Consider the following 144,179-nt stretch of genomic DNA (forward strand, 5'->3'; position numbering starts at 1 on the left):
TTAAAAACACATTGAGATATCACCCCATACGTGTTAGGATGGTTATTATAAAAAGACAAAATATAACCACTGTTGGAGAAGATTTGAAGGAAAGGCATCTTGGGAAACAGCATGGAGGTTCCTTCAAAAATTAAAAATGAACTACCATATGAACCAGCAATCCTACTACTGGGTATATATCCAAAGGAAATGAGATCCATATGTCGAAGAGATATCTGCAACACCATACACATTAAATCTTATTTATATATTAGCCCAAGATGTGGAAACAATGTAAGTGTCCATCAATGGATGAATGGATAAAAAAAAGTAGTATATATACACAATGAAATACTATTCAGCCATAAAAAATAATGAAATCTTGTTATTTGTGACAACATGGATGAACCTGGAGGACATTATGTTAAATGAAACAAGCCAGCACAGAAAGACCATATGATTTCACTTTTATGTCGAATCTGAAAAAGCTAAACTCATAGAAGTAGAGAGTAGACTGGTGGTTACCAGGGGCTGGACTTGGGGTGGGGAGTGGGGATGTTTATCAAAGGATTCAAAATTTCATTTAGAAGAGGGGAAATATTCAAGAAGAGATCTACCGCACAATATGGTCACTATAGTTAATAACAACATATTGTATTTTTGAAAAAAAATGCAAACAAAGTTAAGTATTAAATAAAAACTGGTTCTTTGAAGCTTTGGCACTATAATATATGAAGGCCAGAAGCCACATTTATACAGTTCCGTTTCTTGAGCATCCAAGCCAATGGATGAGATGACAGTGTTGAGGAGGACAGGTCACTCACTGCGAACACTAGATTCAGCTTCTCCCCCTGCTGTTTGACTAATTCTGCAGAAGGTGAGAATTTATCTGAAGGAGTTTATATATTTTTATGTGACAATGTATTCCTGAGAAGATACTAAATTCTTTCTTCTACATCAAAAATACAGCATGAAACTGATATGAGAGCAAATAAGTGATGATTTTTTTTTTAGTTTCCAGGAACATCACATGTATCATATTACTGAAAAGAAAAAGAGCATTTTATGCCATGAAAAACTTTGGATATCCTTGAATAATGTTGACTAAAAACAGTGAGTTTATTTAGTATTCATTGTGTCTATATTTGGAGTGTATATTTTTAGTGTTTGTCATCTTGCTTATCAAACTTCTGAATCTCACTTAAAAAGTATTTTCCAAAGTTTTTGAAATTTCTCCACAAAAGAAGAAAAAAAAACAAAAAAGCAAGTATTGGAAGTCAAATAGGTTTGAGAAATATTATGACACACGTCCTTCTTGCACATCGTAAAGCCTCTAACACTTTTCATAGTAAAAAATAAATGAAACTCAGACTTCTTGCTTTGCTTAATCAAAAAATTAAAGTTTTCCAAACTTCTTTGACTACAGAATCTTTTGACAACACAATATTGGTCATTGCACACTTTGAGAGATATTGCTCTACAAAAGTCACTGCACAGCACCACTAAAATATGGTGACCGATAAAACGGACAAAGGTCATACAGTGAAAGGTTCAAAGCAAAGGGAATGAATATATATATATATATATACATACACATATACATATACATATACATGAGGATGTTCACTTTTTGGATTACAGTTTTCAGATTATGTTTGTTTTAAATAAGCCAGTCTGCTTTGATAATAATTATAGTTTTAAGCCATTTTCTGATGAGACATTTGTAATCATGAGAACAATGTAGTAAAAGTTTGTTACGCTGGGGATTAACATATTAGAGTTTCCATTCAAGATTCCCTAATACTGGAAGAGGTTCACTTAAATTCCATGATTCTATGAGAGGAGTCAAATCTGAGGTGCAGGCTCTGCACCTTCCCAGGCCTGCAGGGGCTTTGCACCTTCTTGTGGAAGAGTTGCCAGCTGTTATCACTTCATTCTTAGGTCACTGCCTTCAGTCAAGTCTTTTTTTTTTTTTAGACAGAGTTTCGCTCCTGTTGTCCAGGCTTGAGTGCAGTGATGCAGTCTTGGCTCACTGCAACCTTCGCCTCCCGGGTTCAAGCAATTCTCCCGTCTCAGCCACCTGAGTAGCTGGGATTACAGGCTCCTGCCACCAAGCCCAGCTCATTCTTTTTGTATTTTTAGTAGAGACAGGGTTTCATCATGTTGGCCAGGCTGGTCTTGAACTCCTGACCTTGGGTTATGCACCCACCTTGGCCTCCTAAAGTGTAGGGATTACAGGCGTGAGCCACCGTGCCCGGCCCCAAGTCAAGTCTTTTTCACAGCCTCGGTTCACCATAAAACTAAGGTGGACAATTGTCATGGACAGAACTGTGTTGCCTCAAATTCATGTTGAAGTCCTCACCTCTAGTACCTTAGAATGGGGCTGTATTTGGAAAGAGGACCTATAAAGAGGTGATTGAGGTAAAATTAGGTTGTATGGGTGGGCCCTAATCAGTAAGACTGATTTCCTTGTAAGACAAGGAGAGGTGGACAGACACCACACACAGACCACGCGACAATCACGTGAGGACACAGTAAGAAGGTGGCCATTGGCAAGGGAAGGAAAGAGGCCTCAGAAGAGACCAAATGTGCTGATTTCTTGATCTTGGACTTCCAGCCTCCAAAACTGTGAGAAAATAAATTTATGTTACTTAAGCCACTCAGTCTGTGGTATTTTGTTATGGCAGCCCTAGTAAACGAATACAAATATTTTAGGGACAACAAACCATGGAGTTTGTTATTCTAGTGAGATGACTTTAGCACTATTACCTACTTCTATCTTGAAGTGGTAAAAAAAAGGCAGTGAGAAGCATTTCCATGGAGTGTATAAATTGTGTCCTGTGAAACAGAGTTAGCTAATGAGGTTAACACCTGTCAGCTGTATGTGATGCTGCGTCTCCAATCTCCATCTGGACAGCAAAAGGGAAGGCATGGACAGGAGACCTGCCTTCAGAAGAGCAGCTGACAAAGGGGCCCACAGCCTGGGGACTGTGACGGCAGTAGCCCCCGAGGCCTGGGATCCCACAGCACAATTGTGAAGGGAAAGTCTTACTTGCTGGGCCCAGATGTGTAATTTTCTCCCATCACTGTTTTTTTGTGAAAAATTCTTCTGAATACATCATTTTGCCCCTAAATAAATGTGGTGTTGGACATTTTTCTGACTAGGATGTTAGTAGGATATTTGCTTCTCTAGCATCTTTATTAGATGACTTTTAATGGTTGCAAAGTCACTCAGAAAAAGCTTCATCCTCCCAACACCTCCCTGGACCACTGTCCCCACAAATGACATTGAACTCACAACATAAAGGAACTCACCACTAGGTAAATAGGTGCTTGACTGTGATTTAACACCTGAATCACTAAAATTGATTGCAATAATTATCCAAAGAAAAACAGCCAAGTGCAGCAGTAACGACAGCCTCTGAACTCTCTCCACATCTTCTCTGGGACAGCCTCTGAGCTCTCTCTTGTTTGGGACATCCTCTGAGCTTTCCATGACTTCTCCGGGACAGCCTCTGAGCTCTCTCCACATCTTCTCTGGGACAGCCTCTGAACTCTCTGCACGTCTTCTTGTAGACAGCCTCTGAGCTGTTTCCATGTCTTCTCCGAGACAGTCTCTGAGCTCTTTCCACATCTTCTCTGGGACAGCCTCTGAACTCACTTCATGTCTTCTCTGGGACAGCCTCTGAGCTCTCTCTTGTTTGGGACATCCTCTGAGCTCTCCACGTCTTCTCCGGGACAACCTCTGAGCTCTTTCCACGTCTTCTCTGGGACAGCCTCTGAGCTCTCTCCACATCTTCTCTGGGTCTCCCGTGGAGTCTGATCACCTTTGAGTTAAGGCATCTCCTGTGAGCAGCCCAGTTGGCTACTGTGAGTTCTGGGGGTAACTGTCCTTGATTTCTCTGAAGTGCCCGGAAACCAACCTTTCTGTTGCCCATGGTAGTGCCTACGTGGCTTAGCTGGAGCCCTACCCTGCTTTTGTTGCCCAACCGATGCCTATGTGACAGAGCCAAATTCCCATTCAGCTTTAACTCTGCTTAGTTTTAGAAAGCAGGATGTCTGGGGTCAGAAGTTCCTTCTTAGGACTAAACTGGCTGAAGCTGGCAAAATCCGCAATGGCAGCTTGACCTCTGAAAAACCTCTAGCTTCATTATAATTCAATTTCCATGCTAAACAACACTCCCACTGACACCTTGACAGTTGACAATCACCATGACAATGGCCAGAAGAGACCAAAGACGGCAGAAAATAGGTGGCTCTTTGATTCCAAAAAAACCTACCTCCCTTCCCAAGAAAAGCTATGAATATTCCTCCCTTTCCTCGAATACCCAGCCCCTTCATTAAGAATCCTCAGTTCTCAGGCTCTGAGAAGTTGATTTGCAGGCTATGCCCCCACTTCTGCAATTCCATGGCTATTGAAAAAAGCCTGCACTGTTTGATACTCACTCTCGGTTTCGTGTATTGGCTTCACACCAAGCAAGAAAGAGCCCCTTTTGGGGTAATCAGGACCCTGATTATATTCCCACATAGAAACTATTCCCACTCACTACTGGCATAGCAGAACACGTAAACTGTCAGATGGCTCCGTTTCAGTGATTTGACTTGTAATTCTCAATTGTTTCTGTTCCTAAGATTTTAGGACTTTCTACCAACTCATAAAAAAAATCTTTAAAAAGGTAAGGCAACCTTCAAATCTAAGATGCTCAGCTTTAAACTAGTAAGTTCTTAAGGATGTTTTTTTTCCTTCAAGGAAACAATTCTCCTCTTTGCTGAGCAATAATAGAAGTTTTAATATTAAATAAGTACACAAAGTAAAAGAAACAGACAAAAATGTCTTCATAGCAAGGCTGTTAACAGATTTCTTTCTTTCTTTTTTTTTTTTTTTGAGATGCGGTCTCACTCTGTTGCCCAGGCGGGAGTGCAGTGGCACAATCTCAGCTCACTGCAACCTCTGCCTCCTGAGTTCAAGTGATTCTCCTGCCTCAGCCTCCCAAGTTGCTGGGATCACAGGTGCCTGCCATCATGCCCGGCTAATTTTTTTGTATTTTTAGTAGAGACGGGGTTTTGCCATGTTGGCCAGGCTGGTCTCAAACTCCTGACCTCAGGTGATCCGCCCACCTTGGCCTCCCAAAGTGCTGGGATTACAGGCGTGAGCCACTGTGCCCGGCCAGATTTCTAATACATGTAAAGAAAAAAGAAAAATTTTCAAATACTTGTTTAGATAAGTACTGATATTTAAAAAGACAACCAAGCCTAAATCCCTAGATTTACAATTTTTAAAAAATAAGAAAAGCTATGTAATTCACAGAATAAAATCTTTTGGAGTAAAGTAATATAACTCTAACAAATTGGTAAATCTAGGCAAGAAATGACTTGCCCAAGTAACAGACCTAGTAGGTGGAGAGTTTATCTGACTCCAGAAACCACACTCTACAAAATAAACTTATTGACGTGAAGTATGTATATAATCTGTAACTGGTGTGAAACTGCGGCAGAAATACAAAGAGCCGTGGTCTTGCTCATGATGTTCAAAGGCAATATTTGAACTGAGGGATGGCTGTGTGAATTGAAGTGGTCACTGGAGAAACACGGTTGAGATTGTGAACCATGGGGAACGGGGGTGGTAATTCTGGATGTTCGGCATAGAGGAGAAAGAAAGAACTGCAAACATCATTGCAGTGAAGGAGGGTGAGGCCCTCCTAAAACTGATTGCATTTCACTAGAAGCACTGATCCAGTAGGGGCAGCTGAAGCACAAAAATGATTAGAACCAGAGTGATGTCACCCACGTTTCTTTCTTTCTTTCTTGAGACAGAGTCTTGCTCTGTCTCCTAGGCTGTGGCACCATCTTGGCTTACCGCAAGCTCCGCCTCCTGAGATCACGTCATTCTCCTGCCTCAGCCTCCCGAGTAACTGGGACTACAGGCGCCCCCACCATGTCCAGCTAATTTTTTTTGTATTTTTAGTAGAGACAGGGTTTCACCGTGCTAGCCAGGATGGTCTTGATCCCCTGATCTCGTGATCCGCCCGCCTCGGCCTCCCAAGGTGCTGAGATTACAGGCGTGAGCCACCGTGCCTGGCCGATGTCACCCACGTTTCTTAGGAAAGACGTTAGCAGTCTCTAAATCCTCACCAACTGTGCCTGGCAGAGCATTATTTTGCAGCTTTCTGGGATTTACAGTTGGCATCATTTGCACAGCGGCAGCGTGACGTGGCTGTGGAGAGCACGGAAGCCCTGTCCCCAGGGAAGTGGGCTCTTCTGGTTGCAACATGGTGGAGGCCAGCCCGGCCGCAGGTGAGGGCAGGTGCCACAGCAAACCTCTGAGCAACCAAGAAGACAAGCACCTGCTTGGAAAAGGAGAAAAGCCACAAGGCCATGGGCCCAGTTATAAGGATGAATTGTGTTACAGGAATGGTTATAAACCTGACCGACCTCAGAAGGTATATGGAGGAGGCAATTTTCAAGCCCTCTGATGGTCTGTGGTTGGATGCGCCATACTTTGCCAACGGTGTGAGCATGGCAGAAAACGTAGGTGTGTATATAGGGAAAAGCCTCCAGAAAGTTTTTTCTGTGGGAGTTCTTTGTAAAATAATAATAATGCAACTGGCAATTATATTGCAGTCTATAAAGGGAAATCACTCTTAGGGATCAACATTGTAGAAAGACAACTTGTTTTTTGCTTCTTTGCTCAGTGTTAAGAAGTCATCACATCATTGTCACCCTCCCCACATTCTGTTCTGTAGTGCCTGATTTATTGAAAGCAGTATAAGGCCTGTTTCAAACATAAATCTATTCTAAATCTAAATTTGTAATACATTCTGAATGTCATTTAGACAGTCTTTTGCCTGGAGATTAAAAATCACTTTATTTCTAGCAAAATGCTCTGACGTAAAACATTTTAACAACAAAGAAGATCTGTGTTTGTTGTTTTCTCTATTATCTAATTATTGATATCCATTTCATCTGGGCACATATAAATGGTAAAAATATTTACAAGCTTTGAACTAGGTGAATCTAATTAAACATAAAATATAGATGTTAATAGAGCTTGGAAATATTGTCAATATCTTTTTAATAGATTGAGCCCCGTTGATTATTTCTTCTGGGGTAAAGGCTTAAATTTATTCTGTGAAATTAGACACACAAATCATCTGAGGCAATGTATGGCAGATGAATATACAGTGATTGATGGCAATGTTGCTTTAATGCACACTGTTCATTGCAATTTTGCATAGATTACTGAACTATGAATTACTATTGAGGAACAGCACATTCAACATGTCATAGCAATCAACTATTAGTATGGACATTTTCTATGTTTCTAGACTTTCTGGCCACTCTGAGCAAATTTAAATCAAATGACTGAAATATAATCACTTATTTTAACTCTGTTAAAATAGTCAATTTGAAAAGTATATTTTTCTGTATGAATTTTTTTTTCTAATTGACTTTATTTTGTTCTGATAACTAAACTTACTTACTTAAGTTGTGCTATTGAAAAAAACTATAGGCCAAGCTATTCAGGAGGCTGAGGCAGGAGAACGGCGTGAACCCAGGAGGCTGAGCTTGCAGTGAGCCAAGATCACGCCACTGCACTCCAGCCTGGGTGACAGAGCAAGACTCTGCCTCAAAAAAAAAAAAAAAAACAAAAAAAAAAAACCTGTATATATATGTATGTGTATAATCTGATGATCCATGTCGATTCTATTATTTTACGATGCAGTGACATTATAAGGAAGTAGAAAAATTAAGTTAAAATTTTTTAACTATGATGAATACAGAAAGAGGATTTCTTGTTGAAACAAGTAGGCTAAAAGAGCCTTGGTGTCGGCTATGCCTCTCTTAGAGAAAAGACTGTAACCCCGTCATCCCGTTGGATAATCTAGTGATATGCTTTAATGGCTATTTTTAAAATAGATTTTACCAAGGCAAGGACAACAGTTTGCTTATGAGCAATGAGAAGTAAGTAGTCTTACCAGAGTGCACCCTTTGGAAAGTGCTGCGTATATAATTAGTCAGGCCATTCATAATTCATTTTTATTATACAAATGCTGATTAAATGTATACCTTCTTCCACTCAAATGTTAACGTGTCCCTTCCTCAATATATTTTATTAGGCTATGTGTATATCTCAAGCATAGCTTAATTTGTTTTGTAAGATTTCAAAACATTCCTTTTTTAGCCCTCTAATGAATACAAAATGGATCCCTACTGCCTATCTTAGAGAATGCACGTTTCATAGAACTATTAAAAAAAAAATCCTTTTAAATTGCCCATCTGCTTAAGCTATGTTTGTGGAACATTAGGACTATGTCATGTCTTAGAAACATGTGTCATACTACTATTTGAGGGCATTACTGCATTTTAAGGAATAAAATAATATTAAGAAGTATAATTTTTCCAAGTGATACAATAAGAATATTGCTAGAGATTTGACCTATTTGTGAAAAATCTTTGCATGATTATTAGCTTGCTAAAAATAAAATGAACTCTGCAAACGTGATCCAAGCTGTTCTGTGTGAAATTATATGCTAGTTGCACAGTCCCCTGGGAGACCAGTGTGAGTCCAGATGCCTCTTTGCTGGTTTGTTTCATTTCTGGCATTCATTTTCTAGAGGTTTTTATCATATTTTCAAAGTACAGAAGTCAGGCATCTCAAATTCAAGTCTTGTCTCCCCTATACTTTAAAAAATATATGACATTGATATAATTTGGCTGGATAATAACAAACCGAACAAATAAGATATTTTCTTTCATTGAAAGTTGGTAATATTTTCCTCATTTAAAAATTTTTGGTTGGGCACAGTGGCTCATGCCTATAATGTCAGCATTTTGGGAGGCCGAGGCGGGTGGATCACCTGAGGTCAGGAGTTCGAGTCCAGCTGGCCAACATGGTGAAACCCTGTCTCTACTAAAAATACAAAAATTAGCCGGGCATGGTAGTGCACGCCTATAATCCCAGCTACTCAGGAGGCTGAGGCAGGAGAATCTCTTGAATTCGGGAGGCGGAGATTGCAGTGAGCCAAGATTATCCCACTGGACTCCAGCCTGGGCAACAGAGCAAGACTCCATCTCAAAAAATAATTTAAAAAAAATGAATTTTCTAAATTGCGGGTCAGAATTCAAGCTAATGGAAACCTGTGGAAGAAATAATTTTGCAGGTCTGCCTGTGGAATCCATAATTCTTTTCAGAGGCAGCGATATTACCAAAAAAAAAAAAAAAAAAAAGTGTGAAGATGTCCCCAAGCAGGAAACCACCTTCACTGCAATGCTGACAGTATCTGGGTGTCCCAGGGTTCCTGGGGAGTGCAACTGATATCCCGGCTGTGCTGCTACTGTGCTAAGTGGTTTTATATCCACTGAGAAGGACGTGTCAACAGGTGGCTGCTCAGGTCTCTAAAGAATGGATGGATGTGAGGTCTCTGTGAAGCCTCTGGGCCAGATCTCTGAGGAGTATCTGTGAGGGGCATCTCACCTACGGCGAGGATGCTGTGTGAGCGCTACATGGGAGGCCTCAGTGCCAGGCTCCCAGTGAGAACTCTAAGTGAGGTCTCTGTGGAGCCTCAGTGTGAGGTTTCTGCGTGAGTTCTGTGTGGAAAGTCTCTGAGAAATCCGAGTCAGTTTCTGTCCGAGGCCTGTGAGGCCACATGAGGTTTCTGTGGGAGGACTCCATGGGGCAGCAAGAGGGCTCTATTGCCTCTTGTGAGGCCTCTGTATGAGGACTTTGCAGAAGGTCTGTGTGGAAGGTATCTTCCAGAGGTCTCTGTGGGGTCTGTGTGGGAAGTCCCTGTGTGAAATCTCCGTGCTAGGTCTCTGTGTGAGGGACCATGGGACTATATGAAGTCCCTGTGTGAGGACCCTGTGTGAGGACCCTGTGAGAGCCCTACAAAATCTCTGTGTGGAATGTTTGAGGGAATTCTATGTGAGAGGTTTCCGGGCAATGAGTGTGGAGCAACCTGAGGCCTGTGTGTGAGGAATCTATACAAGGTCTCTGTGGAGAGTGGGAGATCTCCAGGCAAGGTCTCTGTGTGAGGAGGACTCTGAGAGAGGTCTCTGTGAGGCAGTGGGGGGTGCCGTGTGCCATTTCTGGGGCTGGAGGCCGGAGGTTGCAGTGAGCTGCATGAGTCTCTGCATGAGGTCCCTGTTTTATGACTCTGTGTGAAGTCTCTGAGGTCTTTGTGGGGTCTCTGTGTGAGATCTCTCTGTGAGAACCATGGAAGTTCTCTGACATTTGCGGGAGGTCTCTGTGGGACTGAGTGAAGTCTCTCAGCGTGGCCTCTGTGGGGTTCTCTGTGTGAGGACTCTGGGAATCTCTGTGCTAGGTCTCTGTGGGGCACCATGAGGTCTCTGAGAGCTCCGTGGGGTCTCTGTGGAGGCTGCAGTGTGTCTCTCTCTGTGGCAGTGAGAGGTTCCAGTGTGCTCACTCTGTATGAGATGTCCCTGTGAGGTTCCTGTGGGAGGTCTCTGTGGGTCTCTCCATTGCTGGCCTCGCTGCATGTCATGGGAGACTGAGCTGCAGAAGGGCTAAGGGCTTGTGGCTTCCTGTGTTCTTGCTGGTCTCTCAGCGTTGCCTGTGGCGCTTCTCCTGGCCCGAGCCGTGGGCTCCACGTCCAGCTCCTCCACATCCCAGAACTCGCCTCTTGGTTTCCTGAGGGAACCCAGCAGCAGCCAGGCATGGCCCATCCTCAGTGGTCAGGGTCTCAGGGGACCGGGGCTGCTCTCTGCTCCAGGTCCCAGCTCCTCCTGCTGATCCTGGCTCCGCTGTCACCGCTGGGCCCACCTTGGAGGCTGCTTCAGTTATCCGGGCCCCAGACATGACCTGGCCCCAGGAGAAGCCACAGGCTGGGGACTGTGTCCACTGCCCCCTACACCCCTGGTGCCGGCCAGTCCCACATATTGGGGGCAGGGCCATTTCCATTGTCATCTAGATCAGTGGCACTGCCTGGCACTAGCCTCTCCACCATTGAAATGAGGGCCCCGGAACTGGGCATCTTGCACGCCTGTATGTGGCACAAGGCAGAGAAAACTCCCTCTGGAGACCTGGCTCCTCCTGTCCCTGATTTGTGGAGACCTCCTTCTTTCCCATATGGACAGGGCCCAGAGAGGAGGAAAGCTGTGCTGAAAGCAGAGGGAGACAGCAGGGACAGCAGGGACAGCAGGTATGCCCTACCCATACCCTGCCCTTTCTGGACAGGTCACTTCCAGCTCCCTTGTTTGTTCAAATCCTGCCTGCCTGCCTCTTCCCCTGCTGGTCTCTGGGGCAAGCAAGGATGTCAGGAGCCAGGGGAGATTTGCTCTGTGACCCCAGCTCAGCTGCTGGGCCCTTGTAAGTCACCACCTCTCCCCAGGGAGCAGTCCTGAGGCTACGTGTATATTAAAGGTCACCAGACTCAGACTCATGCCTGGGGTTCTCTAGTCCTTGCTTTTCCACCTATTGTCAACACATCCTTTAAAAAATTCAATAGGTAGGCCAGGCGCCATGGCTCATGGCTGTAATCCTAGCTCTTTGGGAGGCTGAGGCCGGTAGATCACCTGAGGCCAGGAGTTCGAGACCAGCCTGGCCAACATAGCAAAACCCCGTCTCTACTAAAAATATAAAAATTAGTCGGGCATGGTGGTGGGTGCCTATTCCCACTCGGGAGGCTGAGGCAGAAGAATGGCTTGAACCCGGGAGCCGGAGTTTGCAGTGAGCCGAGATCACACCACTTCACTCCAGCCCGGGCAAAAGAGTGAAACTCTGTCTCAAAAAAAAAAAAAAAAAAAAAAGTTCAATAGATTATGATGTGCAAGCTTATCAAAGATGTTAAGAAATTCATCTTCCTTATTCACTTTGCCTTCTCACCAATATGGCCCTCTGTGTTGGGGGTAAATGTGGTTTTTCTAGGGGTCTGTGATCTGGGAGCTGGAGCAGAGACAGACCCTGGGGTGGGGCCAGGATGAGACACTAGGCCCCTCTAGGCCTGTCTAAGGGGTTGGAATGTCAGAGTCTCCTGGGTCATGGCACCACTTATGGCTCCCTCACACACACCACTTTGCCTCCTTTTCAGTTCTCTGTCTGCATCCCCTATAGCTCTACAAAGTCCCACCATCAGAAGCCTCTGCACACACAGGCATACCCTACTCCATTCACCCAGAACTACTTCTCTGAAGCTGAGAGACATGTAGGTGAGATAGACAAAGGCTGGTGACCCAGGAGCAGGGTCATTCACTCATCTGGGGCAGGGGAGTTCACGGCCCTCAGCAGCCTCCATGAAGGCCGCCCCCCTGACCCCCCAGCCCCCACCTACACATGCACAGAGCTGGAAGTTCTGTCCCCACCGCCACTCCAGAGTGCGAGAAAGGGAGAGGCAGTGGGATGGGGACTCTGTGCTTTGCATGTTGGCTGAGCTAAGAGGGCCCATCTCCATCCCAGCCTTTGTCAGGGAGAGAAGGGGCTTCCCAGGGGCAGACATTATCTATTCTCCACCAGAATACCCAGGGTCAAGACTTCTCCCACTTCTGAACTCAGGGCCCAGCACTTTCGCACCCAAACTTCCACTATTTTGAGACACATGAAGCTACTGGGCTGTGGCACTTCCTGGAGCCTGCATGGAGATGTGCAGTCCTGTGACATCTCTGCAAACCTTCTCCCTACAGCTGCACGAAGTTTGAGGTAGAGTAAGTAGTGGAAAGATGGATTGAACCTTATTTCAGAGTGGGACCTTCATAGGTTTTTCTCATCTTGTTTATAGAATTTCTTTTTGTTTGTGTAAAGACGATATTATGGAAACGTAAGGTTCAGTGAAGGAACCCAGGAAGAAGGTGAGCTTACAGCACCACTGTCAACATCCCTCCATGTCCTGTCGCTTCTGGAAACCAAGCCCACACGAAGCACGGCACAAATAAAAGCCATCACCCTCTTATGAATAAAAAACCATATATATTGTGGAATATTAAATGTTCTGCATGTACTAACATGAGAGAAAATATTTTTTCTCTACATAGAGTGAATTTTTTCTTGGGGACTTGTTTTACTCCAGGGAAGGCTAAAAAAGAATTTGTGACTGACCAAATCAGATACCTTCCCAAAGAAGACAGTGCCTTGGACAGTGGTGATGGTGGCTAGAGGCACCGGATGTCTTCGGCCAGTGCTTAGGGGGACTGACTGGGGATACAGCTTTCTTGGGGTGCAAGAGTTGGGGATGTCGCAGGCCCCATTGCTCATTGTTGCACCGGACACTTTTCAGGAGCTGTTGATCTCTGATTTGCCTGCCTCTGTTTGGACAACCCTGGCTCTTGAGAGTGGCTTGTTGACTGCTGGCTGCATAGCTCAGTATTCTGCCGTGTTCTGAGTAGAAGAGGCGCCTGTGGTTGCAGGGAAACCCACAGACTGGGGCTTGAAACTCCTGTTTGTGCTGATTTACCTTCGAGGCATGGCGTGCATGGCAAAGTGACATTTTCTCCTCCAGCATTTGTCCAACTGCTGTCATGAGACCCTGAGCTTCAGCACTGCTGCTGTACACACATGATCTGTTTTTTATTGTTTTTTGGCTCTCAGCAGTGACTGGTGCTGGCTTGCTTGTTTTCTTTGAAAAAATCCACTGAAAAAATTGCTTGATGTTTTCTCCAAAGTGGCTTTTTGATGGCAGCAGCTGGACGCCTTCATCCTGATGGGTGTCTTCTGTTTTCCTGACTGGGGTAAGTTGAGGAGTCCTCAATCCTTCAAGCCTTTCTTCATGTTTTTCTAAGTTGGGCTTCCTAGAGTTCTCACTCTTGTGAGTAGGGGGAAACATTGGCCTTTGGATCTTGCATGAGCCTTGACAGTTTTGCTTCCTGGGCTCCTTGTGCCCCAGGTTGCTCCTTCTGGCTGCCATGAGGTCACGTAGCTCCTGGGAAGCCTGCATGTTCCCGGTGGGCATGCTCTGGAGATGGGCCTGGGGCACTTGAGAAGCCAAATTCTCTGAAGCATGGGGCACAACAGATGCTTGCCCATCTGGAAGAAGCGCAACAGCGGCACAAACTTGAGGCTGGGTCTTTGACTTTGTGGCCTTTCCAGGCTCAAATTCACTAACAACCTCCTCCATAAGACACAGCTTTCTTGGATCTTGGGAGACAGACACTCCAGGGAGTAGAGAGCTTTTGCTGGTCCCTGGAGCCTCGAAACCATGCACATCCTCACTTGTGCCTTGGAGGTTTGCCAGCATACAGGTTTCCAAGGGGACTCTGCATTGTGGCACTGCCTCCCTTGTCTCTCCAGCCTTTGAAGATTGGGCTCCTAAGCTCCTGCTCTGCTGTGTGCTGCCTGTGAAGCTGTATGTGAGGGGCTTAGATGGCCTCCTGCCCTCCTGTCCAGCTGGAGGAGCCTTCAAGGGCCCCTGATCATTCCAAGATGGGATTCCTCGCGGGGCCCTCTGGAACTGCTTACACGCAGGTGAGAAGGCCAGAAGACTCTCTGGCATGTGAACAGATGCTTCAGTCAGCACCTGCTTTCTCAGACTTGCCATTGGTGGCTTTCTAAGGAATGTGGCCACCTCAACTTCTGAGCCAGCCCCAGATTCACAGGTGGCTGAGGAGGGACCGGCAAGCTGTGTAAGGGACAATGATGAAACCTTTTCCAGTTTAAAGCAGTGAATGGGCTTGAGGACCCTGAGGGGTAGACCCCACCTGTGTTTGGCCCAAAACTTCACAATATGGGCTCCCAGCACCTGCTGAGTACACGGCTCGAGGAAGGAAAGCACCTTGGCCGTGTTCACACAGGCTTTCCCACTTTTCAGGGCCGCTAGATTGCTGGTTTTCACGTGGGTGTCGGAAATGGGAAAAGCCTGGTCGACAGCAAGCCAGGATCGACGCACACTTACGGGGATCAAGCCCTCGTTGGTCTGGCCCAACTTCCTGCCCATGTGGGCTTTCAGGATGTTTTCTATATGAGTCTTCTCTGTGCATCTTAATAAGTCACTTCCCAAGTCACTCCTCAAGGGCTTCCTCAAGTTCCTTTCTGACTCCTCAGAAGTCACCCCCAGAACCTTCCCTGGGAAGCTTTCCATGCCCCTGGATAGATTTTGTGGGGTCTCACCCAGAACTTGCCCCAGATGTGGGCACAGGTCCCTCTCTAGCTGGAACTTCACCTTCTGTGCCTCCTTGCTGCTTTCACCTGTGGACCTGGAGGACTGCCAGGGCCTGGGTTTGCCCTTGGCCTGACTTGTCCCTGGTGATTCGTCTCGAAGGTGCATCAGATGCAGAGACTCTTGGATCCCTCCCAGGTTGCCCTCATGTTGGATGATCCACTTTTTTATGTGTTGCTCCAGTTGTCTTCGGAGTTCAGGACTGATTGGAAAGTTCTCAGGCAGAATGGATTTCAAGCTTTCCTGGGGAAGGTTAGGAGTGGAGACACTAAAGACGTCCTGAGATTTTTGGACCCTAGAGGGTAAAGCCAACCTATCTTCTAGTTGTTTCCTCAACAAAGGCCATTCAGGGTGCTGAGTTTCAGGTAGGGAGAGAGCTTGCACTTTATTCTGCAATGCAGGGCAAGCTATTCCAATGTTCCTAATCGGGGATGGAAAAGCAGGAGATAGGACTGGGAAAGAGGATGGAAGATGGGCCTGACCATCGGCCTGAGCCACAGGTGTGGGCTGGAATTGGGGTGTGGATGAAATAAAGGGTTGGGACTTGGGCCCCAGATGGGACAGGGGCTGGGCCTGGAAAAGCAGTGGGGACATTGTAGTCTGCCTTTGAATTGGGCAGACATTGGACATTTCATTGAACAAGAAAGGAGGAGACTGTAAAGTATAAGACATGTCAGTTACCCAGGCATTAGCCACCAGGGACTCGCTGTGCAGAGAGGGGAGGCCCCAGAAAAGCTGGCTATAATTCTTCTGAAAACTTTCCTGCAAGAGCCTAGGATCTGAGAGCTTCTGAGGTCCGGGCAGCTGTTTCGAGTTCTCTCCCATGTTCCAGAAGGGTTTTGGGGTTGTGGTGTCCTGCTCAGCATCCAATGATTTAACCAAATTCCCCAAAGAATTTAAGTGCTTTTCTGGGGTCATTTGGTTTGTAAATGATCCATCATTTTCTTTTTCTTCCCAAATGTTGACCTTGGCTGTTTCTGTGACTTGTATCCCCACGACATTCTGGCCATCAGAGCTGAGCAAAAATGGGTTACCAGCTTCCATCTGACAGGTCTCTGGTGGGTGGCGGGAAAGATGATCTTGCTGGACTGACGAGTTGAGGGCGCACCAGGTTCTGGTAGTCTCCTGCCACCAGGAGGAGGCAGAAACATGACTGTTTGAGCTGCCAAGGCCTGAGATGGCTGGGACAGAAGCCGCCAAATCCTCATGTGTAGACAAGCTTTGAGGGACGGTGCCCGGTGGAAGTGCCACTGAGTCACAGTGAGATGGAGTTATGAGTGTGGAGTCCCGCAGGGGAGGAGCAGTGAAGCCTTTTGGAGGAGGCGGAGAGCAGGCCAAAGGATCAGGGGTGTGTGGTGGGTGAGGGAAAAGTGCAGGTGGCTCGGGTGAGGGGCGTTCTAGGGGAAGCGAAGGTTCTGGTGGCTGGGAGGCACTTAGGGAGGAGACTGAGGTGGTCATTGGGCCTGGTGATGGGGTGGAGGCCAGATCCTGAGGATGCTTGGCTCGAGGATCCGGGGAAGCTAACGGGGAGAGAATGGGAGCAGCATCTTCCATAGGCTCATGAGAGGACCGGGAGGCTCCATCAGGTGCTCTTTTGCCCACCTCACCTGGGGGGTCTGGACCGGAGAGCTGACCAAAGTCACCTTTGTGAAGGTGTGGCCCCAGGAGGCTGCAGGAGACAGGAAGCACGAGCTGCAGCCAGGAGCAGGTGGGGCCGGAGGGCAGAGTGGGCGCTCGGGCCACAGCCCCTCCACCACCCCACACCCTGACTGCCCAATTCTCCTGTTACCCCTTCCATCCTCTGTCCCCCTGGTCTCCCCATCCCAGGTCAGCTCCAGGCTGCCTATGGCCCTGGGGTGGCATCCCAGCCCTGGTAGGAAGGATGCAGGGAAGGGGAAGTGCCTCACCTCTGCAGTTGTGAAAGCAGGTCACAAGTCTCTTCCAGGCCTCTCGGGCACTCTCTACAAGCTGGAAATCAAGAGACTGGGTTAGGGCAGTGAGGGAGGGGCCTGGGATCTCACAGGAGGCTGAGTGGCTGTTTCTTTAGGGAAGACCATGGGGAACTAGACCCTGGAACCCACCCATCTGTGTCCAAAGCCACATGGCCCCGACAGTAATAGCAAGGCATGGAGGACAGGGCTTTTTCATTCACAAAGGGCTTCCACACACGGAGCCCCCCCTCCCACCCCCACAGTCCTCACAACTGCCCTGTGGGGAGAAAGGACTGGGGTGGTCTCAAAGAGGAATCAGCCTTAGCAGAGTTGAACAGCTACTCCCAGGGAGCGGGAGGCCCCCTCACCCCCCTCCGCATCCAGGCAGGCATTGGTCTCCCCAGGACACACACACTGCCCCCTGCTGGGTAACGCCCAGTCCCTGGCCCACCATGGCTTCATTCCGGCATGGAATCTGAGAAGGACCCGGGGTTCTGATTTCCTTCCTAGGAACCCCCACCTCAGGCTTCTTCAACTGACTTCTTCAGAGTCAGTTCCCTCTGGGACAGATGAGATCAAATTCACTCTAGTGTGCTCTGGCAGAGCCTTACCTCTCAGACTGTGGTTTTTCATCCTGCCTCTGGGCCTCCCCCTCCGCCCTACTGGACAATAGGAGACACGATGACGTGGGGAGACAAGATGACGCGGAGAGACAAGATGACGTGGAAAGACAAGATGACACTGGGAGACAAGAAAGGGCGAGAAGCTAGGACCGGCTCTCCCTCTCCGCCCCAGCCCAGCCGCAGCACGCTGCACTCAGGAACCGCATAGCTCTCTCTGTCTTGCTCAGGGAGCTCTGTGTGCTTCCTCCCACTCATGTTTAAATGGATGATAAACTGCTTTTCTTCTTAGAAAAACAGCAAGAGGGGGCCGGGCGCGGTGGCTCACACCTATAATCCAAGCACTTTGGGAGGTCAAGGTGGTTGATACCTGAGGTCAGGAGTTTGAGACCAGCCTGGCCATGGTGAAACCCCGTCTCTACTAAAAATACAAAAATTAGGCGGGCATGGTGGTGGGCGCCTGTAATCCCCAGCTATTCAGGACGCTAAGACAGGAGAATCGCTTGAATTCAGGAAGCAGAGGTTGCAATGAGCCGATATCGCTCCATTTCACTCCAACCTGCGCCACAGAGCGAGACTCCATCTCAAAAAATAAAATAAAATAAAATAAATGAAGTAAAAATAACACACACACACACACACACACACACACAGAGAGAGAGAGAGAGAGAGAGAGAGGGATTTTCAATATGAGGTCCACCACGGACGCCTTCAGTCCCTGTTCCTCCGCTCCAGGAACACCCAGGCTCAGGCCCGCAGGCACTGCTGAGCTGTCAGGTAGGATTCTGCTTCCCAGGAGACCAGAGGAGACACCAGGCCCTGGTGGGAGGCCCTTGGGGGCCCAGCACAGGCCCCAGATCACCCCACACAGAGGAGGATGGGCCCTGAGCCACCTGCCCCAGAAAGGGGCTGATGAGCCATGGCTCAGGGCCTGGTCTCGGACAGAGACCTCCCTACTCAGCTCATGACTGGTACTGGTGCTGAGTCCACTGGTTTGATTTTGCCTTGATGCCTCCTGTGCTCCCCGACAGATGGACTGAGAGCTTGGGATGGAAATCCCAGTACACTATCTACCCCTACCAACCCCTGGCTGCCCTGCCTCTCCCTGGAAGGATGATGTTCTGGTCTCTTCTGAGACTTCCCATCATAGAAGGCTCTCCACTGGATTTGGAAAAGTGGAACCAATAATAAAAAGAAAGGAGAGAGTCAAGCTCTGTGGGTCCGGCCTGAGGGCTCCTTACCTTTCTCTTCCCAGGCGATGGTGAGGGTGGGTCGTCACAACGGACGTAAGAGAAGTAGGGGAGTAACAGGAAGAAGAACCCCAGGGCAAACACCAAGGTGAGGAAGATATCCAGCACCCATGGTGTGGAGCTGGGGGCGTTTAGCGATGAGGCGCTAAGTAATCTTAAAGGAAAGGGAAGATTCTCCATGTGAATAGGCGCGTTGCTTTCAAGCAACTGAGCTCTGGGCATCTGGGTGGAGACTAGGGACTGGGGCCCAGGCCTGCGTCACAGAGCTGGGGCCTTGACATCACAAAGGGCTCCCTTGTTGGGGAGAGGCAGTGGGAGGGGAGGGGCAGAGGGAGGGGGAGGCACAGAGGGAGCCGGAGGCCCAGCAGGAGGGGGAGGGGAGGAGGAGGGAGGGGGCAGGGGGAGGGGTAGACTGAAGCACAGCCCCTCCCCACCCCCCAAGCTGGGGATCCCTCCACCATCCCACCTTCCAGATCCCTCCTTCCCACTAAGTTTTGTCAGTGGTAGCCAATTTTCTATTCTTTCTTCCTGGAACATAGATATTACCTGGTTCCTTTTATCTTTTGGAGACGGTGGCTTGAGGTTACCTATTTTATAGCCCTTGAAAATCTGAAGTTCTGAAATTTTGGCTATGTACCAGGGATTTTTATTCTCAGAATCTCATTCATCCTCAACTCCAGCTTTCCCACACAATGTTTTTGTCTTGTATCAATCCAGGGACAAAATGTAAATTTCTTTTACTCTTATTTAGTTTTGCAAATTTTGAATAGTAAGTTTTAAAAAATTATTTCTATCTCACTTTCAATCAAAGGGACCTACCCATATACAATTAAGACTTTTTTTATCTTTTAAAATTTTATTTATGTACATATGTATTTATTTTAAGTTTCGGGATACATGTGCAGGACATGCAGTTTTCTTACATAGGCAAATGTGTACCATGGTGGTTTGCTGCACCTATCAACCCATCACTTAGGTACTAAACCCAGCACGCATTAGCTATTTTTCCTGATGCTCTCCCTACCACCGGCCCTCCCCTGACAGGTGCCAGGGTGTGTTGTTCCCCTCCCTGTGTCCATATGTTCTCATTGTTCAGCTCCCACTTGTTAGTGAGAACATGTGGTATTTGGTTTTCTGTTCCTGTGTTAGTTTGCTGAGGATAATGCCTTCCAGCTTCATCCATGTCCCTGCAAAGGACTTGATCTCATTCCTTTTTATGGCTGCATAGTATTCCATGGTGTATATGTACCACATTTTCTTTATCCAGTCTATCATTGGTGGACATTTGGGTTGATTCCATGTCTTTGCTATTGGGAACAGTGCTGCAATAAACAAACATGTGCATGTATCTTTGTAATAGAATGATTTATATTCCTTTGGATATACAATAATGGTATATCTGCCACAGCCTCTGTACTGCACTGTGGGGAATTCTGCCCAGTGCAAACCACCCAGTCTGCGGGTCTAGTCACTGCCCAGGGAAAACCAGCGACTAGACCCGCGGTAATGGCGGTCACCCTTCCCCCCAGGAACTTGGTCTTCTTAGGCAGACTCCAGGTGCTGTGCTGGCCAGTGGGGATTCCATGCCAGTGGGTCTTAGCTTGTGGGGTTCTGTGGGAGTGGGTCTGCTTGGCTCCCTGGCTTCAGCCCCCTTCTCATGGGAGTTGATGGATCTCCTGCTTCACTGGATTTCTGCGAGCCGCCAGAGTATGCAGAAACTTCTACAGCTCAGTACCTGCCCAAGTGGGTGCCAGCTGGAGCCCCTGCTATGGGTCTGCACAGCTTTGTGCTTGGGACCCAAGGCCCTGGTGGTGTGGACTCACAAGGGGATTACCTGATCTGGGATTTGCAAAAATCTGTGGGAAAAGCATAGTTCCCCGGGCGGGTAGCACAATCCCTCACTGCCTCCCTTGGCTGGAGGAGGGAGGTCCCTTTGCCCTGTGCAGCTCTTGGGTGAACTGTCACCCAGCTCTGCTTTTCCTTGCTCTCCATGGGTCACACCAACTGCCTAGTCAGTCCCAATGAGGGAATCTGGATGCCTCAGTTAGAAATGCAGAATTCACTTGCTGTTTATGTTTGTCTCAGTGGGGGCTGCAGAGTAGAGCTGTTTCTACTCAACCATCTTGGCCCCTCCCCCCCATTAAAACAATTAATATTCAAAATGTGTAATTCTAACCAGCATGGTACATGTATACTTATGTAACTTACCTGCACATTGCGCACATGTACCATAGAACCTAAAGTATAATAATAATAATAATAATAACAAATACTAAAAAAAAAAAAAAAAGAACCTGCGTTTTAAACAAGCATGTCAGGTGATTCGGATGCAAATGGGCTGGTGAGCATGCCAAGTGGAGTACTGGTCTGGACCTTCATTCATTCATTCAAGAAGTGTTTGAGGCTGGGCACGGTGGCTCATGCCTGTAATCTCAGCACTTTGGGAGGCCAAGGCGGGCAGATCACGAGGTCAGGAGATCGAGACCATCCTGGCTAACACGGTGAAACCCCATCTCTACTAAAAATACAAAAAATTAGCCGGGCATGGTGGCGGGCACCTATAGTCCCAGCTGCTTGGGAGGCTGAGGCAGGAGAATGGTGTCAACCCAGGAGGCGGAGCTTGCAGTGAGCCGAGATCGTGCCACTGCACTCCAGCCTGGGGGACAGAGCAAGACTCCATCTCAAAAAATAAATAAAGAAGTGTCTGAGCACAAAAAAAAAAAAAAAAAAAAAAATTATAAATAGTTAAACCTTCAAGTGGTATTTCTGTAAATGTATAGCATTTACAGTTCTCGACGTGGTAATGCTTAAAGTGCATGATAACTTATGGGACTGCTATATAGGCATACCTCAGAGATACTGTGGGTTTGGTTTCAGGCCGCTGTGGAGATGAGCTCTTTAGGGCAGTGCCCAACGGAAGTGCCATTGAGTCACGTTGAGACGGAGTCAGAATGCAGTCCAGCAGTGGGGGAGCAATGAAGGCTTTTGGAGGAGGTGGAGGGCAGGCCAGACAATGGGGGCGGGGTATGATGGGTGAGGGGAAAATGCAGGTGGCTTGGGTGAAGGGCGTTGTAGGGGAAGGGAAGATTCTGGTGGCCGGTTCTGCAATAAAACAAATATGGCAATAAAGCAAATCACACAGAATTGTTGGTTTCTCAGTGCATATAAAACTTAGGTCTATACTATACTGTAGTCTATTAAGTGGGCAATACCATTATGTCTAAAAAAGTCAATGTACATACCTTAGTCAAAAATTATTTTACCGTTTAAAAATGCTATGGATCACCTGAGCCTTTAACGTCATGATCTTTTTGCTGGTCGGTGGCCTTGCCTCAGTGTTGTGGCTGCTGACTCATCATGGTGGAAGCTGCTGGAGGTGAGGTGGCTGTGGCAATTTCTTAAAATAAGACAAAGAAGTTTGCTACATCAATTGACTATTTCTTTCAAGATTCCTCTGTAGCATGCAATGCTGTTTGATAGCACTTTACCCACAGTAGAGCTTCCTTCAAATCGGAGACAATCCTCTCAAACCCTGCCACTGCTTTATCCACTAAGTTTATGCAATTTTCTAAATACTCTGTTGTCATTTCAACAAGGTTCACAGCATCTACACCTGGAGTAGTTTCCATCTCAAGAAACCACTTTCTTTGCTCATCCAAGTTCTCATTTGTTAAAATTTTGTCATGAGATTTCAGCAATTCAGCCACATCTTAAGTTCTCTTCACATTTTTTAATCTTAGTTCTCTTGCTATTTCCACCACATCTGCAGTTACTTCTTGCACTGAAGTCTTGAACCCTCAAAGTCATCCACGAGGATTGGAATCAACTTCTTCCAAATTACTTTTAATGTTGATATTTTGACCTCCTCCCATGAATCACAAATGTTCTTAATTTTAATCTCCTCCCATGAATTGCAAATGCTTCTAGAATGGTGAAAACTTTCTAGAAGGTTTTCAACTTACTTTGCCCAGATCTATCGAAGGAACTACTATACATGGTGGCTACAGCCTTATGAAATGTATTTCTCAGATAATCAGCCTTGAAAGTCTAAATTCCTCATTGATCCATGGGCTGCAGAATGGGTGTTGTATTAGCAGGCATGCAAACAGCTTTAATTTTCTTGTAGTTCTCCATCAGAGCTCTTGAGTGACCAGGTAAATTGTCAATGAACAATAATACTTTGAAAGAGATCTTTTTTTAAAGCAGTAGTTCTCAGATGTGAGCTTAAAATATTCATGTAGTAAACAGATGTGCTGTCATTCAGGCTTTGTCCCATTTATAGAGCACAGGCAGAGTAGATGTAGCATAGTTCTTAAGGGCCCTAGAATTTTCAGAATGGTAGATGAGCTTTGGCTTCAGCTTAAGCCCCTAACAAAAGAGTCATCCTGTTCTTTGAAGCTTTGAAGCCAGGCATTTATTTTGCTACCTGGCTGTGAAAGTCCTGGATGACATCCTCTTCCAATATAAGGCTGTTTTATCTGCAGTAAAAACTTGTTTAGTGTAGCCACCTTTGTTGCTTATCTTAGCTGATCTTATGGATGACTTGCTGCAGCTTCTACATCAGCACTTGCTGCAGCTTCTACATCAGCACTTGCTGCTTTTCCTTGCTTGCACTTTTATCTTATGGAGAATACTTCTTTCCTTAAACCTCATGAACCAATCTCTGCTAGCTTCAAACTTTTTTTCTGTAGCTTCCCAACCTCTCTCAGCCTTCAGAGAATTTAGGAGAGTTAGGGCCTTGCTCTCGATTAGGGTTTGGCTTAAGGAAATGTTGTGGTTGGTTTGATCTTCTATCCAAACCACTCAAACCTTCTCCATATCAGCGGTAAGTCTGTTTCATTTTCATACCACTCATGTGTTCATTGGAGTAATACTTTTAATTTCCTTCAAGAACTTTTTCTTTTCATGCACAGTTTGGCTAACTGTTAGGTGCAGGAAGCCTAGCTTTTGGCCTGTCTCAGCTTTTAACATGCCTTCCTCACTCACCTTAATCATTTCTCACTTTTGATTTAAAAGAAGAGATGTGTGACTCTTACTTTCACTTGAACACATAGAGGCCTGTGTAGAGTTATTAATTGGCCTAATTTCAATATTACTGTGTCTCAGAAAACAGGGAGACCTGAGGAGTTGGGGAGATGGAGGAAGGGCAGATCGATGGAACCATTCGAACACACATATGTATCAATTAGGCTCATTGTCTTTTGGAGCATGGTTTGTGATGCCCCAAAACAATGACAATAGTAATATCAATGATCACTGATCACAGATCACCATAACAGATATAATAATAACAAAACATTTGAAATATTGCAAGAATTACAAAAATGTAACACAGAGATACAAAATAAGCACATGCTACCAGAAAAGTGGCGCTGGTAGACTTGCTTGATGCAGGGTTGCCAGAAACCTTCAACCTGTAAAAAATGCAATATCCGAGAAGCATAATAAAGTGAAGTGCAATAAAACAAGGTAAGCTTGTATATGTATGCATGCACACACCAATACACATCCACCTATCCACACACAAATCTTTGTACAAACAAATCCTGTATTTTCAAATCCAAGAATACATCATTTGCACCTTAAAAATATCTGTCATCCTTGTGGTGTCCTTTTCTGTCTTTATCAGTGTAATGCTGGCCTCATAAAAAATGTTTGTGTTGCCTCCTCTTCAACTTTTGGAAGAGTTTATGAAGAAATGGTATTAATTCTTCTTTAAACATTTGCTAGAATTCTCCACTAAGCTATCTGGTCTTGGATTTTTCTTTTTCAGGAGCTTTTTGACCACTGACTCAATATTTTTACTTATTATTTGTGTTGATTTTCTATTTCTTCATGTTTCAGTCTTAGTGGATGTATGTTTCTAGAAATTTCTCTATTTCTTCTAAGTTAAACAATTTGTTGACACATAGTTGTTTAGAGTAGACTATTATTATCCTTTGTATTTCTATGGTACCAATTTCAATATCTGCTTTTTTGTTCTAATTTTATTTATTTGAGGCTTCTCTCTTTTTTCTTAGCCTAGTAAAAGGTTGGTCAATTTTTATTATTTTTATTTTATTTTATTTTATTTTTTTGAGACGGAGTCTCGCTCTGTCTCCCAGGCTGGAGTGCAGTGGCGCAATCTCCGCTCACTGCAAGCTCTGCCTTCCGGGCTCATGCCATTCCCCTGCCTCAGCCTCCTGAGTAGCTGGGACTACAGGAGCATGCCACTCCGCTCCGCTAATTTTTTGTATATTTAGTAGAGACGGGGTTTCACCATGTTAGCCAGGATGGTCTTGATCTCTGACCTCATGATCTGCCCGCCTTGGCCTCCCAAAGTGCTGGCATTACAGGCATGAGCCACCGCGCCCAGCCATTATCTTTTCAAAAAATCAGCTTTTCGTTTCATTGATCTTTTCTATTGTTTTTCCAGTCTATTTCACTTATTTCTGCTATGATCTTTGTTATTTCCTTCCTTCTTGTAATTTTGGGCTTCTTTTTTTTTCTTTTCTATTTATTTGAGGTTTATTGTTTATTTGAGATATTTTTTCTTCATTTAGCACTTACCTGTATAAACTTCTCTGTTAGAATTGCTTTTGCTTCATCTTATAAGTTTTAGTATGTTGTGCTTTCATTTTAGTTTGTCTCAAGATATTTTATTTCTTTTTTGATGTTTTCTTTGATCTATTGGTTGTTCAGGAGTGTGTTGGTTGATTTCCACATATTTGTCACTTTTCTAAGTTTTCTCCTGTTTTTAATTTTCAGTTTTATGTCACTGTAGTCAAAAAGAATACTTGGTAAGATTTCAATCTTCTTAAATTTGCCAAGACTTGTTTTCTGGCCCAATATATGACCTGTGTAGGAGAATGTACTGTGTATGCTCAAGAAGAATGTGTATTTTGCTGTTTTGGAAAGTAATGTCCTGTATATGTCTGGTCCATTTGATCTATAGTGTAGTTCAAGTCATCTGTTTCTTTATTGATTATCTGTCTGAGTGATCAATCCATTGTTGAAAGTGGGATATGGAAGTCCCCTACTGTTACTGTATTATTGTTGTCACTTCTCTCTTCAGATTTGTTAATATTTGCTTTATATAATTAGGTGCTCCAAAGTTGGGAGAATATTATATATTTGTAGTAATTATATCCTCTTGATGAATTGACCCTTGTATCATTCTATAATGACTTTCTTTCTCTCTTGTTACAGTTTTTGACTTAAAGTCTATTTTGTTTGTTGTAAGAATAGCTACTCTTTCTTTTTTTTTGTTCCCTGTCTTTCCTTTCAGTCTATGTGTGTCTCTAAAGGTGAAGTGAGTCTCTTATAGGCGGCATATATTTGGTTCTTGTTTTACTGTCCATTCAGCTACTCTGTGTCTTTTCTAATTTGGTCCACTGATATTTAAAGTAACTATTGATAGGCATTTTGTAGTTTTTTTGTTCTTGTATTTCTCTCTTGCTGTGCATGATTTTATTACTTTGATTATTTTCTGTAGTGGTATACTTTGATTCTTTGCTGTGTCTTTGTATTAATTCTTTTTTAAACATGTGGTAAAATTCTCATTTGTGTATCTATTACATGTTTTGTCTTTGTGATTATCATGAGGCTTACATAAAACATTGTATGCTATCATGTGCCACATAAGGATGTTTTGGTCAATGATGGGCCACATATACAACGGTGGCCCCAAAAGGTTGTAACATTTTTATTGTATCTTTTATATGTTTAGATACATTTGGATACACAAATGCTTATCATTGTATTACAGTTGCCTACAGCATTCAGTATAGTACAATGCTGTACAGGTTTGTAGCCTGGAAGCAATAGGTTATACCATATAGCCTGGGTGTGTAATAGGTGGTATTATCTAATTTTATGTAAATATACTCTATGATATTCACACCATGACAAAATTGCATAATGAGGCATTATTCAGAAAATATCCACATTAAGAAATGTATGATTGTAGTTATAATAGTCTAAGTTGATAACAACTTAACTTCAATCATATACAAAACCCTACACTTTACTCCCCTCCACTTTTTATGTTTTTTTGATGTCAGCGTTTATTTCTTTGTTTATTTTGTAGTTATATTTATTTGTAATATTTTTTGTCTTTTAACCTTTGAAAAGTTAAAGTGATTATACTCCATCATTACAGTATTAGGAATATTTTGAATTTGACTGTATAGTTACTTTTACCAGTGACTTTTTATAACTACATATGGTTTCATGATGCGAATTAGTCTTATTGCATTTCAGTTTGAAGAACTCCCTTTAGGATTTCTTATAAAGCAGGTCTAGTGACAATGGACTCCCTTAGATTATTCTGGGGGGTTTCTGAAAAAGTCTGTAAGTCCTAGCCAGAGCAATTAGGTGAGAAAAAGAAATAAAAGGCATCCAAATTGGAAAAGAAGTGAAAGTGTCTCTATTTGAAGATGACATGATCTTATATAGAGAAAATTCTAAAGTCTCGAATTAAAAACTGTTAAAATTAAGAAACAAGCAAATTTGCAGAACACATAATTAACATTAAAAATACCTGTTACATTTTTATATACTAACAGTGAAGTATCCCAGAAAGAAATTAACAAAACAATCTCGGGCCGGGTGCAGTGGCTCACGCCTGTAATCCCAGCACTTTCGGAGGCTGAGGTGGGCAGATCACAAGGTCAAGAGATTGAGACCATCCTGGCTAACACGGTGAAACCCCATCTCTACTAAAAATACAAAAAAATTAGCCGGGCATGGTGGTGGGCACCTGTAGTCGGGAGGCTGAGGCAGGAGATTGGCGTAAACCGGGGAGGCAGAGCTTGCAGTGAGCCAAGATCACGCCAGTGCACTCCAGCCTGAGCGACAGAGTGAGAGTCTGTCTGAAAGAATACAGTGTCATTTACAATAGCATCAAAAAATTAACTACTTAGGAATAAATTTAAATAAGATAGTAAAATTTGTATACACCAAAAACTATAAAACACTGATGAAAGAATTTGAAGAAGATACATATCCCTATTACTCAGTGTGATCTATAGATATAATGCAACCCCTATCAAAATTTCAATGGGGTTGAAATTTTTCAAAGAAATGGAAAAAAGCAATTATAAAATTTGTATGCAACCACAAAAGACCCCAAACAGTCAAAACATCCTTCAGCAGAAAAAACAAAAGTGGAAGCATCACATTACCTTATTCCAAACTAAATTATAAGGCTATAGTAATCAAAATAGTATGGTACCGGCATAAAAACAGACTGTAGGCCAAGGGAACAGAATAGAGAGCACAGAAAGAAATAAATCCATGCCTTTACAATCAATTGATCTTCAGCATTGGTGCCAAGACTACACAATGATAAAAGTTTAGTCTCTTTATTAAATGGTGTTGGGAGAACCGGATATCCACATGCAGAGGAATGAAACTGAACCCTTATCTCACCCTACATACAAAAATTGTCTCAAAATGGATGAAAGACCTCAACATAGGACCAATATTGTAAGACTCTTAGACATAAATATCGGAGAAAAGCTCCTTGATACTGGTATTGGTAATAAATTTTCAGATTTGATACCAAAAGTATAGACAACAAAAGCAAAAATAGACAAATGGGAGTAAATCAAACTAAAAGCTTCAGCACAGCAAAGGAGACAATCAATACAATTAAAAGACAACCTAAAGAATGGGAGAAAATATTTACACACTATACATCTGATAAGAAGTTAATATCCAAACAAATTAGGAACTCAGACAATTCCAAAGGATCTTGTATTAGTCTGTTTTCATGATGCTCATAAAAACATACCTGAGACTGGGTAATTTATAAAGAAAAAGGTTTGGCCAGGTGCGGTGGCTCACGCCTGTAATCCCAGCACTTTGGGAGGCCGAGGCAGGCAGATCATGAGGTCAGGAGATTGAGATCATCCTGGCTAACACGGTGAAATCCTGTCTCTATTAAAAATACAAAAAATTAGACAGGTGTGGCAGTGGGCGCCTGTAGTCCCAGCTATTCGGGAGGCTGAGGCAGGAGAATGGCATGAACCTTGGAGGCGGAGCTTGCAGTGAGCCTAGATCGTGCCACTGCACTCCAGCCTGGGTGACAGAGTGAGACTCCAAATCCCCTGACCCCCAAATCTCATGTCCTTCTCACACTGCAAGATACAATGATGCCTTCTCTACAGTCCCCCAAAGTCTTAACTCATTCCAGCATTTACTCAAATATCCAAAGCCTAAAGTCTCATCTGAGACAAGGCTACAGTCCCTTCTATCCCTGAGCCTCTGAAATACAAAGCAAGTTAACTACTTCCAAGGTACAATTCTTGTCCAGGCATTGGGTAAGCATTCCCAGACAAAAAGAAGAAATTTGCCAGAAAGAAGCGCAAAACACAGATGGGACTTACAGACTCCATGCAAGTCAAAAACCTAGCAGGCCATTCATTCTATCCTACAGCTCTAAACAATCTTTTCTGAAACTACATCTCACATCCAGAGCACAGGGTGGTGAGATGGCTGGGCTCCCAAGGCTTTGGGCAGCTCAGCACCTGTGGCATGACAGGGTCTTTCCCCAAAGTTGCCCCCAATTGCTGGGCTGCTGTTGAGTGCCAATAGCTTTTCAACACTAAGGGTGCAAGCTGTTGGTGGGTCTATGAATCTGGGGTCTGGAAAATAGCACCTCCTTCTATGGGGGCTCCAACCCTATATGCTGGTTCTGCAATGTCTGAGTAGAGGTTTACCATGAGGCTCTGCCTGTTGGAAAAGCTTCTGCCTGGACACCCAGGCTTTCCCATACATGCTCTGGAGTCTAGACAAAGGCTCTGAAGCCTCCAGTTTTGTGCTGTGTGCACCTGCTGGATTAACACTATGTGGAAGCCCCCAAGGCTTGGAGCTTGCACTGCTGAAGCAGTGACAGAAGCTGTACCTGTGCATCTTTCAGCCATGGCTGGAGCTGGAGATGAAGATGTAGGGGTACACGCAGCAGTGTCCTGAGGCTGCACATAGCAGTGGGGCCATAGGGCTGGCCCAGAAAAAGCATTCTTTTTTCCTAAGCCCCAGGGCCAGTGACAAGGGTTGCTACAAAGGTCTTTGAAATGCCTTCAAGGCCTTTTTTCCCATTGTCTCGAATTATTAGCACTGGGCTCCTTTTTTATGCAAATATCCAAAGTCTTCTGGAATGTTCTCCCTGAAATTCAGCTTTTCTTTTTGACCACTTTACCAGGTTGCAAATTTTCCAAAGGATTAAGCTCTGCTTCTCATTTAAATATAAGTTTCAACTTAAGGTCATTTCTTTGGTCACACATAATACCACAGGCTGTTTGATGTAGGTAGGACAACTCTTGAGCTTTGCTGCTTAGAAGTTCATTCCACCAGATAGACCCTAAATCTTCACCCTGAAGTTCAAAGTTTCCCAGATCTCCAGAGCAGGGACACTGTGCAGCCAAATTCTTTGCTAAGGCAAAACAACAAAACCTTGGCCCCTGTTCCCAGTAAGTTTCTCATTTTCATTTGAGACCTTCTAAGCCTGGCCTTCACTGTCCATCCTTCTGTCAGCCTTTTAATCACAACTAACAAGTCATTACAATGGTCCAAACTTTCCCTCATCTTCCTGTCTTCTGCCAAGCTCTCCAAACGCTCTAACCTCTGGCCATTGCCGAATTCTGAACCTGCTTCTACATTTTCAGCTATCTTTGTTGCAGCCTGGCAATGTGATAAAAGAAGAAAAGTCCATTACCAGGGGAAAACTTCAAGAAGGCTTCAGATATTAGCATCAAAGAAGCCCAGTGCTAACAGCCAAAAGATTGGGGAAAAGGCCTTGAAGGAATTTCGTAGCTTCACTTCACAGCATTGATTTTCTGAATGTACATAAAGAAAAGAGGTTGAATTGACTCACAGTTCTGGAGGCTGTAAGGAAAGCAAAGTGGTTTCTGCTTTTAGGAGGACTCAGGAAGCCTCCTATTTATACCAGAAGGCCAAGCAGCAATGAAATGTTTCATATTCCAGGAGTAAAAGCAAGTCAGAGAAAAGATGCCACATCCTGTTATACAACCAGATCTCACGAGAACTCAGTATCAGGAGATCAGCATCAAGAAGATGGTGCTTAACTATTGGTGAAGGATCCACCCAATACCCCACATCCACCCCTCAGTGTTTCCAAGCAGAAGCCTGAGGCAGAGGCAGAGCCTCTTGGAAAACCTCTACTAGGGCAGTGCAGAAGGAAAATATGGGCTTGGAGCCCCCATGCGGGATACCACCATCCTCCAGACCCTAGAGTCATAGACCCACCAAAAGCTCCCACCCTCAGTATGGAAAAGCTACAGGCACTCAACACCAGCCCAGTCCATGAGAGCAGCCATGGGGGCTAAAGCCTACAAAGCCACAGGTGCACTGCCCTAGTAGAGGTTTTCCATGAGCTCTGCCTCTGTAGCAGGCTACTCCCCCTTCCTACTACCCACCACCCTCACACCACCCTACAGCCAACCTACTCCTCCGACCTTACCCACTTCTTTTTACTTCCAACTCCAGCCCTCTCAAGTACAGGAATAAATCACCTCCCACCAGGCCACACCTGCAACATTTGGAATTACAATTTCCCATGTGTTTTGGCAGAGACACACAGCCAAACCATATTATTCTGACCCTGATCCCCCGAATATCATATCCTTCTCAATGAGTAAAATACAATCTTGCCTATTCAAAAGTCGCCAAAAGCCTTAACTCATTCCAGCATTAACACAAATGTAAAAGGTTCAACATCTCATCTGAGAAAAGTCTACAGTCCCTTTTGCCTATGAGTCCCTGAATTTAAAAGGGAGTTCTTTTTTTCAAGATATGATGATGATACAGGCATTGGGTAAATTTTCTCAATCCAAAGGGAAGAGATTTTTCAGGAAAGTAACACAAATGGGATCACAGGCCCAGTGCAAGTCCAAAACCAAGCGGGACAGTATCCATTTAATCTTACAGCTCCAGAATCATCGTGAGAACTCACCATCATGAGGAAAGCATTAAGGAGATAGTGTTTAACCATTTGTGAGGGATCCTCCCCAACACCCACCTTTCACCCCTCACCCCCACCATAATCCCCCCATCCTCCCCAATCCCCACCTTCCAACCCCCACTGCCATCCATGATTAAATCACCTTCCACCTGGCCCCACTTTTAACATTTCCGATTATAATTCCACATGAGTTTCTGTAGGGACACACAGCCAAATCTTATTGTGTCCCTGCCTCCCCCAATCTCATGTACTTCTCACTTTGCAAAATACAATGATGCCTTATCTACAGTCCCACAAGGTCTTAACTCATTCCAGCATTTACTCAAATGTCCAAAGCCCAAAGTCTCATCTGAGACAAGGCAGTCTCTTCTGTCCCTGAGCCTCTGAAATACAAACAAGTTAACTACTTCCAAGGTACAGTGATTGTCCAGGCATTTAGAGTTCCAAGCCAAAAGGAAGATTTTTGCCTGAGAGAACAAAACACAAATGGGACTTACAGGCTCCATGAAAAGTCCAAAACCCAGCAGGCCAGTTATTCAAACCCACAGCTCAAAAGTCATCCTTTTTAAATCCTTGTCCCACATCCAGGGCACAAGGGCGTGAGGGCTGGGCTCCCAAGGCCATGGGCAGCTCTGCACCTGTGGCTTTGCAGTGTTCAGCCCATGCAGCTGCCCTCGTGGGCTGTGCTGGTGTTGAGTGCCTGGGGTTTTTAACCCATGGAGGGTGCAAACTCTTGGTGGGTCTATGAATCTGGGGTCTGCATAATGGTGGCCTCCAGTGTGGGGGCTCCAACCCCATATTTTCCTTCTGCACTGCCCTAGTAGAGGTTTCCCATGAGGCTCTGCCTTTTTGGCAGCCTTCTGTCTGGACACCCAGGCACTTTCATACATCTTCCAAAATATATATGGAGGATCTCAAGCCTCTGAACTAGTGCTCTGTGCACCCACTGGCTTAACACTATGTGGAAGCCACCAAGGCTTATAGCTTGCACCTTCTGAAGCGGTGTCCCAAGCTGTACATGTGCATCTTTGAGACAAGGCTGGAGCAGGAGCTGGGGCTGCAGGGATGCAGGCAGCAGTATCCTGAGGGTGCACACAACAGCAGGGCCATGGGGATGGCCCAGAAAACCATTCTTCTCTCCTAGGTCCCAGGGCCTGTGACAGCAAGGACTACTGCAAACATCTCTGAAATGCCTCCAAGGCTTTCTCCCCCATTGCCTTGGCTATTAGCACTGGCCTTCATTTGATTCAAATTTTTGAAGCCATCATGAATTTTCCCCCTGAAAATCAGCTTTTGTTTTGACCACTTGGCCAGGCTGCAAATGTTCCAAACTTTTGAGCTCTGCTTGTCATTTAAATACAAGTTACAACTTGAGGTCATTTCCTCAGTCACACACAAGGGCACAGGCTGTTTGACACAGAGAGGACACGTCTTGAGATTTGCTGCCTAGATGTTCATTCCACCAGATACACCCTGAATCATCAACCTCAAGTTTAAAGTTTCACAGATCTCCAGAGCAAGGTCACCCTGCAGCCACGTTCTTCGTTACAGCAAAACAAAAGTAACCTTGGCTCCTCTTCCCAGTAAGTTCCTCATTTTCATATGAGACCTCAGAAGCCTGGCCTTCACTGTCCCTCCTTCTGTCAGCATTTTAATCACAAGTATTTAACAAGTCTCTACAATGGTCCAAACTTTCCTTCATCTTCCTGTCTTCTTGCAACTCTTCCAAACTCTCCGATCTCTGGCTGTTAGCCACTTCTGAACCTGCTTTTACATTTTCAGCTATCTTTGTCACAGCCTGGCAATGTAGAAGGAAAAAAAGTCCATTTTCAGGGGCAAACTTCAAGAAGGCTTCAGATATTTGCATTAAAAAGACCAGTATTAATAGCCAATGTGATGGGGAAAAGTCATTGAAGACATTTCATAGCTTCAATTCGCAGTACTAATTTTCTGTATGATCATAACAAAAAGGGGTTTAATTGGCTCATAGTTCTGCAGTAGGCTGTAAAGAAAGCATAGTAACTTCTGCTTATGGGAGGACTCAGGAAGCCTCTCAATTATACCAGAAGGACAAGCAGCCATAAAATGTTGCATATGGCCAGAGTAGGAGCAAGACAGAGAGAGGAAAGAGGTGTCACACCCTGTTATGCAACCAGATCTCATGAGAACTCAGTATCACAAGGTCAGCACCAAGAAGATGGTGCTTAAGCATTGGTGAAGGATCCACCCCCCAACACACTTCCACCCCCCACTGTTTCCAGGCAGAAGCCTGCTGCAGAGGCAGAGCCTCTTGGAAAACCTCTACTCGGGCAGTGCAGAAGGAAAATATGGGCTTGGAGCCCCTATGCAGGAGGCCACCATCCTCCAGACCCCAGATTCACAGACCCAACAACAGCTCACACCCTCAGTATGGAAAAGGTACAGGCACTAAACAACAGCCCAGCCCATGAGAGCAGCCACGGGGCTAAAGTCTGCAAAGCCACAGGTGCACTGTCCTAGTAGAGGTTTTCCATGAGCCTCTGCCTCTGCCTCTGCAGCAGGCTACTCCCCCTTCCTACTACGCACCATCCTATGGCCAGCCTACTCCTCCCCACTCTCCCTACCCCTTTTTCCTTACACTCCCACCCTCCTCCCATCCAGGATTAAATCACCTCCCACTAGGCTTCACCTCCACAATTCAGAATTACACTTCTACATGTGCTTTTCTAGGGAAAAAAAGCCAAACCATAGCATTCCGAACTTGACCCTTCCAAATCTCATGTCCTTCTCACAGGGTAAAATAAAATCATGCCTTTTCAACAGTTTCCAAAATCCTTAACTCATTCCAGCATTAACTCAAGTATAAAAAGTTCAAAGTCTCATCCGAGACAAGGCTACAGTCTCTTATGCCTATGAGTCCCTGAAGTTAAAATGGAGCTCATTTCTTTAAAGGTACAATGATGACACAGGTATTGGGTAAGCTGTCTTAATCCAAAGGGAAGAAATTTCCCAGAAAAAACACAAATGGGACCACAGGCCCAAGCACATCCAAAACCCAGCAGAACAGTATTCATTCAATCTCACAGCCACAAAATCATGAAGAGAACTATCACAAGGACAGTATTAAGGAGACAGTGTTTAACCATTTGTGAAGGATCTGCCCCCCACCCCTGCCTTTCACCCCCAACCCCGCCATAATTTCCCCCAATTCGCCCCACCATCCCCACCTTCCAAACTCCACTCTCCACCATGATTAAATCACCTTCCACCTGCCCCCACCTTTAACATTTCCCATTACAATTCCACATCAGTGGGACACAGAGCCAAATCATATTATTCTGTCCCTGCCCCTGCAAATCTGTCTTTCTCACATTGGAAAATACAATGATGCCTCTCCTACAGTCCCCCAAATCTTAACTCATTCCAGCATTTACTCAAATGTGTACAGCCCAAAGTTTCATCTGAGACAACGGTACAGTCCCTTCTGCCCATGAGTCTCTGAATTATAAAGCAAGTTAACTACTTCCAAGGTACAATGATTGTACAGGCAATGGGTAAGCATTCCCAGCCAACAGAAGAAAAATTGCCAGAAACAAAAACAAAACATCGATGGGACTCACAGGATACATGAATGTCCAAAACCCAGTAGGCCAGTCATTCAATCCTACAGCTCCAAAATCATCCTCTTGGAATCCTTGTCCCACATCCATGGCACAGGAGTGTGAGGGCTGGGCTCCAAAGGCTTTGGGCAGATCTCCACCTGTGGGTTTGCAGTGATCAGTCCCCGCAGCTGCCCTCATGGATGGGGCTGGTGTTGAGTGTCTGTAGCTTTCCCACATTGAGGGGGCAAGCTGTTGGAGGGTCTATGAATCTGGGGTTTGAAGGATGGTGCCTCCCTGTGTGAGGGCTTCAACCTGATACGTCCCTTCTTTCCTGCCCTAGTAAAGGTTTCCCATGAGGCTCTGCCTCTTGGAAAGGCTTCTGCCTGGACACCCAGGCTTTTCTGTACATCCTCTGGAGTCTAGACAGAGGCTCCCAAGCCTCTAGTCTCTTGCTCTGTGCATCTCCTGGCTTAACACTATGTGGAAGCCATCAAGGCTTGGAGACACCTCTGAAGCAGTGACCCAAGCTGTACCTGTGCATCTTTCAGCCATGGCTGGAGCTGGAGCGGCAGGGATGCAGGCAGCAGTGTCCTGAGAATGCACACAGCAGCCAGGCCATGGAGCTGGCCCAGGAAACAATCCTTTCCTCATCCCCAGGGCCTGTGACAGCAAGGGCTGCTGCAAAGGTCTCTGAAATGCCTTCAAGGCCTTTTCCCCATAGTCTTGGCTATTTGCACTGGGCTCTTTTTTTATGCAAATACTTTAAGTGCTCTTGAATTTTCCCCCTGAAAATCAGCTTTCCTTTTTGACCACTTGGCTAGGCTGCAAATTTTTCAAATTTTTGAGCTCCACTTCTCATTTAAATAGAAGTTGCAACTTGAGGTCATTTCTTAGGTCACACATAAGAACACAGGCTGTTGGACGTAGAGAGGACACCTCTTGAGCTATGCTGCCTAGATGCTCATTCCACCAAATACATCCTAAATCGTCACCCCCATGTTCATAGTTTCAGAGATCTCCAGGGCTAAGGCCAATCAAATGCAACCTTGGCTCCTGTTCACAAGATGTTCCTCATTTTCATCTGAGACCTTTTAATTCTGGCCTACACTGTCCATCTTTCTGTCAGCTTTCTGATCACAAGTATTTAACAATTATTTTCAGTGGTCCAAAGTCTTCCTCATCATGCTGTCTTCTGAGTGTTCCCAACTCTCCCGACCTCTCTCTTTTACCCACTTCTGAACCTGCTTCTACATTCTCAGATATCTTTTTCACAGCCTGGTAATGTGGTAAATGAAGAAAAGTCCATTTTCAGTGGAAAATTCCCAAAGGCTTCAGATATCTTCATGAAAAGAAGCTGAGTACTGGTTGCCGACACAATGGGGAAAAGGCCTTGAAGGCATTTCATAGCTCCACTTCACAGCACTAATTTTGCGTACAATCATAAAGAAAAGAGGTGTAATTGGCTCACGGTTCTGCAGGCTGTAAGGGAAGCATAGTGGCTTCTGCTTCTGGGAGGACTCAGGAAGCCTCCCAATCATACCAGAAGGCCAAGGGGCAAGGAAATGCTTCGTATGGCAGCTGTAGAAGCAAGACTGAGAGAGGAAAGACATGCCCACCCAATTACACAACCAGATCTCATGAGAACTCAGTATCACAAGGTCAGCATCAAGAAGATGGTGCTTAACCACTGGTGAAGGATCTGCCCCCCGCAACCCCCACCTCCACCTCCCGCTGTTTCCAGGCAGAAGCCTGCTGCAGAGGCAGAGCCAGATTCATAGACCCACCAACAGCTTGCACCCCCACTGTGGAAAAGCTACAGGCACTCAACAGTAGCCCAGTTCATGAGAGCAGCCGTGGGGGCTAAAACTTGCAAAGCCACAGGTGCACTGCCCTAGTAGCAGTTGTCCATGAGGCTATGCCTCTGCAGCAGGCAACTCCTCACTCCCACTACACCCCACCCTTCCACCACCCTACAGCCAGCCTACTCCTCCCCACCCTGCCCACCTTTTTCCTTCCACCCCACCTGCCTCCCATCCGTGATTAAATCACTCCCACCAGGCCCTCATCTTTTTGTCATTTTCCAATCCCTCCAAACCCTCCCAATCTTTGTTACCCACTTCTGAACCTGCTTCTACTTTTTCAGGTCTCTCTATAGCAGGTTGGCTATGTAGTAATAACACAAAACCCGATTTAAGGGGGAACATTCAAGAAGACTTCAGAAATTTGCATACAAAGAAGCCCTGTGCTAATGGCCAAGACAAATGGAAAAAGGCCTTGAAGACATTTCGCAGCTCCTCTCTGCAGTTCTAATTTTCTGTATTATCCTAAGTAAAAGAGGTTTCATTGACTCAGGGTTCTGCAGGCTGTGAAGGAAGCATAGTGTCTTTTGTTTCTGGGAGGAGTCAGGGAGCCTCCTAATTATACCAGAAGGCCAAGGGACAATGAGCTGTCTCCTATGGCAGGAGTAGGAGGAAGACAGAGTGAGGAAAGAGGTTCCACAGCCTGTTAACCAACCAGATCACATGAAAACTCACTCACTGTCAGGAGGACAGCATCAAGGGGATGGTGCCTTATCATTCGTGAAAGATCTACCTGCACCATTTTATGACTAAATCTTTTTCCACCTAGGCCCACCTCTAACGTTAGGGAGTATAATTCCACATGGGTTTTGATAGGGATATAGAGACAAACCATATTATTCTGTCCCTGACCCCACGAATCTCTTGTCCTTCTCACATTGCAAAATACAATCATGCCTTGCCAGCATGAGTCTTAACTCATTTCAGCATTAACTCAAAGTTACAAAGTCCAAAGTCTCATCTGAGTCAAGGCTACAGCCTCTTTTGCCTATACGCCTCTGAAATAAAATGCAAGATCACCACTTCTAAGGTACAATGGTGGTACAGGCATTGTGTAAGCTTTCCAAATCCAAAAGGAAGACATTTTCCAGAAAGCTTCTTATTTCTATCTGAGACCTCCTCAGCCTAGCCTTCACAGTCCATGTTTCTCTCAGGATTTTGGTCAACCATTTAACCAGTCTCTAAGATGGTCCAAACTTTCTCATCCATCTGTCTTCTTTTGAGCCCTCCAAACTCTTCCAACCTCTGTCCATTACCCAGTTCCAAAGCTGCTTCCACATTTTCAGGTATCTTTATAGCAATGCTCCAGTCCTCATTTGCCATTTTCTGTATGATTCATTTTGAAAAAGAGGTTTAATTGGCTCATGGTTCTGCAGGGTGGACAGGAAGCACAGGGCTTCTGCTTCTGGGAGGCCTCAGAAATCATTCAATCTTTGTGCAAGGCAAAGAAAGAGTGAGTTGTCTCACACAGCAAGAGGAAAACGTGCAGAGTAGGGAGGTGACATAGAGTTTTCAATGACCAAGTCTCATGAGAAGTCACTCATGATTGTGAGGACAGTAGCAAAGGGATGGTGCTAAACCATTCATGAGAGATTTGCCTTCAGGATTCAATCACCTTAGACCAGGATCCACCTTCAACATTAGGAAATATAATCTAACGTGAGATTGGGTGGGGACACATACTCAAATTGCATCATCAATCTTTGAATATAAAGACATCCAGAGCAGGCTTTATCCAGCCAGCTTATTTGAGATTCTTCACAGGGTTTGAGGTCTACAGCATATACACTAAAATATTCGTACTTCAAAAAGCAATAAAGTTAAGTGGTATCATTCTTTCAAAAGTTACAATGGTAGTGTAGGAATTCATAGCATGGTTTAGGTCACATTTGCTACTGTTTCTATTCTATCGCCATATTAACTGTTTCCTACACAATTCTATATTCAGCCGAGTTTCAATTGAGAACAAAGCCATCCTTGTACTACTGTCAATACCTGGCATCAGCTCTTTGCTAGTGTTATTATTCTGCTGTAGAAAGCATCCTTGAACTGGAAACAGTGCACAGTCGAGGATCTAGTCATTCAACACTATCAATTCCTGGGTGACCTTTTGAAAAAATAGTATCTCTTGTTGCAAGAAATGCTGCAACTGTGAGTCCATGTTTCTCACTGGAATTGGATGGAAGTGGTGAATTTCAGCCACAGTGTCCAAAGAAATGCTGTTCCTGTGATTCTGACATCATCAGCCTCTGCACCTCGGTCTTCCCTTCTGCCACATGTTGCCTGCTCTCCATGACTTTGGTAAGAGCTTCCTTGTGTATGTGGATGATGTCTGGGATGTTGACCTGGTGTCCCTGAGACAGCACTAACAGGTCCATGACTGGGTCCAGTTCCTGGATGGGCTGATTGGCAAAGAGCTCACCGACGGTGTTGAAGGCATCTCTAGTGAAGTGATGGCCTGGTCCAGCTCCAAGACCTGGCTGAGGCTGAAGAACTGGCCACCTTCTGATGCTCTTTCTTAAAGCCTGTCACCATAATCTGCTTGCATGTCAACTCATTGGCTGAGAAGTTGAGCTGAGTGCCCTGTGGTCCATCTTCTTGGTGAAGCACTCGAAGCCGTCAATTTTGCTCTCCCACTCTTAAAGGTTGAGGGCCACCTTGGGGGTGGGCTCAGGGTCAGGAAGAAGCTGGAATTCACCATCTCATCCTTCTCAGCCTTCCTCTTGCCCTGTCTCCAGGCTGTCTCTTCAGTGCTGGTGTGACACATCAGGAAGTGATGGAAGATGTGGCACTGTGCCTGCACCCAGAAGCTGGCCGTGTGGTTCATCCACCAGATTGGGCCCTTTCTGCACTTGAACATGGAGTCCTTCTCAACATGGCCTGTGGTCTGCCTCGTGGCACCCAAGAAGCCCACAGTGCTGTAGGAGCCCTCATGCATGGACTGGAGCCCCAAAGGCAGCGCACACCCTGCTCCTGAGCCTGCTGCTCATTTCCTCTATGTGTCTCTATCTGCAGCACAGTGGTTGCACTGAGGCCTGTGCATGCCAGGCAAGGCCAAGCTGGCTCAAAGAGCAACCAGCCACCTCTGCAAGGGTGTGCCAGGAGCAGGCGGGCCAGCCACCAGCCTCACTCGCTGCCAGTCAGGGTAAATCAGTTATTCTGCCCTGGAGGTAGGACCCCAGTGCCATCTGCTTTTCCTCAGGCCTCTGCTCCATCAGCCGTCAAGTGGCAGCCCCTCAGGCTGTGGGAACCTGGCCACCCCTGCTTCCTTGAGTGGGTGAGGCTGGTGGCTGGTCCACCTGCTCCAGGCACACCCTTGCAGAGGTGGCTGGTTGCTCTTTGAGCCAGCTTGGCCTTGCCTGGCATGCACAGGTCCCGGGTACCGACACCCTGCTCTGAGTGAGCTTGTCCTGTCTTGGGCCAAATTCTAACTCTGGCCAGGGCCACAGAAGGCTGAGTCCCCTGGGTGGTAATGCTGACTGCTGCTGGGGGGCCCATAGTGCCCCTCCCCTCCCAGGGCCACAGAAGGCTGAGTCCCCTGGGTGGTAATGCTGACTGCTGCTGGGGGGCCCATAGTGCCCCTCCCCTCCCAGGGCCCAGGATGAGGCCTGACTGGGCCAGGACCCTTTAGGTATGGATCTCGTTCCCTAGCAGGGGGCCTCTGTCCAACAGGTTGGATGAGAAGATGCTGCTGGTTGCCAGGGTTGTTCGGATGCCACGTTCACCCTTCCCTCCAGGGACATCAAAGTTTCCAGCTTCCCCTTTGAGAATGACTTCCCAAGGCCCAGGTGCTATCTGGGGCTGCAGGGCAGCTGGCTGCATGCTGCTCTGGCTTCTTCCATGTTGTGCTGGTCACTACCCACCAAGGGGGGTCAGATGCAGGCACCAAGTAGGGCGGTTGTCTCTGGACCTGCGTCTTGGTTATCATGGAGCCAGACTGGGCCTGGTGACAGGGCCATGATGGGGTTGTCCTGGTGGTCCTGGGGGTGTCCAGAAGAGATGCAGAATGGAATTGCTGCAAGGATGAATGAGATGACTGTCAGCACAGAACAGGCACCTGGTGAGTGCTCAGGGATTACCCTCAGTAGCTGCCCAGAGGCCAAAATCACCCACTTGATAGTGACTGTCCCCAAGACAGGAGGAAGAGAAGAGAGCAGGTCCCACTCACCTGAGTCTGATCAGTCAGCTATGTTGAGATGTGCCTCTCACCTAGAAAACAATCCTTCATGCAGAGCCACTCACAGAGACTGCTGTGTGTCTCTAACTGCTCCAAAACACAGAGGCGATGGGAACTCAGCAAGAGTGACATCGTGGGGTGACACAACCCACCACAACGGGAGCCTGCTTGGGTCAAGAGGGCCCAGTGTCAGTGTCCTCTATCCCCTGAACTGACATGTGTGCATGCATTGTGTTTATGGATGCGTGTGTGTGTGTGTGTACATATGGGTGTGTTTGTCTTGCTTCTCCGGCCGGGCCTAGCTGCTCCACTCACAGGTGCACCCAGGTCCTCATCACTGTCACCACCAGGGCCCAGGGCCAGGATTAGAGCCTCCCACAGGTGCTCCCCAATTTCTGCCCTCCCCACCGAGGGTGGTCTTGGGGATGCAGACAGAGGAGGGGCGCCAAGCAGAGCAGAGAGGGCTGGCACCCTCTCTAGGTGGAACTCAGGTCATGTGTAAAGTTGGAGGTCTGCCAAGCAGCGCTGAATTCAACACATCTTCTCACATTCTCTTTCCAGCCACCCTCCAGGGTGCCTGACTCACCTTCCCTACAGATGGAGGCAAGGAGACTCCACAGACAAACCCCCTGCCTGAGGTCACACATCAGCTAACTGGCCAGGTTCCTGCTGACCAGGTGCCCCCAACGAGGCCCCTAATGAGCACTCCTCCATTGACGAGGTCCCACTGACCAAGTCCCCACTGACCATGTCTCCCTAACCAGGCCCCCATTAGTAGGCCTCATGGACCAGACCCCACTGACCAATTTCCCACTGACCTGGTCCCCACTGACTGGGTTCCCACTGACAAGATCACAATTTATCAGGTTGCTGCTCACCTCACCCCCACTGAATAATTCTCCATGGATCAGTCCCCAGCTGACTGAGCCCCCTTTGACCAGGCTCTCACTGACCAGGCTCCAAGCCACTAAGGCCCCACACTGACCAGACCCCTAATATACTGAATACACCCCACCGACCAGTTTTTTATTGTTTATATTCCAATCAATCAGGCCCTACTAATAAGACCACCACTGACCAGCTCCCCACTGACTAGGCTTCCAATGACTAGGTCACAAGGTACCCACTGGGTGAGGCCTTCACTGAGGAGGCCACCGCTAACCAGGTCCCTGTGATCAGGTCTCAACTGACCAGGTCCTGATGGCTAGGTCATCTCTGACCATGGTCCACTGATGAGGCCCTCGAGCAGCTGTGTTCAAAGTCTCATTACAATGCCGCCATCAGCTCACAGACCCTCCCTCCCTGCATGTGTGCCCAGGGGTCAGGCCCTGGGGGTTTTCTTGGGCCGCAAGGCCTCTCCTCCAAGACACAGGGAGAGAGTCAGCCTCAGGCTCCAGGTACCCAGCTTCACACTCACCCCGCAAGGCCCTCTGGGCCCATCTCAGAGGAGACAATGAGGTAGCCTGGCTCTGCCTGGACATGCCATCTTCCCTATTCCTGAGTGTCAGAGTGGGAAGAAGGGAGGGACATTTGGCAGACAAGACACCCTGTGCTGCTGGGTCTCCCAGGGCCCTTCCTGCAGAGCCCTGATCTAGAGACACAGCACAGAGGCTGCAGGGAGACAAATCAAGAACCCTTGAGGCTGAGCCAGGGACCACATGAGGACTGTCCCCAGACAGCTAGAAGGCCCTTTGCTAGTTTCTTGGTACTTCAGTGGATGTGGCAGTGGTTCTTCTGTTGGGGACTAGTGAGCGCGTGATGGGAAGGGCTCGCCTGTGCTTCCTCAGTGGCTCCAACTCTGCTTCTAAGAAAAATTACTCATTCTCGGGCTGCTGCAGAGAAAATACAACATTAGTTTAGAACACCTTGTGCCAGAAAGTCAAAAAGTGCTGACAGAGTAATGGGGACAAATCAAAAAGACATAAAGTCAGCTTGAAATGTCTACCACTGGCCTAATCTTGGGGAACTGGAGCACCAGAATCATGAGCTTTCCCTTCTCCTTTATTTATTGGTTTTATTTCTCCATGTAGAACAAAGAAGAGAATAAGAAAAATAATCATCTGGCAACCATCACAGTAATACTTGTTCAAACACGTCGTCCATGAAATGCTTAATCTAGTGGGTTTTGAGGAGTAACCAGATATTTACAGAGCTTCAAAGTATCTCCACACAAAATACTATTGAACTACAAAAAGAAAATCGTAACATTAGTATGGACAAACCTGGCGATACTCTTTAAGTCTCCTACTATATATGGTAATAAAAACTGTAAAATGCAAAGAAGCCTTCAATGACCTTTACTAAAGGATCAATGATGACTTGGTTGTTTGGCTGTTTAAACAGCTGACATTCAGGCAATTTGAGTAGGCCAAACTCAATAATACTGGTGTTCATTTGCAAGATCCACTTAAAACTTAAGGAGGCTAAAAAACATCATTTAAAATAACATAAATATACATCATATATGATATGAAAATATTCTACTTTAGTAAAGATTGTGATGTTTTATATTTTATGAGAAACCATTAAAATTTCATGTAAATAGCCCAGTAATAAAGTTTCATGATCTTTTAAATCATACAACTTTTCCTTAAGATTTTATGGTTAAATATTCTCTTCATTAGATGTGGCTTACCAGCGGATTCTAGAGAAGAAAGTAGACGGGAGCAAGTGCCCATCACAGCAAAAGCTGGAAAGAAAAAGAAAGGATTATGTTCTTTACCTAAAACATTTCAGTTAACGAAGTGTAAGTTTAAAATGTAGAGTTGAGAACGTTATCAGAGTTAATAAGAATGAGAAATATGTACGTGAAATTACAATACAAAATTACTATTAAATCATTTACACATGGCATTAATTCCAATTGTGGTTAAATATCACAGCTTTTTCATTCTTCATTCATGTATTCAACAGCCACGTGCTAAGGTACTAGAGCCAGCACTGGAATTACAAGATGAAGATGGCATGGTCCACCTCCCAACAGTCATATGCTATAACCTAAAAGACAGGCAGGTAATGTCCATATAGAGTCATAGATACCATGACAGGTATACAGCAGGGCACTACTGGAACATACAGAAGGGACATCTATCCCACTTTTGTGTCAATATCATGGGCTTTCTGGTGGAGGGGATACATAGGTTGATGACTGAAGGATGAGGAAAATCTTGCCAGATAGAGGGAAGAGGCGAAGGCAAAGATCCTGAGGTAACAAAGAGCCCTGCGGAGTTCTACTCTGTCCACTTTGGTGCTAGAGCAAAGGGCAGAATGCAGTAAGTGGCGAGAGACAAGGCTGAGTAACCTGACAAGAATTACACTGACGTGGGTGTTTTTATTTCATGGTGAAATTTTTGGAACTTTTCCTGAGAACAGATGTAAGCCAATTGATGCCTTTGTTTTTGGAGAATCGTTTCAGTGTGCTGGCTGACAGTTCCATGAGGATGGCAAAAGTAAACAAATTGTAGAGCCAATAAAAAAGAGATAGATCCACTTCTTGGAAATTTTTTAAGCTATGGAACATGATGATTAATGGTGCATAAGTATACTCTTCACTGTGAAAGTTTTTATTTTCACATCTTTCATTAGATGTGTGTAAGAAAGATACTGAACGTAGTGTCTACTAACCCAACAATGAAAAGGAATGCCATTTGCTATTTACACTTTATTACTAAAATAAACCTAAATTTAATTAATACATTTTGGCAACATACTTTTCTTTGTGTCTGTAATTATTTGTTCTACACAGTCCAGCTCCATCTAAAACAAGTAAAAAAAAATAATAATAATGTTTAAGTTAAACAAGAGACATTATCATAAGATTAATATATCACTTACAAAATGTGACCTTTAGTATTTTTAGTGACTAGACATAACACGAAGTTTGCTTAAATAGAAAAATAATCACATAAGTAAAATTTCTACTTATTCTAAGTTTAGATAATAGAGGATGTATCTGTGTAATGCTGTTTAGAGTAATCTGACAAAAATAGATAATATTGGTCTATTGGATATACATAATTTTAGAAAGGTGGTGTTTTATTAGTACAAAGGTTAAACAATGGCCGGGCATGGCAGCTCACGCCTGTAATCCCAGCACTTTGGGAGGCAAATGTGGGCAGATCACGAGGTCAAGAGATCGAGACCATGCTGGCCAACATGATGAAACCCTATCTCTACTAAAAATACAAAAATTAGCTGGGTGTGGTGGTGCATGCCTCTAGTCCCAGCTACTCAGGAGGCTGAGGCAGGAAAATGGCTTGAACCCAGGAGGTGGAGGTTGCAGTGAGCCGAGATCATGCCATGGCACTCCAGCCTAGTGACAGAGTGAAATGCCATCTCAAAAAAAAAAGAAAAAAAGGTTAAACAATTAAAGTCATATTTTGCAATGAATGCATTGCTTTGAAATTCTTAGCAAAACTGTCCTTTATAAAAGTTTAATCCATGTTTTACTTCAATAAATTTTTTCTTAAAAAGAAATTTATATCCTTTACTTACTGAAAAAAATATGTAAAGTTTTCTTTTTTTTTTTTTTCTAGTTTGTGTTCTAAATTAAAGTGGTACCTGTGTAAGTTTCTTCCAAAAATCTATTGAGGAATGCTGAGGTTTGGAGTACAATTGAACCCATCACACAGGCAGTGAGCATAGGACCCAAGAAGCAGTTTTTCAACCCTGGCCCACTCTGTCCCTCCCCATTCTTATTTCCCAGAGTCTATTGTTCCCATGTTTATGTCAATGGGCACCTAATGTGTAGCTCCCACATATGAGTGCAAATGAGATATTTGGTTTCTGTTTCCGTGTTAGTTTGCTTAAGATAGTGGATTCCAGCTGTATCCATGTTGCTGCAAAGGACATGATTTTGTTCTTTTCATGGCTGCATAGTATTTGGTATATATGGAATTTTCCAATCTACCTTGGATTTTCAATCTACCTTGGGTGCACCTGGCTTGACTCCATGTCTTTGCTATTGTGAATAGTGCTGCAATGAATATACATGTGCATGCATCTTTTTGTTACAATGATTTATTTTCCTTTAGGTATACCCCTAGTATAGTAATGGGGTTGCTGCATGTGGGATTACAGGTGCCTGCCACCACGCTTGGCTAATTTTTGTAGTTTTAGTAGAGACAGAGTTTCATCATGTTGGCCAGGCTGGTATCAAACTCCTGTCCTCAGGTGATCCGCCTGCCTCAGCCTCCCAAAATGCTGGGATTACAGGTGTGAGCCACCACATCTGGCCAAGCACAAAGCTTTTAACAGAAAAATGGAAATGAACCTTTCAGTGTTTTGTTTATTTAATTCATAAAATGCACTTATTTTGGGTTCTATTAAATAATAAATATCTATATGTTGTTAAGTGTTTGGTTGCCTGTCATTCACTTGTGATTATGGGTGGAAAGAGTTAAGTTGGTGCAAAGAAACTTTAAAAGTGGTATGGGCTGGGCACAGAGGCTCATCCCTGTAATCCCAGCACTTTGGGAGGCTGAGGTGGGTGGATAACAAGGTCAGGAGTTCGAGACCTGCCTGGCCAATATGGTGAAATCCCATCTCTACTAAAAATACAAAAATTACCCAGCTGTAGTCCCAGCTACTTGGGAGGCTGAGGCAGGAGAATCACTTGAACCCAGGAGGTGGAGGTTGCAATGAGCTATCATGCCACTGCACTCTAGCCTAGGCAACAGAGCGAGACTCCATCTCAAAAAAAAAAAAAAAAAAAAAGAAAGTGATATGAACCACAGACAAACTACAATCAAGTAGAGTAAGACAAAGCGTTTCAAAGTATATCATCAGTTATTAGGCAATAACATGCATTTTCTAAAACCTAACTTAAATGCAGCTTTTAAAGAAATTTTAAATGTGTCAGTTTAACCACATTTATTGAATAAAGTTAGCAAATGTGTGTCTCTTGAAAATGAGAGCTCCAGGGAATTAAAAAATGTAAAGTTTCCATTTCCTTTCTGTGTTAACACAGCTAATTATAATCTTTACTTAACATGCATAAGTCAACAGAACAACTCAGTATTTCACCAAATTATAAACAAGAATTATATTAAAGAAATGAAACCCAAAAGAGAAATGGTCATATAACTAACCTCATTCAAGGAGTTCTTGCAGTTATTTGAAGTCTGTGGGTTTGAAGTAGGAATTCTTATGGCCGTTTTGGGAATATATTTTCTGTCAAGACCTATACTATTAAGATTTTCAACACAAGGTAACTCTGGGTCTGGCTTTGTACGAAGAGTGCTGAGAAAATATTTCATCCGCTGTTTCTCCATAAAGAGCTTGGTGCTGATCACTGCTATTTTCTTATCCGATCTGTAAAGAGAGCAAAGACAAATGCTTAGTATTTGATTTTTCCTTGAATGATTCTTAACGACTTGCATTTTTAAAAAAGTTGCCCTGAGAGTAAACCAAATTACCCGTTAAACAGTGTTTTCACACGAAGATGTGTGAGAGCATACCTCTTGTAAGTAACGGTAATTTTAAAATCATTCTAAATAAGTATATGTGTTTCTAAGGTGATTTCTTGAACAAGCAGTTCAAAGTAGACAGGCAAGAGAAATGGCTATCAGTGATGTACGGCTCAACAGGTAACCTAGCTGCCTTCTAAAATAGCTCTACTTATGAGATTCTAAAGATTCCTTTAGAAATACCTGTATTTAAAGGGTAACTATGTGGGAAAATGATTATGTTAATTTGCTTGACTATAAGAACTACTTCACTATAAATAATTATATGAAAACATCATGTTGTACTCCTTAAATAATGTAGATTAAGAAAATTAAAATGAACAAAAATAATCTAGAAATACTTGTGTTTAGTAAACCAGTTTCAGGTTTCACCCTTGTACATTTCCCCTATTACCTAAGAACACTTAAGTATTTGGCACTGAGGAATAACTCAGAGCAGCAACTCCTGGGGGAGAACTAGACTGGTTGGTTGATGATCAAAAAGAACTAAAGCATCTCTGAAGGCAATTAGCCCCCAGCACTGTGACCAAGGCACTGGAGGTGGGGCTTGTTCTTTCTGCTTCCACACACCCCTTCAGGCTGAACAAGGTGTTGTTTTTGAACCACCTTGTGGATTACACTTCTTTTCATTCCTGTGATAATATTCCCTCTTTCACAAGGATGCCTTTATGTAACACCTTGAAAATGTTACACCAAGAGTCTTTCTTGAGGCACCCTCTAGTGATAACACCTAAAGATCACACTCAAACAGTCCCTGCCTGAGTGCCAGGATGTGCCCAGAGTAGCAGTATCACTTGACACTTTGGGTTTAGGTTGTGATCTACCAAACAATAAATTAAACTCATTAATATTCCCATTTAGGGAAATTCTGACAAGTAATTTTATAAGAAGATCACTTTATTAATCATAAAGCTTCAAAAATACTTAGTGAAAAAAACTAACAGGTCAGGTTAACTACATGAGACTTTTCAGGGGAAAAAAAGCCACACAAAAACAAAAAAAGAGAAGAGAGACAGAAACTATCCTTGATGAACATTTTAAAGGTAGGATTATTTACTAACATTATTTTCCAAATTACATTATCAAATTAGCATTCACTTCCTACTGATCTCCTGAAGCCATCTCACTAAAAATTATGATTTCAAAACAAATTAATGGGCTTAATTCATTTTCTATGAGTATATGTTTTGACTTACTTCGTTAATTTTTTTGACATGGAATTGTTAGCTTTCAATGTTACTGCAAAGGCTTCCTTATATTCTTCTAATTCAGTTGTAACCTCTTCATAAGCAGTTTTCATTTTGGAGAATTTACATTCCACATCTTTAAGTGTGAGTTCCTTCTTTTTTAGTGAAGCTGTATTATCCTTGTTTAACTGCTCTAATTGTTTTTCATATTCTGCTTTTTCCTAAAACAAATGAAAAGAATACACTTTTAAAACAATTATAAGTTAATTACCATATGTTTGTTGCCTTTCATTTTGAATCAGTGATTCGAAGAGCAATTTTAAATATGTTAAAAAGAGGCTAAAGCTTAAAATATTTATCAGCAATATCAACAAAACTAATAATTGAATTCAGAATTGTCTGATTTATAAAAATTTGATATCATAATTGTGTTACTGTTAATGTAATCTGGTCCTATAAAAAGTAATAGAATCCATTTATAATTTTAAAAAGTGAACAATGAACAATGTTGCTTAAGACCAATTCAAAAGTATCATATAATTTCTAAATCACAGTTTTCTCTTATGCCAACTGGTCTTAATCATCAAATTCCCCCTTTTACTCTATAGTGAGAATCATTACTTTGAAAGATTGATTTTGTTATAATAATAATAATGGAAATTTAAATATTTAAAAGGAAAAAAGTCACTTTTTTCTAGAACTCTACAAAGGAGATTGCCCTAAGAGAGGCAGAGGAAACACAATATATACATATCCAAAATACAGTTTGCAGTGAAATAAATGAAAGCCCATTACAGATAAACTTACCTGATTTTAAAAACTAACCTGTAAATGGATTTCTTCTAATTTTTCTATTGCCTTCGTTGCCCTTTCATCCAGCTCCGATTTATATTCTTGTACTTTACCAAGTTCTACCATATCTTTTTCCATATGTGTCTTAAGATTTAATACTTCTTCTTCCAACATCTTTTTATCCTTCTCAAGTTCTTCACATTTCTCTTGTACTTTTCTCATAGATAATAACTCCTGATGAAGAACTTCATTGTCTTTGGCCAAAATGACACATTTTGAAGACACAGCTTCCTTCTCGGCCATAAGATCATCAAACTGCATGAATAAAATAATAGAGCTTGATAATGAAGTAGGCTGAGAATAATCTAACACAAAACCAATAGCAAGTTTTGAAATGCATTGACTTGCAATAAAATGTTATCTATAATGTAGTAGATTCTTCAAATGTGAACGCTTAAATTACTCAGAATTTTAAGAACAAAGTTAAAGCTACCATGAGTCACAAAAATATGCTTTACTGTCATCATCTTTCCACAGAACTTTTGCACTTGCTTTTACTTTTTTTTTTCTGATAATTCGTTTTTGTTCCTCCTTAAATTGCACTAAGTTATCTCTTAGTAAAAAGTGTCTAACCACCTTCCCTCATCATCCTTCCCCAAAATTTGTCAAAAAAACTTTCAGAGATATCATATTGAGTTATTTAGGCCAAAGTCAATAAATGGCTCTCAGAATAAGACTTTGAAAATAATGTAATACTCTATGCTAGGCATGGTGGCTCACACTTGTAATCCCAGCACTTTAGGAGGCTGTGGCAGAAAGATCACTGGAGGCCAGGAATTTGAGATCAGCCAGATCAACATAGTGAGACCCCCATCTCTACAAAAAAACAAATTTAAAAAATTAGCCAGGCATGGTGGCTCAGGCATGGAGACCCAGCTAGTTGGGAGACTGAGGCAAAAGGATGGCATGTACCCAGAGTTCAGGACTGCAGTGAATTATGACCACATCACTGCATGTCTGCCTGGATGATATACAAAGACCATATCGCAAAAAAACACAAAATAATGAATCCTGTAAATAAGGATTCTGATGCCATAAGCCTTTCCCTAAACCGCAAACGTTTCATGCTAATTTGAATTGCATTTTAAGAAGTAATGATTCTTGGGGTAAAGGCCATAGCATACAGCACCCAGAAACTAATCCACGTATTTACAGCCAACTGATTTTGGAATAAGGTGCCAAGAACATACATTGGGGAAAGGACACCCTCTTCAAATGAATGGCACTGGGAAACTATCCATATGAAGAATGATACTACCTTTCTATCTAACACCATATAGCAAAATAAACTCAGAATCCATTGAAGACTGAAATGTAAGGCCCAAAATTATCAAACTATTATAAGTAAACAGAGGGAAAATGCTTCAGGACATTAGTCTGCACAAAGATTTGTATAGGTAAGACATCAGAAGCATAGGCAACAAACAAATGATAGACAAATAGTACTACAACTGAGTGAAGAGAAAACCTGTAGAATGGAAGAAAACATTTTGAAGCTATTCATCTAATAAAAGACAAATATCCAAAATACACAAGGAACTCAAACACCCTGACAGTAAACAAAAATAATCTGAGTTCAAAACTAGGCAAAAGATCTGATTAGATATTTCTCTTTTTTTTTAAGAGAAAAAAAAGAAATACAAATGGCCAATAAATACATTTAAAAATGTTCAGTATCACTAATCATCAGGGAAATACAAATCAAAGCTACAATGTGATATAATCTTGCTCCATTTCAATAAATGGCTATCATAGAAAACACACAAAAAAGTGCTGGTGAGGTTTCAGAGAACAGTAAACTCTTACATGCTTTGGTGGGAAGGTAAACCAGTGCAGCTACTATAGAAAACAACATGAGGTTTTCTCAAAAAATGAACAATGGAATTGCCGAGGGATCCAGCAACCCCACTACTGGGTATTCAGGCAATAGAAAAGAAAACAATAGATCACAAGGATACTTGTCCTCATATGTTTATTGTAGCACTATTCACAACAGCTAATGTATAAAATCAACCTACATGTCCATCAACAAATGAATGGACAAAAAAATTGTGGTACACATACACAGTGGAATACTCACCATATAAAAAAAATGAAATCCTCTTACTTGTAGCCACATGGATCAGTCTGGAGGATATTATGTTGAGTGCAGACACAGAAAGATAAATACTGCACATTCTCACTCATGTGTGGGAGCTAAAGAAAAATTGAGGGCTGGGCAACATGGCTGATGCCTGTAATTTCCTACCACTTTGAAAGACCGAGGCAGGAGAATCACTTGAAGCCAAAAGTTCCAGAGCAGCCTGAGCAACATAGAGAGACATCTCTACAAAGTGAAAAATCAGACAGGTGCAATGGTGCACGCCCATAATCCTAGCTGCTCAAGAGGGTGAGGTCGGAGGATCACATGGGCCCAACAGTTTGAGGCTGCAGTGAGCTATGATCAAATCACTGTCTCAAGTCTGGATGACTACAGTTGCCTAGAGCCCAGACTACACTAGCAAGACCCTGTCTCTTAACAACATAAAAGCTCATAGAAGTAGGAGAGGGGAGTCTGGTTAATGGATACAGAATTACAGTTAGATAAGAGGAATGAGTTCTGATGTTCTGCGGCATTGTAGGGTGAATATAGTTAACTATGATTTATTGAATATTTTTAAAAAGCTAGAAGATTTTGAATGTTCGCAATTCAAAGAAATGAAAAATCGTTGACGTAGTAACAAGTAGTAAATATGCTAGTTAGCTTGATCATTATGCACTATATAAATGTATCCAAATGTCACTCTATAGCCCATAATTATGTATATACATGTCAATTAAAACAAAAGAGAATCTATATTCATCCCATTAAAAGAATAGAATATGGGTCATCCTTACTGATGGCCTTCTCCTAATGAATAGAATGCAGTAAAAGGGAGACCATGTGGCTTCCCTATCTCAGACTGCTTTCCCTTTGAACCCAGTCCCCAGATTGTGAGAGAGATCAGTCCACAAAGACAGCCTGGGAGTGCCAGTGTCAGTGTTCATGCTGCCTGCCCCAGCCGAGGTTCCCGCCAATGGCCAGCATCAAACATCAAACACATGGGTGAGCAAAGCTTCAGATGATTCACTTTCTCCAACTTCCTGGGGAAGCTGAGGGGAGCAGAGACAAGCTGTCCTGGCCAATCTTTTTCCAAACCACAGGTTCATGAACAAAATAAATGTTTTTCTTTTAAGCCACAAAACTCTGGGTAACTGTTAGAAAAATAAGTTTTAAAAAGAGACAACAGGAAACATAACTTATGTAGCAGAAAAGAGTCCCTTTAAAGTAGGATCTAATAAATATTGAGATTAATTTATTGATGACAAACATTATTGAGAAGCAGCAGACAACCAGGAGAGAGATGTAAGCTGCTGAGGAGGAAATTTTCCTAAAAACCCCTCAATGATGAACTCTGATAATAAGACAAGGGTGTCGCCTTACAATTTCCCCTCAAGTTAGGAAATAAGACTGCAAAGCAAGAAGACATATGATTTGAAAAACAACTGGAAATACTTGGTTACATAACCAAATTCAGACATTTACCTGATTTCAATTAATGAAAATTCTAGAAGAAGAAGCTTTGAGTATTTATTAATCAATCTAGTATTTGATTTTCATTTTCCTTTTTCTCAATGAGGAAATAAGAAGGAAATTATGGAATGACTTTTACTCTTCACAGAAGTAAAATAAACACAGCATACTTTGAGTATTAAGACATTAAATGCAATTTCTCCTTTACCTTACTTCACGTTTGTTTGTATGGAGAAGTTAAGACCATCCCATCTCTATATTAGACCACAATGCTTCTCTAGAGCACACAACTTGGCTCTGAAATTTTGAAATTCAAAATACGAATCTACTACTTGTCTCTGATAAATTGCCTGAATATTACCTGATTTTTAAGTGCTGCACTCCTAAAACTTTTTCTTGGAATGAGTTAAACTTTTTATTCCAAGAATCCTCTACTGAGCTAGAAAGCAGAGCTGGGCATCTCTGTTTCAGTAAAAGGAGGTCAATACAGAAACTGTGGTTTCTGCGAATGCAAGATCTGCACCAAGAAAAGGATTAGCCACAGTGTTACACAAGAGAACAAGATGCCAGGTGGAAAGAGGATCTGCGAACTGAAAGACGATGACTTCACTTGATTTCCACTGAGGAAAGCTGGCAGCTCAGACTTAAACTCCTCCTTCCTGGATGGTAAACATCTATGGATGATTCTATGAATTATAATGAGATCGTAAAACATAAGGCACTAAATAGTAGACTATTTCAGCAGATCCTGTGACCAAAATTTACTGAAAATGAAACCATAGAGGGAGGCAGTGGATAAGAGACTAAAGGTTTAAATGGAGAAAGAAAGAAATAGTGTGTCTCGTAAGCCTGACTTGCCATGATGTCTCAGAGTAAGTACGGTATAAGCTGGCCACAGACTCCTCTGAGACACAAAAGGTGAACTTAAAGATATTCTACTACATTTAATTTTTATTATGACATAAGACAACTGGTAATATGCAACATGATTGAAAAAAGTTTCTCAGTAAATTCAACTTGGTCCTGGTGTAAGAATAGACATAAACTAAGAATACACATAAACTAAGAATTGATCATCTAAAAATAAACCTGCACATTTACAGTCAATTGATTTTATACAAGGTTAACAAAAAATCAGAATGGGAAAAGAACAGTCTTTTCAATAAATGATATTGGAACAACTGGGTATCCATGTGCAAAAAAAATTATAAAGTTGGACTCTCACCTAATACCATATTTAAAAATTAACTCAAAATAAAACAGTTAACTGTAACAGCTAAAACTATAAAACTCTCAGAAGAAAACATTGGTATAAATCTTTGTGACTGCATTTGGCAGTGTTTTCTTAGCTATGACTCTAAAGGAAAAATGGATTCAATGAACTTCAAAATTGAAAACTGCTGTGCCTGAGAAGACAGTATGGAGAAGTGAAAAGGTAAGACATTGAGTGGAAGAAAGTATTTGAAAAGCGTGTATCTGATAAGGGACTTACATATATAGGATATATAGAGAACCCTTGCCATTCATAAATAACAAGATAACCCAATTTAAAAAATGGGCAAAGAATTTGAATAGATATTTCTGCAAAGAAGATGTAAAGATGGATAATAAGCACATTAATAGATGCTTAATGTAATTAGTCATTAGGAAAATGTAAATCAAAACCACCTTGTATCACTTCACACCACAGGATCAAATCTTTTTTCAATAAAAAAGAGAAAATAAGTGTTAGGAAAAATGTAAAGAAATTAAAGCCCTGATCCAATGCTGCTGGGGATGTAAAGTGGTGCAGCCACTTTGGAAAACAAACTGGCAGCTCCTCAAAATGTTAAGCATGAAGTTACCATATGACCCAGGAATTCCAGTCATAAGTATATACTCCAGAAAAATAAAAACATATGCAAGCACAAAAACTCATACATAAGTGTTTACAGCAGCATTATTATTATATATTTTTTGAGACGGAGTCTTGTTCTGTAGCCCGGGCTGGAGTACAGTGGTGTGATCTCAGCTTACTGCAACCTCTGCCTCCTGGGTCCGGGTTCAAGCAATTCTCCTGCCTCAGTCTCCTGAGTAGCTGGGATTACAGGCACCCACCACCACGCCCAGCTAATTTTTGTATTTTTAGTAGAGACAGGGTTTCACCATGTTGGCCAGGATGCTCTTGAACTCCTGACCTCGTGATCCACCCGCCTCGGCCTCCCAAAGTGCTGGGATTACAGGTGTGAGCCAACACCCCTGGCCTATAGCAGCATTATTAATAAGAGTCAAAAAGTGGAAAGAACCCAAAGGTCCATCACCTCATGAATGGTTACATAAAATGTTTGATGTATCCATACAATGGAATATTACTCAGCAATAAGAAGAAATTAAGTACTGATACTGATAGAAGCAGGAGACAGCAAAATGCCTAGGCAGATATGGAAGGGTTCCCAGAGAATCTCCAGGCCCACAAGTGTCTACACCAGATAAAACATCTGGTGCAGATCAGGGAACCTGCACAGGGGCCTGCCTGGACATGCCAGCAGCAGACTGGAGGCCCACATGCACTGGGGGGTTGGGGTGGAGCCACCAAGAATTCACGCCTTATGCAGAGGAGGAGCCTGGCCTCTTCAGCTCATGTGTGCTGGTCCTGGTATTCAATTGTGAGGTGGAAATCTGTTTGCAGGACCCCTCTCTTTGCTGAGAGCTTCCCTTTCACTTCATAAATTCTGTCCTTCTCACCCTTCAATGTGTCCACATGGCTAATTTTTCCTGGTCATGAGAGAAGAACCCAGATTTAGCTGAACTAAGGAGAGAAAGCCCTGCATCAACACCTGCTACAGCACAGATGCAGCATGAAAAATTATGCTAAGTGAAATAAGCCAGTCCCAGTAGACCACTTGCTTTTTATTTCAGAGGCTTATAGGCAAATCTGTACAAAGATGGTGGGTGGTCCCCTAGGGCTGAGGGAGGAAGGGAAAACCAGTGAAGATGGCTAAATGATGTGGGGTTTGTTTTTAGGGTGATGAAAGTGTTCTAAAATTGATTGTAATGATGATTACATAACTCTCTGAAAATACTAAAATTCAATGACTTGTGTATTTTAAATGAGTGAATTGCATAGTGTGTTAATTACTTCTCAATAAACCTGTTACACCCCAAAATTTATTTGGTACTGGTGATCTGGAGACATGGGCTGCTTGGTTTCAGATCACTGGCCAGGGTTCAAGACATCAGAGAATCAACAGCATGTCTTTTGTATAGAAAAATATATACATATATATTTTAAAGTATCCTTTCTATTAGTATCAAGTCTGTAAAATTAAATGAAAAATCTTTCACTGCTTAAAGCACTGAGAGATTTATATTAAGGAGCAAGACCTTGTATTCTTTTGCCCCAATTTCTATCTAAAGGGTCTGGGAATCACACCCTTCAAACAATCAAATCTCATCAGATGGGTTTTATTAACTCTTATAATGTGGCTTCCTTTCTAACCTGATTCTGGTACAGCATCACAGAGAGAAGAAGCTGAAAAAAATCAAAGTATTTTACCCCCAAATATATATATTTTTGACATATTTTGAAATGGCTGTTGCAGGGCCAAGAGATTCAAATGGCCGTACAAAGCTGTCTTCTGTGGGGGAATTTGCATCTGCAAGAAGTCTTCATTAATGTAGCCCAATCTCTCCCCTTCTAGGTCCCTAGAAGGTCTCCCCTTCCCAGTAGGGAAGATTAACTCAGATCCTGATGCATTTAAAGTCTGAAAAGATATATTTACCCTCTATTTTCTCTGAGGGCTGCCAGCTAGGAGGCTTCATCTACATAACAAGAATCTTAACCTCCATAATCACCTTATCTTAATTAAGGCCTTCCTTTATACTTATTTCCAGTTTTAGACAACAGATTTTCTTTATCAATTGTCACCTAAAGAATCCTTAAAACCCACCTATGACTTGTTAGCCCCTCCTTTTTGATGTCCCACTTTTAGGCTCAGCCAATGTATGCCTTCCTCATATTGATTTACAATTTTCCCTACAACTCTGTCTGCTGGAAATGTACAAAACCAAACTGTAATGTGACTGTCTCATCAAACATTCTCAAGAGCTCTTGAGATTGGGTAATCCAGGGCCACAGTCACCATACTGGCTCAGAATCAACCTCCTTAAACGTATTTTGGCTGAATTTGGGTTTATCCATCATTAATATTTCTCCAAATTGCATAATTTTAATCCCCAAACTGATTTAAAATTACCTTATATTTAAATATAAATTATTGTATTATAAAGATACATGTATTTGTATGTCCACTGCAGCACTATTCACAATAGCAAAGACATGGAATCAACCCAGATGTCCATCAATGATAGACAGGATAAAAAACGTGGTGTATATACATCATGGAATACTATGGAGCCATACAAATGAATGAGATCATGCTTTTTGCAGGGACATGGATGAACTCAAAGCTGTTATCTTCAGCAAACTAACGCAGGAACAAAAAACCAAACACTGCATCTTCTCACTTGTAAGTGGGAGCTGAATGATGAGAACACATGGACTCTGGGAGGGGAACAACAAACACTGGGGCTTGCTGGGGTCAGGAGGGAGAGCATCAAGATTAATAGCTAATGCCTACAGGGCTTAATACCTAGGTGATGGATTGATACATGCGGCAAACCATCATGGCACACATTTACCTGTGTAACAAACCTGCAGCTCTTGCACATGTAATCTAGACCTTAAGATAAAATAATAATTTTTTAAAATTACCTTCTGTTTTAGCTTCTTAATCAGAATATCCATTTTCAGTTGATCTGTATTTAAGTCTCCATGGCAACTGAAGTCTTCATTTCCAAATGCATTTAACATATTTATTGTCATTTCTAGGCATTTCTTGTACCTGTAGAAATGTAAGAACTAGTAAGTCAAGTATTTTTAAGAGTAAATATTTAATAATTGTTTAAACAGATATTATGTTATGGCATATCAAAGAAACAAATCTATAAACTATGATCCTCAGTTTCAACTGAACATAGTTTGAAAGCATTCTATATGAAATTATAATCTTAGATAAATAATATGAAGAACAATTTTATGGTATATATAGCAGGTAAAGTAATAATAGCCATACAGGGTTTTTTTGTTTTTTTTTGAGATGGAACTTCACTCTTGTTGCTCAGGCTGAAGTGTGATGGCATGATCACGGCTCACTGCAACTTCCGCTTCCTGGGTTCAAGTGATTCTCCTGTCTCAGCCTCCCAAGTAGCTGGGATTACAGGCATGTGCCACCATGCCTGGCTAATTTTGTATTTTTAGTAGAGATGGGGTTCACCATGTTGGTCAGGCTGGTTTTGAACTCCTGACCTCAAATGATCTACCTGCCTTGGCCTCCCAAATTGCTGGGATTACAGGCATGAGCCACCACACCAGGCCTAACCATACAGTTTTTTATAAATAAACTATTCATATCCATTTTGGTATGCTAAGATGAAATAACATATTAGTAAATATAAGGCATAACAGAGAGATGAGTAACCAAGATTTAAAAAAAGTAAAACACATATATGTTTGAAAAAGACAAAAAATACATTTTGATATCCGTTGACCACAGTCTATAAGAAGAAAAAAAAGTACACACAAAAAGCACAAGGACATTATTCAATGTAGAAAAAGAGAAGAAAACATCTTTAATGTCCGAATTGAGGAGAAAAAGAAAACAGGCAGTTTTAGGAAAAAGGAAAGGTGGATATGTGATGATTTAAAGACTTTGAAGAAGAGATCTAGAGATCTTTACTGACATAATGTCAACAAAATGAAAGATACAAAACCATGTAGAGAAAGACAATGACAGAAAAATGTTGATTAGAATCAGAAAACCAAATTAAGTGCTCAGTAAATATATAGAAAAGCAGCTGTGTTCAGGGCTTCAAAGACACATTCCATTTTTTTTTTTTTAAATCTGTGATCAAAACATGAATGCTCATTTTACTCTTTTTCTTTAGGTTATACTTTTTTATATATAAAATTTACTTCTGTAAAACAGAAGTTTAATAAGATGTACACTTCATGTATACAATGGAGGTACCCATGTAAAATGAGTAAATTTCCATGATACGTTTTCTATCTAAAAGAAAAACAAAGAAACAGAAATAAAATACAAGCTATATATCAAGATAAATTTTAATGTTAAAGAAGGACACAAATAGGTCTTTAAAACATTTGAATGCAGCAGAGAAGAATATTACAAAAGGAAGAAAAGATGACCAAATACAGCAAAAATATCTTCAGAAATCAAAATTCAAACTAGATAATGAAGAGTGCACTTGACATTACATGTCCAAAGCATTGTCATTATTGTTTTCAAAACCATTAAAGAATACGTTGCTAAGCGCAGTGGCTTATGCCAACTTTGGGAGGCCGAGGCAGGTGGATCATGAGGTCAGGAATTCGAGACCAGCCTGACCAACATAGTGAAATCCCATCTCTACCAAAAATACAAAAATTAGCCTGGCGGGGTGGTGCACACCTGTAATCACAGCTACTCAGGAGGCTGAGGCAAGAGAATCACTTGAACCCAGGAGGCAGAGGTGGCAGTGAGCCGAGATCGCATCATTGCACTCCAGCCTGGGTGACAGAGCCAGACTCTGTCTCAAAAGATAAATAAATAAATAAATAAATAAATAAATAAATAAATAAAAATACGTGTAATGTTTTGGCATTCAAAAAATTTCAGATTGTGTTGTAAGTTTCTTTTTATCACATATTTTTAATATAAATTTTTTCATCCCAACCTCCCCCCAGCAGCTCAGCTGACTCCCACCCCGTTTCTCCCCTTCCATTGGACTCTATGACACACGGTCTCATCCAGAGATCTATTTTTCATCACTTATTGTGTTTTTACACTGAAATTTGATTTTTTTAATAATTCCAACAAAAAAGTCCAAGGGTCATAGACTCCCGCTCATATGCCTATAAAGTTGTGTTGTGAGTTTCTGAAATACATTTTAAAATAGAATTCATTTAATTATGAAAATAAAGACATAAAATGAATTTGTATCAAGGTTTTAGTCAAGTAAAGTTAGAGTTAAATCAATTACTAAATGGTTACAATGTTCTACAATACGAAAACCATACCCAGTTGCCTCTTGTTCTAATTCATGATTTTCCTTTTTTATTTGATCCACATTATAGTCCAGTGATGATATTAACTCAAAAAGTTTTCTGAATTCTTCATGTTTTTCTTCAGACTTGAAAAAAAAATGTTTAAAATTATTTTTGTAAAATCTAGAGACCCTCTTCTATCTTAAAAATATTATTTCTCATAAGTTGATGAATAATATGTATTTAGGCAGTTGTATAAAGTGCATTTTACAAACCTGATGCCAATAATGACAGATTTCAAAACCAGTCATTTTCTTAAAACAGCTAAAAAAGAGTCACACTTTCATCATTATCTTTTCTGAAATTTAAACTGTCAAAAATGTTTGTTAAAAATGAGAGTTTTTACACATAAAGTACTAAAGTTAGTAAGATAAATTAAGAGTAGTTATATTTACATTTTAGTTTTTTAAAGATGCTCTAGAAACATTGTCATTAATAGTTTAAGATATTCCAAGTTAAATTACATCTTACTAAGATGATTTTTAGAAAACTCTTATCTAGTTCCCATTACATTTTTGATCCTCATCTATCTTCAGGCTGAGCTAAATACTGTCATTCTCTGTAAGTATTCACCTGTAGGTTTCAGTTTTTCTCTGTCTCTTAACCATTTCTCTTTAAACAAAGTTTATTTTTTCTATAATAAACAAATAATAACTTTTGTCTACTTTTTGTGGCTTTTCTATTATCCTGTTTCTCCCCTTCCATTGGACTCTATGACACAGGGTCTCATCCAGAGATCTATTTTTCATCACTTATTGTGTTTTTATATTGAAACTTGAGATAAACCAGTGCAAGGCTCTTTAGAGCAAAACCTAGATAACAGACATCTGGGTTGCTTGGCAAAGGTCATGTGTAATCCTAAGTTATGAATCTGTCACAATTTAATTAATTGTTCTGCCTCTGTATCCGTGCTTTCACACCACTGTAACTGTAAGCCTGCTTCAAGCTAGCCCACCCCATTTTTGAAGTGTGTGTCTTTGTTCTGGGCCCAGTTTGTCAGATGTTGAGTCAGCTGGGTCTGAGTACACTCGATAAGGATATCCTCCTGTATACACTCCAAGGTCTCTCTCTGGTCCTCCTGATTCTGCAACAGTGTGATCTCCACTCACTGCAACCTCCGCCTTCTGGGTTCAAGCAATTATCCTGTCTCAGCCTCCCAAATAGCTGGGATTACAGGTGCCCACCACCTCGCCCAGCTAATTGTTTGTATTTTTGGTAGAGATGGTGTTTCACGATGTTGGCCACGCTGGTATTGAACTCCTTACCACATGATCTGCCCTCTTCGGCCTCCCAAACTGCTGGAATTACAGGTGTGAGCCACCATGCCCAGCTGCTACTCCTCTTTTTAAATTCTCTCAGAACTCCTAAAATCTCAAAACGTTAACCCGGATTCCCTAATATAAATTTCCAGCTCTGACCTTTTTACTGAGGCCTCTTCCCTCTAGTACACATATTATAGACAATATTCTCAACCACACACTTATACATTGCTACCTGGTGCAGATTACTTTTGTAGATAGTGAGTCTTGTCTATTTTATGTTGATTCTTATGGATGTTACTTTGAGTACAGTGTTATTTTCTAATCTTGAAGGGGGGCTGTCTCACCCTTAGGATATTCACCAGTATAATTTGTCCTTTCTTTTTCTTTCTTTCTTTCTCTTTTTCTTTTTATCCTTTCTTTTTTTCTTTCTTTCTTTCTCTTTCTCTCTCTCTCCTCTCTCTCTCTCTCTCTCTCTTTCTTCTTTTTTGGACCAGTATATTTTGTCCATTTTTTCTTTTTCTTTCTTTTTTTTTTTTTTTTTTAGATGGAGTCACACTCTGTCATCCAGGCTAGAGTGCAGTGGTGCCACGTCAGCTCACTGCAACTTCCACCTCCTGGGTTCAAGTGATTCTCCTGCCTCAGTCTCCCAAGTAGCTGGGGCTACAGTTGCACACCACCAGCTAATTTTTGTATTTTTGGTAGAGACAGTGTTTTGCCATGTTGGCCAGGCTCTTGCACTTCTGACCTCAGGTAATCCACCCACCTCAGCCTCCCGAAGTGTTGGGATTACAGATGTGAGCCATGGCGCCCAGCCCTTTTTTCTTTTATAATGAAAACTTTCCCATGAGAAACAGATTATCAATTGTTTGCCTTTGTTTTCTTTTAAAGAATTTCCTTTTCCATAGAGATATGGCATGATGAACATCTTATTCTAAAGTTTCTTTTGAGGGACACTCAACTATGTCATTGGGAAGCTCCAGTCAAGTAGAGATCTCCCTTCTTCCTAATTGAGATTCTTCATCTCAGAATGGTGTCCACCAAATGTCTTAATCCAGGTAGTCTCCTGCTTAGGAATTCATGAAACAAGAACCTTCTGGAGAAGTTAGAGGCTATTGATTGAGATGGTTTAAAGCTGCCCCTTATTATATGTTTTACTCCCAAGGCAGACATCAAAGTGGCTAATAATTCTATGCCTGATGTCTAACTCAATTCTATGGGAATCTATACAAAACGTTTTATTTATGAGACAGAGTCTCGCTCTGTTACCCAGGCTGGAGTGCAGTGGCTTGACCACCGTTCACTGCAGCCTTGATATTCCGAGCTAAAGCGACTCTCCTACCACAGCCTCCAATGTAGCTGGGATTACACGCATGCACCACCATGCCTCAGCTGTTTCATTTTTTTTTTTTTCGTAGAGTCAGGATCTCACTTATATTGTTCTGGCTGCTCTCAAATTCCTGGGCTCAAGCACTGTTCTTGCCTCAGCTTCCCCAAGTGCTAGAATTACTGGCATGAGCCACCTCACCAACCAGGTGTTCCATGGAATGGTTTGAGAGGCAGTTCTACACAGAAGCCAGAAGGGCTGGGTCTGCATCCCAGATCTACCAGATACTAGCTGTGTGACCTTGAGCAAATTAATTTTCTGTGTCTCTGGTTCTTTATCTATGAAATGGAGAGAATAATACCATCTATTTCACTGGGATGTTGGGAAGATTAAACCAGGGACTGACATGAAGCACTTAGAAGAGTACGTGGTGCATGGTGAGCTACAGATAAGATTTGCTTAGAAGCACTTAGAAGAGTACATGTACATAGTGAGCTACAGACAATATTTGTAACTAGCATGATAATTTTTACTGTTTTTTATCTCTTGACCACTGTATGTGTTAGGTGGGTGGCATTTCAATGGAAGTGGTCTCCTATAGATGCACTGAATCAATCTTCACACCACTGAAAGTGGCAGCAAATGGGGAGTGTATAATTTATAGCTTACTCTTCTCTCTGTCTGACTCAGTGGGCAACAGTCACGTATGTACTACAATGTAAACAGCACCTCCTGGACTGAGTAGTACATAACCGACATGACCAGCAGAGACAGGCTGAGCCACGGAGCTGAAAACCCTGGAATCTACTGCTAAATCATGTCTTGTGAATCAATTCCCACCAGCAGCTGTTGCTGTGGCACTGGCTTCACGAGTACTCTGCTGAGCGCTAGGATTAAGGAGTTGTGCTTTCCTTCATCAGACAAGCTGCAGCCAGAACTGTTCAGCTGACAAACTGGCAACCATCCAGAAATACAGTTTTGGCTGCAGAGTGAAGGAAGGCAAATTTAGATTCTTTTTTCATACTGAGAAAAACATGAGCATTTGATTGAACAATTCTCCTCTATTAGACTAATTGGTTTTAATTTCATATTTAATTGCTAAAAATACACTTAGAATAAAAGATTTACTGCGTTAATGTCTCAAAGAAGAAATAATTGGTATGGTATATTTTGTTCTATGCTGAAAGCTGCCAAGCTAAAATATTTTCAATTTATACAAGGACAGGTGACATTCATGTCACATATTATTTTTCCTTTAAGCAAATATATGTTAAGACAAAATTATCTTCCATCAAAAATTAAAAGCCATGTCAAATTAAGGGCTAAGTTGTTCTGCAGACTGGGCAACAAGTGCTGAGACGTAAGGTCAGTGAGAGTCAGAACAGTCAGAGAAAGCTTCATGAAGAGGAAATTGCCTGCCAGGTCTGAATGAATGAGGCTAGATGAGCAGGAACTGAGAAGGCAGGAAGGACAGCATGGGTAAAACTGGTGCTGACATCTGCCCAGTTAACTCTGAGGATAGAGTCCAATGGCAGGGAAATAAAAACATATGTCCATAGGATAACCCGTAAATGAATGTTTGCAACAGCTGTTTTCATAATAGCCAAAAAGTGGAAACAACCTAAAGGTCCATCATCTGATGAATGAATGGAAAACTGGTGTAGCCATGAAATAGACTATTATTTGACAATAAGAAGGAATAAACTACTGATATGTGCTACAACATGGATAAAATTCTGAAAACATTCTGCTAAGTGAAAGAGTCAGTCAGAAAGGACTTCATATTGTATGATTCGATGTATATAAAATATGCAGACCATGCAAATCTATGGAGACAAAAGTGGATGGTGGTTGCCTACAACTGGGGTAGGTGGAGAGACATCGAGTGGGGTTGCAGTCATGGCTAAGAGATGTAGGGTTGCTTTTCAGAGTGGTGAAAATGTTCTAGCATTGAATGTGCTGATGACAACACAACGCTGTGAATGTACTAACAGACACTAAGTCGTACATTTTAAATGGTTGAACTGTCTGACATGTGAATTCTCTCTCAGTGAAACTGTTTTTAAAATCCCATGGTAGGATGAAGACAATTTTCTAAGCTCTCTATGTTGGATGTACATACACTATCAGATCTGAATATTTCTATGCCATTACAGTATATTTTAAATGAAAGGAAGATGAAGGCAATGCCTAACTTTTCAAGTAGTTTGTAAATTAACCTAAAATGTGTGCAGTTCAAAGAACAGTATGACGGCCTTTCGGTACAAGTTAACCTAGAATCCATGAAATGTATAGGCACAGCTTCTGTGTCCATTCACAAAAGTGAAGAAATAAGACAACTTTCTGGAATATTCCATTAAACATTCTCTTTTGACTTAATCTGGTTTGCCTCGCCAAGGCAATAAGGAAATTATCTAAAAATACTGTTTAACAGGAAAAAAGTCAACTTTGTGTGAGGAATGATGTATCATTCTCAAGTTTCCAAAGAGTAGATATTATAAGAGAAAACATATGCAACTATTTTTCAAAATGGCAGAACAAGAGCCAGAGTTGAAGAAGTACGTACATTGTAAAGATAATAAAATGGTAATGATCAATTATAATGAAAATACAAAATCAAGCTGTCCACTGAAATTAGTATCCTAAAACACTTTATATTATTCAACCAGCTACAGATTAACTGTCTACATGTTAAATTCCATACATACTTGACATTCTACTTGAAATAATTTCTTCTTTGAAGCCCATGTCTCATCCAAATTAATATGACAATGTGATGTACCTTCCAGTGGAGACTCTGCCATAGAAAATTTTTTAAGGTGATTGGCCAGTTCTTCTTGAAGTTGTCTCACAATCACCTGACAAAAAATTTTTGTTACCAATTTTATAAAGTGACTTATTAAATTGTTAATAATATTTAACTCTAGCATACATCCTTTGAAAATTATTAGCACACACACAGATTCACTTTCTTTTCCTCATATGTACCCTTTCTTCTTTATTACTGAATTCAGTGAGGGACACAGAAGGTGCTATCTTCCTGCCAAATCGGTATTCTCCTACGTGACAGATGGATTCAGCCTGCTATTCATTCATCTTAGACCCTCAACTCAACCTGAGTTCCTCACATATTCAGTTGCCTGTTGAAATCCTTCCAACAGATTCCTATCTCAGAATAAAAGTAAAATTCCAACGGCCTTCAAGGCCCTAGGTAACAAGGCCTCTACCTCCCTCCCTGACCTCAGCACCTACAACTCTGTCCCGTACTCACTTCAATCCCACTCTCTGTGAACTCTGCCACCCCTCATTAGGGTGAAAATGGGGAGTCAATGTCAAACTCATAAATCACAGACAGCTACAAGTATCTTTGTACTGGAAAGAATTCTATCCAAATAGTAGTCATTAAGACTTAAAATGTAAATTATGAGCTAATTATTCATAAAAATATTCACAGTAAATTATAAATACCTACCAGTGGGAACACTACATCAAATATTTTTTGCTAAAATTTACCACATTTATTCCAAATTGTGATTTTATAACAAGTAGAAGTCTTTAAAATACTAAGTGGTCAGAAAAATACATAATGTGAGACTGACATATTTTCAGACTTAAGTCACATTGGTATGAATCAAAACAAAGTTATACCAACTAAAATACATAAAAGAGAAAGCCACTGAAGGAAAAGCATCACAAGACACAGCAACACACTTCAGTTCATCTGGAAAATCTAGAATGAAGTGTCAAAGTGGCTCACTTAATTCAATCTTAATTTCAAAATACACATTTCAGGTACAAGCATTTCCACTTACCCACTTCATTATGGTCTTAAAATGCGGCAACATAAAGACGTTACATTTATTATTTCAGTAGTATAAGACTACATACCTTATCAACACTGCTCTGCATCTACTAAAATTTCATAGGTGACATAACGTCTTTACTCAAAGGAAAGCATCTGTCAGCTCTACCTTTTACCTCCTGGAAACAAAGTATGTTTCCAAGCTGATACAGTAAACACTTCTTTGGTTTACTAAAACAGCTTTGTTGAAATATGATTTTTATTAAAACAGCTTTGTTGAAATATGATTTATAGAATTTATGTTTCAACAAACAGTTCAAAGATTTTTAGTAAATTTCCTGTGTTGTGCAACCATCTCTACAATCCAACTTTAGAACATTTTCATCACTCCAGGACAATCCCTAATGCCCATTAGCAGTCACGACCCACTTCTAGCGCCAGGCCTACACAAACATGCATCTTCTTTCCGTCCCTATACATGTATTTCCTGGATGATTCACGTAAATGGAATTATACAGAATGGTAAACACATTTTCATCTATTTATTTTTATATTGAACTAGGTTCAACATATAGCCAGAATGAAATGTCTAAATTTTCTTTCCAGAAGGTTATAGGTTTCTTCATACTTACTTTTCCTTCAGCTTCTTCTTTTTCATACTGAAACAGTTTTTCTTTTAAGTAATTATATTCATTCATTAATTCCTTATTTTTTTCTTCTGGAAGAAGAGCTTCCTTTCCATTCTCAAGACAGTCTCCTTGGATATTAGTGACTATCTCTTTGTTATTGCCTTCCTTATGAGCAGCCTCTAGTTGTCGTTCAAGCAAGGGATTTTCAAGTTCTTGTTGACTTATTCTCTCCTCTAAAGAGTTCTGCTTTCCAATGGATTGACTCTCTTTAGCTTCCTCATTTGGTTGCATCTGCTTCATTTCCTTTATTTGATGCTGCGCTTGCTTTAGGTCCACCTGTACACTTTCTAAAGCCAATGTCTTTTCCCTGAGACCATCTCTTGTCTCACGGAGCTTACCTTTTAAGGTATTGAACTTCACCCGAGCTTTATGGAGCTGTTCAGTAAGAAACTCATTCTTATCTGTTAGTTGAGAAATATTAGAACCCATTTTTTCATGTCTAGAAACATCATCTGCTTTCCATAAAACTAGTTCTAGGTTTTTTCTTTCCAAAATTTCATTGTAATTATTAATAGCAGTGGCCAGGCTAGACTGGAGGGATTCAACTTCAGCTTCTAGTCTTTCTTTCTTGTGTTTTTCCTTCTCCAATTTTGAATTCAGCCTTGCATTCTCAGCTTTCAGATCATTAAGCTGTTGCGAATACTGGGCCATTTTTTTTGTTATCATTTCTTCATTGAGTCTTGTACTCTTTTCAAAGTTAGCATTTATTTCTGTAATACTTTTAATTTCCTGAATATATTTCTCTTCCTTTCTGAGACTGTCATTTTTTATTGCGTATAATTCCTGTTTGAGCATGGCAATGTCTCTCTTCAACATATAATTTCCATACATTGCATCCTTTTTTCCATAACTTTGAGAATCCTAAATAAAACAAAACAAATTGATAGTTAGCACTCAATAAAATAACATATGATGGTTATTTCTGAAGTGAAAGAACAACCTGAACATTCATGCAATTAAAAGTTGCTGTAAGTGGATATCCAACTGGAGAAAAAATTGAAGCAAAACCTTGAACCTTAGAGAACATACATTTCAAAAAGTTCAAAAATTTATTTGAAGTCAATGAATCCATAAAATACACACACACACACACACACACACACACACACTCTAGAGAATTTTTAAGATATCAGAATTGGAAAAGCCTTTCTCTGAATTACAGCAAACTCAAAGCATAAAGTTCTTAAAAAATTTGACTAAATTAAAATCTTGGAAAAAGGAAATTGCATTCATACTCTGATATCTAACCCAGACACCACCCTATAGTAAGAGCTTTACCTCCACATCTATTCGGACAGATAAAATCTCTCAAAGTTTTAAAAGTTCTGTTTCCCTGATCATATTCTATTGTGATTTGATTCAACATTTTTTAGTCAGTTGTAAGAATTACATTTACTAAATCATAAATCTAGACATTGTACTAAGCACTTCTACATACATACATTGATGAACTTATTTAGTTATCACAATCCTTAATAAAGACAGGTTAAAAATATAAGCAAGCTGCAGGATTTTCCTCAGGGCTTCTGACTCTACTTCTAGTTCTCCATCAGATCACAGTTACTTATGTGGTGTAAATCTATCAACACAAAAACAGAGAAACAAAAAGACACAGGCATAAAATGTGTCTTCTGCCTTTGTCACCTGGATTCTCCAGGAAATAGCCAGATTGATAGGATGTGACCTTGTGGGGCTTCAGAAACAGAAAAGAAGCTTTCCCTTTTCTGTGCTAAGATATTCTATTCCCCACTGCCTTTTCTCCTTATTTTTTCATTTGGTTCCTGGGATATCAAAAAAGGGAAGGTGCTCACTGAAATAGAGGAACCAAAGTTTGCCACAACACAAGGAGCTGAGTGAAACTGCTGAGTTGCTAGTGTGGAATCCTGGAAAATGAGATGTTCCTCAAATTTACATTCAATTACCACAAAAGTTTATATCTGGAAGATATACAGTACAGTTGTCCACTCTAGCCCCATTATCTACTTGATAATGGAAGTAAAACCAAGAAATATTAAGTAACTCACCCAAAGCTCCTAAGGTGGCATTCCCTAGCATTTCATGGCACCGAAAGGGAAGAACAATTCCATATCGCTGAATTACATACATTACCAGATAAATACATCAAATTCATCAAATAAATTAAAAGTGTGACTTTGGCAAAACAATTTAATGGCTCAGAGGGTGGTCGGAGGCCTCATCTGCTTTTACTTTGAAAGAAGAAAATCTCTAGATATTTGTCTATCTTTGGAACACAATGTACAGAACTCAGCCTTCTACCAGAGAGTCAAATGCTAAATTTTTGGCTGAGGAGTTACGCTACTTATATGATAAAATCCTACATGTCAAAACCTACCGTATTTTATTAAACAACATCATGTAAAAGTCTGATTCAACAGAAACATTGGAGAGTGGTGATTTTCTTAAATATGTGAAAGTATGTGTATTTGTTTCCAAAAATATGTAAAGTGGCCACGATGGAATTAGAAGTGTGCACAGTTTGAGTGAAACAGATAAACTTGCGTGCATGAAAGCACACTAAACAGACTTGTTTGGCCGGGAATATTTGTTGCAACTCTCAAGGTCAGATACATTTTCATGTCTCTTCTCAGTCATTGCTTTCCTCCCATTGTATTACCATTTTGTCATTTAAATAAATGTAATTCATCTTTAAATGAATATAGAAAAGAGAATGTAGACAGTATCTCCTTAGCAATTTCCCTTATGCTTACCTGGTTCAGAAGGTCACATGGTATACGGCTAAATAACTTTCCAAGCCCATATGCCACTTGGAAAACTCACAGTGAGGCTTAGGTTGATGAATGAACAAAGATTATGAGAATGTTTTCCAGAACTGTCATTTAGATAGCAGCACTAATCTACTTTGACACATAATTACACATTTAGATAACCCCACTGTAACTAGACACATGAGATTTTCTTGAGTAGAAAACCAGAACGAATCAGATAACTCATAATAAGAGAAACAGCAAGGGAACCTCTTTTATAGTTGAACTTTTTTTCTTCAAAGCCAGGAACTCTACTTGTAACAAGCCTATCTCATTCTTAAGCCTTTGCATATCTTGCTGTAAGTCTTCTTCTAGATATGCTTTTGATGTTCTGTCACTATGTGGTGGAGAATAACTCACATTTTCTAATTCAGGTTTCATGCTTTTATAGATATTAGCAGTGGGACTGTCACATGTGGGTCCCTGAAACACACTTGCTAAACACCTAAGCTTTAGAAGAGCTTCTAAGTTCCATGTGGCTTGTGGAACAAGTGCTGTATTGGTTTTCGGTTTTTGTAAGTGTCTGTAACAGCAGAAATACTGTAGCTTTCTATTCGTATCACATGCTTCCATTCTTTGGAGTGAGCAAACCACAAATCAAAAAGACTTTTTAGATCTCCAGACTGAGGCCAATGTCTAATGACTAATTTCCAATCTGTGGTATTTTGGGTTATATTTTCTTGTATCTGCATATCAAACTCTTGGTCTTTTTTCATTTCAGCCATAACTACTGGGTTCCTTAATTTTTCAATTTCTGTATCATTACAACAATTCTCTTTCTTCTTCATCTCTGTGAGAAACAGGCTACATGTCTGCTTTGTTATAATTTTTACAGTCTGATCTATTTTCATTTGAATAAAGCTTAGAAGATGACTGGCAAGTGTGTTGGAGGGACCCAGAGTATGAATACAATGACAAGACCTGAATGAGATGGGCTCCTTCTGTTCAGACAATGCCTGGAATACTACAGAGTTAGATACTCCTCCAGGTGCATCTGCTTCCTCACCATCAGGGATATGATTCATCAGATTACGGGGCACTCCCTTTAAGTTTGTCCCTCTTTAGAGTTACAATGTAAGAGCTCTTCCTCAGGACAAACAGTAATTCTGGATTTTTCAAAACTTTCACCAATCTTCAGTTGAACTTTTTTGTAATGAATTTTTTTTTTTTTTTTGAGATAGACTTTCACTCTTGTTGCCCAGGCTGGAGTGCAATGGTATGATCTTGGCTCAACACAACCTCTGCCTCCCAGGTTCAAGCAATTCTCCTGCCTCAGCCTCCCGAGGAGCTGGGATTACAGGCATGCACCACCACACCCAGCTAATTTTGTATTTCTAGTAGAGACGGGGTTTCTCCATGTTGGTCAGGCTGGTCTCGAACTCCTGACCTCAGGTGATCCACCTGCCCCGGCCTCCCAAAGTGCTGGGATTACAGGTGTGAGCCACTACGCCCAGAATTGTAATGAATTTTAAAGGAAGTCCTGAATATACAGATATATCCTCTTTATTACAATTCTTACTCAGTTCTGGTTCTTGAGACATTTTTTTGCAGGTGCAAAAGTGAAAATTAATTTGCTTCTTTTGTTTCTCCGATGCCTTTTCTGACAGGGTGCATGTTTTAAAATTAACTTTATTCTAAATTGTTTCTCAGATGTCTTTTCTGACAGGGTGCATGTTTTAAAATTAACTTTATTCTAAATTAAGTATGAACAAAGAAAAAACAGAAAATAATTAAAATTGAACTGTGAAACATAATCTATGTTTTACTACTCCTAAGTTACTGGATTATAACTAAGAAGTAAAAATAATTTCCCTTGGCTTAATATAGGAGAAAAACATGAACCACGAAGCTTAACTCTCACTGTTTGTTTGGAGTAAACTTAATTCATTATCAATTAAATATGACAGAAATAGGTTCACAGATGATATGTAGTATCTAAAGGCTTTCTCTCTTGAAAAGATTTTTACCTCAGCATACCCTAAATAGTGAACCCCTACAGTGAATTCATATTTCTAAGATTAATTAAAGAGTAGGCAAATGCTAAATTATTACAAGCCAAAAGGAATACCAATCAGAAACAGAAGAAAATTTTTAGATTCTACTTCAAGTGTTATACTGTAATATGATAGTGTTATCTAGATAGGTTATCTGCTTATATCCAGGTCTAATATACTCTAAGCTCCACTAGTGACAGCAGTTTAAAAATTTTAATAGCATCTTCTACTTATGTTAAAACACGAAACTTATTGTTTGCACCCTGACACCAAAGTCCCATTCTGGAAAGCATAATTCTCTCAATAGGCAGTTGGATTGCTTTTATGACCCCATCTTCTCCCTGAACATAGACACTGAAGGCAACCAAAAACCAAAAAACAGAAGAAGTCTTTAACCTCAGCACTGATGACTGGCAACATAAAATTGCAGTTTGAACCACCGGGAATGATGACTCCTTTAACGTGAGGTGAACTCAGTGGCCATCACTGTTCAATTGTTCATAACTTCTCTTGCTTAGTAATACAGCTCAATTTTTGATGTTACCTTCTTTATCATGAAGAAGATTATAAAAATAAAAGAGCAAAGAGAGTTCTGGAAATTTCTGGCCTCAATTCCAAGGGTACAGATAGCTGTGAGTTACTACAGACTATAAGAATATTTTAAATTTTATAACAGGCTAAAATATTTTAAAATTCAATATGAAATTATGCTCTGTTGGATTCTAAAAGGATAGTCTAAAAGGTCACTTCATTTGGACTATGCTATGTTATTAAAGAAAAACAAAGAAACAAACCAATATCAAACCAGAAATTTAAATTGTTATATACCTGTGGCTGTTTATTTTCACTTCTTTCAAGCATTTCTTGCTTTTCCTCTGAAGCCACTTTTAAGTCATGTTCTGCTGACAAATCCATATGTTTAGTTAAAATGAATGACTTAAAGACTATAATCTTTATAAAAATTGATACAAAACAACATACGCTTTTCTTTTATAAATTGAGAGTTTAAATGAAGCTTAATGTTTACTGGAATATTTACATTTTTAAGAAACACTTCTAATTGTCTAAAACTTTAACAAACCACTTGGGGAGACACTAGATATCAGCAGGTTCAAGCCATGCAAAAGTCTCAGGGTCACCCAAAAATTATTCCACCCAATATAAAAAAACAAAACTGCTGGAAACAAAACAAAATTTAAAAATACAGTAAAAACATATAAAGTAACACTTTACTATTCTCTACTTCGTAATAGTATCTTTTTAACAACATGCTAAGCACATTATTTACTAATAATTTGCAAAATTTTTGTTACTATTATACCTTTATAGTGTATACACTGTTTTTTACATCTGAAATATTTTCCTCTACAATTCTGACGAATTGATTTTTGTGTTTTAAGGCTCAGAATGTAGGCTGGGCACAGTAGCTCACACCTGTAATCCCAGCACTTTGGAAGGCCCAGGTGGGATAACTGCTTGAAGCCAGGAGTTGAAGACCAGCCCAGGGACCACAGTGAAACCCTGACTCTATAGAAAATTTGCCAGGCATAGTGGTCTGTGCCTATAGTCCCAGCTACTCAAGAGGTTGAGGAAAGAGGATCTCTTAAGCCCAGGAGTTTCAGTTTGCAGTGAGTCTCGATCATGCCATTGCACTCCACCCTGGGTGACAGAGTAAGAACTTGTTTCCAAAAACAGAAAAAAAAAAAAAAGGAAAAAAGGCTGAAAATGCTATGTGAAGTCCTCCCTGAATCTGGCTTTCTCCACATACACAGGTGTCTCCTTTCTTGGGGCTCCCTTAGTACTTTTTGAATTTTTCTAGTGTCACTTCACCATCTGGCTCCCTACCCAAGAGCAGTTCCTTGTTGTTTCTTGCTGGAGAATCACAAATCTATGTGGATATTTATTATCCCAATACCCCTCCTCAGCTTCAAAACATAAGTGATTATTCTAAGCTAATCACATAACTACATTTGCTTTCCCAGTGCCTGGTTTAGGAATGAGCACGTGGTGTGACCCAGCTAATAAAATATTACAGAAAGGGCTGAGCACAGTGGCTCATCTCTGTAATCCCAGCACTTTGGGAGGCCGAGGCAGGCAGATCACGAGGTCAAGAGACTGAGACCATCCTGGCCAACATGGTGAAACCCTGTCTCTACTAAAAATACAAAAATTAACTGGGCGTGGTCACATGTGCCTGTTGTCCCAGCTCCTCGGGAGGCTGAGGCAGGAGAATTGCTTGAATCTGGGAGGTGGAGGCTGCAGTGATCTGAGATCGTGCCACTGCAATCCAGACTGGTGATAGAGCGAGACTACATCCCTGAAGGAAAAAAAAAATTACAAAAAGTCCCCTGCATGCTTCTGAATTTTCTCCCAATTTAAAAGACACATGTGAAGAAAAGCAGCCCTTCCAGCCTTTAGATACTGTCTTATGAGAACATGACGTTTGGAGCTGTTGCTAAATAGCCAACCATGAAGGGAGACATAAACAAGACACTGCCAACAGCATAGCTGAAAGAAGAACAAGTGGGATCCAATAATATCACCGGACAACCAAAACAAGTCTGGTTCTTATGGTTGTGGCCACTTTTAGGTCGTCTAGTATTTGCAGCCAAAAGCATTCTACCTCAGAAGTTTCCCCTGGCCTACAGGATAAGATCTACTCATTTCTATACTATTAGAAGTCTTTTATTGAACTTGTTTCTAGACACGAGTAAAACAACAACAAAGTCTTTCCTAAGCATGCCTTCACTGACACATACTAAACATAATAAATAATAACTATAAGCTATTTTCACCTCATTACCAAGCACTCCGTATATATTTTTTTGCACTAGTAAATTTGAACTGCTCATAGACTCTACAAAGTTCACTCAGGTGTCCTACCTTTTGAACTTGCTCCTTGTGTTTTAAAACTTTCATTCTTCGTGGCTGCTGCTTCTGTCAAACATGCAAGCTTGTTAGATACTCTTTCTGCCAGGCATCATCCCTCTGCCTCCTTACCTGGCAAAGTTCCACTCACTCTGCATGCTTACCCTAAATCCCACCCACATTTTAGAAGACTGCATTCATCACCACAAACGTAAACGTGCCTGGCACATATTGAGCATTATACATACGTAATAAATAATAACTATAAGCTCCCAGATGACATTGGACACACAGTAAGCACTATTTCAGGTAGTAAATAAAATAAATAACAGTGGTAATAACAATCTCCTAACTGTATTTTTTAAATGTATTTTGTAACATTGGAAAAATGCTTAGTCTATAACAGATACATGATAGTTATTATTTAAGTGGACAAGTATTTGAATGAATTAAAATATTTTTCTTAAAAACTCTGTTGAAAAACACAAAAATTAGTTATCTATATTCTATTATGAGCACCTTAAAGACAAAAACTATGTCAATTCCATCTTTGTCTCTTGCAATTTGCCAAACCTAACTTATAGAAGTGGTTTGATAATTATGTACTAAATTAACGGTGTCTTTATACAGTTCAGATTGTACAATGCATTAGGTGTTACATTTTTGTTATTGTTAATCATTTTTATAATTTTATTATAATTTTTTGAGCCTAGAGTTTGGCTATTGGAATATTTATTATGATTATCTCTTGCCTAATGGTAACAGAGCATGTTTTTTTTTTGAGATGGAATCTTGCTCTGTCACCCAGGCTGGAATGCAGTAGTGCATTCCGGCTCACTGCAATCTCCACCTCCTGGGTTCAAGCAATTCTCTTGCCTCAGCCTCCAGAGTAGTTGGGAATACAGGTGCCCACCCCCATGCCTGGCTAATTTTTGTACTTTTAGTAGAGATAGGGTTTCACCATGTTGGTCAGGCTGGTCTCAAACTCCTGACCTCAAGTGGTCTGCCTTCCTTGGTCTCCCATGTGCTGGGATTACACATGAGCCACCACGCCCAGCCTGGTAACAGATTATCTTGTTCCAATAAAATTACTATTATTATGATAATTATCCAGCATATAAAAAAACACAGCCTGTTCTAAGAAGTGAATATATCTCATGAGGTTCCAACTTATGGTGAATAAATTAAAAATAGACCTGGTTTGTAGAAGAATATGTAACATAACTTCTGCTTCTTGGAAAGGAATTACTTTTCTGTTTTCTGCATTCAGTAGGTATCTTCAAAAATAATCTCCTTTTTGTATGGGTGCACATTGGCTCAGTTTTATGGTTCTTATTGCCATTTGTTTATGGTATCAGAAAGGGATTGTTGAATTCCTAGTTCTAAAGACAGTTACTTTCTTAGTGACACAAATTCCCGTGTAATGCAGTTGACCCTTCAACAACAAGAGTTTGAACTGCAGGGGTCCACTTATATGCAGATTTTTCTTCTGCTTCTGCAACCCAGAGACAGCAAAACCAACCATTTTCTTTCTCCTCAGCCTAATCAACCTGAAGATGATAAAGATGAAGACTTTTGGGAGGATTCGCTTATGTTTATGAATAGTAAGTATATTTTTTCTTTTCTATGATTTTCTTTATAACAGCTTCATCTCTCTAGCTTACATTATTCTAAAAGCATAGTATATAATAATGCAATACATACAAATACGTGTTCACTGACTGTTCATGTTATCAGTAAAGTTTCCAGTCAATGGTAGGTTATTAGTAGTTACGTTTGGAAGGAGTCAAAGTTATACTCAGATTTTCAACTCCACAGGGATCAGAGTCCCTAACCCCCACAATATTCAAGAATCAACTGGAATTAATATTTATTTACTAAATGTAAACCATTTACTATAAAAATTAAATAGAAGACCATTTGCATAACAAGTCCAATTCGTAACAATGTAATTATAGAGGAAATTGCAACATATTAACTTAATCTAATTTCTTATTTATATTAATACAAAAATATGTAGAATTTCAGGGATCCTAAGTAGGTAAATGAATTTTTTCAGACAATACTGTTTGAGACTGAGAATTAGCTACAACTTCTTAAATAACTCTGAATTCTAAACTAAAGAAATTAAATTTAAAAAATTAATTTATATATAAACATATATATTTTAAACTGCTCTTTTATGATTAAAAATATGCAATCTTACTTTTTTTGTTTTCTTTGGAGATAGAGTCTTGCTCTTCCATCCAGGCTGGAGCGCAGTGGTGCAATCTCAGCTCACTGCAACCTCCAATTCCCGGGTTCAAGTGATTCTCCTGCCTCAGCCTCCCGAGTAGCTGGGACTACAGGTGCCCACCAGGATGCCCAGCTAATTTTTGTATTTTTAGTAGACATGGGGTTTCACCATGTTAGCCAGGCTGGTCTCAAAATCCTGACCTCAGGTGATCCACCCACCTCGGCCTCCCAAAGTGCTGGGATTACAGGTGTGAGCCACCATGCCTGGCCTGTAATTTTGCTTTTTAAAATCAGTAAGATCACCAAGGGAAACGAGAAATTTACTATCAGAAGTCTTACCTTGATTGTCGTTTCGAAGATGATCTTTAAGTATCTTATTTTTATGTTCCAAAATTTGTTGTTGGATGCTATGCATAATAAATGTAATAAAATTAGTATTTTAATAGTGATATGAAAAATATTTACCAAACAGATTAAATTCTTAAAGCATTTCAGACAATATCAGAGCTAATATCAGAAATCTAATGTTTAATACACTTTAAAATTTTAAGCTTCTAATTAAACAAGAAAAACAGGAAGTACTCATAAACTGAGAAAAGCATAGCTCAGTAAATTAATTCTAGTTAGCTTAACAGCCTGGAAACTGTCCTGCATTCACAGTAAGTCCTCGCTCTGTAACCAATAGGTATTTTGTTTTCAGACCAGTTGCTTCTCTTAGCCTCCATGGCTTCTTCTAAAAAATAAAGGTTTTACTACTTGACTTCACTAGGTCATTAGGAGGATGCAATGAGAAAACATGTTTAAATGTTCAGAGAAAGAGTAAAGCAATGGAAAAACTTATTCTTGAACTGCATTGCTGAAACCATTTTGGAATCTCAAATAAAACCTGAGGAGTGTTTTTCCATAGTTTGTAATATTTGAATGTCACAGTTTTCAGAGAATGTTATTAAGTGCTAATTTTGGTTATTAGTTCTATTCATTGTGGCTTGTAGTTCAGAGCATTTTAGCTAGTTCATAACCTGTAACTAAATTTATATACAAATATATTATTATCTCATTAAAACATATACCCTAATTGTCCCCTATTACTGAGCTCATCAATCACACCAAGGGCAGAAAACTAATAGGTGTCAAAACCTGGCTGGGACAACTACCATTCCTTCTCTACCTCCTCAAACTCAGAGGCAGCAGGTCTGTGTTAGAGGCTGCATCTTTTTGGTCCTCTCCAACTGACATACAAGACAAAGCCCTGCTTGTATTGTTTTTCAGTTCCATGAAAGAGATGCAAGTTGATGTTTCCTCATTTCCAAGTCATGTACTCACAACATATTTGCATGTAACATCTTGTGTGCTACTCAGCTCTGTTCTCATTTCACAGATCACCTTACATGAATATTTTTATAATGATTTTCATTATAATGTAAGAGATTATATAATCTATACAATTATATTATATAATAATTATATAATCTATAATTACGTAATAATTATATAATCTATAATTACATAATTATATAATCTATAATTACATAATAATTATATAATCTATAATTACATAATAATTATATATTATTTATAATATTAATATAAAATACAAAATATAAATAAAAATATAAATAATATAAATATAAAAATAATATAATTATATATAATATTATATAATAATTATATAATATATAGATTATATAATCTACATATAATATAATCTCATATAAATATAAGAGATTTTCATTATTATGGAAACACATTACTTGAGGGGCCAACTCCAAGTTGGTCCCCATTACTCTATTGAAGGATAATGTACACAGGTCAGAAAAAAGCCTCAAGGTACAGATGTGATAACAAAAGGCAAAGGGACCTCTGTTCTCTTCCTGCAACATTATTTGAACATCCCTAACTGTTGAGTACAATCCCAACTAATATTTGCTAGAGAAAAAATGGACACTGGTCTCAAAGGATAACATACCATGAAAGTATAGGCTAAGCCTAGCCAAAAGGTGGGCTACAAATAAGATTTTTAGTGTTGGGGGAAGGTCAATTTACTCACTATGTGTGTAGGTAGAGCCAGGAGGCCTCGCTGCCAGAGCAGGTGCTGGGAACAATGGCTGAGACTATGTACATGAACTAAAAAACACTGTAGCTGTGGGCTGGGTGTGGTGGCTCACGCCTGTAATCACAGCACTTTAGGAGGCTGAGGCAGGAGGATCACAAGGTCAGGAGATCAAGACCATCCTGGCTAACATGGTGAAACCCCGTCTCTACTAAAAATACATAAAAAATTAGCCAGGGATGGTGGCGGGTGCCTGTAGTCCCAGTTACTCAAGAGGCTGAGGCAGGAGAATAGCATGAACCCAGGAGTGGGAGCTTGCAGTGAGCCGAGATTGCACCACTGCACTCCAGCCTGGGCGACTGAGCAAGACTCCATCTCGAAAAAACAAAACAAAACAAAACACTGTAGCTGTGGACTCTGTGTATGAGTCACCATGAAGAGTGAGGGATCTGAATCAGTAAGGGCATCCTGGTGGCAAAAGTCAATCATTACCAGACTGCAGGACCAGTTACAATGGCAGCAACACAGCAAGTCAATCAATGGAAACAACAGAATGACTAGAATGGCCTTTTCCCCTCTTCTTCTGACTTGTAAAGCAAGATTGTCTTCCTTGGGCTTAGGGAACCCCTTAGCTTTTTGAAAAATTCAAAGGAGGAAGGCATAGGAGGTAGCCCCAGGGGATAATACAAGATTTTCTGCTAAAGTGGACATTTCAAGACCCAATAACTAATTAGAAAAGTCAGGCCAGGCATGGTGGCTAGCAGTTTGCGAAGCCGAGGCAGGAGAATCACTTGAGCTCAGGAACATGAGCAACATAGTCAGAACTTGTCTCAAAAAAAAAAAAAAAAAGGAAGAAAGAAAGAAAAAGCAAAAGATGTGACATTATTTCTATCTCACATATAAGAGTTATACTTGGAATAAAATGAACAACACTGAGATTCCTAGGGATAAAGGTCTTTAAAAGTTTGGAAAGAATCTTGCACTCATTGCTACTTCTAACTAATCTAGCTTTCTGTGTGATTTCTCACTAAAAAAGTGGACTAACTTGTTGCCATTCCAAACTACCTCAACCAAACTATGAACTGTCACCTAATGTACAAGATGCAATAGTTATAATTATTTTAAACCTTAATTTAGTATTAACTGGTCTTTCAATATAAGCACATACCTTCTCAAATCACAACAAACAGCATAATCCTCGGCAGTTTGGCCAGACATGTCTTGAGAAGAGATAGGTATATTTTGTTGAAGGAGGAGGCTGACGATACTTGACAAGTTATGCCATACTGCAAGTATGAGGGCTGTTCTAAAATAATAGAGAAATAACAGCACTCAGGAACTCTGATAAAGATATTTAATTAGCAAATTGGATACACTTTACCAATTTCATATCTTGCCTGTCAGGATAGCCATAATAACCATTTACATGTACTAGCTTATGTGTATAAGCATCTTGGGTGCTCAAGTGTTCATCTTGGTAAATTACCACAAAGGCTAAAAGGCAGGGACAACAAGCAAGCTTCGTGTCCCATTGGGATATGACGTAATACAGTTGCTAATTTATAGTCCTTTGATGGCCAAGAAACTGTGCTGAGGTCACTTATCTAAAGTAGGCAAAGATTTAGGTGAAGATTTTCCCATTGCTTTCCTAGTCTGATATATTGTAATTCAAAGTCAGCTAGGGATCAAATAAGTAAGAGCTATCTGCAGGCTGAAAACAACAGCAACAACAACAGCAACAACTATAATAATAATAATAATGATAATGGTAATAGTAGTAGTTGTAAACTGAAAGTTAAAGTCTACACTTCATAAAATTCATGAAATACAAAACCCCTTTAGCTAATATAAGATTATAGGACCAAAAACATCAAATTACAAATAACAGTCTATAAGAGAAGATGAATCCTACTATATACTGTTTTTTATGTTGCTCAGTCCAAATAACTGCTTTTCTACCTAACTGATTATCCGTGTTATTTTTTACTATATGCCAATAATTATAAGTTTAATCTTATTAACATATCTGACTTGAGTGACTGTTACCGCTCTAGAACACTCAGATTTTTAGGAAAAAAGAAAACAAAAAACAAAAACTATTGCACCTTTTGAAATTGTCAACGGCATGTATATTTGCCTGGTTCTTCAATAAAAATTCCACCATATGCTGTCTCCTGGAATTTATAGCAAACAAAAGTGGAGTGTTTCCCTCCTGTAAGAAAGCAAAAACAATTTATAATTCACAAAATTACGTATTTCTCCACTGAACTAAAAATCTTCTATAAGATGCTATGAACTTAAACATGCAATATAGAGAGAAAGTAAATGCAAAGCAATCCCGTCCTTTTCACTCCTCTGTGCTTTCCCACACACTGCCTTGAAACACCCCTCCTCTGCCTCCCCACGTTAACTTCGATCATCTCCAAAACTCACTTTATTTACCAGTCCCCCAAATCCTTGCTTCTATCTCAGCATTTAGCACAGTACATTGTAATTATTTCGTTGTTTCCCACTGAAACCAACAGATTCTCGAGGGCAAGGGCTGTATCTTTTTTCTCTATAACACTAAAACCTAAGACATAGTAACGAATGCTTTAAGTTTTTAAAATAAATTGATCTAAATTATTATCTCTAGAGCAGTGTTTCTTAAACTATATTTCAAAGAATAGTTGTTTTACCAGAAGAACTTTACCCCAACAAAAAGATTCCATGATCATCTGCATTTGAGAAGTATCACAAAACTCTATTACACGGCCAACAATCTAGGAATCCCTTGAACTTTGCCTAATCTCAATTTGACAATACTTTTTGTGGCAAACATTAACATTTTAGGAACTAGAGTTTCAGGGATACAGTTGCCAGAGCTTCCCAATACAAGTGGAGCTTTCCTCTGGGTGGCACAAACTTGCTTGATTTACGTCTATCAATGGTCTCAGGATGCCAATGTCAGGCACTTCTGATCCAAAGGGGCCACTAAGGAAATGAGCTCTGAATTAAGAGAGATTGGCTTCAAATGCACTTATTTTGCTTATTATTAAATACTCCATGGGATATCTCCTAATGCAAGAGGATAGATTTTTATCCTAACTATTAGAGAGCTCAGTATGTTCTGTGTAAGAGAGACCAGTTAAAATTTTTTGAAAATAAATATTAAAAAGCAAAGCTCAGTAAGAAATTCTATTCTCAATTATAATGATAATCCTGGGATGCTAATGCAACTTTACTTTTTAAATCCATTTGTATTGATTTCCATTTAAATTGCTATTTAACATTTTTTTTTACTTTAGGCAAAATATAAATCAGAAATAAAAATACAATGGCTTATCAAAAAAAGTTCTAATACTGATGCATAGGGCTTATTTCTAGCATAATAAGAGCCAATAAGTCACTTGCATTTTTTTCTTTCTTTTTTTTTTTTTTGAAATGGGGTCTCACTCTGTCGCCCAGGCTGGAGTGCAGTGGCATGATCTCCGCTCATTGCAAGCTCCACCTCCCAAGTTCATGCCATTCTCCTGCCTCAGCCTCCCAAGTAGCTGGAACTACAGGCACCTGCCACCACACCTGGCTAATTTTTTGTATTTTTAGTAGAGTTAGGATTTCACCGTGTTAGCCAGGATGGTCTCCATCTCCTGACCTCGTGATCTGCCCGCCTCAGCCTCCCAAAGTGCTGGGATTACAGGCGTGAGCCATCACACCCGGCCGTCACTTGCATTTTTAAGGGACATTGCTGAGAAGAAAGATATAATGTCTGCAATATTCATAATCTATCCACTTCTCAGCAGGAATAACCTAAAAGGGCTTCTAGGTATTCTTATGAGCAGATGACTATTTGTGGTATAGATATAAAAAAAAGAGTTAAAAAACTTCTGAATTCTAAAATTCAACTCTATAATTGAGGGATTTATATAAACTCTAGACTATATATTATGAACCAATATATGCCGTCTTGAAAACCTTGAAATCTTTATGAAAATATACTATAAAAAAGGAGTTGTAAACTCAAATACTTATAAGGATGAAGGAGGTTACCTAAGTAAGTGAAGTACTCAGGTGGGCACAGTAGCAAACTGGAGAATGTGCCTCCTACACAGGGCAACCTCTGTGTAGCAGACCAAGCAGTGATGTGGTTCAGGGGACACCAGATTTGTTTCTTAAGCCTGAGGTCCAGATTTCTGCATGAGTCCACTAAAGTTTACATGTTGACTGAATTCAAAGAGGCAAAGAACAAATCTATACGCCACATTTAGACTATAGCCCTTGTATTTTTATATTTGCTATGAATGTGTTGCTAAATGATTGTGTATAAACCAAGTATTTGCATGTGGAACTTCTTCTTTGTCTAGTATCATACGTTTAATTAAAAAACTCAGGCCCTGATATATACATAATAAAAATTGCTGTTAACACTCATAATACCCACCTCAAGAATTTTCCCAACATTTATTCATTTGCAATCTATGTGCATATAATTTTCCCAGATTGTTAACCAAATAGACAATTAGTTCTTAGGAATGCTGAAACTAAATTATTAAAAGAATTTCTATTGTATTCTCACTAACTTCAAGGATTTCAGTGTTTAAAACTGACATCCTGATAATGCCAAAGCTCTGTAAACTTAATAGACATACTGAGACAGCCCCTAATACAACTGCAACTGAAAAAAAAAGGTTCAAGATTTGCTACTGATCTGAGAAAATCTCACTTGTAATGAACATTTGTTGACACATAATCACTTGAATGGTGACAAAGGAACATGAAATTGTGAAAGGGTCAGCCTCTACTTATTGAAATTTACCCACAAGTAAATTGCTAAAGACTTTCTGAATGGCAGTGAATGATTCATGGTGGGAAGCAAAAGGTGTTATTCTGTAAGCTGAGAGCTATTGCCAATGATATTTCCTTTCACTTCCCAGTCACAAACGTAGAGAAAGACAGATAAGTCCGTTTAATGTTATTGGAAAAGGGAACTTTGAAGAAAGTAGCACCTATCAAATGCCAACTTTTTTAGACATTTCTTATGTCTTTGAGATACAGGAATTTATATCCTGCACTGATCTATTCTGTGCTTCTTAATCAGGAGTGTATTCGAACACTGAGGTTTTTTTGTTTTGTTTTGTTTTTGCTCTTGTTGTGGTAAGAGACAAGAGTCTTACTATGTATTTTTAGTAGAGACGGGGTTTCACCGTGTTAGCCAGGATGGTCTCCATCTCCTGACCTCGTGATCTGCCCACCTCAGGCTGGACTCAAACTCCTAGGCTCAAGCAATCCTCCCACCTCAGCCTCCTGAGTAGCTGGGACTACAGGAACATGCCACTGTGCATGGCTTCAAGAAAATAGTTTTATCCATACATGTTCAGAACTTATGAGATCTATTACATCAAAATCCTCAGGGGAAAGCCTACACTTGTAGACTTTTAACAAAATTTCCCCAGGTCATTGTAATGCACAATTCTAGCTGAGAATTACTGCAGCAGACATCAATTCAGTTTCATCTCTCACCCACATGGCCAATATCCTTTATCAGCTTGGGATGCGGCCAGAGAGAAGAGTATGAGATAGAGTTATGTATTAAAACTCCAGTTAATTTTCCTGGGTGTGGGTATAACAGGGACAAGTAAACTCAAAATCCCAGTTGATTTTGCTATTTATAAGCTGCTTATATCCCACCTTCCCACCAAGATATTCTAGATTTGAAAGGAGAGTTTAGACTCTTATCTAAGTGGCTGTTTCTGCCAGGATGGGTAATAAGTCAGTTACTAATTTGTTCCACCCTTTGCTGAAGTGTTTCTCACTTCATCACCGTATATTCACTGCCAATCTGGTTTCCTCAGAGTCCTCTAAAAATTAATCTTTAGGCAAGTTTCAGTCACTCTTTTTACCAAACCAAAAATGATTACCCCAAAGCTGAAGAGCGCTTTGTCTCAATACATAAACTGGAAAAACAACAAACTAAAAAACAAAACCTCTTCTTGGCATTTTCCCTCATTACCTAATTTCCAAGTGACCTGCATGCTTTTGATTGCTCTCCTTTTCCCTTCCTATTTTTCCCTCTTAAACCTTGCCCATGAAAGATACATCCATTTTGTTAGAAAACCGTCAGCAGCAGCAAGACTTCCATTTATTGTAAGTTGCTTTAGTTTTGAGTTTTAAGATAAAGCCTATTACCAGGGCAATTTTTTTCCTGTGATGTTTTTACACTAATTCGAAAAAAAATACACCTGGGGTAGGAAACAAATACTTGAAAAGAAGAAGTTTTACCTTAACAAATTCACAAATACTTCCCATAAGTGCACTAAAATAGCTGTGCCCTCTAATGCTTCTTTAAAAGTATCAACATTTAAAGTAAAATTTTAGACAATTAAGTTATTTCAAAACATTTTCATTCAGGAATACTTGAGTTCCAAATATGAAAAATTGACTCTTACCTAGTCAATATTAAAACAAACATTTTGAAAAGAAAGTTGATTGATCTGTACCTCGTTCAGTGCTTCAATATTTGCATGGTGGGAAAGCAGTTTTTCTGCCAGTGAAGTCCCCTTATTATACACGGCATAATGGAGAGCGGTGTTGCCGTAGATATCTTTAATGTTTGGATTGGCGCCATGTTCCAGGAGAATAATGGCACAAGCCTCTTCCTGGCAGTGTACAGCCTATTAGTGTTAGATAAAAAACTAGACTGTAAATTCTAAGGATTCAAAATACATATTCCACAGGTTTCACCAACTACTTATATTTAAATGAGACAAATTCATTTGAGTTCTATGTATTTAAATCAAATCCATTTCATGCTGAAAGAGTTGGCTACTATATACCTTCATTAAAGGTGTCCTGCTGAGTCTGTCACAGATGTCGATCTGGCATTTTCTTTCCAGCAAGAGGGTGACCACTTCCACACGGCCATAGGCACAGGCCAAATGTAGAACAGTCCTAGGAGAGCGAGAAGAGTTTTCAGGAAATTGTAATGCAGTATGTCAAAACCTACAATGGGTTCATGTAATTGTAAACACTGAATGGCATGTTATTCCTCTGCCTTCAAAACAAATAATTTTCTTTTGAAGAAAGTACAATATTTATTAGCTCTTACTGCTCCCTACCTTAATGAAACAGCAGCCTATTTGGATAGAATGAGCTTGGTGTTTGGATTCAGTTCAACTAGGGCTTGAGTTCTACTTTGAACTTGGTCACGTACCAGCTATTGCTTAGCCTTTCTGTGCCTGAATTTCCTCATTAATAAAGATGACCACAGCAGCTAGCTCACAGGACACCACTGTGATGCTTAAATGAAAATCTATGTAAAGCATTTAGAACTGTTTCCAGAACAAGCAACAACTCAATAACTGTTAGACTTTTGTTTGTTGAGACAGGGTCTTGCTCTGTTGCCCAGGCTGGAGTGCAATGGTGTATTTATACCTCACTGCAGCCTGGCACTCGTAGGCTCAAGCAATCCTCCTGTCCCAGCCTCCTGAGTAGCTAGGACCACAGGAGTGCACCAGCATGATCAGCTAATTTTTAAAAATTTTTTGTAGAGTAGGAATGTCACCTTGTTGCCCAGACTGGTCTCAAACTCCTAGCATCATGGGAACTTCCCACCTCAGCCTTCCAAAGTTCTGGAATGACAGATGTGAGCCATGCATCCAGCCAGATGTTATAATTATATTACTACTATTTAACAAAAATATTTTAATTAAGTAAAATGATACATTATTGCTATTTTGCAGGATGATTTAAAGATTAGGTCACATTTTAGCATATCTGATATTGGAGCGGTATTTATAATTCATAATTTTTTATAACTATAATTGGTAGCATTTAAAAATCATCTTCTTAATATAGAAAATAGTAGGGTATCACACAATCCATGAGGCCTTACATTAAGTAGAATACTGTATACACAGCAGGTCTAGGGCAATTCTAGGCATCTAATTGACACTTAAATACATTTGAATTCCTAAAAGTACCATGGGGAAAGAGCACTGAAATAACAACATATTTTTTAAACAAATTACTTCTTACTTTGATTTTTAAAAATGTGAAGCTGGCCAGGCACGGTGGCTCATGCCTGTGATCCTAGCACTTTGGGAGGCCGAGGCGGGTGGATCTCTAGGTCAGGAGTTCAAGACCAGCCTGGCCAACATGGTGAAACCCCGTCTCTACTAAAACTACAAAAATTAGCTGAGCATGGTGGCAGGCACCTGTAATCCCAGCTACTTGGGAGGCTGAGGCAGGATAATTGCTTGAACCTTGGCAGCAGAGGTTGCAGTGAGCTGAGATCACGCCACTGCACTCCAGCCTAGGCGACAGAGTGAGACTCTGTCTCAAAAACAAAAACAAAAACGTGAAGCTAAAGGAAACTCATGAATGAGATGAACAGGTATGGCTCATTTTAGTCAACACTTAGATTTACAGAATATATGCAAATCAGACTTTCCAATGATTAATATTAGTATTTAAGACTGATAAATTTTCAAAAGGGCAATTAAAGGTTATCTCTTACTGTTTTCTACCTTCAGAAATGCTTTTGCTTGAAAGGTGGGAGGAAAAGCTTCAATGAGATTAAGTCCTACTATTCCCATTTTAAATCTCTCATCTTGCTCAGGCAGAACAGGTAAACATAAAGTTTTTAAGTATGGAAGGGTCCTGAGAGATAGTGCAAAATGTCTTCTACATAACATATTCAAGTTATGTTTGATGAATAAATGGATTGATAGAATACAGGTGGGGAGCTCAATATTTTTAAATACAACTTCTATAAACCAATATTTTCATGATAGTAATAATATTTGCTATGTTATTTTGATGACTACAACTATAATGAAATGATTAATCTATCGTTTGCCTATATGTAATGAATCTATACATAAGAAAAACATATATACATAATAAAGTATATACATAAAACCTGAAAGCACAAATAAAAAGATTCCCTTTTTACTTCTGAAGAAGCTAGAAGTTCAAACCCTCACAATAATAATGATAAAAATAGTGAGAAATTATTTTTATCTGTACAAGATTCATATTTCTCTTCCCCAAATTTATTCCATTAATAATAAATTTTTACTAGAAATTTTATAAATGCTCACTTCAGAAATCAAAGGTAAGAAAAAGGAACAAAAACTTTAAAATACAAATGCTCAGAAGTTTCAAATTTTATCCTATTTTGTACATAGTTTTGCCTAACACAAGACCATAGTATGTTTGTGTGTATGTGCAAGTAAACTGATTTTTTTTCCTCACTGGGTATAACAAAGTGCATCTTCACACATCAACATACTTCTCCACCTATTGCCACCTTCAATGGCCACATATCCATTCTATGGGTTCTTGTTAACATAAATGCTGGGGAGAAAAGTGCATGCATCTCTATTTTCTAAAGGTATTTTAATACAATGGAGTTGATGGGTGAAGGGCATACACATTTTTAAAATGTGGTAATTATCTCCAAATTATCCACTTGAAAAGTCATCAGCAACTTAAACTTCAAGCAGCAGTGTAAGCACCACTGCTCTTCATTCTCACAAACACTGTGGATAGAACACAGTCTCACTCTTTTAACTTAAATTCTCTTATGAGAAACACTAAGGATTTTTTCCTATGTACATAAGTAACTTGTGAATCTACAAAAAGTGCTTTGCTCACTTCTAGAGTTCTTTTCTTGTGGATTTGATTGGAAAGAATTCCCTGTAAAATAAAGATGTGCTTTTTATCTGTATATATATAACTGATATATATATAACATATTATACTAGTAATATATACAATTTGTTATACATATAATCAGCAATATATATTATATATAATAAAGAATAAATTCCCTGTAGGATGAAGATACACTTTTCATCTGAATATATATTTTTATATATTAGTAAAAATATATATAGTAAATATTTTTCAAGTGTGTTATCTTTTGTTAATTTTTTTCTGATACACAGGGGATTTTAATTTTAGTTTGCTAAATCAACCTTCAGAATGCCTGCTTGCGAGGTCATTCTTATGAAGGCCTTTGTTAACGTAAAATGTACCTGTATAAATAAGTCTTTGTGTTTTCTTCTGGTACTTTTCTCATTTTGCATGTGTAAAAATTTCAGTCTGAATTCCATCAGGAACTCATTTTTGTGACATAAAGTTTCATGAGTTTTCTTCACACAGCAGGCATTTTATTCATAACTCATCCTTTCCCACTCATCTGAAATGTTACCATTATCCATCCCTATGTAAATATCTTACATATATTTCAGTGTTTTTGGATTTCCTGTTCTGTTCCATTTGTTTATCTGTTTTCAGCTGTTAGTAAATAATTAATTATGGGAATTAATAGCACATTTTGATATCTAGAGAAGCAAGTCTTTTCACTCCATTATAAACATTTTTAAATGTCATCACAATGGTAAGATAGACAGCAAGTGTCATGCAAAAATGATAAAACCTTGATATTTTCATTCAGTTTATGTAAAACTGATAAACATGGAAACAGTTCACATTTTGAGAAAACTGAGTCTTCCCATTCAAGGAACCCACCTCCCGCTTCCCAGTGTCCCTCGAAGAAGCCTCAGTAAAGAACCTATCTATCTAGGTGGATTCGGATGTAAAACCGACACAGGGTTTTATCTGAGAACTCTTCGCCTACTGAAAAAGGCTCATGGTATTTTTGACAGGGGAATGAGTTCTCATTAGGCACCTCCCTATCATGTATATGGCCCCATGTTTTAAACGTGGATATGCCTAACTTTGGGAGTTAAATCGCTCAAATTCTCCACCAAGCGCGACGGACGGGGAATTGCCAGCGATGGAAAGCAGCTGAGGCTCCATCTGGCACCGCTGCTCCGAGGGTGCCCGGCGCCCTCCAAGGCCCCCGCCCCAGGGGCTGCAGGGCTGCAGGGAAGCCGGGCTTGGGGCCCCCTCCCACCGCGGGCTGAGTCCCCGAGCTACCTGTCCCTTCTGTCACGGGCGTCCAAGTCCTGGAACCTGCGCATCAGGCAGCGCTCCACCTCCGCGGCGTCGCCCTTGATGGCAGCCCTGTGGATCTTCCGCAGTTCCCAGTCCCGAATGTGGTACTTCCCACCGGAGTACTCTTGGTCCGTGGGGCTCAGGAGCGCCTGGCCCAGGCGTCTCCCGAAGCTGAAGAGCTTCATCATGGTGGCGACTTCTCAGACGCCCACCACCCGCTCCTGAGCCGCGGCGGCTCCTCGTGGCCTTTCCACCCCCACCCAGCTCCAAATCCGCGATCCCCCCCGCAACCCGCGATCCACCCCCAAATCCCAGATCCACCCCCAAACCCGCAATGTAGCTCAGAATCCGCGATCCAGCCCGGTCCACCACAGCCTTCAGCAGCGACACTCGCAGCCTCCGACCTCTCAGACCGAGTGAGCCCAGTCAAGCCGTTAGGCGCGCGCCTGAACCTCAGCGCTCCGACCTCAGACCGCGTGAGTCCCCGCGATGCCAGTGAGGCGCGCGCCTGAACCTCAGCGCTCCGACCTCAGACCGCGTGAGTCCCCGCGATGCCAGTGAGGCGCGCGCCTGAACCTCAGCGCTCCGACCTCAGACCGCGTGAGTCCCCGCGATGCCAGTGAGGCGCGCGCCTACAACTCAGCGCCAGCCGGGACTCCGGAAGCCGCTCCCAAGCCCTCGTGGCCGGCAGGGGGCGGCTGCAGCTCGGGCGCAGGCGTCGCTGGCTTGCGGGTTCTCCTGGGCTCGCGCGGGACGTTCCGGAATCCCAGGAATGCATCCCTTCCGGCCTGAGAGCCTGCCTGGCCCTGACTCCCGACCCGCTCCTCCTCCGAAGAGAGATCGGGGCCGCTGACAGGGGCCCACCGCAGCCACCGGGGATGGGACTGGGGATCGGTTCCTGTCCCGGTGCAGCCGCCGCCGGGCAGACCGCCTGGCTTGGCCGCAGCCAGGGCGACATGTAGCCCCGGTTCTGCCAGGCTGGGAGCGCCAGCCATCTTGGAAGTTGCCAGGCAGCTGTCGCCAGCAGGTAGAGGGCGCCTGCAGCTTGGTCGCCCAGGTGGTGGAGCACGGCCTGGGCGGCCTCTGGATCGCGAGTGCACCTGGCCTGAGAGCCCGCCAGGCCCTGCCCCCGCTCGGCTCCTCCTCTGCTGAAGCTCGGGACCTGTAGCCAGTGGCCCTCTGCAGCCACGGGGAATGGGGCTGAGAGCCGGTTCCCGCCGCAGGGAAGACCACCTAGCTTAGCCGCAGCCACAGGGACATCTGGCCCCGGTTCTGAGATGTGGGGAGTGCTGACGGGCTCGGGGGTTGCCTGGAGGCTGCTGCCTGCACACAGAAGACGGCTGCAGCTTGGGTGCCCAGGCGGGCTGGAGGTGCATGGCCTGGTAGGCCTCGGGATCGCCAGCGCGCCCAGCCTGAGGGCCCCCAGGCCGTGCCTCCCGCCCACTCTTCCACCGGAGGGGGATCGGGGTCGCTGGCATGGGCACTTGGCAGTCACCCCAGATGGGGTTGAGCAGGGGTTCTCAGTTTTCGCCCCTGTGCAGCCGCCGCCGGGCAGGATGCCTGGCTTGGCCTCAGCCATTGCGACACCTAGCGGGTCGGGCGGGCCAGGGGGTGAAAGCGCTGGGAGGCGGGTGCCTTCTCGCCCTATGGCGCCTCTGGGCCCCACGGCTTGTCGGCCTCCGGCGCGCAGGGCTCCCCAGCATCCTGGGCGCCGGCCCGCTGCCCGCACAAAGTCAACTCAGACAGGATGAACTCCGGTTGCCTTGTCTGGCTGGGCTGCAAGGCGGGGCAGCTGACCTGCTGATGGGGTGACTTTCTTCATCTTCTTGCCCACAAGACAGCGGGCTGGGAAGCCAGGGGCCGCCGGGACCTGGGGCTGGAAACCACATCTGCCCACAGCCGCAGCCTCCTGCACCTGTCATCCTGGCGGCGCCCTGACGTCGGAGAAGCAGCAGGCGCGGAGCTCCTGCAGCTGGCACCGCTGCAGCAACCCGACCCGGCGTAGGCGGCAGTGGAAGGCGGCCTGCTAGCACGGCTCCCGCGGCCCCAGGACCAGGGGTGCGGCCAGCACCGCCCTCACTCCCCGCGTCTCGTGGATGTTGCCCTCCCTGGAGGCGGCTGGACCTAAGCGAGGCTCGCAGCGATCGGCCCCGCGAAGACTCACATGCAGGGCTCAGGATCCTGCATTCTGGCGCCGCCGCACCGCACCTTTCAGCAGCCCTGCTCCTCTTCTTGTTGTTAAACTTTTGTCACTCTGCCATGAAAAGCATCCAGGCGTCCTTGATTTCGACACTGCGTGCACGCTCAGCCGAGCTCATCGGACGGGCGGTTGTCCCCAGAGCCCGCGGGCAGCTTGTTCCCGGGCGGCGGCTCCTCCTGGATGCAGCTCCTTGTAGGCCTAGCAGGCTTGGGGGAGCCAAGGCCCGCCGCGGCCAGCAGACCTGTGGAGAGGAAGAGTAAGGCGGGCTCTGCAGGGCAGTGGGCCAGGACCATAAGAGAGGCGGGTCACTCTGGGCTCCAAGCTCAGCCTCTCGGATTCCCCGGGACCCACGGCTTATAATGCGCTTAAATCCCACGCCTCGCCCGAGAGACAGCACGTCACCGTCACCGCCTAGCGCCCCCGACCCGCTCCCACTCTCGCTGCAGCGGAGGGTGTGTGAGGGAGAGAGGGACGCAGGGAGGGAAAAGCGTTGAGAGGGCGAACATCTTTTCATAAGTTTTTCCCCTTCTATATGCCATCTCTGATGGGAGCCTCTTTAGATCTTTCGTCCATTTACTAATTGGGTTGTTTGATTTCTTATTGTTGAGTTGTAAGTGGTTTTTAATGGTCTGGATGCCAGACAGGTGTTTTGCAAATTTTTTCTCCGTCTGTGGCTTGTTTCTCCATTCTCTTAATATTTCCTTTCCCAGAGCAAAAGTTTTTAATTGTAACGACTTCATACCAATATCTTCTTTCATGGTAGAAATTTGTCTTTTATGTACTTTAGTGTTGTATCTACAAAGTAATTGCCAAACCCAAAGTTACCTAAATATCCCTTTTGTTATTTTACAGAAGTTTTACAGCTTTTGGATTTAAATTTAGGTCTAAAAATTGAACTCATAAAAGTAGAGAGTATAATGATGCTTACCAGAGGCTGTGTTGCTGGGGAGAAAAATGGGAAGTTGTTCACAGGTGCAAAGATTCAGTTCAACATGAGAAATGCGTTTTGAAATCTATTGCACAGCAGGATGACTATAGTCAATAATAATGTACTGTATATTTAAATAACAAAAAGTAAATTTCAAATATCTAACCACAAAAAATAAAATTGAGGTGATGGGTATTTTTTATTTTATTTATTTATTTATTTATTTATTTTATTTATTTTTTTTTTTTGGGAGAAGAGTCTCGCTCTTTCGCCCAGGCTGGACTGCAGTGGCAGGGTCTCGCCTCACTGCAAGCTCCACCTCCTGGGTTCACGCCATGAGGTGATGGATATTTTATCCTCGATGTAGTCATTCCTGATTTTATACACATATCCAAGCATCACATTGTACCCCATAAATGTATGCAATTGTGGTTTGACAATTTAAAATATTATTAACTTAAAAATGTATCCTTAGAGTTAATTTTTGAGGAGCAAGATCTGTGTCTCAACTCTTTTTTTTGCATATATGTATATATACATACATGCAATGGATTCATCACTGTTTTTGAAAAAGCTACCCTTTCTCCATTGAACTGCCTTTACCTTTTTGTAAAAGATCAATTGACTGTGTTTGTGCACTCTTATTTCTGAGTTCTCTATTCTGTTCCATTGATCACTTTGCAAGTCCTTGAACTTTGTTCCTTCCCTACAATATTGTTGGCTATTCTTGTTAGTCTGTCTTTCTATATAAACTTGAGAATTAGTTTGTCAATTTCCACACAATAATTTGTTCATGTTTTCACGAGAGTTGTAACGAATTTGTAAATCACATTGAAGAGAACTGACATCTTAACAACACTGGGTCTTATTTTGTGAATACAGATGTCCCTTCATTTATTTAGATCTTTAATCCCTTTCAACAGATTTTATAGTTTTTCTCACATAGACCCTGCCCATATTTTGCTAGATTGTGTCTATTTCATTTTCTTGATGCTAATGAAAATGGTATTGGGCTTTTAATTTCAAATTCTCATTGTTCATTGCTGGATGTGGGAAAGCAATTGATTTTGCATATTAACCTTATACTGTGCAACCTTGCTATAATCCAGAAGGGTTTTTGGCTGATGCTTTGAGATTCTCTATATAGAAAATAGAAAATCAGGTTATCAGCAAGCAAAGGGCATTTTAATGCTCCCTTTCCAATCTGTATACCTTTTATTTTATTATCTTTTCTTATTGCATTAGCTAGGATTTTAGTATGATGTTGAATAGGAGCAGTGAGAGAGGATAACATTTCCTTGCTTCTTTTGTGTAAAACATCCCATTTTTCACATTATGTATGATATTGTCTGTAGGGTGTTCTTTTGGTATATGTTCTTTATCAGTTGAGGAATTTCCCTTCTATTTCTAATTTGCTGAGAGTTTTAACCATGAATGGGCTTTGGATTCTATAAAATGCTTTCTTGATCTATTAATATAATCAAATAACTTTTCTTCTTTAGCTAGTTATCTGAGGGATTGCCTTAACTATTTTGTGTTAAGCCAGGCTTGCATACCTGAAATAAATCTCACTTGGCCTTGGTGCGTAATTCAACAATGTATTGCTAGATTCAGCATGCTAATATTTTGTTGAGAATTTTTGATGAGAGAGATTTGTCTGAACATTTTTCTTTAAATGTCTTTTTTTGCTTTTGGTATTAGAACTTCATAAAATGAGTTGGGATATGTTCCTTTTGCTTCTGTTTTCTGGTAGCAATTGTAAATAATTGGTATCTTTTCTTCCTTAAGTGTTTCATATAATTCGCTAGTGAAACAATCTAGGCCTGTTGCTTTCTTTCTTGGAAGGTTGTTAATTATTCATATATTTCTATACTAGATAAAGAGTTATTCGAATTATCTATTTCTCCTTTTGTAAGTTCTATGGACTAAATTTTTGTGTCTCCCCAAAATTCACGTGCCAAAACCAGTCCTCAATGTGATGGTATTTGAGGTCCTTTGAGAAGTGATTAGGTCATGAGGATGGAGCCCTCATAGGTGGGATTAGTGGTTTTTTCTAGAAAGGTTCCTCACCCCTTCTGTTATGTGAGAACATATTGAAAAGATGGCTTCCATGAGCCAGAAATTGAGTCCTCAGCAGACGTGAAATCTGCTGGTGCCTAGAATTGATGTTGGATTCCCCAGCTTCCGGAATTATGAGAAATAAGTTTCTGTGTTTATAAGCCACCCAGTTTATGGCATTTTGGTATAGCATCCTGAACAAACTAAAGGAGTTTTGGTAGTCTGTGTCTTTCAAGATATGGATGCATTTTGTCCAACTAATCAAATTTGAGAGCACACAGTGTTTATACTATTCATTTATTATCCTTTTAACACCCATGGCATCAATACTGATAACCTTTCATTTCTGATACTAGTAATTTTTGTCTTCTGTCTCTGTTTCTCATTTGTCTCCTCTCCTTCATTTCCCATCCTCTTTCTGCCTCTTCTTCATCCCCTTCTCCTCCTCCTCCTTTTCCTCTTTCTCCTCCTCCTCCTTCTTCATTGTCTTCTTCTTATCCATTAGATTATATAAAAGTAAGCAAAATAGAGATTTTATTTTACCTTCATGTATTCCTTCTCTAAGCTCTCCCTTCTTTATGTAGATCCAAATTTCTTATAAGTTTTCTTCTTCCTGAAACTCTTCTTTGAAATTTTTTACAAAGTAGGTCTGCTTGTGACACATTTCTTCGTTTCTGTTTGTATGAGAAAGTATTTTTTCTCCTTCACTTTTGAAGGATAATTTTACTAGATACAAAAATATCAGTTGATTATATTGTTCTTTCAACATTCTAAATATTTCACCTTACTCTCTTTTGATTGGATGGTTTCTGAGAAGAAGTCCTATGTAAATCCTATTCTTGCTTCTTTATAAATCAAGTATTTTATTCCATTCACTTTCAACAATTTGTCTGTCTTTGATTTTCTAAAGTTGAAATATAATTTGCATATGTGTATATATTTTTGGTATTTTTCTGGACTTCCTGTATTTGTGGTTTCAACACTTAATGTTGGAAAATTCTCAGTCAGTATTACTTCAGATACTTATCTGCATTTTTTCCTCTTTCTTCTCTTTCTAGCAATCCCATTGTGCATGTGCTACATGCTACAATTACTGAATATTCTGTTCTTTTTTCCCATTGTTTTCTCTTTGCATGTCAGTTTGGGAAGTCTCTATTGACATATCTTCAAGATGACTGATGTTGTTCTTGACCGTGTTCAGTTCACTGGTAAACCTATTGAGGACATTCTTCATTTCTGTTGCAGTATTTTGTTTTCTAGCATTTTCTTTTTTCTTTTACTTTTTTCTTTTTTTTAAGAAAAAGGGTTTAATTTATGTCACTGAGGCTGGAGTGCAGTGGTATGAACATAGCTCACTGTAGCTTCAACATCCTAGGATTTAGGAATTCTCCCACGTCAACCTCTGGGACCACAGGCATGTGCCACTATGCCTGGCTGGTTATTTGGTTTTGGGCTTTTTTGTTTTGTTTTTTTTTTTAGAGAAGGGTCTTACTTTGTTGCCTATGCTGGTCTTAAACTCCTGGACTCAAGCAATCTTCTTGCCTCAGCCTGAGATTATAGATGCGAGCTGGGATTATAGATGTGAGCCACTGCATCCAGCCAAAATTGATACATTTAAAATATACTGTTTTTAATATAAATGGAAGATGGAGAATCACTATGAGTATTTCATTAATATTTTGTGGGAAGCCTAATAAAAATGAAATTTCCTGTGAGTATACATACCTCACCCTTCCAAATGTTGAGCGACTTCTCCAAGGAACAGTTCTTTGGCTGATTTTTGGTGTTTTATCTTCCGCCAGTAGTAAAATGAATGACATGACTTAATAGCCCAAGGCTTTACTCAGAAGCTTGGTGCCTGTTACCAGCGCTGCTGGGAGCTCCTGAGGTAGACACAAAGGCCAGGTGTCAGGGAGACTACCCAAAAGCAAAGAGCCGGAGAGGGGAGGCATGTGCTGTTGGACAAAGTTGCCATCACTAGGCGGGTACTGTGAATCCAACATAGATCTGAGTCAGGTTCCATATGCAGGGTCCGGGGTGAGTGCCTGGGATCACTGTGTGGCTGGAATTCTCCAGAAACCTGGTTTATACAGTGTAATTGAAACTTGAAGCAGCATGTGATGCACCTGGGGCAAGGCTGATTAGAACTGGGTGATTGGAACACGGTCTGGCTAGGAAGGAAGGGACCATGCGCATCAGGGCGGAGAGTGCAGGTGGGCAGATGGCCATCACAGCCCAGCAGGCTGCCCTTTACTCTCCTCCAGGCCCAGGAGACTAAACACACTTGAGTCGGAACTGCCTCTGGGCGTGGGAACTGTGGTCTTGTTTCCAGTCACCCGTCCCAGCAAGAAGGAGCTTCCGTTGTGCTTGCAGACTTGACCCTACTAGTCTGGGCTGGGGAGTTCTGTGTCTGCCCATGGCTGGTCATTATTGTCTACAAAACCTGCTGTGTGATCTGTAAGAATTTTTGTGACTAGCTAGCTCAAGGGCATGATGACATACCTATGCTATTGCTGAGGGAATATCTCTATTTTCAGGTGAAGATTGTTTCTAATTTTATGTTCAGAATTACATACAGGAGGCACAGTGGAGGTATATAAATGAAGATCCACCAGCATTCTTTCAAAATACTGAACCACACTTTCTGATAGACATTGGGGTGGGGTGGCTGCAAGCAGAATGTCTGGGTTGGAATTCTCATTCCACAGCTTCGTGTGGTGTGATAGTGAGTAACTTACTTTCCCTCTCTGTGTCACAGTTTCTTATTCTCTAAAAACAGATAATAATAATGACCTACCTTATAGACTGTTATGAAGATTAAATTAATTTATATATGTAAATAAGACTTGGAACATAAATTTTCTGTAAATTTGTTTTTGTTTTTTTGAGACAGAGTCTTACTCTGTCGCCCAGGCTGGAGTGCAGTGGCCAATCTCGGCTCACTGCAATCTCTGCCTCCTGGGTTCACGCCATTCTCCTGCCTCAGCCTCCCGAGTAGCTGGGACTACAGGCACCCGCCACCACACCCGGCTAATTTTTTGTATTTTTTTAGTAGAGGTGGGGTTTCGCCGTGTTATCCAGGATGGTCTCAATCTCCTGACCTCGTGATCCGCCCACCCTGGCCTCCCAAAGTGCTGGGATTACAGGCGTGAGCCCCCGGCCCGGCCCATTTTCTGTAAATGTTAGCCATTGTTGTTGCTCCTATTGACCCGAAGTATAAAAACAGAAATGTGACCCTGGTCCTTGACCTTGGGTGGAATCACAAGATAAGCAATAGTTTAGGGAAAATGTTTGTACCGGGTATTTTCATTATTCAAAATATTATTAATAATAATGTGCTATTAAGATAATGTTACAAAATTAAAATATTGAAAAGAAGCCTATGGTACAGAATCAGAAAGTCTTACTGTGCATGTGTGTATTTTGGCTTTCTATAATTCCTCTGTCAATCATAAGCTTTGCAGATTTCAGTTATTTGGGTCAACTTGCCAGTAATAACTGCTTTGGTCTCCCCGTCTCTAACGCACCTCATGATCTATTTGCTGTCCTGCTGCTACGGTAACCCTGCTGCAGTTCTCTTACCTGAAGATCTTCCTTTCCCAGCAAAACATTTCATACTTTCCCTCACAACACATCACACACACACACACACACACACACACCATAAACACCCCCCATACACTCACACACCACACACCAAAAACTCACACATTCTACACACATCACACACATGAACACCCCAGTACACACATATTCATACCACAAATACCACACACATCACACACACATCACACCCACCAGCTACACTAACATACATACCACACACACACACCAAACACACATTCCACACACATACTATGAACACCCCAATACACGCACACTCATACCACATGCACACCACACACATCAAACTCATACACACCGCACTCATTTCCTACATCCACACACACCACATACACACACCACAAACACTCCCGCATACACTCACACTCACGGTACTACACAATACCACGCACTGATGCATTCCACACACACACCATAGACAACCCAATACACACATACTCATACCACACATACCACACATACCACCCCCACACACACCACATCCACATCACGCACACTCTCACAAACACAACACTCACTACCTCCACTCACACACATGCCACACACACACACCATACACACCACACGCATAAAACACACACCAAAAACACTCCCTATACACTCACACTCACATACCACACATAGAAAACACACACATTCCACACACACACACACCCTGAACATACACACACTCATCACACACACCACACACATCACACAAACTCTCACACACCACTCATACACACACACCACATACACAGACACCACACACACCACCGCCATCCCTGATACACTCACACTCACATACCACAAACACACCACACACACCTTCCACACACACACACCTTCCACACACACACCTTCCACACACACACACACCTTCCACACACAACCTTCTACACACACACACCACACGTCCTCATACCACAGTCATCACATATACCACTCACACACACCACACACACATCGCACACTTACACACACCACACATCACACTCACCATCTACTCACACACATTTCACACACACACCACAAACATCCCCCATATACCCACATACCACACACACACCACACACTCCACACACACACCATGGACACCCCATACATACACTCATACCACACCCACACACCAAGCCCACCACACTCCATATATACTCACATACGCCAGATAAACACAAACCACCCACACCCACACTCACACACATCACACACACCCTCACACACACACAAACTCACACTCTCACAAACACACACACCCACACTCACACACACTCACACTCACTCCTTGAAACCCTTCTCTTCACTTACTGATCCCTTCCTGACTGTAATCCACACCCACCGGGCTCCCCGGGCTTTCTTCCACCAGGACCTCCATAGCCCCTCCCTCCAGGGGCTTCTCTCCGCTCTGGGCTCCCTATGGAGCCTCTGTTCCTTCTGCAGCTCTCGCTCCCCACCTCCCCATGCATTTGCCTCACTGATTGCGCTGGACCATCTTGGTGGTTTTTCCAGTGTGTCCCCCGTGGTAGGTCTCCTCACATACACTGCAGGCACCTTTTGACAAGCACAGATCCTGGCACCGGCAGTTCCTTGGGCATTGTACATCCCTGCATGTAGGACCGCATCTGGCACACAGTGTGCACTCAGCTATAATTTCAGAGCATGAATGCTCATAGGTATTAGGATCAACGTTCAGAAGGTGCTTTCCTTTTTACTGAACCTGTGGCCTACTTGATTTACCTGATAACTTGTAATTCAGTTCATTAAATTTCTGTTAAAATATTAATACACCAGGTGAATGTCAATATTATTGCTGCAAATTATGTTTTCATTAAGATGGACAAAGACTATTAATAAGCCACATGTGCAGGGCACTGAGTTAGAGAATTAGCCTAGAAGACTGAAGTCTTCAGTGATTTCTGTTTATATCAACATACAGAAGAAAAAGGATAGAAAAGACAAGTATATAGAAATGAGATTAGAAACTGAAAAAAATTAATAGTTTTGTAAAATTAGCTAGGTGCTGTACAAATTCCATATAAAATCTCTATTTTTCATTTGGGGTGCAGTGTCTCAGGATTTTTGCTTCCTAACTGACTAATTGGAGGGTTGTACCATGATTACATTGCCAAAACTAATAGCATCTGCACTAAATATTTTTTTGAGATTTTGTGGAGGTTTACTTGACATATACAGAAAAGCACACATTTAAAATGTGCAGGCTGGGGGCGGCAGCTCAGAGCTGTAATCCCAGCACTTTGAGAGGTCAACACAGTTTGATTGATTGAGTCCAGCAGTTTGAGACCACCCCAGGTAACACAGAAAAAAACCCTCCCTCTACAAAAAATACAAAAGTGAGCAGGACATGGTGGCCCCCGCCTGTGGTCCCAGTTACTTGTGAGGTGGAGGTGGGAGGATGGCTTGAGCCCAAGAGGTCAAGGCTGCTGTGAGCCATGATTGCACCCCTGCACTCCACGCATCCTGCCTGGGAGACAGAGTGAGATCCTGTATTTTACTAAATAAATAATAAAAGGTTCAATTTGGTAAGTTTTAACGTAGGTATAGAACTCTGAAACCATTACAACCATCAAGATTACCAACATATTTCTTGTTTTCCTTTTTTTGGGGGGGATGGGGTGAGAGTGTTTGGCTCTGTCACCCAGGCTGGACTGCAGTGACACGATCTTGGCTCACTGCAATGTCTGCCTCCCAGACTCAAGCGATCCTGCCTCCTTAGCCTCCCCAGTAGCTGGGACCACAGGAGTGTGCCACCACACCCTGCTCATTTTTATGTCTTTTGTTTGTTTGTTTGTTTGTTTGGTGTGTGTGTGTAGGCACTGGGTCTCCGTGTGTTACCTAGGCTGGTCTCAAACTCCCGGGCTCAAGCACTGCACACACCTCGGCCTCCCAAATCATGCTGGGATTACAGGCGTGAGCCCCTGTGCCCAGCTATACATATCATTTCTAAGCACTTCCTTGCTTCTCTTTCCCTCCACTTGTCCCAGCCTTCCTCATTCGCATGCAACAACTGGATATAATTTTGATTTAGAATATAAACACATTTTATATGTCTAAAGAGATAACAGGGAAAATGGAAACAGTAAGAGACTTATTTTTTATATCAAAATTATCAAGTAAAATTGAAAAAACAGTATTTAGAATGAAAATTGAATTACGGAAATGAAGAATTTAGTGGATTCTGAAAGAGCAGATCAAACGTACATGAAGAGAGACTCAGCAAATTAGAAGAAAGCTCTGAAACGGCCAGGAGCAGTGGCTCATGCCTGTAATCCCAGCACTTTGGGAGGCCAAGGCGGGCAGATCGCGAGGTCAGGAGATCCAGACCATCCTGGCTAACACGGTGAAACCCTGTCTCTACTAAAAATACAAAAAAATTAGCTGGGCATGGTGGTGGGCACCTGTAGTCCCAGCTATTCGGGAGGCTGAGGCAGGAGAATGGTGTGAACCCAGGAGGCAGAGCTTGCAGTGAGCCGAGATCGCGTCACTGCACTCCAGCCTGGGTGACGAAGTGAGACTCTGTCTCAGAAAGAAAAAAGAAGAAGAAGAAGAAAGAGAAGAAGAAGAGGAAGAAAAAGAGGAAGAGGAAGAGGAAGAGGAAGAAGAAGAGAAGGAGGAGGAGGAGGAGGAGGAGGAGGAGGAAGAAAGCTCTGAAATAATTAACCAGCATGCACAATAGAGAGACAAGAATTGGGAAATGTGGAAGACATGTTAAGGGATGGGGGAAGAGGAAACACTGGAGAGATAATCTTCAGGAATGTCCATCTATGTGACTAGAGATGGGCACTGTTGCTGTAGCATTGTACAGCATCGCACTGTTGAAGGGAAAGTATCTCTACAATGAGGAATTGTATGGGTTCATTCACAAAATGTTTTGTCTAGTCTAGAAATATTATGTATCTTTATCACAAATTCTCCTTTTAAAAATATAGGTAATTATACATTAAGAGAATTTTGTAAAGAACAGTATGGATAGCTGAAATATACTTGGCAGCATTTATTGAACACTCCCTCTGCATATTAAAGTCTGGGTCACACAAACAAAATAGTCACATAGGGGCTGCTGTCAGCCAGTGAGAGAAATACTAAATCTACTGACTGAACTCAACACGCTGACAGAAAGGCATGCTGAAATAGAAAAAGTGTAAGAAAAAGTCAATTCAACCAAAACAAATGTCCCTAATCAAATAGGAAGCTTGGCTTTCAGCAAAGTAATTTCGGGAAAATGAACACATGATTTGCCCCCTCAATCATATCATTTGTCTCTCAACCCAACATTCTCACCTTAGGCGGCACAGAGTACCAGATTCTTCAAGGAAGATGAACAACCATCATTACATGGGAATAACTCATGCAATGTTACACACCGATTGAAAAAGGGAAAGTATTTCTGTGAATGATGTGCTGTAACTAAATCAAATTTTTTTTTTTTTTTTTTTTTTGAGAGAGTCTCGCTCTTTCGCCCAGGCTGGAGTGCAGTGGCACTATCTCGGCTCACTGCAAGCTCCGCCTCCCTGGTTCACGTCATCCTTCTGCCTCAGCCTCCTGAGTAGCTGGGACTACAGGCGCTCGCCACCGCACCTGGATAAGTTTTGTATTTTTAGTAGAGACGGGGTTTCACCATGTTGGCCAAGCTGGTCTCGAACTCCTGACTTCGTGACCCGCCTGCCTCAGCCTCCCAAAGTGCTAGGATTACAGGCATGAGCCACTGTGCCTGGCATATGTATTTCTTTCTGAAGATTTGTTTTTGTTGGCAAGATTGTTCTTTTTTGTTTGCTTGTTTTGTTTGCTTATTTGTTTGATGATATATTTTTCTTTCTTCCCTATATGCACATTTATTGAAGTGTAGCAAACTAAAAAGTGCACACATCATGAATGTCTAGCTCTACGGTATTTTTCCAAGGTGAACCACCAGGCAGATTAACTCTTAAGAGAATTATCAGCATCCCAAAGCATTCTTGTATCTTCTCCCAGTCACAATTCTTTCCTCCCATCTTGCCAAACTATAAGTTAGTTTTATATCTTTTTTAAACCTTTTTATAAGTGAAATCATCCTATGTATACTATTTTGTTCAACATTATGTTAGTGAAATATATTCATGTCATTGTTTGCAGTAGTGTTTCGTTTACTACAATATCTAGAGAATATATTATTATTTAAAGCTTACAAATTTAGGATTGTCATATCACTTCTTTGATGGCTGTTATTCTTTTTTTTCTTTTTAGCAATATATCTTGCATTAATGTCAACTTTGACTTATGATTATAAAGCTATATATTTTTTTCTTCTCTTGTTTGGTCTTAACAAAGACTATATTTTTCTAACCTTTGACTTTCAACTATTTTATGTATGCCTACTTAGTGTTTGTTTCTTGTAAGTATAAAAGAGTTGTTTTATTTTCACCCAATCAGTTTTACTATTTATTTAGAATGTAATTACTGATAAATTAGAGGTTTTTTATTGCTTTTTCTTTTTGATTAATACATTTCTTTTTAATTATCTTTTATGTCTGTTAGCCTGTTTCACTTTCCCAACATTTCAAGGACGCCATTTTGTTTACCTCCTTTGTGTATAGTAAGACACTGTCTGTCAGCCTTATATTGATATTTTCTCTTTTGAAAATAACATTTCTTTGTTTGTGCTGCTTTTAAAATCTTTTCCTTGCCCTGTTTTTCTGCATACTTATTATAATGTACTAGGTGAAGTTTTTCTTAAATTAATTTGCCTGCTTTGTAGAATTTCTTAAATCTCTCTTTTACTGTCTATTGTCAGTTTGGGGAAATTGTTGGTGATATAGTGTTAAAATATTGCTTATGTCCCAATTCCTCTCTCCCTTTCTTCTGGAACTTCAATTACACAAATATTTTCTGTACATACTATCAATTTTTTCTGCTTCAGTTAAAATGTTTCCTACTAATCTATCTTCCAACTCAACCCATATGTATGCATTTTGTATTTCAGATATTTATTTTCAATTCTGAATTTCTATTTGATTCATTATGGTTTCTAAAACACATGAATCACAGTTAACTATTAAAGTTCCTGTTATTATTGATAACAGTGGTATCCGGATACACTGCTCCCTTTTTTTTTTTTTTTTTTTTTTTTTTTCCAGACGGAGTCTCCTTCCGTCGCCCAGGCTGGAGTGCGTGGAGCAATCTTGGCTCATTGCAAGCTCCACCTCCCAGGTTCACGCCATTCTCCTGCCTCAGGCTCCTGAGTAGCTGGGACTACAGGCGCCCACCACCATGCTCGGCTAATTTTTTGTATTTTTAGTAGAGACGGGGTTTCACCATGTTAACCAAGATGGTCTTGATCTCCTGACCTCGTGATCCGCCCGCCTCGGCCTTCCAAAGTGTTGGGAGTACAGGCGTGAGCCACCGCGCCCGGCCCCTGCTCCTTTCTTATTGTGTCTCTCTTGGTGTTGGGTCATGGGATGCTGTTTCTGGATGTTTCAGGTGAGTTTGCATTGATTCCCAAGCTTGGCTGTGCATTCTTGTCTTCTCCAGAGAGGACTTGGTTTTCTTCTGGAAGTCAAAGGACCGCCTTGATCCAGTCAGTCACGGGACTGAATCAAGACTACATTTCAGCCTAGTGACTTTCCCAGTGCTTATCTCTTTTTAAGTCACAACTCCAGAGACTGTGATTTTTCCAAGCAGATCTCCTTTAAAAGATAGGCCATGAACTCCCACCTCTGTCTCCCAGCACCCACAATTCCAAATGCTCTGCTAAGCTTTCTAGACCACTGAAAGCACCTCTTTTATTTGGTTCTTTTGCTTCTAATCTTAGAAAAAATATTAGGATCGGGCAAATCTATCAAGAACCGAAAGCCAGACAGATGTCAGGCTCACTCTCTTGTAATTCTTCCTGGATGATAGGTCCCTCAAACTCTCACTGCTTGATAGCCCAGTTCAGGGGCTCTCATATCCTGTGTCTCCCAAAACCACTTTATCTGAGCTGCAGATTCCTGTTTGACTGCAATGCCCTAAACTGAAACTCAGCAGCAAATCCCCTGAAAAGAAAATGATTTGCAAAATGTGAAAATAATCTTAATAGATATGCCTGTGTCTTGATTTTATTTTAATTTTTAATTTTTTTTTTTTTTTTTTTTTTTTTTGAGGCAGAGTCTCTCTCTGTCGCCCAGGCTGGAGTGCAGTGGCGCAATCTCGACTCACTGCAAGCTCTGCCTCCCAGGTTCATGCCATTCTCCTGTCTTAGCCTCAGAGTAGCTCCTGCCTCAGCTCCCAGAGTAGCTGGGACTACAGGCGCCCGTCACCATGCCCAGCTAATTTTTTGTATTTTTAATAGAGACGGGGTTTCACCGTGTTAGCCAGGATGGTCTCAATCTCCTGACCTCGTGATCTGCCCGCCTCGGCCTCCCAAAGTGCTGGGAATACAGCGTGAGCCACCGCGCCCGGCCGCCTGTGTCTTGATTTTTTGACTTGTAAAAATCCTGTCTGCCTTTTATCATTCTCCTAGACCTTAAAAGATTTGCTTTTCTGTTATCATTATATTCAGATTTCAAAACTATTCTCAGTGGGAGTTAGGTCTGAGATATTTGGGGGGGAGGTGGTTCCAGTTACAATTTTTTGTTTTGTTTCGTTTTTTGTTTTGTTTTGAGACTGAGTCTCTCACTGTCGCCCTGGCTGGAGAGCAGTGACGCGATCTCGGCTCACTGCATCCTCTGCCTCCCGGTTCAAGCGATTCTCCTGCCTCAGCCTCCGGAGTAGCTGGGATTACAGGCGCCCACCACCATGCCCGGGTAATTTTTTGTATTTTTAGTAAGACGGGGTTTCACCATGTTGGTTAGGCTGGTCTCGGACTCCTGATCTTGTGATCTGTCCGCCTCGGCCTCCCAAAGTGCTGGGATTACAGGCGTGAGCCACGACGCCAAGCACCATTTTATTTTGTTTTGAGACAGGGCCTCGTTCTGTGACCCAGGCTGGAGTGCGATGGCATGATCACAGCTCACTGCAGCCTTGACCTGTTGTGCTCAAGCAATCATGCCTCCTCAGCCCGCCAAGTAGCTGGGACTACAGTCATGTGACACACACCCAGCTGATTTTTTTTTTTTTTTTTTGGTAGAAATTGGTTTTTGCCACGTTGCCTAGGGCTCAAGTGTTCGTTCCTCCTTCCTCAGCTTCCCAAAGTGCTGGGATTACAGGTGTGAGCCACTGAGCCCGGCCCCAGTTGCTCAGTTTTCTATCTGGCTCAGTTTCTGTTTCTTTCTTTCCTTCTTTGGTTTACTATTCCTTAAGTTACGTGAATATATAAAGGAAAAAAATGTATCTTAAGTCAAATTCGTGGCTTTGGGTGGAAGAAGAGGGAAGAAAGAAAATGTATTGTTGGCCGGACGTGGTGGCTCCTGCCTGTAATCCCAGCAATTTGGGAGGCCAAGGTGGGCAGATCACGAGGTCAGGAGTTTCAGACCAGCCTGTCCGATATGGTGAAACCCCATCTCTACTAAAAATACGAAAATTAGCCAGGCATGGTGGCATGCGCCTGTAGTCCCAGCTACTCGGGAAGCTGAGGCAGAAGACCCACTTGAACCTGGAAAGCAGATGTTGCAGTGAGCTGAGATTGTGCCACTGCACTCCAGCCTGGGTGACAGAGTGAGATTCTGTCTCAAAAAAAAAAAAAAAAAAAAGTTTTGTTTTATTTTACAGTTAAAAAAGAAAGTGTTCATAGCCATTGATTTTTCCCTACATGGTAATATATTCGTGGCACCTGGGTCACATGTGGAATTATGGGAAGAGAGTCCTTTTCCCTTCTCCTAGGCTGGAGTGCAGTGGCACCATCTCGGCTCACTGAAAGCTCCGCTTCCCAGGTTCACACGATTCTCCTGCCTCAGCTGAGTAGCTGGGACTGCAGGCGCCCGTCACTACGCCCGGCTGATTTTTTGTATTTTTAGTAGAGACGGGGTTTCACCCTGTTAGCCAGGATGGTCTTGATCTCCTGACCTCGTGATCTGTCCACCTCGGCCTCCCAAAGTGCTGAGATTACAGGCGTGAGCCACCTCACCCGGCCAGTCAGATCTGCGTTCCCCACTTCCACTCGCTTCTCCCTTGTTACATGCCTTTGACTTTGAGACTCATGCCACCGTGCGACGTGACTCTACTGATGTCCATCATAGTCCTCTCCCTTCCTGTAGCCCCGGGCTTCTTGTCACCGCTCCCCATGGGCAGTCTGATAATTCTTGTAAAGTGACTCATGGTTCCTCGACTCTTTTGACCCAATAACTTTTCTCTCCACTCCACTGCAAGGTGTGACATCAAGATTCAATATATGAAATCACTGGTCATACCTTGCAACTTCCTACACTTCATCATAAAAATCTTAGGCACCTAACCAGTCTTTCTGTCCATACTGCCATGTATTTCAACTGTTGTATGCTTGCACTTCCTGAAACACTTTCCCAATACTTGGGGACCTCTATTAATGGTTTTGTCAAATTTTTACCCAGCCTAAAGAAAATAATTAAAATACATTCAGTGTAGTCTGAGTGTACTGTGTTTATAAAGTCAGCAGTAGTGTACATTAATGTCCTAGGCCTTCATGTTTACTCACCACTCACACACTGACCCACCCAGAGCAACTTCCAGTCCTGCAAGCTCCATTCATGGTAAGTGTCCTATATAGGTGTACCATTTTTTGTCTTTTCTACCATATTTTTACGACACCTTTTCTCTGTTTAGATATGTTTGAATAAACAAACACTTACCATTGTAATACAATTGCCAGCAGTATTCCGTATAGTAACATGCTATGCAGGCGTATGGCCTAGGAGCTACAGGATATACCATATAGCGTAGGTGTGTAGTAGGCTTTATCATCTAGGGTTGCGGAAGTGCACTCTGTGGTTCACACAATGAGGAAATTGCCTAACGACACATCTCGGAACGTATTACTGTCATTAAGAGATGCATGGCTTCATATATTTTTTACTCTGTTCTTATGCTTCTCTCTATAGAACTCCAGTGGCACAAATGTGTCATTGTATTGTTACACAGATCCTTAAGGCTATGCTCATTTTTCTTCAAACGTTTTTCTTCTCTGTTGCTTATATTGAATACTTTTTATTGATCTATCTTTAAGTTCATGGACTTTTTCCTTTGTCATTTCTATTCTGCTGTTGAGATCATCTTGTGAATTTTTAATTTCAGTGTTTTTATTTTTAGTTCTGAAATGTAACTGTCTTTTCACTTGCAGGTTGAGATTTTCCTTGTTCTTTACATGCTGAACCATTTTGGATTATATCCTGGATATTTTGGATATTATCTTATGAGACTCTGGGTTTCGTTGAAAACGTCAGGACAATGTCTTTCACTGTTGTTTTCAATGGCAATCAGCTAGGTCAGATTCAATATGCAAATTCCCCCAGTGGGCTGTAGTGCTATTGTGGTTCAGAGCCATGTGGTACAAGCACACAGAGAAAAAGAGCAGTGAAGATTCACTCTGAACTCCTGGAACCATAGATTCTCAGGTAAGAGAGAAGGGTTTCTTCCTTCAGAGTTGTAGGTGCTTCTTGTTGGTAGCTGTTGGTCTTTGCCCAGTTGCAACCACTGAATCACCACCACGGTATTGCTTAGGTTATAAAGAAAGGAAAGCAGAAATATAGGAGAGAATTCATCCCCCTCTTTCTCACCTGTAGGGGCTCATTTTCCTTCCCCTCAGATCAGAAAGTGAGAATCTTTGGGAATTCTTTTTGTCTGTAACCAGGATGTATTTTGTTTCTTTAAGCCTCCTCTGATTGGCCAATTTTGCATATTGCTATTTTTCAGTTTTCAAAGTAAGAAAAATCCTATGATTCTCCTGATGCTTTATAAGTCTGTGCTTTCAGATTAATGCAAAAGATTATTTAAAAATAAGCTTTCGGTAAAAATGAAGGGCATCCAAAGAAGCCTGCTTTCCACTTGCCTTCTGGCCATCTTTCCTTTCTGCGGGTGTTCAAGAGCTTGGAGGCATTGGATCTGGTATCGGAGTGGTCACCGTCCCCTCTGACGGGGAAGTCCCAGAGGCTTTAGGAATAAACGAAGCTGGTACTGAGGAAAGGGAAGCTGAGAGGACCGAGGAAACACTGACTTTACACACCTGCAGACTGCAGGAACCATTTATGGCACAAGCGGGTCTTTATTTATTTTTTTATTTTTAAATTTTACTTTAAGTTCTGGGATACATGTCCTGAACATGCAGGTTTGTTATGTACACAAGTATACATCTGCCATGGTGGTTTGCTGCCCCTATGAACCCGTCATCTAGGTTTTAAGCCCCGCATCCATTAGGTGTTTGTGCTAATGCTCTCCCTCCCCTTTTCCCCACCCCCTGACAGGCCCTGGTGTGTGATGTTCCCAGGAGTGGGAGTCTCCAAGGGGTGAAAGGAGAGAGAAAACATGCTGGGCTAGCACTCTGCTGAGTTCTGCACTGCACTGGGTACCTAACTTTGTGCTATTTGCCGCTGTCTCCCCCTGCTCCTGCCCCTGGGTTCACTTCCTAGAACAGAGCCCTGGGGAACCCGGGAGCTGTGGAAAGCCAGGTCTCCCTTGTGGTTCAGGAAACACAGAAGTTCAGCTGGCCAAGAGATGAAGAGAAGTAAAACCAGCACACGGAGATAAGAAAGTGAACATAACTTCAGAGCACTATCATCAGGCCTGGTGAGGCATGCTTGGATCTTGACACAAAAATCCGTCTTTGACTTGATCTGGCTCTAGTATGGATCTTTCACTTTAGCCCAAAGTGCCTCCTTGAACTCTCAAATGCATTTTGAGCTGAGCACGATGGTGATTTGGGGTCAATCATGATATTCCCCATGGGGGATTTCTCTCTCTCAGAGCGCAGACCTCATGATGACCCCGGTGACCCCCCTCCTAGAACCGGGGGCTCCGAGGAACGCCTGATGTGCCTCGGGACAGAACAGGTATGGTCCACCACCACTTGTGCTAGCCGTGGAAACAAAGGGTACATGGGGTATAGCTCAAGGGTTATGTGCGATCTTATCAGAAAATAAATGCAATTTATTCTAACACTGAAAAATGAATTAGGTCCTCATGCTTCTTTTCTTCTTTTTTTTTTTTTTTCCAGACTAGGTCTCACTCTGTCATCCAGGCTAGAGTGTAGTGGCATAATCATGGCTCACTGCAGCCTCGACCTCCCTGGCTCAAGCCATCTTCCCGTCTCTCCTCATGTTTCTTATGTCTGATTGACAGGGGGATAAAAGCACATATCTGGCACCTCTCCTTGTCTGGGAGGACTGACCACAGGGTCATTTTGCGGAAGTTGGAGAGGAGTACACTAGATGGGGCTGTTGGCTTGCATTGTACAATTCACATTGCATGGGGTAGAGAATTGAATTTCACATTTGAGAAATGGGAAAGGAGGAAATAAAAACATGGAATGCCCTAATCTTTCTGAAAATCCAAAAAAGGCCCAAGGAAAGCTAGTTCAATTATTCCTACCATGACAAACTATGATATGGTCAGACATGCGCACTCTGATGGGGTGTTCCTAGCCTGGGCTGCCCAAGAGGTGGCAGCTATTCTAGGACAGATGGAGTGTGGACCCCTTCCCTGTAGTGAGCTGGGAGCTGGGATCACTTAGGAATGACCATCAGCCCAGAGCTGTGGGGCTTATTAGATGCAGGGGTGAGTGGGGCTTGCAGGAAATGGCCCGCCATCAGTGCTCTGATGTCCGAATGCCACTCTTGTCACCTCGAGATTTAGAGGCAGACCATCCTGTGTGGCCTGTTGGTGAGACAGGGACTCAGAGGAACACAGGAACCACCCACACCTTTGCCCTGCGGTGGCTACCAGCCACCCTGGCACGCCTGGTTCCCTTTGAGTTCGCCATCCTCGTTGCCACATCCCTTCATTTTCCAGACACTTCTATTTTTTTCTCACACCTGGAAATTATACCTGCTGGCAGTCTTCAGAATTTTCCAGAGAGTTGGCAACTTGGGGCTCCTTTGTTTCTGCTCATTTTTATTTAGTTTTTCAGATGTGCTGTGCTCCAGGCAAGACATGATAGTAGCTCATCAAAGAGAGGCTGTTTTTGGGAAGTGGAGCAGCCGCCGCTGATTTTGGAGCTGGGGTAGCTGCCACTGCCACAGCCACTGCGGTGGCCTAAGGAGTCAGCTTGGGAAGGTAGTGGTCACCAAGCTCAGAGCTTTGCTTGGAAGTGACAATGGATAAAAGTGTGCTGGTACATACAGAAAGCCAGGCCCGCTGAGCAGGCTGAGCATGGTGATGAGGTGGCTGCAGCTGGGAAGGCAGCCATGCCACAGGGGCATGCACCCCCAGCTGAAGACAGCAATCTGCCCTCTGCCGCCTACAAGAACACGGTGAGGCCCGCCGTTCTTCTTGGATTCTCATCTCCAGCACCGAGCGGAGAACAGGAGGAATGAGAAGCAGCAGATGGGCGAAGAGTACCATGGAAGACAGAGGCAGAGCTGCTGGACATCTGCAATGAGGTTCCGGAGCTGTTAGACAAGTCTCTTATTCCCCATGCTACACAACCTGAAAGCAAGGCGTTCTGCTTGAAAATGAAAGGAGATCGTTTCAAGTATCTTTCTGGGGTGGCGTCTGGAGACAATAAACAAACCACACTGTTGAACTCCCAGCAGGCTTACCAGGAAACATCTGAAATTAGTTAGAAAGATATGCAGCCTACACACACAATTCGACTGGGCCTGGCACTTAATTTCTCAGTCTTTTGCTAAGGGATTCTAAACTCTCCTGAAAAGGCCCGCAGCCTGGCAAACATGGCATTTGATGAAGCAATTGCTGAGTTGGATACACTGAATGAAGAGTCTTATAAAGACAGCACTCCCGCCATGCACTGACTTCGGGACAATCTCACTCTGTGGACATCGGGAAACCAAGGACATGCAGGAGATGCTGGGGAGGGAGAGAACTGTGTCTGTCATGCCTCACAATCTGTTCAGTGTCACCCTGTACCATCCACATAAATCCCTTTGTGAGATTAAAAAAAAAAAGAATTGTACCCTGTCTTGCGATTTTTCACAGCCTCAGCCTAGCAAGAATGGTTCATGGGATAAACAGCTGGCGTTTGTATCTAAAACCCAGATTGGTTGCATAAACACCATGGCATTCTGAAGTTTTGGTTTTGATTGACATTGGCAAGATTACTGTGTGTTTAATTTTCTTAAAGCTGAACACTGTGGTGATGGGTTTTGTAATTCAGCATAATTCTTACTGATAGGAAAAATAGACCTGAATGTTGTGTAACTCTTTGGAAAGTTTAATCCAATATTAAAATAGTCACTGAAATACAATTTCATTGTAAAGTCGTACAGAAAGTTATAGAGGTTATGTTGTGATGCTGGGATGTGGAGTGAGACACCATCATTTGGCATTCAAGTTTAATGGTAATTCACAGTGATGCTGCCTGTTCAGAGCTTATAGACACTGGACCTGTTTGGGCTATTGCCACTCAAAAGTTCATGACCACAAATGTCCACAGCGTCTTCCTCTGAGGAAATGCAAATCCTGAAGCTGAAATACCTTGTGACAGATAACTGGCTGTGACGCCGTGGAAAGTTCTGGTGCTCATATGACACACCTGACTAAATCCCCCTTCCTACAGCAATAGGAATATGTTACTGATTTGAAACTTGTGCCTCAATAATGGAATAATTTTTCATTGTTAACACTGAGCTAAAAAAACGCTGTCTGTTTTATGAATGCTCTTTTCTGTTTCCTGGCTAATAGCTCCTTCTTTTTTTTTTTTGGTGTGAGGAATTTAATAAGATAATGCATACAAAGTGCTCAGAACCCCAGCAGATACACAGCATTCACTGAGTGTTAGCCAGTCTCATTATAGCACAGATGTCCCTTCCCCCACATGCCTTTGCCCCACGTTCCTGGATAATACCTTTAAGAATAATGTTCTGAGTCAGGCATGGTGGTGTGTGCCTGTGGTTCCAAATACTTGGGAGGCTGAGGCAGGAGGATCACCTGAGCCCAGGAGTTTAAGGCCATAGTGTCCTGTGGTTGCACCTGTGAGTAGCCACTGCACTCCCGCATGGGCAACATAGCAAGACCTTGACTCCAAAAAAAAAGAAGAATGTTCTGTAGAGATTGCCTTTCACTTGAGGAGTGCTCAGTCTTCATGTTCTTCCTAGATTGGGGCTTTTATTTATTATTATATTATATTTTATTTTATTTACTTATTAATTAATTAATTTATTTATTTATTTTGAGACAGGGTCTCCCTCTGTGGCCCAGGCTGGAGCGCGGTGGCACAATCTTGGCTCACTGCAACCTCTTCCTCCTGGGTTCAAGCAATTCTTCCGCCTCAACCTCCTGAGTAGCTGGAATTACAGGCATGTGACACCATAGGCCACCTAATTTTTGTATTTTTAGTAGAGATGGGGATTTATTTTATTTTATTTTATTTTATTTTTTGAGATGGAGTCTTGCTCTGTCACCCAGGCTGGAGTGCAGTGGTGCGATCTCGGCTCACTGCAAGCTCTGCCTCCCGGGTTCAGGCCATTCTCCTGCCTCAGCCTCCTGAATAGCTGGGATTACAGGTGTGTGCCACCATGCCCAGCTAATATTTTGTATTTATAGTAGAGATGGGGTTTCACTATGTTGGTCAGGCTGGTCTTGAACTCTTGACCTCGTGATCTGCCCGTCTTGGCCTCCCAAAGTGCTGGGATTACAGGCATGAGTCACCGTGCCTGGCCTTTTGTTCAATTTTTTTTTTTTTTTTTTGAGACAGAGTCTTGCTCTGTCACCCAGGCTGGAGTGCAGTGGCGCGATCTTGGCTCACTGCAAGCTCCACCTCCCAGGTTTACGCCATTCTCCTGCCTCAGCCTCCCGAGTAGCTGGGACTACAGGCACCCACCACCACGCCTGGATAATTTTTTTTTTTTTTTTTTTTTGTATTTTTAGTAGAGATGATGTTTCACTGTGTTAACCAGAATGGGCTCAATCTCCTGACCTCGTAATCCACCTGCCTCGGCCTCCCAAAGTGCTGGGATTACAGGCGTAAGCCACCACACCCGGCCTGTTCACTTTGTAATGCTATATATGGGCGGGGGTGAGAGACATGAGTGAGCACCTTGGTGAGCAAATCTTGCTGTAAAGAGTTGAGAAGAGCTGCCCGCACCACAGCTCTGCCTTCCTCCAGTTCTCAACACAGTGTTGCTCTGCAATCACACCATGATCTGAATCAAAAAAGTATTTTTAAACACCCAGGATTTCTCCCTGTATTGAGGCTGACCCTGATCGTGCTTGCAAGTACCTGTCACCAGGTGTCCCAAGTGGACTCATCCAGCTCAGCTCTCAGAAGTGCTTAAACAAGACGCTACCACTCAGGGCAGTTGTGTGGACACTGCAGGGGAGAGGTTGGAGAGGATCCAGGCCCATCAGTCTCCCAGGGTTTCCCCTCCACCTCTGACATTCCAACTGGCTGCAGGGTCCATCTGTCCATCCGCGGAAACAAGAAAAGAAAAATTCATGCACTGACTGAAAACAAACCAAAAGAGAAAAAACAGTCTCTACTAAAAATACAAAAAAAAAAAAAAAAAAATTAGCCAAGCATGGTGGCGGGCTCCTGTATTCCCAGCTACTGGGAAGGCTGAGGCAGGAGAATGGCGTGAACCCGGGAGGCGGAGCCTGCAGTGAGCCGAGATCGCGCCACTGCACTCCAGCCTGGGCGACAGAGCGAGACTCCGTCTCAAAAAAAAAAAAAGAAAGAAAAAGGAAAAAACAACATTAAAAATCCCTCTTTTTTTTTTTTTTTTTGAGACGGAGTCTCGCTCTGTCGCCCAGGCTGGAGTGCAGTGGCGCGATCTCGGCTCACTGCAAGCTCCGCCTCCCGGGTCACGCCGTTCTCCTGCCTCAGCCTCCCGAGCAGCTGGGACTACAGGCGCCCGCCACCAACGCCCGGCTAATTTTTTGTATTTTTAGTAGAGACGGGGTTTCACCGTGTTAGCCAGGATGGTCTCGTTCTCCTGACCTCGTGATCCGCCCTCCTCAGCCTCCCAAAGTGCTGGGATTACAGGCATGAGCCACCGCGCCCGGCCCTCCTTTCCAGCTGAACAAAAAAATGTGCTTTCGGTTAATACCTGCTGCTTGAAAATGAGTAGTGAATGTGCAACCAAGCTTGTCTTGTGTATCTGGTAGCTTTGTTTTTCCTTACCAGTTTTCTGCCTAATGTTTGCTTCTGTGATGTTCTATTGCCTAGCAAGCATACCTGTTTTTGGGAAAATAGAATAGCAAAAAAGAAAAAAAAAAAGAAAAAATGCCTGGTTATTGATGTACTAGGTTTGTGTATGTCTTTTAAACAGTTATTGTTTCACCTTACATGGAATAATCAAGAAAAATGTAAAAATTCAAAAGTGAAATAAAAATTTTATCAGTTAAGAGAGACTTTTAATTTTCCTTTTTAGGTGGCACTTAGAACACTTCAATTATATATTCTATTATTACATGTGGATGTTAGCCAATTAACCTCTTGAGTAAAAGGCTTGACTTCCTTACATCCATTTAAAAAATTTAGTTTCAATTTTTGTGCCTACATAGTAGGTGTATATATTTATGGGGTAATGAGATATTTTGATACAGGCATGCAATCAATGCATTGCATCAAGGCAAATGGGGTATCCTCTTCACTTTTATTTATTATTTTTATTTTATTTGATTTTTTGAAATGGAGTCTTCCTCTGTTGCCCAGGCTAGAGTGCAGTGGCACGATCTAGGCTCACTGCAGCCTCTGCCTCCTGGGTTCGAGCAATTCTCTTGCCTCCGCCTCCCAAGGATCTGGGATTACAAGCATGCGCCACCACACCTGGCTAATTTTTGTATTTTTAGCAGAGATGGGGTTTCACCATGTTGGTGAACAGGCTGGTCTCGAACTCCTGACCTCAAGTGGCCTCCCAAAGTGCTGGGATTAGAGGCATGAGCCACCACACCTGGCTTTCCCCTTTACTTTTAAATGAGAAATATTTTTCTACTTTTTCCATCATGGAGTTTATGGTTTAAAACAGAAGATGGAAAGCCATCTTACTCTCCTGCACTTACTGTACTATTAGGTTCATTTAAAAGAAAACATATTTCTTGACGATATTGGCTGCCCAAGTTTTAAAATCTGAGTGGAAAGGTATCTCATTAAGAGGTTTTGGATTATGAATTTTAGGGAAATTATTCACTGGACACGGCTAGGTGTCCTGTTGTGTATTGTTGCAAAGTATGAAGACTTTGTTTAGATCTTGCCCCATTGAACATATTTTTCTCTCTTTGGAGTCTTTAAAATCTACCAGGTGAATATATGGTGAGGACAAGGCAAATGTGCCCTGCCTGTAACATGCCAGTTTAATTGCTCGTGGCATTTGTGAATGACGTGGAATGAAAAGTGAGGGGAGAGTGAAGTGTGGGGATGGAAATCTCAAGAGCTGGTCTTGACGAGGTGTGACTTGCAACAGTCAGGCCAGGTATGGTAGCTCATGCCTGCAAGCCTAACACTTTGGGAGGCTGAGTGGGGAGGATCACTTGGGGCCAGGAGCTCAGACCAGCCTGGGCAACATAGTAAGTCTGTCTCTACAAAATAAGAATAAAAATAAAAATTACCAGGGTATGGTGGTGCCTGTGGTCCCAGCTACTTGGTTGGCTGAGGTGGGAGGATCCCTTGAGCCTAGAAGTTCAAGAGTACAGTGAGCCCTGATGGTGCCACTGCACTCTAGCCTCGGTGACAGAGCAAGACCTTGTCTCTAAAAAATAAAAAATAAAGAGCAAACCTATGTGAATGGTGGAGTTCATTGGCTTTGTTCAAAGATGGGGATCACTTACAAAAGGGGGACCCCTTGCTGCTAGATTAGTGTGGCTCCATTGTGACATGTTTTCAGAACTCCTGCACGTTGCCATTATGGAGGGTTGCTGTGGCTATTAGTGTGAGAATTTGGTTATCATCTTTCTCCCCAACAAGACTAGAACCCTGTGAGCCCCAGGGCTGAGCCCATTTTGCTCATCGCGGTATTCCCACCACCCAGCCCAGTGTCCAGCACAGGGAAGGTGCTCAGTGCACTGAGAATCAAAGGTGTATCCTTTGCTGTGGCTCACACAGCTGTGTGACTGGCCTCAGCCCCTTCAGCCTCCCCATAGTTCTTGGAAATGACTCCAGAGAAGTGTGGATGTCTGGACTGAGAAAGGGGAGATGGGAAACTTTCCTGTATGGCAGAAGAGAAAACACCACACCTACTCATTGTTTAGTCAGATATTGATTAAGAGCTTTTGATATGCCTGGTACTGGGGAGACAGAGGTGACCTAAACAGACATGAGCATTGCTACATGTTTTTTGTTCTTCTGGAATTTACAGCCTAGTGAGGGAGATAGACTGTAGTAAAACAGCCACAGACATGAGTGTACAATTACAAACTGAGGGCAGCAGGTCAACCCTGCAAAGTCAAGAAACAGGCATCCATAAGGGTATTCATCAGTGGAGCCCAGCGTAGACCTGAGGAGTCAGGGGAGTCTTCCCATAGGCAGTGACACTTCTGCTGAGTCAAAGGGATCTGAAGCAGAGGGGTCTGTGCAAAGGCCCTGTGTCCAGAGGAAGCCAAACTTCTTCAAGGACCTGCCAGAAGATGAGATGTCTGGAACCCTGAAAGTAGGGGAGCCTAGTGGCCAGGTGAGGTGCAGAGGTCAGCAGAGTCCAGGTCACAAAGGCCCTTAGGTGTCAAGGGTTTTAGTCTTTATTCTTAAAGAATGGGTGATCTTGAAGTAAAGAAGAGTGTGGTATAATAGGTGTATCAGTTATCCATTGCTGGGTAACAAATTACCCCAAAGGGTAGTGGCATAGAACAACTTATATTATTATCTCACAGTTCTTTGGGCTAGGAACTTGGTCATGGCTTAGCTGGGTCCCCTGTCTCTGGGTCTCCCGCGAGGTTACCATCCAGTGTCAGCGGGAGCCGCAGCTATCTCAAGGATTGCCTAGGGAGAGGATTCACATTCAACGTCACCAAGCGGCTGTTGGCAGACCTCAGGCCTTTGCTCACTGCTGGCTGGAGGCATTTCTTCATTGTCTCATGGGCCTCTCCCTAAGGCTTCTCACAACATGGCAATTTGATTCCCCCAGAATGGGAAGGCAGGAGAGAGAGAAAACATTCTTTTTGTAACCTAATCTGAAATGTGACATTCGGTCACTTTTACAATATTCTATTCATAGAAACAAGTCACCTGATACGGCCCACATTCAGGAGGAGATTGTACCACAGAGTGAATGCCAGGGGGTGGGAATGTCTGGGTGCCAGTGGAGATGCTGCCTACTGCAGTGTGGAGAATGGATTGGAGGGGTCAGAATGAATGTAGAGAGAATTCAAAGGCTCCTACAGGAGTCCAAGCAAGAGGATTGCAGATTGTAGCCTGGAAGAGGCCCACACTCAGGAGGAGATTGTACCACAGAGTGAATGCCAGGGGGTGGGAATGTCTGGGTGCCAGTGGAGATGCTGCCTACTGCAGTGTGGAGAATGGATTGGAGGAGTCAGAATGAATGTAGAGAGAATTCAAAGGCTCCTGCAGGAGTCCAAGCAAGAGGATTGCAGATTGTAGCCTGGAAGAGGCCAGTAGCTGTGGTGACAATGGACACCAGGTGGATATGTTGGAGAGACACTTAGAAGGTAAAATTGACAGGTAGTAGCTTAGAGACGGGTTGAGTATGAGAGAAAAGGAAGAGCATGTTACAGAGCATTCTTAGGTGTCTGTCTTCTACACTGCGTAGACTGGTGCCATCTGCGGAGTCAAGGACTATGAGACGAGGACCAGGTTAATGGGGAAAGATCAGCGGTTCCGCCTTGAAGAGACTGGCATTGAAACAATGCACAAGCAACCTAAGACTACGAGTCACTTTACTGGACATCCTGTGCATGCAGGAAGATGTCTCAGTCTTGAGCTCAGAGGTGTAGGTTTGAGATTTAAGAGTGGGAACATCAGCAGGTTGCCTTGTGAAGAAAGTTCAGGGTGATGAGGCCTGGATCCAGGCCTGAGTCTTGGTAAGCTCTCCATGTCATGTAGGGTAGAGAAGGAGGAGGCTAAAAGAAGATAGATGATAGGCCGGGTGTGGTGGCTCACGCCCCTGTAATCCTAGCACTTTGGGAGACCAAGGTGGGCAGATCACCTGAGGTCAGGAGTTTGAGACCAGCCTGACCAACATGGAGAAACCCCGTCTTTACTAAAAATACAAAATTAGGCCGGGCGTGGTGGCTCACACTTGTAATCCCAGCACTTTGGGAGGCCGAGGCGGATGGATCACGAGGTCAGGAGATCGAGACCACGGTGAAATCCTTTCTCTACTAAAAATACAAAAAATTAGCCAGGCATGGTGGTGGGCGCCTGTAGTCCCAGCTACTCGGAGAGGCTGAGGCAGGAGAATGGCATGAACCCGGGAGGCGGAGATTGCAGTGAGCCGAGATTGCGCCACTGCGCTCCAGCTGGGGCCACAGAGCGAGACTCCGTCTCAAAAAAAAAAAAAAAACAAAATTAGCTGACATGGTGGTGCATGCCTGTAATCCCAGCTACTCGGGAGGCTGAGGCAGGAGACTCACTTGAACCCAGGAGGCAGAGGTTGCAGTGAGCCGAGATCATGCCGTTGCACTCCAGCCTGGACAACAAGAGCAAAACTCTGTCTCAAAAGAAAAAAAAAAAAGACAGTAGATGAGGTGGGGCTATATCAGAGAGACAAAAGTCAGGGAGGGGCGATTTCAGAGGCACAGGGAGGAGAACATTCAGGAAAAGGGAGTGGCTGACAGCACTGGGGCTGCTGGGAGGCCAGGTCAGGTGGGGGCCACTGACGACCATCACTCATCAGCAGACACTTACAGAGCACCTGCTAAGCGTCAGGCCCTGTGAACACAAAGATGAAATGTCTCCATCTGTTGTCACCTTCCTGCACATCTCAGAGTAGGGGCTGTGTGGGAACCGAACACACTGACGTATACTTTTAAATCCCCCAGCCACAGTGTTAGCTGCCAAATCAATGTTAGCAGCTGCTTGACATCTCATTTTTTCCAAGGGCCTCGGTGGGTGACTGGATGGGGTGACTATTTTGCATGCAGGCCCCTAGCCTGGCTACATAAGGCTGGGAACTTTATAACAAAACAGACACCAGGACCGTGGTCCCAGGAGATTCTAAGTCAGTGGGTCAAAAGGAACTAAGCAACTGATTTTTAAATAATCACGGTTTTTTTCTGGTGCACAGGCAGGATGGAGAGCCCCTCAGAGGCCTGGACTGAATTCCAATTACTCCAAAAGTTAGTGCTTTCCACCCCGTACGGGTCACTTGCTGAGCCTCCTTTTCCTGCCATGTGACATGAGGAGGATAGCAGCTGCCGCTAGGTTGCTGTATTGAATGGGATCCTGTTTGTGGAAGCACTGGAGTAATCCCTCAAAAGAGTCCCAAACTCCAGGGTGGCTGAGGATGGTGCCACTCAGGCATTAATGTGCACAAAGCACCTGCAGATCCTGTAAAATGTACATTCTGCTTCAGTCGCCCTGGATGGGGCCTGTGAATCTGCCTTTAGAGCACACTCCCGTATAAGTCAATGTTCTGTTGTGTGAACCGTGGGTCCTTTGAGAGGTAAAGGTTGAGGAAATTTGCATGTGGTGTTATGCATGACCTCCTAGTTGAGGTCTTCATGATGTTGGCGTTTGAGAAGATCATCACAAGATTGCTTCATATTTGATAAATGGTATCTTCTGCAATACTAATAACCAAAAAAAAACCATTCTAACCCCCAAGCCAGCAATCATAGAAACAGTGAACCCTCCAGCTCTGAGCACTGTGATAATAAAAAGCAAGCAGCCCATTAGAGCACTGGCTAGAGAAAAATAGAACAGTCAAACTTGTGATTGTCATAAAGCACTGCTTAAGCAGCATACGTTCCATAGGCAGATGAATAAATCAACCCCACCCACTGCAAATGCAGCCTATTTCAATATGCTTCATACCAAAGTACTTTTGATTAGAACGTTTATCCAGGAGGTAAATGCAAATTACTCTGGATGTGTTCCCTTCAGCCAGCTGTTGAGGAATCTTAAGTGCAAGGGTTTAGCACCCATAGATTTTATTTCGTGCAAGCCCAATGATGCACTGTTTTCTTAGGCAGGGATTTTGAGTATGTCTTTCAGAGCTGCAATTTTCAGCAGCACAGCCAGGGCACTTAAAAGGATGATCATGAGAATGAGATTCAGGTGATTGGAGGTGCTCACAGTTTCACGAAGAGGGTTATTCTTATGGGATACAGCCCAGGATGGCACATGCCAGACCTCTTTTAAGTTGATGACATTTGCAACAGGCTCTAACAAGCAGAGCATGTCAAGAAATAAAATACATTCTGAAATTATGCAGGTAAAAGAAATCAAGCTCTTCGTTGCCGAGAGGGCTTGAGAGCAGAGAGAGGAGAAAGCAGAAAGGGTTTGCAGAGGCCCCAGTATTCCAGAATAGCCTTGACTTCAAGGAGACTGCCCTAATGTCCCCATAATCACCCCAGTATTTGTCACACCAAAAATATCATTACCATGAGGGGCAGGCACTAACATTTATTTGTGCTCATGTTGTTTCCAGGCACATTACATTCTTTTTCTTTTCTTTTCTTTTTTTTTTTTTTTGAAGACACGGTCTCGGTCTGTTGCCCAGGCTGGAGTGCAGTGGCACAATCTCAGCTCACTGCCAGCTCCACCTCCCAGGTTCAAGCAATTTTCCTGTCTCAGCCTCTCAAGTAGCTGGGATTACAGGCACATGCCACCACACCTAGCTAATTTTTGTATTTTTGTATTTTTGTGTGTGTGTGTGTGTTTTTTTTTTTTTTTTTTGAGATAGAGTCTCACTCTGTTGCCCAGGCTGGAGTGCAGTGGTGCACTCTCGGCTCACTGCAAACTCCACCTCCCGGGTTCAAGCAATTTTCCTGCCTCAGCCTCCCAAGTAGCTGGGACTACAGGCACCTGCCACCACACCCAGCTGATTTTTTTTGTATTTTTAGTAGAGACGGGGTTTCACTGTGTTAGCCAGGATGGTCTCGATCTCCTGACCTAGTGATCTGGCCTCCTCGGCCTCCCAAAGTGCTGGGATTACAGGCGTGAGCCACCGCACCTGGCCTAATTTTTGTATTTTTAGTAGAGACGGGGTCAGGCTGGTCTTGAACTCCTGACCTCAAATGATTCACCCGCCTCGACCTCCCAAAGTGCTGGGATTATAGGTGTGACTTTTTCTTATTTAATACTCAAAGCAGCTTTAGGAGGTGGGACTATTATTATTCCCACTTTGGGATGTGAAAACTAAGGTTCAAAGTCATGTAGTTAGAAGCAATGGGGACAGGATCCAAGCACGACTGAGCAGCACGTGGAATTCCATTGCATGGAATTGCACGATGCTGTTTCCTCTCTGCTCACGGGAGCCTGGACCAAGACACAGCAGCAGCCTGGCCAGTGTTGTCCCCACTTTCTACTTCTGCCATTTACTGCTTCCCACTGATGACAGCTCTGCCACCCACACTTCTCCAAGGTCTTGTCTTGTCTAAGAGTGGTGTCCCTGATGTATTTTAAATAAAAAGTGGCATTTTTACAAAATGCATATGGCAGAACTCCATGAAAAGGAACCACCCTCAAGTCTGTGTGTGTGCATGTGCGTGCCCGTGTGGGTTTCAGATCCCTTGCATTTCCCTCCACTTTGAAGAGGGAATGGGGAGGTTGTCCCAATCACGACTGTATTTTGAGCCTGGTGTGATAGAGCCCAGAATGGAAGTTAATTTGTTTTAGAGAAAATAATGTGGCATTTTACATACACACAGCAGTGAAGTCAAAATTTCATTCCAGTTACACATGCAAAGGAGACAGACTGACTCCAAACAACGGAGTTTGTCCTCAGTTTTAGCTTCTGCTGTGTCCCTTCTGCACCACGGACCTTTGTTGATTTCTCCACTGATTGTTAGCAATGCTGCTGACTCCAGAACGCTTAATCACTCTCGAAACGACTCAACTTGGAAGACAACTCTGGAGGGGTAAAGATGGAGAATGTTTCACGTCGGTATCAAAGAGGAGGCTGTGCTTGTGTCTTCTGGGGTCAGTTTTTTTGTTGTTTTTTTTTTTTTTTGTCTTTTTTTTGTTTGTTTGTTTTTGAGACGGAGTCTTGCTCTGTCACCCAGAGTGGAGTGCAGTGGCGCAATCTCGGCTCACTGCAAGCTCCACCTCCCAGGTTTACACCATTCTCCTGCCTCAGCCTCCCGAGTAGCTGGGACTACAGGTGCCCGCGACCATGCCCGGCTAATTTTTTGTGTTTTTAGTAGAGACAGGGTTTCACCGTGTTAGCCAGGATGGTGTTGATCTCCTGACCTCGTGATTCGCCCTCCTTGGCCTCCCAAAGTGCTGGGATTACAGGTGTGAGCCGCCGCACCTGGCCTTCTGGGGCCAGTTTCACAGAAATTTTGTCATGTCTGACTTTCTGAAGACTGCAGTGCTATAAATTCTTTGTTCCTTCCCATAGCTTTCATCAATTGTAAGGTTTTGTCCTTTGTGAGAATGTAAAAGCTGAAGTCTTCATTATATCTTACTGAGAAAGATCTTATTGATTTTTTTTCTGATGGGAGGTGGTGGGTGAAGCAAGCAGAACAGAGGGTCTAGGAATAATCTGGACAGGAACCGAAAGGGTGGAAGGGGACTCTAGTGAGCCCCAGAGGAAACAGCCTGGGCTCCCTTTTTCCAGGTAGAATAGGGCCAGTTGGGCGAAGTTTGCAGGGAAAACAAACAGCAAATATAACATTTGACTGTGTTAGTTATGGTGAAAGGGTCTGAACTTAATCTGAGAGGTGAGTCCATTTTGGGGCTTGGCTGTCACACTTAAATGGTTACTCCTGGGAACTGTGAAATAAAGCCTTTCTGTCCTCTATGTACCAGAATCATTGCTTTTGTCTGCATATTTTCTGAAAGGTGCTTCTCATCCTATTACCCTTTAATTATCAGCGTCACCAGTGGGAACATTATGAATGAGTTTTATGCCCTGCACAAAATATCATTGTCAGAAACATATTCCGAAGCAGGGAACATTAGATAAAATCAACAAGGGTTGGAGGAGACCCCTCCGTCCCCTCTGCCACCACCTGTGTGCAGGTTCTCATTGCCTCTTTCTAGACCACTGCAATAGCTTCACAGCTCCTCTTCTTCTTGCGCCAGGTCTCTTCCTGTGAAAAATCTGTGCTGCTCTGCACAGCCACTCAGGGACACATGCTTCTGGCACATTGTAACTGGGAGTCCTCTCCATGCAGCCACGAGATGAGGAAAGAGCCAGTAAAGAGCTTGTCACATGCCATTACCAAGAACCTGTGCACACGGCCCCACTTAACAGTGACAGAGCTTGGGAAATGTCATCCATCTCTGTGTCCAGGGAGAAGAGGAAGGCATGGGTATTGGAGAGCACCAGCAGATTCTGCCACAGGGGCCAATCCTTCGCAGGCTGGCCCCAGCCTGCCCTCTTCCTTGTTCCCCCATCCCCAGCCCCAACTGTGGGACTGCATGTCTTTGTTGATGCTCCTGCCCACAATTCTCATCTAACTCCTGTTCTAGGTGTGTTCCACCTGAGTATCTCACTCTTGTGAAACTGCCCTAGAACACCCAAGTGGAGAAACACTTTTAAGTGTAATGGGCTGTGTTTACTCATGAAGTTGCAGCCCGTTCAGAGATACAGTGCTTTGTATTTATATAGAATTATAAAGGATCTTGGATAGTTAAGGCAAATGTTAAAGAATAAAAAAAAAGTTGAGGAACTCTCAATGCCAGATTTCAAGATTTGCACTAAAACTTTGTTAATGAGGACACTGTGGTATTGACAGAAAAACAAATAGTCCAATGGAAGAGGCTGGTGAATCCAGAAATACACTGCACATAAATGGTCACAGAATCTACACAAAGCCACTCCTACAGTTTAGTGAGTGAAGATTTTTTTTTCAATAAATGATGCTACATCAACTGCATATCTATATGGAAAATATGGACTAAGTTCTTAGCTTACATTTACAAAAGTTAATTTGACATGGATCACTATCTTAAGTTGAAGGTTCAAACGATGATTTGAGAAGAAAATATAAAAGAACATCTTCATGACCTTGGGATAGGCAAAGATTCCTCCCATAGGCACCACCCATCAGCACTAACAATAAAGAAGTGCTAAATTGAACTTCATTAAAATTAAGAAACTCTACTCTTTGATATACACTGTTGAGTGAAAACACAAGCCAAAATCTTGGAGAAGATAATCACAATGCATATGTCCAACAAAAGACTCATATTCTAAGTATGTAAAGAACATGTTCAAATTAATAAGACAATTTTTTAAGGCAAAAGAATTAACAGGCACATCCCCAAAGAGGATATACAAAATAGGCAAGAAACATATGGAAATATGTTTAATATCATTACTCATGAGAGAAATGCAAATTAAACCCACCATGAAAAATCACTGTACATTCAACAGAATGAATAAAATTAAAAAGACTGACAATGCTGAGTGCTGGCAGGGATGCCAAGTATACGGAACTCTCACACTGCTGCACGGGGCAAAGGGTGGACCAACTGCTTTGAAAAACTGGAACTACCTGCTAAAGCTAGACCTATGCCTGTCTTATGACCCAGAAATACCAGTTACCTGTAGGTGTTGTCGGGATTAATTCAAGTAGGCTAGAATTAGCCTGAGCTCTTTTGCTAAAGCACCCGCTGACCCCTAGTCAAAGCATGAAACATAATGATTAATTAATGGTAGTGCACTGCACCCATGGATTTGAGGGGCATTGTGTGAGTTGTGCCGGCTTGTCATCGTGGTTCATTGGTAACAGATGATTTGTACCTGGTGTTGCTGAGAATCCTAGAGGGCTCTGCTATTGTAGCCATGATGTTCTGAAGTGTCTGATATATGTTAAAATTAGAGGTAGTAAAATAACATATTCTGCAAATATCTTTTTGTTAAAATTCATGTGAAATGTTGTTTTTGGGGAAGAATGGCCAAACCACCTGTTGAGTAATACACAGTGCGTTTGAGCCCCGGTTCAGGGGGGTCAGGAGAAGGGTGAAGTGGAGAGAGCTCTGTGCCACTGTGCTTACAGTGAGGCAAGATGAACCATTATCTCTATGTCTGTGCATTTTGTTTTACTTATCTCTGTATACAGTGTATATAAAGGACAAACGAGTCCAGTTTACATCTAGTTTTTCTAGATGTTAAAGAGGTTGCCAGTGTATGGCAAAAGTAGATTAGTGAACTAATGTATTTTGTACATTTTGTTTTAAAATTCCTAGGAGAGATTGTCTTCTGAAAATCTGAGCATTCTTTCTCACTGGGTTGATGGAGCTGGGAAGGGTCCTAGGCCAGAATGTCCATATTTCAAAGACTCTTTCAGATTATAACTATGGTTACATGTGTGCAGTTTATTCCAGACTACTGTGTACATAGAGGACAAATTAACTCCTTACCTGAAACATCTAGTTTACCTAGTTACTTTAAACATCTGTTTAAAGTGCCTGATATATGTTAAATATAGAGGTGGCAACATAGCACTTTGTAAATATCTTTTTGCTAAAACTAATAGGAAATACTGTCTTTTGGAAATTGAATTGTGAAGCCACCATTGTGAGCAGTAGAGTACTGTCTATACCTGTTCAACGGCTTAGAGGAGGTGGGAGGGAAGAAATTGCAAAAGCTAATATGCTAGTGTGTTCATACTTGGACATCTTCAGACACCATTTTTTCTCTATGTTTTCTGCATTTTGTTTTTCTCTATATATAGTGTATGTTATGAAAAAATGAGCACTAATTTTGCAACATCTAGTCTCTAGATGTTAAAGATGTTGGCAATGTATGACAAAGTACTTAGAAAATTAGCATATTTTTATGCCTTGTGTTGAAATTAATAGGAAAATTTGTCTTCTGCAAATGACTTTTGGATAGAAATTTGTTCATCTCTAAGCATTACATGTGTCTGCACTTGCCCACTGGATTGAAGGCAGAGAGAAGGAAGTGAGGAGAGAATGGTTTGAGGCCAAAATTGTCATATTTAGAAGATACCTCAGATTATAACCATTGCTATGTGTGTGCAATTTTATTTAACAGTGCTGTGTACACGGTGAACAAGTTATCTGAAATATCCAATCTTTCTAGATATGTGGAAGTGCTTGATTATTCATTTATTTATTTATTTTTGAGACAGGGTCTCACTCTGTCACCCAGACTGGAGTACACTGGTGTGATCTCAGCTCACTGCAACCTCTGCCTCCCAGGCTCAAGTGATTCTCCTGCCTCACCCTCTTGAGTAGCTGGAATTACAAGCATGTGCCACTACCACCCTGCTAATTTTTGTATTTTTAGTAGAGATGGGGTTTCACCATGTTGGGCAGGCTGGCCTTGAACTCGTGACCTTAAATGACCCACCTGCCTCAGCCTCCCAAGTGCTGGGATTTTAGGTGTAAGCCGCTGCGCCTGGCAGGTGATTATTTAAAAGCAGAAGTAGTATAATCACATTTTTTTTGTAAATAGCTTTTTAAAAATGGATGGGAAATACTATTTGGAAGTGGAGTTGTTGAACTACCTCTGCGAACAGTATACTCTCTCTACTTGTTCATTGGGTTGAGGGTGGTGAGAGGGAAGAAATTGCAAAAGTTGCTTTGCTAGTGTTTATTAGCACGTTGTGCACGTGTACCCTAAAACTTAAAGTATAAGAATAATAAAATTTAAAAAAGGTTTAAAAAAAAAGAAAATTTCAGCTTAATCCATTGCCTGTATGTTACATGCGTTTCATTTACCTTTGCTATACTGTATATATTGTGTATATACTGAACAAACGAGTCCTAATTTTATAATATCTAGTCGAGTCTCTAGATAGTAAAGAGGTTGCCAATGTATGACAGAAAGAGAGTTAGTAAACTAACGTATGTTGTACACTTTGTTAAAATTCATAGAAAGACTGTCTTCTGAAAAGGACTTTTGGGAGTGAAATAACATCAGCTCTAAGTGACTCATGTGCCTATATCCACCTGGTTGGTGGTGAAGAGGAGTTGAAAGGAATGAAGGATTCTAGGACAGAATGTTCCTATGAGAAGACACTTTCGGATATAACCACTGTTACACGTGTGTAGTTTATTCAACACTACTGTGTGTATAACGGACAAACAAATCATATTTAAAACATCATCTAGTCTTTTTAGATGTTTAGAAGTGCACAAAGTATGTTAAAAGTAGAGGTAAATAACACATTTTGTAGATATCCTTTTGATGTGAAATATTGTCTTTTGGAAATTGAGCAAACCAATTCCCTGACCCATACACATTATTGTATTTGTGTCAGTTTGGGGAGGAAGGAGGAGCAGAAAGTACAAAGGGCTTTTCACCAGTGTGTTTATGGTGAGGCACTTTGACCATTATCTCTTTTTTTTTTTTTTTGAGATGGAGTCTCGCTCTGTCACCAAGCTGGTGCGCAGTGGTGCAATCTTGGCTCTCTGCAATCTCCGCCTCCTGTATTCAAGCGATTCTCCTGCCTCAGCCTCCCGAGTATCTGGGACTACAGGGTGCGCCACCACACCCAGCTAATTTTTGTATTTTTAGTAGAGACGGAGTTTCACCATGTTTGCCAAGATGGTCTTGCTCTAAGTCTGCATTTTCTTTGTGCTGTGTAGATAGCATACATAAGAGGACAAACCAATCCTAATCTATATCATCTAGTCTTTGTAGATTTTAGAGAGGTCCAGTGTGGGACAAAAGTAGAGTTAGTGGATTAAAACACTGAGTACATTTTGTGTTAAAATTCATAGGGAAGACTGTTGTTAAAAACACAGAAGTGGGCCGGGCACTGTGGCTCAATCCTGTAATCCCAGCACTTTGGGAGGCTGAGGTGGGCAGATCACCTGAGGTCAGGAGTTCAAGACCAGCCTGACCAATATGATGAAACCCTGTCTCTACTAAAAATACAAAAATTAGCTGGGCATGGCAGCAGGCACCTGTAATCCCAGCTACTTGGGAGGCTGAGGCAGGAGAATTGCTTGAACCCAGGAGGCAGAGGTTGTTAGAATCCTTTCTACACAATACATTTGGCTTATAACTGTCCACAAGATGGACAGAGATTGGAACAGGAAGGGTTCTAGGCCAGAATGTTCCTATTTAGAAGACACTTTCAAATTACAGTCTATGTTATGCATATGCACCGTTTATTCAATGCTACTGTGTATATAGGGGAAAACCTAAGCCCTCTTTGAAACATCTAGTCTTTCTAAATGTTTAAAAGTGCACAACATAAGTTAGAAGTAGAGGGCTAAAGTGACACCCTTTAAGCATTTTCATTACTTTTTAGGAGTGTTTGCATTTGGAAACGGAATGGTTAAACTTGATGCTTTGGACTGTTCATAGGGTGATGGTGGGTGTAGGAGGAGGAAGTATGCAAAGGGAAGGGTTCTGTGCCCATGAGTTAGATTAGTTCACATGGTCTAACTATTGTTCTATATGCATTTTAGTTAATAGTGGTTTTTTTTTTTTTTTTTTTGATGGAGTTTTGCTCTTGTTGCCCAGGTTGGAGTGCAATGGTGTGATCTAGGCTCACCGCAACCTCTGCCTCCTGGGTTCAAATGGTTCTCCTGCCTCAGCCTCCTGAGTAGCTAGGATTACAGGCGCACACCACCACACCTGGCTAATTTTTTTGGTAATTTTTAGTAGATTCGGTGATTCACCATGTTGGCCAGGCTGGTCTTGAACTCCTGACCTCAGGTGATCTGCCTGCCTCAGCCTCCCAAAGTGCTGGGACTACAGGTGTGAGCCACCGCACCTGGCCAATAGTGGGTATTAAAAGATAAACAAGTCTTAATGCTCAAAGTATGTTAAAAATAGAGGTAGTAAAACAATCCGTCTATAAATGTTCTTTTGTTATATTTTAGGAGGCCTGTCTTCTGGGAGTGACCTTTGTTACTCCACCTCTTGGAGCTAGGCATAGTCCTATACCTAGTCACTGGGATGGTGGAAGAGGGAGAAAAGGAAGGATGAAGGAAAGAGCTCTTTGCTAGTATCTCCATATCTAGAAGATGGTTTTAGATGATAACCATAGGTCTACATGAGCATTTTTACTAAAGTACCTGTGTGTAATTCTGGACAAAGTTTATTATTTTGCACTATCTAAGCTTTATGAATGTCCTGGGGTGATAATGTGTGGTAAAAAGTAGAACTAGTGAATTAGCCAATTTGCAAATTTTTTCTTGTTATAATTTATAGAAAAGATGCAACTTGGACATGGAATTGTTAAACCATCTCTGAGCTTTCTATGCCAGGACTTGTTCATTAGGTTGGCAGCAGAGAGGCAAAAGTAAGTATAAAGAGAGAGATGTATGCAGATGTGTCAATATTTACATTTTGATGATAGCCATTGATGTATGTGCATCTCTTTTAGCTGTACTATAGGAATACATTAGGTATTTCAATGAAAACATACCTTGCTAATATTTGAATAGTATAGATCTGCTAATGGATTCTCTTAGAAACATTATACTTAGTGTATTCTATTGCTGTATATTTCATTTTAAAGTGAGCACTAAAGGAATGCAATATTTTAATAAAAACTCTGCCAATGCTTTTATTTAGAGGCGTGTTGCCATTTTTGTCTTTTATGAAAATTTGGCCCAAGAAAGGCAGGATTACATTGTTTTTCCAACAGATTGAGTGGGTGTAGTGTATTCTTGGTTATCAAAATACTCATATAGCTCTGAGATTTTGAATTGGTAAATACTCAAGATGTGTGAAAAAGCATGATACATACTATATGATCTCAGTCCCATAAAATTGACTATTGTATCTACATCCACACAGGACCTAGAAGGACATGTTAAACTGTAAACTGCTTGTGATTGTGGATGACATTTTTCATTGCTTCTTGTGTTTTTCAGTTTCCTATAATGCACATAGTAACTTAAAAAAATAAAGATTATTTTTAAAATCTAAAAAGGTTACAGAATTGAATACTCCCTGAGACAAGGTAAAACCACCTTATGCTAATGGTTGCAAGATAATGGTACGAGTAAGCTTTTGCTGTATGTATCAGTGAACTTTAAGATTTGGAAGACAAAATTCAGTTTATGTAGTCAATTAAATGTGCTCAGACTGTATCGTGCTAGATAGGCACATTATTCTAATATAATATGAATGAATCAATAAAATCCTCATAATACTGATGAAATGTGGTCATTTCCATGTAAATCTTATATGGCTATTTCCATATGAATATTAATAATATGTAGACCATTTGTTACTAATAGATATGTAAATTCCTTCAAATACTTGTTGATATAACTTTATGCCACAGGTTTATCTTTGGCATGAAAAGAAACAATGGATAAGAGAGATGACTTGTAGAAACCTCTTGGGGGTTGTGTAACATCTCGTTTCTGCCCAGGTTCTGTGTGTATTCACAGTATTCTGTGGAGAGGAAGCAAGTATAAGTCAAATTCCTGGTACCTTGAATAACACTCAAATCTGTGTCTCTGTTTCATCATCCTGCAGTGAGCTAGGTGGATTCCCCTATCCCTTCTCATCCTTCCACCCAATACTCACCTGTCCACTCTGACTTTTATTTTGACTTTCGAGGCTGGGGATGTTAAGGGTTGGTGGAGGCAGTGCAGTACTGCTGCTCAGCGAGAAGCTTGCGTGGCCTTGCCAGGTTCCCAAATCACAAAACCACACACTGTTCTCATTAGTGTGAAGTGCAAGATTCTCTCTTCTACGCTAATTTGCAAAGAAATTAAGATGGTACCTTTCAGTAGAAAAATTTCCCTCAGTACCCTAGTTCAGAGGGGTGATGAAATGTAACACGCAGAGTCAGATGTTTAGGTACTCCTCAAGTTTCCTGTAAAAGAGCAGAACTGCAGGCTGCTGGAAAGACCGAGGGTGGGGCTGGCGCTGCGGCAACTGAGGGATGTCTTTGCAAATGTGCTCATGTATGTTTTTATGTGAAAATAATCTTAAAATTTCTCAATTCAGGCTAAGAAGAAAGAAAGAAGACACAATTGCTAATATCAGAAATGAAACAGGGATCATCATTTCTGATCGAATGGATGTTAAACGGACAATAAATGAATATTATGAACAATTCTATGCCCATAAATTGTATAACTTAGATGAAAAGAACCAATTCATTGAAAGACAGAACCTACTAGAAGTCACATAAGGAGAAATAGATGATCCGATTGGGCCTATATGTACTACAGAAATTGAATCGATAATTAATAAACTTCCAAAACAGAAAGCACCAAGTTTAGAGGGGTCCAAAGGTGAATTATACCAAACAACTGAGGAATAAATGGTATCAGTTATTCATAATTTGTTCCAGAAAATGAAAGTAGAATGACTACTTCCTAACTCATTCTATGAGGCCAACATTACCCTAATAACAAAACCAGATAAAGATATTACAAGAAAGGAAAACTCTAGACAACTATTTCTTATGAACATGGATGCAAAAATCCTCAACAAAATATTAGCAAATTGAATCCAATAGTATATAAAAAACACAATATGTATGTATACACCACAATCAAGTGAGGTGCATGTCAGGTATGCAATCTCAACATTCAAAAAACAATTAGTGCAATCTAACACATCAACAAGCTAAAGAAGAATCAGATCAAACGATCATATCAATAGGTTCAGAACAAACATTTGACAAAATCTAACACGCATTTATATTAAAAATGCTTAGCAAACTAAGAATAGAGGAAAAATTGCTCAAACTGATAAAGAACATCTACAAAAAGTTTACAGCTAACATCATACTTAATGGTGAGAAACTAAATTCTTTCTTTCTAAAATTGGGAATAAGGACAGGATGTCCCCTCTCATCACTCCTATTCAGCATTATACTGAAGTCCTGGTTAATATAATGTGAAAAGAAAAGGAAATAAAATGTATGCAGATTGGGAAAAAAAACCCAAAATTATCTTTGTCCAAAATGACATTATTCTGCATTATTCAGTAGAAAAATCTCAAATAATAAAAATTCTCCTGGAACTGATAAATCATTAAAGACAGGTTGCAGGATGCAAAACCTTTAATTGGTTTAAACTTAAACTAAATTTAATTTGGATTAATACCCAAAAGTCAGTTGGTTTCCTATATATCAGGAATAAACAATTGAAATTAAAAGCAAAACACCAATTACATTAGCACTAAAAAAGTGAAACACTTAGGTATAACTTAACAAACCAGGTATCAGATCTATATGAAGGAAAACTACAAAACTCTAATGAAAGAAATAACAAATCTAAAGAAATGGAGAGTTGTTTAATGTCTGTAGATAGGAAGACTCAATATTGCCAGGAGGTCAGTTTTCCCATCTGGGAATCTATAGATTCAGTGCAATTCTTTTTTTTTTTTTTTTTTTTTTGAGATGGAGTCTCTCTCTGTCTCCCAGGCTGGTGTTCAGTGGTGTGATCTCAGCTTACTGCAAGCTCCGCTTCCCGGGTTCATGCCATTCTCCTGCCTCAGCCTCCCAAGTAGCTGTGACTACAGGCGCCCGCCACCACGCCCGGCTAATTTTTTGTATTTTTAGTAGAGATGGAGTTTCACCATGTTAGCCAGGATGGTCTCCATCTCCTGACCTCATGATCTGCCCGCCTCGGCCTCCCAAAGTGCTGGGATTACAAGCGTGAGCCACTGCACCTGGCCGATTCAATGCAATTCTAGTCACAATCTCAGCCAATTACTCTGTGGATATCAACATACTGATTCTAAAGTTTACATGAAATGGCAAAAGATCTGTGGATAGATTAATAGAATATTGAAGAAGAAGAAAGAATGACATTACCCAACTTTAAGACTTATTTTAAATTTACAGTAATCAAGAGTCTGGTATTGGTGAAAGAATAGACAAATAAGTCAATGTAAGAGGATAGAGAGCCCCAAAATAGACTTATGTAAATGTATAGTCACCTGATTTTTGACAAAGAAGAAATGCAGTTCAATGGATAAACAGACAGTTTTATTTTTTGGTTTTTGGTTTTTGTTTGGTTTGTTTTGTTTGAGATGGAGTTTTGTTCTTGTTGCCCAGCTGGAGTGCAATGATGTGATCTCAGCTTACTACAACCTCTGCCTCCTGGGTTTGAGCGATTCTCCCAATTCAGCTTTCTAAGTAACTGGAATTACAGGTGCCTACCACCACGTCTGGCTAATTTTTGTATTTTTAGTAGAGACAGGGTTTTACCATGTTGGCCAGGCTGGTCTTGAGCTCCTAACCTCAAGTGATCCACCCGCCTCGGCCTCCCAAAGTGCTGGGATTACAGGTGTAATCCCGCACCCAGCCCAAAGGTACAGTCTTTTTAACAAATGGTGGTGGAACAACTGGACATCACATGCAAAAAAAATAAAAAGGATCTAGACAAAGACCTTACACCCTTCACAAACTGAACTCAAAATGGGTCATAGGCCTAAATATAAAACATAAAAGTATAAAACTTCTAGAAGATAACACAGGAGAAAATTTACATGACTTTGGATTTCATGATGAGTTTTTGATGCTACATCGAAAGCATAATCCATGAGGGGAGAAAATAGGTAAGTTGGACTTTATCGAAATTAAAGCTTCTGCTCTGTGAAAGAAACTGTTACAAGAAAAGAAGACAAAGCCACATGGATGAGCTTAGACATAGTTGTGAAGAGACACCAGTATGCTTTTTGTGAGTCATTTCCCTCTCTCCCTCTCTCTCTCTTTCCCTCTCATCACTCAGGTCAGTGGGGAGTGGTTCTTTCTGCCTCCTTTGAGGTCCTTGTTAAGAGGTGGAAACTTGGCCGGGCACGGTGGCTCATGCCTGTAACCCCAGCACTTTAGGAGGCCAAGGCGGGTGGATCATGAGGTCAGGAGATCGAGACCATCCTGGCTAACACAGTGAAACCCCAGCTCTACTAAAAATACAAAAAATTAGCCAGGCATGGTGGCGGGTGCCTGTAGTCCCAGCTACTCAGGAGGCTGAGGCAGGAGAATGGCATGAATACGGGAGGTGGAGCTGGCAGTGAGCCAAGATCATGCCACTGCACTCCAGCCTGGGTGACAGAGTGAGACTCCATCTCAAAAAAAAGAGATGGAAACTTGTCACTAAAAAACACGGTTATGAATAAAATCCCTGAGTGCAGGTACTGGTCAACAGTGTTAAAAAGCTTCTGTATGTATGAAAATTTGCAGAAATAGAAAAAATATATAAATAACATTTGAAGTGTTTTCTGTAATAAATGTAAAACATGATAATTTTGGAAAGCTCAGAAACACTTCCAAACTGGACCAGTTTGCTGTGGGGTGATGAGACCATCAGGCTCATTCATAGTTCCAGTCAAAAGAATAAGAGACTACACTGCTGAAGGAGCCTGTCCATTCTGAAATCCATAGTCTTATCTCAAAAATGAGTGAAGGGGCCGGGCTTGGTGGCTCATGCGTGTAATCCCAGCATTTTGGGAGACCGAGGTAGGCAGATCACTTGAGGTCAGGAGTTCGAGACCAGCCTGGCCAACATGGTGAAACTCCCATCTCTATCAAAAATATAAAAAATTAGCCAGGTGTGGTGGCCCATGCCTCTAATCCCAGCTACTCGGGAGGCTGAGGCAGCAGAATCACTTGAACTTGGGAGGTGGAGGTTGGGAGGTGGAGGTGCAGTGAGCTGAGATTGCACCACTGCACTCCAGCCTGGGCAACAGAAGAATGAGTGAAGATTTTCCCTCTTGAGAAAATGTTGGCCTGTAAAAGATTGTGAGAACCTGAATCGGTCCAGTCTTCTGTGGTTCAATATGGTTTTATTTTCCATGCTACGACCTGGGGACAAGCTAAAGCATTTTTTCTCCTTCCTGATTGCTATAACAAAACTATCAATATTGTCATGGCTCCAGCCCAAGAAGAGAGTGGCCATGGATTCTTGCCTTGATTTATTTTTATTTTTTATTTATTTATTTATTTTTTATTGAGACAGAGTCTCACTCTGTCACCCAGGCTGGAGTGCAGTGGCACAATCTCAGCTCACTGCAAGCTCCACCTCCCGGGTTCACGCCATTCTCCTGCCTCAGCCTCCCGAGTAGCTGGGACTACAGGCACCCTCCACTACACCTGGCTAATTTTTTGTACTTTTAGTAGAGATGGGGTTTCACCATGTTAGCCAGGATGGTCTCGATCTCCTGACCTCGTGATCCGCTCACCTTGGCCTCCCAAAGTTCTGGGATTACAGGCATGAGCCACTGTGCCTGGCCTCTTGCCTTGATTTCTGTTCATTTCTCTCTCCCTGTGTTGGAGGGGCTGCAAGTCGGCTGGCTGGATCATGCACGAAGTACCTGGTGACCAAGGAATTCATATGGTTTCCTTAGTTGCATTTTTAGGGCAACCACATGAGATCTGTAAAGGTGAAAGCAGCTATGTCATGGTCAGTGGCAGGCTGGAACCATTGGATGCATTTTCACTGCCTTCCTGGGTTGCTTTTCCAGGAGGACCCACATATGTGACAATGGCTCTTGGGGTCTAGGGGCGAGGTAACAGGTATCTTAAGCCTCGATTTAGTGTGTCCTCAGGGAAGTTTTAAATGTTGGGCATTGCTCCTAGCACAGGATTCTTAGCAAATAGTAGTCATGGTAATTTCTGGCTTGTTGATTGCTTAAACAGAAGTTTCAAACATAGAAACAGGTCATGGTTTTTATCCGTTATTGTATGCCTATAACTAGATGCTAGTCACAGCAAAGACAGGTTAAAAATCCAAGATGCTGCTGGTGATGAATCCCATTTGCAACAGTACAGTAACTAAAAATCCAAAAGAAAAAAAATACAGGGGAGGAGGAGCCAAGATGGCCGAATAGGAACAGCTCCGGTCTACAGCTCCCAGCGCGAGCGACGCAGAAGACGGGTGATTTCTGCATTTCCATCTGAGGTACCGTGTTCATCTCACTAGGGAGTGCCAGACAGTGGGCGCAGGTCAGTGGGTGAGCGCACCGTGCGCCAGCTGAAGCAGGGGCGAGGCATTGCCTCACTCGGGAAGTGCAAGGGGTCAGGGAGTTCCCCTTCCAGGGGTGACAGATGGCACCTGGAAAATCGGGCCACACCCACCCGAATACTGTGCTTTTCCGACGGGCTTAGGAAACGGTGCCCCAGGAGAGTATAGCCCGCACCTGGCTCAGAGGGTCCTACGCCCACGGAGTCTCACTGATCGCTAGCACAGCAGTCTGAGATCAAACAGCAAGTCGGCAGCGAGGCTGGGGGAGGGGCGCCCACCATTGCCCAGGCTCGCTTAGGTAAACAAAGCAGCCTGGAAGCTTGAACTGGGTGGAGCCCACCACAGCTCAAGGAGGCCTGCCTGCCTCTGTAGGCTCCACCTCTGGGGGCAGGGCACAGACAAACAAAAAGACAGCAGTAACCTCTGCAGACTTAAATGTCCCTGTCTGACAGCTGTGAGGAGAGCAGCGGTTCTCCCAGCACGCAGCTGGAGATCTGAGAACGGGCAGACTGCCTCCTCAAGTGGGTCCCTGACCCCTGACCCCCGAGCAGCCTAACTGGGAGGCACCCCCCAGCAGGGGCAGACTGACACCTCACACGGCCGGCCAGGTACTCCAACAGACCTGCAGCTGAGGGTTCTGTCTGTTAGAAGGAAAACTAACAGAAAGGACATCCACACCAAAAACCCATCTGTACATCACCATCATCAAAGACCAAAAGTAGATAAAACCACAAAGATGGGGAAAAAACAGAGCAGAAAAACTGGAAACTCTAAAAAGCAGAGTACCTCTCCTCCTCCAAAGGAACGCAGTTCCTCACCAGCAATGGAACAAAGCTGGACGGAGAATGACTTTGACGAGCTGAGAGAAGAAGGCTTCAGACGATCAAATTACTCCGAGCTACGGGAGGATATTCAAACCAAAGGCAAAGAAGTTGAAAACTTTGAAAAAAATTTAGAAGAATGTATAACTAGAATAACCAATACAGAGAAGTGCTTAAAGGAGCTGATGGAGCTGAAAACCAAGGCTCGAGAACTATGTGAAGAATGCAGAAGCCTCAGGAGCCGATGCGATCAAATGGAAGAAAGGGTATCAGCCCTAGAAGATGAAATGAATGAAATGAAGCGAGAAGGGAAGTTTAGAGAAAAAAGAATAAAAAGAAACGAGCAAAGCCTCCAAGAAATGTGGGACTATATGAAAAGACCAAATCTACGTCTGATTGGTGTACCTGAAAGTGACGGGGAGAATGGAAACAAGTTGGAAAACACTCTGCAGGATATTATCCAGGAGAACTTCCCCAATCTAGCAAGGCAGGCCAACATTCAGATTCAGGAAATACAGAGAACGCCACAAAGATACTCCTCGAGAAGAGCAACTCCAAGACACATAATTGTCAGATTCACCAAAGTTGAAATGAAGGAAAAAATGTTAAGGGCAGCCAGAGAGAAAGGTCGGGTTACCATCAAAGGGAAGCCCATCAGACTAACAGCGGATCTCTCGGCAGAAACCCTACAAGCCAGAAGAGAGTGGGGGCCAATATTCAACATTCTTAAAGAAAAGAATTTTCAACCCAGAATTTCATATCCTGCCAAACTAAGCTTCATAAGTGAAGGAGAAATAAAATACTTTACAGACAAGCAAATGCTGAGAGATTTTGTCACCACCAGGCCTGCCCTAAAAGAGCTCCTGAAGGAAGCGCTAAACATGGAAAGGCACAACCGGTATCAGCCACTGCAAAATCATACCGAATTGTAAAGACCATCGAGACTAGGAAGAGACTGCATCAACTAACGAGCAAAATATCCAGCTAACATCATAATGACAGGATCAAATGCACACATAACAATATTAACTTTAAATGTAAATGGACTAAATGCTCCAATTAAAAGACACAGACTGGCAAATTGGATAAAGACTCAAGACCCATCAGTGTGCTGTATTCAGGAAACCCATCTCACGTGCAGAGACACACATAGGCTCAAAATAAAAGGATGGAGGAAGATCTACCAAGCAAATGGAAAACAAAAAAAGGCAGGGGTTGCAATCCTAGTCTCTGATAAAACAGACTTTAAACCAACAAAGATCAAAAGAGACAAAGAAGGCCATTACATAATGGTAAAGGGATTAATTCAACACGAAGAGCTAACTATTCTAAATATATATGCACCCAATACAGGAGCACCCAGATTCATAAAGCAAGTCCTGAGTGACCTACAAAGAGACTTAGACTCCCACACATTAATAATGGGAGACTTTAACACCCCACTGTCAACATTAGACAGATCAACGAGACAGAAAGTCAACAAGGATACCCAGGAATTGAACTCAGCTCTGCACCAAGCGGACCTAATAGACATCTACAGAACTCTCCACACCAAATCAACAGAATATACATTTTTTTCAGCACCACACCACACCTATTCCAAAATTGACCATATACTTGGAAGTAAAGCTCTCCTCAATAAATGTAAAAGAACAGAAATTGTAACAAACTGTCTCTCAGATCACAGTGCAATCAAGCTAGAACTCAGGATTAAGAATCTCACTCAAAACCGCTCAACTACGTGGAAACTGAACAACCTGCTCCTGAATGACTACTGGGTACATAATGAAATGAAGGCAGAAATAAAGATGTTCTTTGAAACCAACGAGAACCAAGACACAACATACCAGAATCTCTGGGATGCATTCAAAGCAGTGTGTAGAGGGAAATTTATAGCACTAAATGCCCACAAGAGAAAGCAGGTAAGATCCAAAATTGACACCCTAACATCACAATTAAAAGAACTAGAAAAGCAAGAGCAAACACATTCAAAAGCTAGCAGAAGGCAAGAAATAACTAAAATCAGAGCAGAACTGAAGGAAATAGAGACACAAAAAATCCTTCAAAAAATAAATGAATCCAGGAGCTGGTTTTTGGAAAGGATCAACAAAATTGATAGACCGCTAGCAAGATTAATAAAGAAAAAAAGAGAGAAGAATCAAATAGATGCAATAAAAAATGATAAAGGGGATATCACCACCGATCCCACAGAAATACAAACTACCATCAGAGAATATTACAAACACCTCTATGCAAATAAACTAGAAAATCTAGAAGAAATGGATAAATTCCTGAACACATACACCCTCCCACAACTAAACCAGGAAGAAGTTGAATCTCTGAATAGACCAATAACAGGAGCTGAAATTGTGGCAATAATCAATAGCTTACCAACCAAAAAAAGTCCAGGACCAGATGGGTTCACAGCCGAATTCTACCAGAGGTACAAGGAGGAGCTGGTACCATTCCTTCTGAAACTATTCCAATCAATAGAAAAGAGGGAATCCTCCCTAACTCATTTTATGAGGCCAGCATCATCCTGATACCAAAACCTGGCAGAGACACAACAAAAAAAGAGAATTTTAGACCAATATCCTTGATGAACATTGATGCAAAAATCCTCAATAAAATACTGGCAAACAGAATCCAGCAGCACATCAAAAAGCTTATCCACCATGATCAAGTGGGCTTCATCCCTGGGATGCAAGGCTGGTTCAATATACGCAAATCAATAAATGTAATCCAGCATATAAACAGAACCAAAGACAAAAACCACATGATTATCTCAATAGATGCAGAAAAGGCCTTTGACAAAATTCAACAACCCTTCATGCTAAAAGCTCTCAATAAATTAGGAATTGATGGGACGTATCTCAAAATAATAAGAGCTATTTATGACAAACCCACAGCCAATATCATACTGAATGGGCAAAAACTGGAAGCATTCCCTTTGAAAACTGGCACAAGACAGGGATGCCCTCTCTCACCACTTCTATTCAACATAGTGTTGGAAGTTCTGGCCAGGGCAATTAGGCAGGAGAAGGAAATCAAGGGTATTCAATTAGGAAAAGAGGAAGTCAAATTGTCCCTGTTTGCAGATGACATGATAGTATATCTAGAAAACCCCATTGTCTCAGCCCAAAATCTCCTTAAGCTGATAAGCAACTTCAGCAAAGTCTCAGGATACAAAATCAATGTGCAAAAATCACAAGCATTCTTATACATCAATAACAGAAAAACAGAGAGCCAAATCATGAGTGAACTCCCATTCACAATTGCTTCAAAGAGAATAAAATACCTAGGAATCCAACTTACAAGGGATGTGAAGGACCTCTTCAAGGAGAACTACAAACCACTGCTCAAGGAAATAAAAGAGGATACAAACAAATGGAAGAACATTCCATGCTCATGGGTAGGAAGAATCAATATCATGAAAATGGCCATCCTTCCCAAGGTAATTTACAGATTCAATGCCATCCCCATCAAGCTACCAATGACTTTCTTCACAGAATTGGAAAAAACTACTTTAAAGTTCATATGGAACCAAAAAAGAGCCCGCATCGCCAAGTCAATCCTAAGCCAAAAGAACAAAGCTGGAGGCATCACACTACCTGACTTCAAACTATACTACAAGGCTACAGTAACCAAAACAGCATGGTACTGGTACAAAAACAGAGATATAGATCAATGGAACAGAACAGAGCCGTCAGAAATAATGCCACATATCTACAAGTATCTGATCTTTGACAAACCTGACAAAAACAAGCAATGGGGAAAGGATTCCCTATTTAATAAATGGTGCTGGGAAAACTGGCTAGCCATATGTAGAAAGCTGAAACTGGATCCCTTCCTTACACCTTATACAAAAATCAATTCAAGATGGATTAAAGACTTAAATGTTAGACCTAAAACCATAAAAACCCTAGAAGAAAACCTAGGCATTACCATTCAGGACATAGGCATGGGCAAGGACTTCATGTCTAAAACACCAAAAGCAATGGCAACAAAAGCCAAAATTGACAAATGGGATCTAATTAAACTCAAGAGCTTCTGCACAGCAAAAGAAACTACCATCAGAGTGAACAGGCAACCTACAAAATGGGAGAAAATTTTCGCAACCTACTCATCTGACAAAGGGCTAATATCCAGAATCTACAATGAACTCCAACAAATTTACAAGAAAAAAACAAACAACCCCATCAAAAAGTGGGCGAAGGACATGAACAGACACTTCTCAAAAGAAGACATTTATGCAGCCAAAAAAGACATGAAAAAATGCTCACCATCACTGGCCATCAGAGAAATGCAAATCAAAACCACAATGAGATACCATCTCACACCAGTTAGAATGGCAATCATTAAAAAGTCAGGAAACAACAGGTGCTGGAGAGGATGTGGAGAAATAGGTACACTTTTACACTGTTGGTGGGACTGTAAACTAGTTCAACCCTTGTGGAAGTCAGTGTGGCGATTCCTCAGGGATCTAGAACTAGAAATTCCATTCGACCCAGCCATCCCATTACTGGGTATATACCCAAAGGACTATAAATCATGCTGCTATAAAGACACATGCACACGTATGTTTATTGCGGCATTATTCACAATAGCAAAGACTTGGAACCAACCCAAATGTCCAACAATGATAGACTGGATTAAGAAAATGTGGCACATATACACCATGGAATACTATGCAGCCATAAAAAATGATGAGTTCATGTCCTTTGTAGGGACATGGATGAAATTGGAAATCATCATTCTCAGTAAACTATCGCAAGAACAAAAAACCAAACACCGCATATTCTCACTCATAGGTGGGAATTGAACAATGAGAACACATGGACACAGGAAGGGGAACATCACACTTCGGGGACTGTTGTGGGGTGGGGGGAGGGGGGAGGGATAGCATTGGGAGATATACCTAATGCTAGATGACGAGTTGGTGGGTGCAGCGCACCAGCATGGCA

The 144,179-nt window shown here is 42.0% G+C and overlaps 2 protein-coding genes and 1 pseudogene across 7 annotated transcripts; 1 reads left to right on the plus strand and 2 right to left on the minus strand.

Moving 5' to 3' along the window:
- Positions 1-12,878: 12,878 nt before the first annotated feature.
- On the minus strand, positions 12,879-21,858 carry LOC129047778 (spermatogenesis-associated protein 31A6). Of its 2 annotated transcripts, none has more exons than XM_054519662.1 (4): positions 21,731-21,858; positions 17,623-17,752; positions 16,988-17,048; positions 12,879-16,749 (listed from the first exon to the last, which is right to left on the minus strand). In XM_054519662.1, the coding sequence occupies exons 2-4, from the start codon at positions 17,642-17,644 to the stop codon at positions 13,032-13,034; spliced, it is 3,801 nt and encodes a 1,266-aa protein (XP_054375637.1). In that variant the 5' UTR covers positions 17,645-17,752; positions 21,731-21,858; the 3' UTR covers positions 12,879-13,031. The 2 variants fall into 2 exon arrangements, with proteins under 2 accessions (XP_054375637.1, XP_054375636.1); XM_054519661.1 differs by lacking the exon at positions 21,731-21,858 and adding an exon at positions 18,873-19,173.
- LOC100451088 (ankyrin repeat domain-containing protein 18A-like) lies at positions 21,847-91,181 on the minus strand. Of its 5 annotated transcripts, none has more exons than XM_054519668.2 (21): positions 90,602-91,181; positions 86,488-86,602; positions 86,152-86,325; positions 81,781-81,887; positions 80,844-80,981; positions 77,965-78,032; positions 75,406-75,459; positions 73,351-73,424; positions 67,686-68,603; positions 65,960-66,109; positions 60,639-60,751; positions 58,275-58,404; positions 49,942-50,223; positions 49,126-49,337; positions 47,552-47,774; positions 45,173-45,218; positions 44,098-44,151; positions 42,880-43,294; positions 41,454-41,494; positions 41,149-41,300; positions 21,847-21,983 (listed from the first exon to the last, which is right to left on the minus strand). In XM_054519668.2, the coding sequence occupies exons 1-18, from the start codon at positions 90,805-90,807 to the stop codon at positions 43,281-43,283; spliced, it is 3,078 nt and encodes a 1,025-aa protein (XP_054375643.1). In that variant the 5' UTR covers positions 90,808-91,181; the 3' UTR covers positions 21,847-21,983; positions 41,149-41,300; positions 41,454-41,494; positions 42,880-43,280. The 5 variants fall into 5 exon arrangements, with proteins under 5 accessions (XP_054375643.1, XP_054375642.1, XP_054375641.1 ...); XM_054519666.2 differs by lacking the exon at positions 21,847-21,983 and adding an exon at positions 22,168-22,278; XM_054519667.2 differs by having other exon boundaries at positions 41,454-43,294.
- A 20,049-nt stretch (positions 91,182-111,230) lies between these two features.
- LOC100445104 (14-3-3 protein beta/alpha-like) lies at positions 111,231-120,404 on the plus strand (annotated as a pseudogene).
- The last annotated feature ends 23,775 nt before the right edge of the window (positions 120,405-144,179 follow it).

The sequence above is a fragment of the Pongo abelii genome, chromosome 13 (genome assembly GCF_028885655.2).
Source record: "Pongo abelii isolate AG06213 chromosome 13, NHGRI_mPonAbe1-v2.0_pri, whole genome shotgun sequence".
Classification (NCBI taxonomy): domain Eukaryota; kingdom Metazoa; phylum Chordata; class Mammalia; order Primates; family Hominidae; genus Pongo; species Pongo abelii.

What these genes read in the sequence shown, in the direction of transcription:
- LOC129047778 (XM_054519661.1), bottom strand. Translation starts at nt 19,103, where the DNA reads ATGCCCAGAGCTCAGTTGCTTGAAAGCAACGCGCCTATTCACATGGAG. An exon ending in CATCGCCTGGGAAGAGAAAG is followed by an intron (nt 17,753 to 18,872) that starts GTAAGGAGCCCT and finishes CTTGTCTCCCAG; the next exon opens with TGTCATCTTGTCTTTCCACG. An exon ending in CTGCTTTCACAACTGCAGAG is followed by an intron (nt 16,750 to 16,987) that starts GTGAGGCACTTC and finishes TGTCTCCTGCAG; the next exon opens with CCTCCTGGGGCCACACCTTC.
- LOC100451088 (XM_054519664.2), bottom strand. Translation starts at nt 90,807, where the DNA reads ATGATGAAGCTCTTCAGCTTCGGGAGACGCCTGGGCCAGGCGCTCCTG. An exon ending in ACAAGGAGCAAGTTCAAAAG is followed by an intron (nt 73,425 to 75,405) that starts GTAGGACACCTG and finishes TGGATTTGTCAG; the next exon opens with CAGAACATGACTTAAAAGTG. An exon ending in TTAAGAAGCTAAAACAGAAG is followed by an intron (nt 50,224 to 58,274) that starts GTAATTTTAAAA and finishes TTATTCATGCAG; the next exon opens with TTTGATGATCTTATGGCCGA.